This window comes from Giraffa tippelskirchi, chromosome 5, assembly GCF_054371585.1.
Source record: "Giraffa tippelskirchi isolate mGirTip1 chromosome 5, T2T-mGirTip1v1.2.pri, whole genome shotgun sequence".
Classification (NCBI taxonomy): Eukaryota; Metazoa; Chordata; class Mammalia; order Artiodactyla; family Giraffidae; genus Giraffa; species Giraffa tippelskirchi.
The window spans coordinates 49604426-49748604 of NC_137279.1; the positions used below are offsets into that span (position 1 = coordinate 49604426).

Consider the following 144179-nt stretch of genomic DNA (forward strand, 5'->3'; position numbering starts at 1 on the left):
CGCCACTCAAAAGCCAGTAAACAGGCCAGGTTGGTAGAAAAGAAAGTTTGCTTTATTTCAGATGCTGGCGACTGGAGGGGAAGGTGGCAGACATCTGTCCAGAGACCGACTACCCACTTGACAAGCGGGGGGGGGGGGGGGGGGGGGGCAGGGTTCATGCAGAAACAGTACAGTCATCTTCAAATTGGTCATCAATGGTCTGACTAGCATCATCTTGGTTGTTTTAGGTACAGTTAATCTTCAGTTCCGGGGTGCACTTGTTCCCATTTCTTTGGGGTCAATTCTCGGAATGGTGGCAGCTCAAGTCTTAGGTACAGTCTGGTCATCACGTAGTTAACTTCTCCTCCTGGTTTTTTACTATCTATAAGACAGCTCACAGGGTATGGCTCAGAATATTATCTATAGTCCTTGAGTGTGCTTAATGACTACTTATTATTATTTAGTCTCCTTATACTGTTTTTCTTTGTTTCAGCATTTCTCACTTCTCAGATTGAACTTATTCTTTGACTAAAGTTTCCACAGACAAAAGGAAGGCATTTGGCCCTGCTCCACTGCAGTCGTACTATAGAAAGTCTGTCTGTATGTGAAGTCACATGTTTTATTCATCTTGATTAATGAGACCCTGTCTTAACACAGATGAATCTTGCCCTGAAGAGTACTAGAGATCCAAGAAAAACTAAGCAATAAATTGCCACTGAAACAGCCAAACAGTCCTGAAATATTACATCTCATACATGAGAGAAGCTTCATACATGTTTTCCCAAATTTAACAATAATCCTAAAAAAGTAGTAAGTTGTGAAGCTAAAACTTATAAACAATAATAAAAAACAAATTGTGATCACCATGTTAAAAAGACAATACTGATTTTTCTATTTTCCTTACAGAAAACATTAAAAAATAATTGTCATAGGAAAGTGATCAAAAGTATACAAAAACAGTGGGAAAAATGATCGTAAATGGTGCCCCAAAAGTCTAGAGACACATAAATAAATATACGTAGTTGTCAAAAGCATTTTTAATCTTAAAAAAAAATTACGTTTCTGGATTTTTTTGACACCCTGTAGAAGTGCGTCAGGCAGTTACTAAAAATTTTATGGTTTATCTGTGTGACGTTTGTGAGTTTTGCTAACCTTTCAAATGTCACTTGTGAATTCTTTCTCATTCTATATATTCACTTCCCTAACTCTCTGCTTCTAACTTTTTGCTTTTTAACTAAATAGGGACCCCACAAATTGTATGAGCTTCACTTCCCGCAAAACCAGGATATGCTCTTCTACGAGTCTCAGAAACCGCGGGATTTCTCTGCAGCTTCAGTTTCTTTCTCAGGAAAAAAAAAAGGCATTTGCTCGGCATCTCTTTAAGAGTTACCAACAGTTTCTCCAACCACACAACTCTCTATAAATGGGGAGGGTCTGACCCGAAGAGTAGGGCGCCCGCCAGGAGTCACCCTCGCCGCACAGACTGCACGCGGGTCCCGTCCGACCCCGCCCCTGCCGGACACTGCGAGCTGCGGGAAAGAACGGCAGGGCCGTGGCCGCTGGGCCTAGCACCAACCCTCCGGAAGGAACGAGGGCCGGAAGGGAAGCGGGTGAGGGTGAGGGTGGGGGTGGGACGTTCGAAAGCTGCCGGGTTGGTGGGCGGGGCGGGTGGTGGAGGAGTGCAGCCCACCGAAAACCCCCGGGGTGGGGGCGGGGCACCAGGCCGCAGCCCCTCTCCGGGAACTCTAGCGCCTACTCAGCGGCGGAAGTTCCGGTGTTGGTGAGAGGAGGTCAGAGGTCAGCAGGAAGTCGATACGTGGCCGCCGCCTGTCCCCGCCGAGGAGGCGCAGCAGGCGGAGATGGCGGCGGTGCTAAGCGCAGAGCGACTCGAGGTCTCCGTCGACGGCCTCACGCTAAGCCCGGACCCGGAGGAGCGACCCGGCGCGGAGGGCGCCCCGCTGCTGCCGCCGCCTCTGCCGCCGCCCTCGCCTCCAGGGTCCGGCAGGGGCCCGGGCGCCGCAGGGGAGCAGCCGGAGCCTGGGGAGGCGGTGGCTGGGGGCGCGGCGGAGGAGGCGCGGCGGCTGGAGCAGCGCTGGGGCTTTGGCCTGGAGGAGCTATACGGCCTGGCGCTGCGCTTCTTCAAAGGTGAGCTGGCCAAGCCCCACCTCCGCCGCCTCTGCAGGGCCTTGGGGAGACTGGACCCGAGAAGCCCTGATCTACCCGTGCGGGACCGCGGTGACCGGAGCTGGTCTCTGTCCTTGGGGGTACTCGAAGTTTGTCACTATCCGCTTGGTCACTAGGTCACACCCCTAGGGGCCTGGAACCTTGGTTTAGCTTTCCAGGTCCTGCCTGCTGGAGGTTACCAGGCATCTTACCTGGATTTAGCTTCTCGGTTTTCCAGGCTCCTGGATGGAAGAATGAGTTCTCTTTCCCAGAGGTTCCCAATCTGGGATTTTTTTTTTTTTTTTTTTAACCGTCGCATTCTTTTTCTTGTGTGTATTGGCACATCAGAACCACCGATTTTTGCTCTTCTGTAATGGAAGAGATTTTTTTCATGAGTTCCATTCTTACGCTTTCCATTCATTCTGGGGATCCATAAACTCGAATAGGGCTTAATCACCTGGCAGCATTGATGTGACAGAGAGAAAGAAGTTAAGTAAGCTAATCCCTTCTAGCTTGTCAAACTCTAAATTAGAGAAGGGATAGCTGCTGTGTTCTAGCGACTTCTAGATGGTTAAAATTTTTCCAGGGTCCAAGAGTGGATTCTCATATTAAGGCCTAAAAGTAGACTCTGAATTTCTCACAGAATTAGTTGTAGTAAATCTTGTCTTAGAGCAAAATTGTGGTTTTGGATTTGTTTTTTTTTTTTTTTTAATTGGGTGATTCACTTTGTCAAATGGTGAGTCACATGACCTTGTCAGTGGGAAAGACTGATGAGATATTTAGATCTCGTGGGGCAGACGAACAGGGAGAAACATGGCAAATGAAACTTTAAAAGTGTTTGCTAGGTTCTGTATACATTCCAGAACAGCATATTTATGACCTTTTCCCAGAGGGAGTACCTTTTGGAGTACATATTTTACTAGCTGAAGTTGAGTCGTTGAAACTAGTGATGCATTCAAAAGTTACTTGTTTTCTCTGAAAATAATTGTGCAAACTGATGATAGCCTTTCTTGTATAAATTTTACAGAAAATTTAGTCATTCTCTATTCATTGCATTAAAAATTTTTTTTTATTGGAGTAAAATTGTTTTATAATGTTGTATTAGTTTGTGCTGCACAGCAAAGTGAATCAGCTGTTCATATGCATATATCCCCTCTTTTTTGGATTTTCTTCCCATTTAGGTCACCACAGAGCTTTGAGTAGAGTTCCCTGTGTGCTACAGTAGGTTCTCATTAGTTATTTTATATATAGTAGTGTGCATATGTCAGCCCCATTCTCCTAATTCATCCCACCACCTAGTTCCCTTTCTGGTATCTATACTCACTGCATTTTCTATTAAAAAGTTGACCCTTGAGATATTCATGGTCCTTGCGCCAAGAGTTCAGCCCTCTGCTAGTTTGGGGAATTGGTAATGTCTACTGAGTTTTGGAACACTTGACCCTTGGATCACTGGCTTGAATTTAGTTTCCTGAGGTAAGGATATACTACCGCTTACGTAAAAACTTGGTGGTTTCTGTACAATTTATGTAACTATATTTTACTTTAAATTTTTATCTTTGGAACTTATTTTTCCAGTGTACGATAAGATTAAAGTGTATCTTAGCAGAACAATGTGTAAGAATAGAGAAGAATGAACTTCTAATCCTAACTTTTGCCATATGACTAAGAAAGAAAGAAATGGATAGTTATATCTTCTGAGTCAAATAATATTTGAAGATAGTAGTAGTGTCCTCTTTGAAAAATTAAAACACCGTTAATGTGCAATAAATTTAGCATTGCTTGGGAGTCAAGAAGCTCTGGACTCTTTTTTTTTTAAAGGCGTTCAGTCATGTCAGACTCTTTGCGACCCCATGGACTATACAGTCCATGGAATTCTTCAGGCCAGAATACTGGAGTGGGTAGCTTTTCCCTTCTCCAGAGGACTCTTTTTTTTTTTTAATAGGCAACCTGCATGATCCCAATTCCCCAACCAAGGATTGAACCGAGGCCACAGCAGTGAAAGTACTAAGTCCTAACCACTGGACCACCAGGAAAATCCCTCTCGATTCTATTAACCTACTCCTAGCCAGTTAACTCGGAGAAGGCACTGGCAACCCACTCCAGTACTCTTGCCTGGAAAATCCCATGGACAGAGGAGCCTGGTAGGTGCAGTCCATGGAGTCGCTAAGAGTCAGACACGACTGAGCGACTTCACTTTCACTGTTCACTTTCATGCATTGGAGAAGGAAATAGCAACCCACTCCAGTGTTCTTGCCTGGAGAATCCCAGGGACGGGGGAGCCTTGTGGCTGCCGTCTGTGGGGTCGCATAGAATCGGACACGACTGAAGCGACTTAGCAGCAGCAGCAGCAGCAGCAGCCAATTAACTTTTTTCTTTCAGACTCAATTTGTTTATATATATAAATATATATGGCTGGATTAAATGAAATTTGATATCTCACGTTTACAATTTAGTGCTCTAAACCTCCCATTATTTTAACATGTTTGTCAAATGGTAAGACTCCTAGGGGGACCAGTAATTTGGGAACCTAGTTATAGTCACCTTAGAGGGAAAAAGCTACATTGATAGGTATGGTTCAGGAAGTTCCAAAGTTAAGCTCTCAAAGTGGTATCCAAGTACTTAAAAAGAGAAATAACAGTCTGGCAATTAAAAGCTACATTTTTGCATGGATCATTACATAGTTAGCAGTGAAGAAGCTATTAGTATATGAGGTTCCTGATTTAGGTTGAGGGGAGGGAGGAAGGATCTAAAAGCAGTCAGAAGGGTTATGGAAAGTGGGGTGAGTCAAATGTTGCTGCCTTTGAATTAATGTGTGAAAACCCTTTTCCTGCATAATACTTGACATTTTTATCAGTCTTTCGGGGACTTTAATAAATCACTATTTTGTGGTTTTTGTATCTCACATGAATTAGAAATAACATTATATTTTATCTTTTGCTGTGGAATAAATATGAATCTTGAAAGCGTGTGCATCTTTTTCGATTGAAAATAACTTGGATTAAGAATCAGGAACTCTGTTTCTTATTCTGTCTCTATCACAGTGATCATAGGCCAGTGACTGAACCCATTGTGTCAACTGCCTAACCTCTTAGTTTTTGATGGTAAAAGTGAAATAATGGATGAAAATATTGGCAAATGTAAGTTAGCATTTTATCACCTAAGCTGAGTTGTTGAATCCTTATTATGGATAAAGTTTTATATTAGGCTGCCACTGTAAATGAATAGTATATTTCCTTTTGCTGTTATGAAACTTATAGTCCAAGGAGTTAAAGCCTCAGTGGCAACTGCAACACAGTGTGGAGGATCCAGAGAGCAGATGCTCTTCCAGAGAAGGAAAAGTTCTGTGTGTCTGGGAAATGGCAAGTAGGGATTAGGTAGTTTGATGGAGAGAACTGGGAAGCTAAGTTGGTGTCATATCTATGTAAGGACTTGAATGGCATTGTAAATAACCTTTTTGTCAGACCCTGAGGAACCATTGAAGGTTTTTAAAAGGAGGAGCAAAGTTGCCCTACTCTAGTTTAGCAAGATTAAGCTGATTTTCTTATCTCTTTGGGTTAAGGACTAAATTGGTTGCCTTTACTGGAGCCCTTATACTTCTTGGATATAGTTAATCTGGGAAGTTGTGTTTTGATTTTTAGAGTTCTTAGAAGTGAGGTTTTCCTTCTCTAATAACTTTATCTCACTCTGTTAGCTGGTAGGTGGTTACCTTCATTTAAAATTCTAGACTAATAATTGCCACCAGTTATTGAGCAGATGTTTGCTAAGTATCAGATACTATTTTGAGAGCTGTTATTATTGATGCTCAAATTGTACCATCTTTAGCAAGTGGTAGGTCTCTTCAGATTGGCTCCTAAGTTCCTTTGACATGACTAGTAGTCTTCCATAGCTTCTTTGCTCTCTGATATAATGAAATAGTCTAGATTCATCGTATGCATTTCCTGTCTCCATTGGAATCAGCCATTTCTCCAAAGAGACTTGGTTCCTTTAGTGGAAAGTGGCATTTGAAGAGCCATAATCAGGATGTTAGCAGTGGGCACTCATTGCTACTAGATTGGTCATTATTTCAATAGACAGATCTAGGGGTGTGTGTGTGTGGAGTGGTAAGTTTTTGAGAGTATGATATGTAAGAGGAAGCTGTAGTTGAATTTGGAGGGAACTAAAGTTTTAGACTCAGTTTTTCTATGGAATTGTTAATGCATTGCTATCTATTACATGGTGTTATATTGCTGATAACAGAGAAGCAATTATATGGACATACTGAATGGTTCCATTTTCTTTTGTCTTCTTTAAATATATGCACTTCCAAGAACTTTTATAAATGGCTCCATTAATGTTTTAGAATGCTGTAAAGCTGTAATTTATTCTTCAGTGACACATATAATTAGTGTGTGCCTCCTGGACTTAAGTGGACTAGCCTCAGATAATTTCAGGTTTAATTGTTACTGCTGAATATCTGTTAATTTTGAGTTTATTTTCCTCTTCTTTTTTGTCTTTAGGTATAAGTATATAGCATAGGAGGATGTGTAGACCTGAGACAAAGAAAGAAAATTATAACCACCAGGAATATAATGCCTTTTAAACATTTTCTTTTCTTATTTGCTATTTCGTATTAGATTTGAACTGAACTAAAATTTTCCTTTGAATATGAGGTATTCAAGGATATATACATATGTATGTTTATATTTATGGATGTTTTATTGTGATTTTAATATTTACCTGAGGCCTCCCATTTGTTTACTACCCCTGCAGAAAAGTATACAAATCATAAGTGATACTTGATGAATTTTTGCAAGTGAGTACATTTTGGTAACCAACCCCCAGAAGAAGATAATGTTTACTTTTATAGTTAGCTAAAATGAGAGCTTCTCTGCTTCAGTATTTAGGCAGTTGAGCTCTGGAGTGAATACTACCTGGGGTACTAATTCCTAGTTTTGTCACTCAGTTGTTTAAATTCTGCCTTCCTTTACTCAACTTATTTATAAACTCTTAGCAGAGTACCTAGCAGTTGGTATCCTGTGACTGCTTATGTTGTTGAAGAGAAGAGATTACCAAGAATTTATTATGGAGTGTGTTGAATTAGTAGGAGGGGATCAACCTTTATTAAGCACTTCATGCAGGCTAGGCAGTTTACAGAGTTGCATATACATTAACTCAGAAATACTGCATTTATTATGCTTTCTTATAAGTAGTACAAGAATATATCAGATATATAAAAAATAGATCACTTTTTTTTCTTAATTGAACATGGGAGAGATGTGGTTTTAATTTTAATATTTCTAAAAGGTGGATTTTATTCGATGTGTATTTTCGCCAGGCAACAGTGGTAGGGCCACAAAAAAAGAAACAGATTTGAGCTTCAACTGCTTTGGTGGAAATGGCAACCCACTCCAGTGTTCTTGCCTGGAGAATCCCAGGGACAGGGGAGCCTGGTGGGCTGCCGTCTGTGGGGTCGCACAGAGTCGGACACGACTGAAGTGACTTAGCAGCAGCAGCTTTGGTGGAAATACAGTATCTGGAATGAGAGAAGAGAGAGGTGGTCCTGCTCTCATCCACACAGTTCAGACAATCACTGGATACTGCTTTCAGTTTGAGGGATCATTCATTGAGTTAAAGACAAAATGGAGCTAATTCAGAAGAGAGCAACTTGTATATTGTGGGAATTTGAATCCCCGCCATCATTATAATAGCTGCTGCTTAGTGAATGTCTGCTCTATGCAGGCACTGTGTCAAGACTTCGGAACACATTATTTCCACCCTTCACAAAAAAAAGAAGTTATTTTCTCCATTTTATTGATAGCAAAACTGAGGCTCAGAAATAACAGAACTGAGATTTAAACACAAGTCTTTAGGAGGTAAGTATGAATGAATAAGCTGAAAATACTTTGCCTAAAGAATAGAGAACTCCGGGCAAGTATGATGTGTGGTGTTCTGTGGCATTTGTTTGTTTGTTTCTGAGGTCTGATCTGTTAGATATGTTTTATTTAATGCCAAGGACTAGAAATAGACCCTGTGGATAAAAGAAGAATCTAATCAGAATAAAGAGCTAAAAATCACAGCTATCCATCCAAACATGGAATATACTGTTTGAGACAGTGAATTCCTATCACCAGGAAGTGTTCAAACATACGTTAACAATTATTAGGTGGCTACGCTTTTGATTTCTTTATCATAATCTTTTATGTATCTACCTCAGATTTTTTTCTTTGCTGTTACTGTGAGGCATATATAAAATATTTTATAGTTATACTATCTAAACTGATAACTTCCATAGCATACAGAAACTCTATACTTTGATTTCTCCCTTCCTCACATAAATTATATAATGTGTCCAGTAACAAATTATTGTAGACCAAGTGGTTATGTAGAGAGGATTTGAACTTTGATTGTACAATTCAGTCATCTATCTTTAATATCCTTTCCAACCCATAGATTTTATTAGCTTTCATTTCATAAGATAAAGGCTAGAAGGAACATTGAAATAATTTGTTATATTCCTCTATCTTTCCCTCCAGAGAGAAGAGAAAAATATTTCTCAGTAAACTTACTCTAGCAATTGATGTGTGAGACTAATAACCTTTTGTATAATTGATTTCGGGTGGAAGGGTAATCATTCAGTGCTTTGGGCTTGGTCGCTGTGATTATAAGACTATTATCAAAATTATTTATGCTGTCTTATTAGAACTGTAAAGTTAAATACTTAAAATTTAATGGGAATGTAATCTAGAAGCCTTTTCATACTGTCATGGGGTTCTTTTGATGAGGGTGAAAAGGCTGGCTTGAAACTCAACATTGAAAAAGCTGAGATCATGGCATCTGATCCCATCACTTCATGACAAATAGAAGGGGAAAAAGTGAAAGCACATTTTTATTTTATTTTCTTGGGCTCCGAAATCACTGTGGACGGTGACTGCAGCCATGAAATTAGAAGACGTTTGCTCCTTGTAAGAAAAACTATGAGAAACCTAGACAGCGTATTATAAAGCAGAGACATCACTTTGCTGACAAAGGTCCATATAGTTACAGCTATGATTTCTCCAGTAGTCATGTGTGGGTGTGAGAGTAGGACTATAAAAGAAGGCTGAGAGCCGAAGAATTGATACTTTCAAATTGTGCTGTAGAAGACTCTTGAGAGTCCCTTGGATTGCTGGGAGATCAAACCAGTCAATCCTAAAGGAAATCAGCCCTGAGTATTCATTGGAAGAACTGAAGCTCCAATACTTTGGCCACCTGATTGAAGAGCCTACTCATTGGAAAAGACTGAAGCTCCAATACTTTGGCCACCTGATGTGAAGAGCCTACTCATTGGAAAAGACCCTGATGCTGGAAAAGATTTCAGGCAGGAGGAGAAGAGGGTGGCCGAGGATGAGATGGTTAGATAGCATCACTGACGCAATTAAAATGAATGTGAGCAAATTCCAGTAGATAGTGGAGGACAGAGGAGCCTGGCATGCTGCAGTCCATGGGGTCACAAAGAGTCAGAAATGACTTAGCAGCTGAACAACAAATCTAGAAGCCATTTCTATCTTTATTAACTTGGGAAAGTATGTCACCCCAAATTTAGTGGCTTGAAACAACACATACTATTTTATAGTCCTGGAGGTTAGTGGTTCAGAATGGGTCTCACTGGCTTAGGACCAAGGTGTCAGCTGGGCTGAGTTCCTTCTGGAGTCTCTAGGGGAGAATCTTTTGCTTTGCTTTTTCCACGTTCAGGAGACCAGCTGCATGCTTTCACATGTGATCCCCTTCTTCCATCTTCAGAGTTAGCAGCATAACATCTTCATACCTTCTTCTGCGTGTTCTTTCTCTTCTTCCATTTATAAGGACTCTTGTGATTCCTTTGTGCCCATATGGGTAGTCTAGGGTAAGGTCAGCTACAACCTTAATTCCCCCTTTTCATGTAACCTAATATACTCACAGGAATATACTAGAGATTGTGGGGATTAGGATGTGGATGTCTTTTGAGGGGAGTATTATTATGCCTACCACATGTTGTAATCTCTTATGAACTGATTACTGAAATGGAGCAAATGTGTTTATTCATTTTACCTTTTTATCAAAGTGGAAACCAAGGCAGTTAGGCCAAGTTGTAATATAAAATTTATAATGAAAAATAGCTATCTCCTGTTTCTTGTCCCATCTCCAAGACCCTCTCCCCCAAGGCAGCCACTCTCCATTATTTTAGCTGTTTCTCCTGGTGTTTGTGTTTGTGTTTGCTCACAGGTCTTAAAAAACTTTCCTGCTGCTGCTTTTTTTTTTTTTTTAAAGCAACTTATATATATGTGCCTCTCTCTTCCTCCTTCCCACACTCCCAATTTTATGATACCGCATTTGTGATTAAATCACTCAGTTTCTATTTGTATTATTTATAGCTGAGACAGATCACACACTTTGATTATATTTTGGTTCTTATACAAACACTTTGACTTTTGTGTGGTTAGAAGTAATTATCATTTGTTTTCTTTGTTCTCAGGTAAACTCTTTTTTGAAAAAACATCTCTCCTAGATGTTCTTAAATTTTTGATCCAGTCTTAGCTTTCTCTTTTGTTGAGTCTCTGCTTACTGCCATCCTGAAAATTTCTTTCACCTCTCTGTGGTGTTAAAATTTCTTCCGGAATTCCTTTTCTTTTAGACCTTTTTTTTTTTCCCTATTGGAAAATTTCTTTTACGTTCCCCCCACCCCGCCCCCCGCGCCCTCCATGTTGGGAGCTTTCTCAAATGTTGGGTGATCCTTGGGCATTCATTCTTGTTAAAGGGTAAGGCATTGGAGAGCCAACTGTAACCTTGAGTACAGCTTTTATTGTAGGTGATGAGGCAGAAGTTTCATTGAGGACCTCTAAATCTGATATTTAATCAGTACCTTTCAAACCTGTATGTGCCGGTCTTTTATCTTAGGCCAGTTTTTTTCATGAGAATATTCCTTTCTCCTGCCTGGAGTGTATGAATCTAGCTGCCAATATTTTGGCACTAGACAGGAGAACGGAGCGTGGGTGGAAGTTGTTTACCATTTACTAGGGTAACGTTCATTTCATTTCTCTTTTTATTCCTTTAGTTTACTCTTAGGCTGATGTCCTCCCACCTGAGTATATGTGATTTGTGTTCTCGAGTATACCTGTCTGCTAAATACATACTGCCTTTGTTAAAGTAGGGGCAAGGTAGCCATCTGCCTGCTTGGGGTTGCCAAACAAAATGGGAGGTAGGGGTACCTGCTCTTTAGATAGTTTTTAAGCCAAAATCCCTATTTTTATCTCGACTCTAGCTTTTAATGAACCTGGTATCTTCAATTCCTGAGCCTTTTCAGTGTTCTCTAAATTAGTTCCTTATTCCTGTTAGTGGGGTATCATTGAGGATCAGATGTAATTGTGTATATTCAGTTCACCAGGTTTAATGGAAGTTTGTGCTCAGTCACTCAGTTGTGTCCGACTCTTTGCGACCCCATGGACTGTCGCCCACCAGGCTTAGACTTTGTGGGATTTCCTAGGCAAGAATACTGGTGTGGAAGTTTAACTGTATGTTTTCTATCCTTTATTTGAATTTTTTAAATTCAATACTTTAAATAGTGAAGTTAGTTTGGCTTTTGCACGTCTTCCTTTAGTCCAGGGTCAGCAAACATTTTCAGTAAATGATCATATAAATATTTTAGACCTTCAGGACCATATGTGGTCTGTCTTCATGTTCTTTGTTTTTTGTTTGTCTGTTTCTGCTTGTTTTTAAAAGATTTCTTTTAAGAGATTAAAAAAAAAATTCTTAGCTCACAGGTCTTAAAAAACAGTTGTGGAGGGGGGAAAGAATGATAGCTGAGTATGACTATACTAGTTAAAGTGGTTGTTACCCAAACCAATGGGAAAAAATTAAAAATATATGAATTTAAACAACTATGGGCAGAGTTGGTCTAGTTTGCCGATCCCTGCTTTAGTTTGTCTCCTTTAGGTAAAATAGATTTTTAACCTAACTTTTGGTCTTCACTTTTATTGAAAATAAACTTTTTTTTAATATAATTATCGCTGGACAGATGCTAACAAGTGATGCCTTTTAGTCCATTTGATTGAAAGTGGCCAGCTTTGTACTCAACTTCTCCAGGTAGTAGAAGTAGTCATTTTCTGCTTTTCATTGATGTGTTTTCACACACTTGCATCTGAACGATAGCTTTGCAGCTTCTTTCCAGCATAATTTATATTTGTCTTTTTGGTTGCCATAGAAGGCGGTTTTCCTAATTGATTGGATTAATTAACTATATAAATGCAGGGACCAAGGGTGATGGCTCTCTTCCTTAATGGCAGGACTGAAAGAGCTTTCCTTTAGGACTGTGGCCCTGGCTAAAGATTTTTGAGTTTCAGCAAGACTTTTTCTGTCTATGCAGTTATGGTAGTAGCTTCTTTTCTGCTATGTTTAATGCCTTTGAAACCAAAAATAATTTAGGAGAGAGAATTCCCTGGCGGGTCCAGTGGTTAGGATGTGGCATTTTCACTGGTCAGGGAACTAAGATCTCACAAGCCTCAGGGCACAGACAAATTTAAAATAAAAGTAATAATAAATAAAATATAGTTAAAAAATAATTCAAGAGAAAATTATTTTCATCTAATGCAGAAAAACTAAGTAAACCCTCCTAGTGTGTGAGCTAGAGCCATCTGAAGAGTGAAAGAAAAGTAACTTTTTTGTAACACTGTAATAGTCTGCCTAATGATACTGATCTGGGGGGGGGCTTCACTTTCTGTTCTCCTTGATGTTTAGAATGTCAACATGATGTGGGTTGTCCTATACTAAAGGTGGTTGGGATTCTTGGTTTATCCTCCTGGGTTTTGTATAGGTCTCAGGAAAAAAGAAATGATCTGTTAATCTCATCCTAAAGGCTGAAAGATTAAATTGCCTTCACTTTTTAAAAATGTTTTCTATAAAAGTAAAAAAGCACATGTGTATTTGATATAAAAGTACATATGCATATTGGAAATCAGAAAATAAAAGTGAGAGAAGAAAAAAAATCTGTAATCCGATCTTTTAGTAGTGTTAACTTTTGGTATGCTTTCCCCGTGGCTGGGCTTCCCTGGTGGCTTAGCATTAAAAAACAAGAATCTGCCTGCAATGCAGGAGCCACAGGAAACACAGATTCGAGCCCTGGGTCAGGAAGATCCCCTGGATAAGGGCATGGCCACCCACTCCAGTATTCTTGCCTGGAGCATCCCATGGGCAGAGGAGCCTGGCAGGATACAGTCCATAGGGTCTTTAAGAGTTGGACACAACTGAAGTAACTTTGTAGATTTTGGAGACTAATCCCTTATTGGTCATATAGTTGCTTATAGTAGTCTCTTAGGATCCTTGGTATTTCTGTGAAGTCAGTTGTAACTTCTTTTTCATTTCTAATTTTATTGATTTGATGAGTCTAGCTAAAGGTTTCTAGCTAAAGGTTTATCAATTTTGCTTGTCATTTCAGAGAATCAAATAAAAGGGGAAAAAAAGAAAAATTAGCAAGTATATAAAGATTCTGTGGAAATGCCAGTAAAATTCATGAGAATGGATGTACTGTTTTATTCTCATAGAGATTGACCTTTACAGTCAGTTTCTTCTTTAGAGAGATTTCTTGGGCATGGTTTTGGTGTGGTGAGTGCCTATTAACAAAGCTTGTGTTTAGCACTGGCGTTCATGGTGGTGAACAAATTTGATTGCTTAACCAGAACTTACACTTAAAAACGTATTCCTCTTTTGAAAAATCCTTTATGGATTGGCAGTATATTCTTAATCCTGTCTGGCATATAAAGGGCAGATGTTAAAATGACATGTAAATATCCTGAAACCCCCCTCCCTCTGTTGATGAATCACCTTTTAGGATCAAGGTTAGTCTAACACCTTGCTGAATAATGGGTACAGTTGCCTTGTTGACTCACCCTCTCCTGTGGTCCACTAATTCTAGTTTACACTGCCAAATATTTGAAGTAAAGGAGCAGATTTATCACCTGGTAAGAAATGGACCCTCCCTCCATTAAAGTAACTTTATAGTAGTTATCTTTTAAAAAAAATACGAACTTTTAATTTTGGTTTTATTTTTGGCTGTACTGGGTCTTCATTGCTGTGCGGGCTTTTCTCTATTTACAGAGAGCAAGAGCTACTCTCTAGTTGCTGTGCTCGAGCTTCTCACTGCAGTGGCTTCTGTTGTTGCAGAGCAGGGGGCCTAGGGCACGTGGGCTTCAGTAGTTGTGGCTCCTGGGCTCTAGAGCATGGGCTCTTAATAGTTGAGGCACACTCACTTTGTTGCTCTGCAGCGTTTGGGATCTTCCCAGATCAGGGATTGGACCCATGTCTCCTGCATTGGCGGGCAGATTCTTTACCACTGAGCCACCAGGGAAGCCCTAAAATATTTTTTTCATACCCCCTAGTCCTATCAGTTAGCTTCAAATCATCTCCCTGAAGCAAATAAGAATTTGTGTGTGTATGTATTTGAAAATTGCTGTTATTACATGACTGATCAGAAGAGTGGTCTTCCAGTGAATAAAGTTTTCATTTGATATTATCTTTATTGATTTTTATCTTTATCTTTATTGAAGGGGTCAAAGCAACCACCTTAATAGAATTTAGGCTTTTTTTTTTTTTTTAAAGGAAAAACAAAATCCCAGGGATCCTGATGGAACAAAGCAGAGAGTCTACCCTTGAGGGTATGCTGTCTACCCTCACTGTTTCTCAGGCTCACTATATCATCTTTTTATTTTTCTCAAATCACCAGCAGCATATTTTTCTTTTATAAGGCTCAAGATAACATGAACAGTTAAGTTGGCACCTTTTTGGTTTATCTTTCATCTCATAAGCTAAGATCAAGGTTGGAACTTTTTCAAATCATCACTTTTGGGGGATGTGAGAAGAAAGTTGTCTGGGCTATGTTTCTCTGAGACATAATTAGCATAAGAAAACTTTTGGTGGCTAATATGTACAAAATTAAGGTAGATGGTAAAAGAAGCTTATGAGCATCTTGAAAATTGAAAAAGACTTTGGTAAAAAGTTGCCACTATTTCACATTTTTTAACACTATTATCTTAGAATACAGAGTTCTGGCAGGCTAATTTTGTTTTTAAAAAGAAAGATCTATATGTGTAGTCACCCATTTTTACATAGTTGTAAACATAAAATTATTTTTTAGTGTCTGTTTTTATTATTTTCATTAATACATCATAAATATTCTCTGAAATGATATATAGCCCTTATATTGTCATTTAAAATAGCTGTATAATCTATTTAGTGGATTACTATAATTGGAGAAGGAAATGGCAGCCCACTCCAGTATTCTTGCCTGGAGAATCCCGTGGATAGAGAAGCCTGGTGGGCTGCTGTCCATAGGGTCGCACAGAGTTGGACACGACTGAAGCGACTTAGCATGCATGCCTGCATTGGAGAAGGAAATGGCAACCCACTCCAGTATTCTTGCCTGGAGAATCCCAGGGACAGAGGAGCCTGGTGGGCTGCTGTCTCTGGGGTCACACAGAGTCGGACACAACTGACGCGACTTAGCAGCAGCAGCAAGCATTGTGTTATTGTTGAATAATTAGATTTTAAATAATGCAGCAGTGAACAGGTGTAACACCGTTTTTCTTGTTAAGATAATTTTTCAAGGCAGTATTTAGAAAAGATTCATTAGGCTTGTTGGTTTTTACATGAGAGATAATGTAAGGATGTATTTTGGTTTTCTAAACTCATCTATTTTGCTCTATTTTTATTATATACTATGTTGAAATTAAACGTAACTACTAGTCCAATCTAAACAGTTGGAGCAAGTCATTTTATTACCTTTTTGACTTTTTTTCCTGAACTCTAAAATAATTGTTCTTTATCTCAGTATAATTTTAATAATTTGTTTGTGGTGTATTTATACCTGAAATATATACCTAGACACAATTATATACTGGATTGCCAAGTTACACATTCTTAATTGAGCTCAGTGGTTTGTAAACTCCAGTAGGGTGATGAATCCTGGTATCTAGCACTATGATTTGCATACAAGGGCTCAATAAATATTTACTAAATTGAATGAATGAATATACAAAGTCTTATAGTGTCCATCATTGAAACAGACTTCTAAGAGTTAGATTTTAAAATGGGAACTGCCTTTTAGTTGGTGTTTATAGACCTATGCATAATCCTGTTCTAAAAGCTTTAGAGGAAGTTCCTACTTCTGGTACTAATTGTTTAGTGATACTGTTTGCTCAGTAACAAAGACAGATGGCAGGTCCACAGGTTTCTGAGTTGTTTCAATTTTTATTAAATATAAATAAGGTCAGTGCCACAGTTTTGTCTTTTTTCAAGTATTGATGAGTTCTTTGTTCATTGGAAGGTCTGATGTTGAAGCTGAAACTCCAATACTTTGGCCACCTCATGCGAAGGGTTGACTCATTGGAGAAGACCCTAATGCTGGGTAGGATTGGGGGCGGAAGGAGAAGGGGATGACAGAGGATGAGATGGTTGGATGGCATAACCGACTCGATGGACATGGGTTTGGGTGGACTCCGGGAGTTGGTGATGGACAGAGAGGCCTGGTGTGCTGCAATTCATGGGGTCACAAAGAGTCGGACACGACTGAGCGACTGAACTGAACTGAACTGATGAGTTCTTACTGAAAAAAATTCAGATTGAAGTATATGTATATATAATCATATAGAAGTACGTAGATGTAATTCTCTTCAGTCCCCACTGTCTTTAGCAGTTTGTTCTTCCGCATTATTTTCCTTTGAAAGATTAAAATATTTCTAGTTTTAATTTCTCTGATCACTACTCCTCATCTTAGCCCTCTCCCACTTTCTCATTCTCATCTTTTTAGTGTGACTCCATCTAGATCTTTTTCTTTGCATTTACATGCATGTAAATGTACCCATAGAATATATATGTGGGTGTGCTACATGCTGCATTTCATCAATTCTAAGACTTACTATTACGTACTGTAAAGAAAAAAAAACTGCCATTTACAACTATAAAATACAATAGATGTAAAAACTAATCTGATTTTAGAGATGTTAAAGTGTGGGTTGAGGGAGTACTTAGAATTGAAGATAGTATATTTAGTGCTGTATGATTGTATATAGTTTTCTGCAGCTTGCTTTTTTCATTTAACTGTGTTTCCTTTGTGCTCAATCACTCAGTTGTGTCTGACTCTGCGGCCCCACAGACTCGAGCCCACCAGGCTCCTCTATCCTGGGGTTCTCTAGGCAAGAATACTGGAGTGGGTTGCCATTTCTTACACTAGATATTTCCTTTACTTACTTCATTTATTCCATAGACTGACTATGCCACATTATTTAGCTGTTTCCTTATTGATGAACTTTTAAGTTGTTTACAGTAACAAGAAAAGAGTGCTGCAATGAAAATATTCCTGTGTCCGCCTCCTTCTGTGTATTTGGGAATGCTGATTTATCAAGAGTAGATGATGAGAATTGGAATTACTGGACCATAGGGCATCTGTATTTACAATTTTGGAATATATTGCCTGATTTCCCTCCAAGATAACTAACAGTTCATACTTTCAACATTAGTGTATTGAGAGTGGGTACCTGTTTGTCCTGTTCTTTCCAACTCTTGATGACCTAACTTTTTTGACCTATCTGATGGTAGACAGCGTCTTGAGTATCTAATGGTTTCAGTTTCCATTTCCTTAACTAGTGAAATTGAATGTCTTGGGATGCTTATTGACAAGCTTGTATTTTTTTTTTCTCCTCTTGAGATTCCCTGAACAGGATGTGAATTATCCTTTGAACCATATTCTTCTCTTATCATGAGTAATTTTCTTTTGGTGACTGCTCTGTACATGGATAAAATTTGTAGGCAATAGACACTACTTTTTACCTCCTTTTTTGTTTTAAAATTTGGTAGTCTCTTATCATTAGAACCAACCAGTAACTAACACTTCCATTTATCAAAGAAGTAGGATTTCCTATTTTGTCAGCACCCAGTTTCATACTACTTTTAAGTGTTCCTAGTGGTAGTTAAGTCTCTGTGGGTCATACTGGCTTCACTGTAATTGTCCATTGGCAACCTGCCAGAGCAGAGGAAAGATCCAACAGTTATTACCATTAATACGGCCCTATTATCTCTGAAGTAGGAAAGACTCTTTATTGATAAACAGACTAAGAGTTTAACTGGTCCTATAGCTAGGAAGTGTCTGAGATGAGATCTAAACCTAGGATGTCTGATTCCAAAGCCCCTTCCACCACATTGTATTGTTTCAGTGGGATGGATACATTTTGAATATAGCCTTTCAAATTATATGTAATATCCTATGCATATATCTCTTATTAAAAATGCTTGATATAAAAATTTTTGAATTTATTTTAAAAAAACTTGCTGAACATTTTTAATATTTGAAAAAGATGTTAAGTGATACACTAGTGTGTGTGCACCTTACTGTTGCTTGACATTGGTTTCTCTTTAGTAGGGTTTTTTTTTTAATTGATTTACTCTTTGTAGTAGTTTTAACATAAATATTAGTACTTTATTTTAAAAAATTAACTCAACATGAAGTTTTTTTTATCTTGGCTTTGATTATTACAATTTAGTACTTGAAATAAAAACCTTCCTACAGTGGTTTTTATAAGCAGTATAAATTTCACAGGCAATTGTGATGTACTTTATACCAGAATTTCAACATACAGTGCTGAAGATGTTGTATTTTGCCAGTGCTAATTGTTTTTGTGTTTATTTTTGTTATAGAAAAAGATGGCAAAGCATTTCATCCAACTTATGAAGAAAAACTGAAACTTGTGGCCCTGCATAAGCAGGTTCTTATGGGCCCATATAATCCAGACACTTGTCCTGAGGTTGGATTCTTTGATGTGTTGGGGAATGACAGGAGGTAACAGTGTTTTATTGTGTAGTGAATTTAATGAGTGAGTGCATGCTAAGTTGCTTCAGTTGTATCCAACTCTTCATGATACTATAGCCCGCCAGGCTCCTCTGTCCATGGAATTCTCCAGGCAAGAATATTGGAGTGGAGAGAAGGGTACAGAGTAAATTGGTTCAGATGTAAATAGCTGGCTCATTAGCTTTAGAATAAGAGCTAAGCAAACATTTTTGCTTGCAGCTTCTGGAGTTGTCAGATGTTTATCTGTTTTTGGTTTGGAGATGTTTATGGCTAAATATTGTGAAAGAAGTTTACTCATCTGATTATGAACATAAGACAGCTTCATTTGATTCTTCCAAAATAATATTACAACAGCAATTTACAGTATAGTAATTGATTCCCTTGTTGGGACACGTACAGAGTTGTGACAGGAAAGAATATATTAAGCATTTTATTCAGTTAAAGCTAAACTATAAGAAAGGTAGAACTTTGATACCCTTTTACTGGTAGGGAAATCATCAGCAGTGCAGTTAAATTATGGTGTAAGTTTGGTTTGTATGTAGGCTATCTAGTTTAGTAAACCAGTCCATGTGTGTTGAAGTTTTGAATCTGTATAGTCGAGTCATTCTTCATTTTAGTTACGATTAAGACTTGTTCATATTTAGGTTTAAATGAAATCAAATTCTTACTCTTTTAAGAGTGGCAAGTAACTTTCTTGTTGTTCTTTACAGGAGAGAATGGGCAGCCCTGGGAAACATGTCTAAAGAGGATGCCATGGTAGAGTTCCTCAAGCTCCTGAATAGGTGTTGTCATCTTTTTTCAACATATGTTGCATCCCACAAAATAGAAAAGGAAGAGCAAGAAAAAAAAAGGTGAAGTTTGAGAGCACAGAATACTTGATCCTTGTGCAGCCTATCTACTGCATAGTATCCTGATGCTTTTGCTTTATGGAGTGTCTGTTCTCAGTCAGGTGTCTTAACTTCCATTGAATCCCCACTTTTTATGGCAGTTGCTCAAAACTTTCTGATGTGAGCAGGTGCTTTTATTATGAGTTTTGAGGGGAGAGGGTTTACTGCTTCTGTCTGGCTATCCCTTTAAAAAGAACCACCCATTCATCACGGCAGCATTCCTTTTGTGTTACTGCGCTAAGTTTCTGAGCAAACACAGTAAGCTCAGCCACTCGTCCTCCTTACCCTCTGGTCTCACACACCCTTTGCTGCTGCCTCTCTTGTTTTTCTAGAATATTCATACTCTATATCATGGTTATCAGCTGTGCTACATGGTATGCCTTATGTAGGCATTACATGTTGGCTGTGGCTTCCAGGTAGCTCATTAATTACTTCCAGAGGTTGCAGGGGGTGCTGTTAAATGCACTGTTTATGCTTATGGGATTTTCTGTCATGATTGTGAATTCAGCAGAATTATAATTAACACTTTATTTATCTAGAGGTTATATTTTCAAGAACAATCTGAAATTTCTAGGTAATGAACATAATGCTATAAAGGCATCTGAAACAGTTCTTCCCTCAAAAAGAAAAAATTTTGAACAGGTGAAATTATGAAGTTGCCTGAAAAATGGCAGAAAGTCATAGAATAAAATGGTGAGTACGTTGTTCCAAAAGTTCGTGATTAAAAGGAAAAAATGAGGTGCCATGTTATAGCAGTCACTGTGAGAACATCCTGAAATGAACATTTTCACATACTGTTGTTTGTAGTGAGTGTAAATATTTACAAATAATTGCAGATAATTATAAACTTTTTAGGGGACAATTCTGTAGAATTTATTAAAAGTTCAAATGCTACTCAGCAATCCCACTTAAACCCATTCTACAGAAATACCAGAATATGTTTGCAGGGACTTATCTTCAAGGGCTTCCCTGGTGGCTCAAACAGTGAAGACTGCCTGCAGTGCAGGAAACTTGGGTTCGATCCCTGGATTGGGAAGATTCCCCTGGAGAAGGAAATGGCAATCCCCTCCAGTAGTCTTGCCTGGAAAATCCCATGGTCAGAGGAGCCTGGCGAACTACAGTCCACGGGGTTGCAGAGAGGCGGACACAACTGAGCGACTAATAATTTCACTTCATTTTCGAGGATGTTCATTGTAATTCTATGGATAACAACAGCAAAAAAACAAAAAATACTAGCAATCAGCATCTATAGTGACCTTTAAAGAAAAATTCTATAAAGCTAATTTTCCCTCAAATTATGTTTTACTTACTTTAGAAACAGTCGGTTCCCTGATTTCCCCCCTTATCCTGGAAATAACATATTAGAAGGGAAAATAGCCTGACAGTGAAGGAAAAGACAAACCACGAAAAATAATTGTAAGAATTATAAAAATATGGCAGTCAGGGGTCATTTAATGTGAAAGTGAACTATCACTGTATTATAACACGTACTATATTTATGTTTGGAGTTAATAACTCCTGAGTTTTCAATAGACAAAGCATTGGGTATAGTTTGTTTGTCTTTAAAAGGATAGAACATATCCTAATGTATTTCCAGAAAATATTTATCCGAAGGAATATAGTTGTTATCCAAAGAAAGAGTTTTCTTACTAGAATGGAAGGAGATTCCTTTGCTGGAGACTTGATCTGTGTGCTGCAATCCATTGTGTAATGATTTTGGATCATTGAGGTGTAGCTGTGTCTTTGAAAGGAGTATACATTGCTTTTTAAGATCTTTTATAATGATAAATTGAATAGTTAAGTTACTACTGAACATATAAAACTGAGTTTTTTCTTTTAAAAATATACTCTGGTCATGAGACGAGGTCCATGTAGAATTCTTGTAAAAGCATTTAAGACAAGAATTCCTCTATCCTGAAGCTTAAGCTTTGGGTTTTGGAACATCTTGCCCTGTGTACTGTCATATATTGAAACTAGGTCATGTTACTGCTGTATTTTGAGTCTTGGTTGGTTGTGATTCACATGTGTTAATCACTTACAGGAGTTTGGGGAGATAAGTGGGGTAACCCAGACACTTCTCATGGTAGGACCATGAAATGGTGTCTTCTCTGAGAACTTCGGAAGTCTGCTCTTTCATCATATCTTCAGCCTCCCTATCCTCCTCACTCTGTGGCCTGTGTGGCATTCATTCCTAGTACATCTGCTCTCCTTTGAGAAAGGGGTTGCAGGAGTGGGTGAGAGCTGGGTAAAAATCTAGCTGCACCCAGATGTCCAACTGTTCTTTTCTTTTTTTAATTTAAAACTTTAATTTTTTTTTAATTTCAGAAATTATACATGAATATGTAAACCATGAGACTACAGTGGTGTGAGACAGGCAGTCTCTGACGTTATGTAGCAGGTACTTCAATGAGTAAGGCAGATATATTGCTAAATTTATCACATAAATTTATTTGCAACTACAGCATGTAGTATGAAGGAAAAGCTTGTGATACTGTGAGCATATCTTAGACGGAAGCCTTTGAGGTATTGTAATGGTTTAAGTGGTACCTTACTGATAGACTCCTTTTTCTGTTGCCGTTAGCAGTCATTATTCTTGTTGTGATCTGTATAGTTAGAGATTGATTCCATATGATAAATTTCTCCTTTGGAAATGTTCACTTCAAATTGTGATAAAATTATCACATGTTTCTCCAAGAAACCTGGGTCAATCTTCACTGGGAAATAGTCTTAAATTGTTTTTAAGTAGGATTCTTTGCTTAGGGCTCATTCTCTCTGTCCTTTATCTCTCAGGAAGGAGGAGGAGGAGCGGAGGCGGCGTGAAGAGGAAGAACGAGAACGTCTGCAGAAGGAGGAAGAGAAGCGTAGGAAAGAAGAAGAAGAAAGGCTTCGACGGGAGGAAGAGGAGAGGCGGCGGATAGAAGAAGAGCGACTTCGGCTGGAGCAGCAAAAGTACGCTTGTCGTGTATTGTTTAAGAATGAGAAATGGACCACCACACTGTTGTGCTTGACGGTTTACCTTGTGTGCCTTGGAATAATTCTCTGTTTTGTTCGACTGGGAGGTAGATCAGCATTAGCTATTGCCATTTGTACCAATGATGTGTTACCAAGGTGAGGGCCTCATCTTAAGCATCATTTGGTTGCAAAAAGAAGAATGTTTTGGAAAGATGTGAGATTTGCTCCCAGAACCCAGACACTAGAAGAGGAGCTGAGGTGGCTTGCCTGCTCTCTGTCTCTGGGTCCATAATGATCTCTTGTCCTTGCTTCTTTCAGCTGTGTCTCTGATGCATTCTTCCTCTTCTCTACAAATTATCACTGTGCTTTGGCATATACAAGGCTGCCTCAGCCTGGATTTATGTGGTCTTTGTTTTCATGCATCTGACAGAGACTGGCTAGAGTACGAGAGACCCGGTTAAAAGTTCCCAGGCCAGAGAATCTCTTGGTTCAGCCTATGTCAGATGTCTATTCCTAGTCCCCTAGAACAGGACCTGGGAGCTGAAGCCATTTCTTATTCAGTAACGGCTGTAAGAGCCACTGTCTCAGAAGGGATTAGTTCAAGAGGGAGCTGTGAGAATAAGGAGGAAGGGATTAATCCCCATAAAACAAAGAGAAGGCCTACGGTTCTAGAGATGGCATAACATGTAGATTAAACCAGACAACATTCAAGTCCTTTGTTTTCTCTCCATTGTTTCTGAGTACTTCCTCAGAAAAGCTTCAAACTGACTCAGGGTCTGTGTCTACCTTGGAGAGAGGCTATGAATACTACTGTTTTGGGGGAGAGGGGTGCCCTAGTTGGACCCAGTGTCGTGTTCTGTTTAGGACTTTGTGAGATTTAGCTTTGTTATTACCTATTAACAGATGGCTTAGAGGGTGTTACTGTTGGTCACGTGACTGAGTTAAGCACGTGGTTCCTCTATGGGGGGAAGAAAAGAATAGTAATAGTTCACAGAAATCAGTTATCTCTAGACCAAGCATACCCAGATATTGTCTTCAGTGTTCCTGTTTAAGACTGGCGTTACATTAAATGCCAAGGTACTTACCAGAGCCACGTGTAACATCTTTTAGCTATTATTCAGCCTTTTACTATTTTACATATATTTATGTAGAAAACCCATGGCCAGCAGTTAAATATATCATCTCTGTAATAAATGACAATCCATTTTTCTTACAGCAAAAACTATAGGCTGGAGCCAGACTGCCTAGACTTGAATCCTGGCTCTGGCGTCTACTCACAGTGTCATCTTGGGCAAGTCACTGAAATCCTCCATTTTCTGCTTTGTGAAACCCCACTTCACAGGGTGGTTGTGAGAACTAGGTGGGTTAGTACATAGAAGCACCCTGAAAAAAACTGCATGGCACATTGTAAGGGCACAATAAATGGTGATGACGATGATGGCAGTGACAATGATATGCTTATTAGTCTCCTTTTCCATCTCAAGTTGGCCTTGGAAAACCTAAGTGAAAAATTAGAAGCCAAGTTTATTTTCTTAAGTCTTTCTCTGGACCTTGGACACATGCTGCTTGGTATACATTACTACCTTAATCAATTTTTTTTTTTTTCCTTCAAAGTCAACAAGTCCTATTCTTCTAGAATCCTGCACCCCTGCTGGATCACATTTGCTTTTCTCAGTGTCACTGAGCTGATATCAGAAACCATGGGTGCATTTTCCCTTCATAATATACCTATATACCTTAATCATTTTTAAGAGGTATTCGTTATAAAATGAAATAACAAAGACATTTTATTTTGTCATGAACAGTCAATCTCCTGTAGTCAGACTAGTGTATATTTTTTAATGTTTTAGGCAGCAGATAATGGCAGCTTTAAACTCCCAGACTGCCGTGCAGTTCCAGCAGTACGCAGCCCAGCAGTATCCAGGGAACTACGAGCAGCAGCAGATTCTCATCCGCCAGTTGCAGGAGCAGCACTATCAGCAGTATATGCAGCAGTTGTACCAAGTCCAGCTTGCACAGCAACAGGTACGATAGCTAACACCCAAATTCAGCCTTAGAAAGGGTTTTTAGTTGCATTGGAACAAAAATTCTTTTTTTAACAGTTGCTGGTGACTTGTGCATTAGTTAGCCTCTCAGGTATAAAGTAACTTTTAGGTGACCTTTATGAAAAGAGATTTTTAACATTGCAGTGGCAGTTATGAAAAAAAGTATATAATTTCGAGGAACAGATGATGTGGCCTCTATTCTATTGTCATAAGTGTATTTGGAATTTGTATGGACCTAGTGTTATTCCATTGGAGAAGGAAATGGCAACCCACTGTAGTATTCTTGCCTGGAGAATCCCAGGGACGGAGGAGCCGGGTGGGCTGCCATCTATGGGATCGCGCAGAGTTGGACACGACTGAAGTGACTTAGCAGCAGCAGTGTTATTCCAGTGAGTTTGACATAGCTCTAAACGTGGTCCCAGAACCATGGAGACTTGGGTGATTAGTGTTGGTTCAAGGACAGCCTTCAGGCCAACTGCTGTCATAGTCCTGGACAGCTTCTAATTGGAGGACCCACAGTCCCTAGGGCAGAGCTTGGTTGGGTCCATCTTGACCTTTTTGCTGGGTGCAGTAGCAGCACTGCCTGCCTGCAGCACATCGGTTGTCCTCCTTGGCTTCCTGCGCCCACATTCTTGCTTCCACAGAGGAATAGGTGGTTGAGGGGAAGGACACAGCACTGGAGGTCACATACCACTTGGATTCTGTCCTAGCTTTGCCATTATCTTGTTTGATCTCACTCTAGTTACCTATTGCTCTGATATTTCTGCCTTTTCTCCCAACCAGTAAGAATGGGATATGAAATCCTATTATATAGTCTTGTTAACCTCACAGGACTATCAGAGGAATGAAATGAGAAAATAGTTACTCTGTGAAAGTATTTGATACATAGGGAAGATAGCTGATTTTACATTAATTTTTTTACATCTTGCAGAGGCATAAAATGCCTCCTTAAAGTTAACCTTTAAGTTAAGTTTTACTTTAAGGTAAGTTTTCTTATTTAATTTTCAGTTACAAAACAGGTACTACTTGTCAAAATATCTGAGTGAAGAAAAGTGTTGTGAGAAAATTCCCTGGTAATCCAGTGGTTAGAACTTGGCACTTTCACTGCCAGTGGCCTGGGTTCCATCTCTAGTCAGGGAACAAAGATGTCCCTCAAGTCGCCTACCTTGGCAGTGAGGCCAAAGTAAAAACCAAAACACAAACTATGTTTCTCTATAAATTTAATAAAATGTCTTAAAATTTAAAAAAGGAAAAGCGTTGTGTTTTAGTTGCCCCACATTTCTTGTTAGGTGAAGTAATCTTTGTTGTTTTGCCACGCTCTTTAAAATTTCTTGAAAATTCATATCCTTACCTTAAATATGTTTTCCCCTGAGTGTTTAGCATTAATGAAGCAGTTAAGAGGCACTGCAGATTTTGTGTAATCCATGAGAAGAGGAAAAGGATGTCAAACCAGAGTTACAAGATAATAAGTGGTATTTTTTGAGGGATTTCTGTCCTCCAAAGACTGTTTATACTTTAGCATATCACTCCCTTTTCCTGCTTCTTTGATGGGTATTGAGATAATTTTTTAATAGGCTAGCTCATACACACTGTCCTGCTTACAGGTTGCTATCACTTAGTGAGAACAAAGTCAGTCAAATAGGGTAAAACCAAAAATCTTTGAAATAGAATTGGAAAGCCATAGTTTAGATTGCAGTGATCAGACTCAGTTTATCAGATTGATTGGTTCTCTCTCATAAGAGAGAATGAGAGGAACTGGGGAAGGAACAAAGGGAACCTCAGCCCCATAAAGTATTAATTTTTATATAAATACTGAGCAAAATGACAAAAAATGGGAACACTTGTTAATTTGGGGTGTGGTTACACGAGTATTTTATTGTTCCTGTGCCTTTCTGTGCTATTAAAAACTTCGTGGAGTATAGAAGAGAGATTATGTAAATAAATAATTGTAATCTATTATGTATAATAGATGTATACTCATATTCAGTGGGATCCCAGGTTAGGGAGTTGTTCATTCTGCTAGAGAGTTTCAGCAAAAGCCTAAAGTGAAGAGGGACCATTTGAGCTGACCAATTGATCATCAACAGAAATTCCTGTTTTTTTTTTGCTTTCCTGTCATGCAGTGAAATGTTCTGAGTGTGCTGACTTGTTTTGGTTGTATGCCTTTTTTCTGGAAGCTGGTACTCTTAGAAAACTGATGTGGAAATTACTGAAAATCTAGGCTTTGGAAGAAGGTATTTCAAAATCTTAAGTGTTTTGCTAACCAGCACTAGCAGCAGAGAGAGGTTTTGCTGCTTAAGTAACTGATTTGTAAATGATCAGTAATGTAATAATTTCATTAAATGAAATCTATATTCAGATAAGCCAAAATGTATCATTATCCCTAACCCATGAAATTATACAGGCTTTTTTTTCTTATTTTCTTTAAACTGTTGTAAGTATATGCTCACTTATTATAACCTAATGTTTTAAAGTTACTTAAATGCCCTAATGCATAACAGTAGATGGGTAAATTTCCTATTTTCACAATAGCATATTCTATTGTGATGCAAACAAACAAAATACAGTTATATACTTATGACTTTATAGATAAACCTCTCAAACAAATGTTGAGTAAAAGAAGCCAGACACAAAAAAAGAGCATATAATATACAATTTCATTTATATTAAAGTTCAAAGACAGGCAGAGCCAAACCTTAATTTAACAGGTTAGATTCGTCGTTACCCTTGAAGGACTTTCTGGAAAGGGGCACCAGGAAGGGTTCTGGGATGCAGATAATGTCTTGATCTAGGTATTGGTTTTATGTGTATGTTCGTCTAATGAAAACTGATCAAGCTGTACATTTGTGATTTGTATACTTTTCTATATGTTTGTTATAATTAATTTTATTTAAAGTTTCCCCAAAAGTTATGTAAGTAATACTTAGGCATTTCTCATAGTGTTAATACTGATATTTATTCATTTTAATATGAGAGGAATGTCCTACAGTAGTTGTCCTTTGGATTTAAGCTGTTTTTATTTTCCATTTTTCAGAGGACTTCTTAATTTTATGTTTATGAAAATACATACTTTAATCATAATTATGTAAAGCAATGCATTTTTTTTTTAAGAAATTATTTTGACCTCAAACTCCATTTTATAAGCCTATTCAATTTTTAGGTCAATATTTTTTTTACTTGATTGGCAGTTTTTAGTTTTTGATAATTTTTCTGTATATAAAGATGTAATTAATTAATTATTTTTGTCCATATTTGATTTGTTGGTTACTTTGGGGACCATTATCAGGTTTCACCATTTACAGCTTCTGCCTTTGTGAATTTTCTTCTATTACCATTTATTTCTACCAAATTTAATTTTCCTGATGAAAATTGTGTGTATCTGAATTTTATTAAGATTTTTTTCTATCAGTTTTAAGAACAGATGTTTCCGTGTTCAGTTTTTACCTATAATAATTTTATTGGGGATGATTATTTCTACCTACTTTAATTTTTCCTAGTTTTTCTAGTGATCCTCAGGTCACAAGAATGTGGTCCTCAGAATATTACTATACTAATATTCATTATAGATAGGATAAAAACTGATAAAGTTTATTAGTAATTTCTTGGAGCTACTTGATGAGGCAAAAATTCTGATGGGATCAGAATGCATCTCAGGGTAAATGTCCCATTTTTAACCTTCCTGGTCAGTGTGTCTTCACTTTTTCTTGACTTACAGGCAGCATTACAGAAACAACAGGAAGTAGCAGTAGCTGGGGCTTCCTCGCCTACATCATCAAAAGTGAATGCAACTACACCCAGTGATATGATGTCAGTTAATGGACAGGCCAAAACCCACACTGACAACACTGAAAAAGAGATTGAACCAGAAGCCGCCGAAGAAGCCCTGGAGAATGGACCAAAAGGTATGGTTGTTGTATGTGCACTTCCATCCAGATACTATAATTCAGACTCATGAAGAGCAAAAGTCAGGGAGTCAGATTAATTAGCTTTTGAGAGCAGTTACGTATTTGTGAGAGTTGAATGCTTTTTCACTCTTTTTAGTCTGAATCTGATGCTTCTGGTGACTCTTAGAATAGTTTAGAAGAGCAAATCAGATGTCCTTTGGACCCTTTGGGTTGTCTTACTTTATATACTGGTTATTTGTTGCTGTGTAACACATTGTACCCAAATTTAGCAGCTTAAAATAATAATTAAACATTTATTATCTCTCACAGTTTCTGTGGGTCAGGGATTGAAGAACTGCTTAGCTGAGTGGTGGGCTTCCCTGGTAGCTCAAATGGTAAAGAATCTGTCTACAATGCAGGAGACTTGGATTCGATTCCTGGGTCAGGAAGATTCCCTGGAGAAGGAAATGGCAGCCCACCACAGTATTCTTGCCTGGAGAATCCCATGGACAGAGGAGCCTGGCGGGCTACAGTCCATGGGGTCACAAAGAGTCAGACATGACTGAGAGACTAACACACACACTAGCTGAGTGGTGGTGGTTCTGGTCTCTCGTGAGGTTGTAGTCAGGATGTCTAGGACTGCAGTCATGTGAAGGCTTGACTGGGACTAGAGACTGCTTCCAAAATGGTTCCCTCAGATTACTGGCAAGTTCATGCTGGCCATTTGCAGGAGGACCTCAATTCCTTGCCCCATGGAGCCTCTCTAAAGGGCTGCTTGAGTGTTCTCAACACAGTGGCTGGCTTCCTCCAGAGAACATGATGCAAAGGAAAACGAAGCAAAAGTGTCAGTGTCCTTTATGCCCTAGCTTTGGAAGTAATACGTCAGCACTTCTGCCATATTCTGTTGGTCCTGGTGAATTTTGAGTGATGACTTTACAAGTATATGAATACCCAAGGTGAGGATCACTGGGGGCCAACTTGTAGGCTGTTCACCATATGGTCACAATATATTTTTTGAGACAGAAGTACCATGTTACCAGTAAGATAATTTAGATTTTCAAAGGTCTACTTACCTTTTCACGGGCTGCTCATTCATTCATTCAACAATTGGTTCAAGATTTTCTGGCTGTTGGGCTACAGAGGTGAAGCAAAATAACACACCTACAATGTAAATTGTGGCTGTGGTAAGTCCTGTGTGGAGAGAAAGGTCCATTACAGTGTGAAAGCACATAATATGGAGATATGAGCTAGTTAGGTCACCAGAGGTTTTCCTGGGGAAGGGACACTTAAGCTGAGAGTTCTGAATCAGGAGTACCAGTTCCCAAGTAAGAAGGAATAAGAGACCATTTCAGTGACTGATCAGAGATGGTGGTAGTGTTGTTCATAAGAAAGTTGGTTTCCTTGTCTTTAAAACAAGCAATAGAATAGTTTCAGAAAACACCTTGAAATGCCTTGATTCATTCCTCTCTTCCCCTTTTTTTCCTGTTAAGAGTTTGCGAGTATTTTCAAATAAATCTTTTGTCAAAGGCTCTGAATAACTCTGGAAAACCTATTGAGTGCACATAGATATTTCTCAGTAACAAGACATTACCCATTTTTCCTCAGTCGCTAGCAGTTCCATTCCTATGCAAGTTTTTCTCTGAGTTTCCTTAGAGTAACCCTTCCCTTAGAGCTTTGGTTTACTCCAAGGTCAAGACTTTTTTTTTCTGACAGAGAGTCTGAAGTCAAAGCCCAGCCTTCTTTGTTCAGATCCAAAAATGAATTTATTTCAAGTCCAGATCTCTTTGTTTGAATGTGTCTCTGTTTCCAGCTAGGAAGTTTCCAAGGTCATTCATCCATGTCCATATGCAGTTAGAGTACGGGAAAAAATCCCTAAGAGTATGGTTTGCATTTGTTAGTTAAAGTGGGATGTTGACCTCTGAATACCTGTGGTCTTATTAAATATAGGAATTTGGGGGGAGACTTCCATGGGGAGGCTTTTAAAGTCCTCAGTCTAAGGTAGACCAGGGTGCACTTGGCGCTTACACGTGGCTGGGCAGGTGGTCCTATGCAGGTATTGCTGCCTACAGGCGAAGGCTCATCCTGTCTCTCCTTTGTAACTCCTATTGCCTTTAGAATCTCTTCCAGTAATTGCAGCTCCATCCATGTGGACACGACCCCAGATCAAAGACTTTAAAGAGAAGATTCGGCAGGATGCGGATTCTGTGATTACAGTGGGCCGAGGAGAAGTAGTCACTGTTCGAGTACCCACCCATGAAGAAGGATCATATCTCTTTTGGGAATTTGCTACAGACAATTATGACATTGGGTTTGGGGTATATTTTGAATGGACAGATTCTCCGAACACTGCTGTCAGCGTGCATGTCAGTGAATCCAGCGATGACGACGAGGAGGAGGAAGGTAGAGCCGTTGGTCCATATTCAGCAGCTGGGTTGTGTGTTGGCAGAAATGGTAGCAGTTCCGATGTCAGCCAACCTCATGCTTCCTGATGAACTTCCTGGACAGGGATCAAACGTTTCAGTGGTGGGACCTTAGGCTGAAAAGATTGTGAGAGAAGCTAGCCTCCTGAGTGATAGGGGCCTGAATTTTTATGAATGCCAGGGAAGTCTGTTTGACAGTTTATTTTACTGCTTTCTGAATGCTGTTACACTTTTCACCCTTGTGCGTTGAAAAGCCAAATGTGCAAGGTCATTTTGAAAAATTATAAAAGAGTGAGCAAGAAATTCTGCCAACTCTGGAATTTATATTTCTGATATCAGCTTTTTAGGTTGTTATTCTAAGATATATTTTCTCTAACTAGACAAAATCAAATGTTTCCAGTGACAGTCTCAGCTATCTTGATGTTGGGACTTTGCTGGTGATCCAGGCTTCCAAAGCAAGGGGCACAGGTTGAATATTTGGTCAGGGAACTAAGATCCCACATATCTTATGTAGCCAAAAAAAAAAAAAAAAAAAACCAACTATCTTGGTCTAGGAAGTAGGTCATAAAATGTACTGCTTACTGATTGAGAAGGTAGTCTCCTTAATTTTGTTATTACCAGAAAAGTTAGAACACAGGGCTTTTGTATCCACATAATAAGCACTTAAATATCTGTTGACTTGATTGAGAGTAATATGGAATGAGTGCCCTGACTGGGAGAATGGGAAAGCACCTTCAATTCTTGACCATAACTAACCTTTCAGGTGACTTATAAATGAACTGCGTATTGAAGACTGTAGGTAATCACAGAGACTACACTGGGATAAGTTTAAAGAAGTAGTTGTTAAAGGTACGTGGAGGGAGGCTAAAAGTTCAGTCCGCTTTTGATAGACAAGCCGAATCTTGGTGTTTCAGTTATATCACCAAGATACTCTGGGCCCCTTCAGGTCATGTATGGCAACACACACATGGGCCAGTGTCATTTAGGAGCTGCTTTCTCTTTTAGCATTTTGTTTTCAGCAGTCTTTATTCTGAGTACCACCAGCAAGGGAAAGCATTGCACGTAAATGCTGCTGACTGAGCCAGACAAAAAAATGTCAGAATAGGGAGAAAAAAAAAACTAAGACCTGAGTTTGCAGGGCAGGTGCCAATTCTGTTGTCTCAGGTGCCCCTCAGCAGCATTAGGACAGGAACTAAGCCCTTTACTAGTCTTTCTGATGCACACGGGGACTCATTACAATCAGGTGATTTGCACATGGCTTGGGAAGGGAAGTTTTCAATATGTGCAAATTACTGTACTTTTAAAGAGCTTTGTGAATAATAAGAGAATTCTCTGTTAAGTGGGTTGAAGTAATCCATTTCTCCTGGTTTGTAAGCTTGAGAGCTTTTAAGCAGGATACTTCGTAGTCTGAGCCCTCAGATGATTATCATTGTGTTATTGCTGTTGGGAGGAGCACTGATCAAAATGGCTAGGGTTCAGTGCCTCACTTGAGGTGAGAAGCTGGACATCTTTGACCTTTGCACTAATATATGATAGCCTCAAATGGAAAATGACATTACCTGTCATGATTACCTGTAACGGGATTTGTACCTAAAACTGACCCATTGAAGCCTCTGCACTCATAATATAACAACTGTGAGGGGAGTTCCTCGATGACCTAGTAGTTAGGATTCTGGGCCTTCACTGCCATGGCCCAGGTTCAGTCCCTGGTCCGGGAACTGAGAATCCCACAAGCCACATGGCATAGCACCCCCCCCCCCAAAAAAAAAGTAACAACAGTGAAGATTTAACTCAAATGGTTTTATTTGCCACATGTCTCCTTATGGAGGCTACTGTGCCACCAGGTCTTGTCCACATTGTGTATTTTATTTTATGTGGGATCCTTTTAGCTTGGTTTAAGATGGAAGCAAAGTCCAGTTTTTTTGTTCATTGTTTTAGTTTTTCTTCATTAGGTCTTGAAAGATGGAGGAGTTTGTTTTCCCTGAGGAAAACATGATGGTAATCCATCCTTATGCTGTAATTCTCCACTTGATTGTTTCTAGGTCCCAAGTCTTTGCTTAGGTTGAAGAAAGATGCATCTTTCATCTATCCTAATAACCTTTAATTTTGTAGATTTCTGAGCAAAATTTGGATGTTGGATTAATGGGCCCAATGATCTATTTCATGGATATCCTTAATGGGCAATAGTGTGTACTTAGAATGACTTGTATCTCTCATTTGCAAATGAAGGACATTTAATTTTAAGTAGTATTGCTATGATGAAACAAATCTGATTTGGGCCTGTTTGTCATCTACTGTTGTTGAATAAACTTTTTATTTTAGAATAGCTTCAGATTTACAGAAGTATTGCAAAGATAGTACAAAGAGTTCTGAAACCCAGTTTTCCCCTGTTGTTAACATCTTAACCTTGTCCCATGGTATATTCATCTTAGCTAATGAACCAGTATTGATATATTATTAACTAAAGTCCATATTTCTTCAGATTTCCTTAGTTTTTCTGAATGTTCCAGGATCCTATCCAGGATGCCACATTGTAGTAACAAGTCTCCTTAAGCTCCTCTCAACTGAGAGTTTCTTAGACCTTCCTGGTTTAAATTCCTAATAGTGGCCACTGACAATCATATAATTGACTCATGTGCCTGTAATTCATTCTGCCATGTTGCAAACCTGAAAGTCTTTTAAAATCTATGCTGAATATTCCCTTGATCTGTTTCCTTGAGGGGCTTCCCTGGTGGCTCAGTAGTAACGAATCTGCCTGTTAATGCAGGAGATGCAGGTTCAACCCCTGGGTCAGGAAGATCCCCTGGAGAAGAAAATGGCAACCCACTCCAGTATTCCTGCCTGGGAAATCCCATGGATAGAGGAGACTGGCAGGCTGCAGTCCATGGGGTCTCAAAAGAGACTAAACAACAACAGCTTTCCTTGAGGCTGTTTATATTACTATATTAAACTGAGACTTTTCAGCTGGTACATAAGTTCTCATTCCTACAGGTTTCTACAGGTATTTTTTTCCTAACCTCATATCATTACAGTTCAAAAAACTATTAACCTGGGGCAAACCTAGAATCAAAGCCTATTTTTTGCCACTGGGATCATCACAGGCCTAGTGAAAGTGATTGAATTTTCAGAGTGTCTCTGAATGTCTACCTCTTTTCTGTGTCTTTCTCATTTTACTCTTTGTATTTAAGATCAATAGAAAATAATAGTCCTCATAAGCTCCCTTCTCCCCATTCCTAAAACAAGAGAGGACTTCCATATTGTTGGAAAGAAGAGGGTTACAGCAGCCTTTTCCGTGGTCTTACTCAGATGAGTGATATCCTACCTGTTGGAACTGAGTGGATGTGGAAGGGGAACGGTGGGGGAGGAACAGTGGTTCAAGTACAGAGGGAGAGAGGTTGCTGAGTGCTGCCGCCACCAGATGCTTGCCACTGGGCTCCCAGGGCCCAGAAAGTGCTGTGCTTGGTACATAGCAGCTGCTCAGATATAAGAAGAAATCAATACACATTCATATGCACATAAGTTGTAGAATGGATTGAGAGAATTCCTAATGAGCAATTCCTCAAAGAAAGGATGGAGTTTAAAATGCCTGAGGCAGATGTGTGGTTTTCCTGAATCTTCACTCTGACATGTCTCTGTTTTCTCTCACAGAGAACATCAGTTCTGAAGAGAAGGCCAAAAAGAATGCCAACAAGCCCCTGCTGGATGAGATTGTGCCTGTGTACCGGCGGGACTGTCATGAGGAGGTGTACGCCGGCAGCCACCAATATCCAGGGAGAGGAGTCTACCTCCTCAAGTTTGACAACTCCTACTCTTTGTGGAGGTCAAAATCAGTCTACTACAGAGTCTATTATACTAGATAAAGATGTTACAGAGTCTAGAGTCTAGGGTTGAGCGGAAGATGGCGTTTAATTTGGAAATTTCTTTTGACGTTTGTGGAGCATTGCAGTCAGTGTTTACCCTATTGATTTTGGTCTGATGGTTTGTGACTCTTGCTGGGAATCAGGATTTCCTTGAAACTCTTGAGCGTTAGTACTTTGGGGTTAAAGGGACTCTTCAGACTCATCCAGCCCTTCGGTGCTGACCAGCAGAGTCACGAGTGGATGCTGATGTTAAATCTTTTAAAGTCTCCAAAATAAAACAGCTCAACGTTGACCCCACCTGGCTGATGGTTAGTCCATTGCTGCCTGCTCTGTGTGTTTTCTGAGAGCCCATAGTTACTCTTCAGTGCCCTCTGATTTGAAATCCTATGATAGTCTACATGAGGTACATCTCACTTCCATCGAAGGTCACCATTTTTGAAACTTAAGATGTCACAGATTATAATAGAAAAGAAATTGCCTCAATTTGATCTTACTCTGAATGACCAGATTGTTTTGCCTTGGGTATGGCTATTTAGTTCAGAGCTATGTTACAGATAATTATTTTCTGAATAATCTTAATATAGAATGTTCAAACCTGATTGATAATTGAAGTATCAAGACACGTAGAACACTGAAAACATCCACCTTAGCAAGCCTCCACAAACCCTTGGCCCTTTTCTCCTCATCTGGTATTTATACTACCAGTAGCAAAGCAAAAAAAGTAATTCATTTTTGTCTTGATTTGGCTTTATAGAGCATCTCAAATTGAAACTGTTTTCTACACAAGCATATAGTTAGGGATTTTGTAAACAAATTGACACCTACTGAATTAAAATATATAAGGTCATTTAAATATAATTCAGTGTATGGTGAATAACATTGCACTAATATGGAAATCACTGCCAGAGATAGTCCATTTTCTTTTGATTTGATACTACTTAGGCACATATCCTACATGATCCCAGTTGGGAATTACTTAATAGAAAGAATTGGAAATGCATATGGCCATGCTTAAATTTTTTTATAGCTTTAATCTGTATTATGTCTTCATTGATGGAAGGAGGTACATCTTTGTTTTCCTTACTGGAAACAAATATGGATTAATTGCCTCAAATTTGTGCAAGTGATTGACTAGTCTAGAGATTCTTGTTTTCAGAAGGGTAGTATAGATAGAAAATTACAAAGATGGCAATATACACATAATGTTGTTATTATATGTTGTTACTGAAATACTTAGATTTTTAAAATTTTTGATCATAAATCACTTCTTGTAGGAGGGTTTCCATTGATTAGCTGCAGTGTATACAGTTCACTACATAAGGGGTTGTTTGTTTTTCTGTGTGCTGTATTTTTTTCTGTTTTTTAATACCTGATTTTGTACATATCTAACTCTGTTCTCTTTTGGTTATTTGGAAACTGGATTATTTTTTCCTAAGCAGTGCTTAATTTGTGTTTTTTAATTTCGATTCAGTAGTCTCAGCTTATAGGTATTCATTCTGTTACACCCAGAAGGTTTGTCACATTGTCCATCAGCTCTCGTGTATATGGCGTAGAAACCATGGGGTTAGGCACCTCCTGGCCTTTTTTTTTTTAATGAGAAAATACTGTATTTAAAATGTAAAATAAACTTTTAAAAAGCAGGCACTAATATATATTTCTTCCAGCCTTTGATTACAGATTTGTCCTTGCACATGTTAAGATGAATTATTCTCTAAAAATATTGTTCCTGGGAGCAGTGTATGTTACTTCACATAGCAGCAATTCCTGTCACATGTTCATGTCAGAACATTTTTGGTTTTAAACTTTTTTTATTGCCTTTGGCTGTCGAATAGAATATTACAAGTGCGATTTCCGAAAGATCTTGAAAATAATATATTTAATCAATTAAAATGTTTATCTGTAACTTGTTGATGTTTCATTAATATAGTTATTCTCTGAAGCATTAGTTCTATATTTTATCATTTGGGTAGGACGAGAAGAAATGTTTTAAATGATCTGTTTTAAAAAGTTAAACAATAACTATTGTTGGCTGATTATTTTGTTTCTGCTGTGGATTACCCTAGTTTGTTAAAATAGGTTAACAGTTTTTCAGATTTTTTTTTTTTTTTGAAAGTGTCCTGTAGCTTGTGAAAGTGTTAGTTGCTCAGTCGTGTCCGACTCTGTGACTCCATGGACTGTAACCCATGAGGCTTCTCTGTCCATGGTTTTCTCCAGGCAAAAATACTGGAGCAGGTTGTGTTCCCATCCCAGAGATCAAACCCAGGTCTCCTGCACTGCCTGCAGAATCTTCACCGTCTGAGCCATTAGGGAATCCCCAGATTTCTTGATGGAAGGGAAGACAACTGACTTTTATTTAAAATGACTTACTATATTTCCCCTATCAAACTGTTGGTATAGCATATTCCTTGAAGATGGAATATGCTACTTTAAAATATCTCCTGAGGTGCAGCACCTGAGAAGCAGCAGTGCAAAGCATGCCACCGTCAGTGTGATGTGAAATACCACAGACTGTTCTTAAAATAACCCCACTGAAATGTCAGGAGACTTGGACATTAAATTTTTTTTCCCCTTTGGAAATTCGGAGAGGCTCAATGAGTTTACCACCTTTTTTTTCCCCTCTGTGTAGTTTGTTGCTACCATAAAGGCAGATCATGGAACAGTTAAAGAGAGTTGTTGATAATGTGAGCACATCTTGGAAACCATGCTATGGAGCCTTGACCGTAAAAACGTCTATGAATCAATATTGGATTTCCGTCTCCATACATTTGCCTAGGGTTCTTCAGCTTTCTTACTGAAAGTTTTTTAAGACCAAGTTGATTATTGTCCCTTCAACACTGTTGAGTATATCACATTTTTCAGATGCTTACTATGTTACCTGATTTGTTTTATAATTAAAGATGGAAGCACTGACTATTTTTATTAGTTGACATGCCACTTGTAAGATGCGAATTGATTAGGGTACTTAATTTTGTACCAGAAAACTAAGTGGATGACATTTCCAAAACTGATACTGGCATTTGGACTCAGGCAGTCCAAACGTAGGTAAAGTATAAATTGAGCAGTTACTCACCTGTGATGAAAGCTTGTGTGTGGTGGCTCAGTTCAACCCTGCAGTGAACTGGTGACTTGAAAGTCTGTTTCTGAAAAGAGCAAGTACAAAATCGGTTACAGTTGCTGATTTTTTTTTTAAACCTTTATGGCATATCTGTGCAATTACAACAATTTTTACCCTTTTCTAAGATCATTAATATGACAGATAACATGACTTTTTTGAAGGGGGAGCATGGCAAAATACAAAAATGTAAGCATATTTCCAAAAGGTCTACACTTTGCAGCTTATTTTTTCAGGTTGTGTTTGGAGAATGTTTCCTGTTGGTTAGTATGGGTCTCCTGTGTTCTTTCAACCTGCTGTGTGTGCTGTGGAGTGACTCTGGCCGTTTTTTGTTAGTGAACATTTTTCAGTTACTTCTAATTTTTTATTATAAATAATATTCCAGTGAACACTCTTTTATATGTCTCTGCAAATGTGCATGACTTTTTCAAGAGTAGATAACCAAGTAGTGAATTCCTGGATAAATTCTGTGCATTTTTAATTTTAATAGAACCTACCATTGGTGCTTCCAAGTAGCTGACTACTTTCCCCTCTAATATACTATGGTTGGTAATGTATGAGAATACCGCTTTTTTATCAGACGTAATTTTGGTTAATCTGATGGGGGACAAATGAAATTTTGTGTATTTTCCATTTAACGAGTAAGATTAAGTATCTGTTTTTATTGCTTATATGTATTTCCTCTTCTATAAATTGCCTGTTTATGTCCTTTACCCATTTTCAGCTGGGTAATTTTATATTGATTTATTAGCATTTAAAAATACAGTTTATATACTGATCATACATTATATCTAAGTGTTTTCTCTCAGTTTATTACTGGTTTGTTAATTTTGTTTATGGTGTTTTTTGTGTGTGTATGTGTCTGTTTGGTTGTAGATGTTATAAACTATGTTGTCAGTTTTATTGAGTTTTTTCCTTTATGTTTTGCTTATTTCCATATATATATATATGAGTTTCAGAATTCTGTTCCATTTATCTATTTGGCCATTTGTGTGCTAATACTACACTTGACTATAGTTTTAAAATACATTTTGATACATGGTAAGTCTCCTCTGTTCTTTTGATACTTTTTCTTGGCTATTTTTGTACCTTTCTTCCATATGAATTTAATCTTTAGGTGGTTGTATTTCATGAAAAATCTTTTTGGGGATTTACGTTGGAATACTTTGTTAATTTTTAGATTAATTGGTGGAGATTCAGCCACTGATTTGTTAACGTTTTTAGATGGCCTTTCTAAAAGACAGCTCTTTGTTCTTAAATGGTAACTTCAAGAGAAGAAATGGAAGGTACAACCCTTAAGTTGTCTTTCCTGCCATTATTAAGGCTAATCTGGGACAACAGAGACTCAAAAATAAAGTAGTTCAAGTAAGATATTTGCTGTCTCTTAAACAGGCCAGAGGAGGCAAATGTTGCAGGGCCAGGTGGCCCCAGCATTCCCAGAGCCCCAGATTCTTACAGTGTTACTGCTCCCATGTCCTGAGTGATGGTCTTATTTCTGTGGGCATGGTTGACTCAGGCTTGCAGGGATCACATTCCTGATTCAACCAGGGGAGGGGGGTGGGACTCATGCCTAATTTGAAGGGGAAAACCCTTATTTCATGGTTCATTTTCCATTAGCAAGTACTTAGTTACATGGCCTCATCTAGCTGCAGTGTCTCTTGTTGGGCACTCTTGTCTGTGGCTGTTAGGAAAAGGAAATGGATTCTAGTGGACAGTTAGCAGACTTGAATTTATCAGGTGAGTTTTAAAATACATAACTTTCATTGATTTTTTTTTCCATTATAAAAGCCATACCCATTTATTATAGAAGATGTAGACAGTATGCATAGGTGAAAAGAGTAAAACTGTAAACCTACAACTAGGAAATAATAGTTATCATTTGGGAATTTTCCTTCTGATCTTTTTTTCTCGTTTTCAATTATAATACAATTCTAGTGTACATTGAAGTATAGAACATAACATGAGTACTCATGTATCCACAACCCCCTTTGGTCACATGTGCCCTTTTACCTTATATGCTTCAGATCTTGCCAAAGTAATAAAACATGAATGAAAGAGTTGAGCCCTGTGTACCTTCCCTGATTAGTTCCTCTTTCTTGCTCCCAAAGATAATCGTTATTCTAATTTTGGTGTTTATCATTCCATATGACTTTTATAATAATTGTGTGTTGCCAGAAAAGTTTGGTTGCCAAAATAGTATGCTTTTGCAGAATGCTTTTGATTTTATATAAAATGATACCATTCGATAGTTTGTTTTTCCTGATCTGCTTTTTTTTTTTAGTAACTAGCTTCATATAGCTCTATGCTGAGAGTAATTCATCATGTGGATACTATATGACACCATGGAGTCATTCTCCTGCTATTGGATATTTAGGGTGGTTCTCAGGTTTCCACTATTATAAATATTCTTGTATGTGTCTGCTTATACTCATATGCAAGTTTCTCCTGTGTATATATCAAGAAATAGAATTAAGTCATAAGTTGCATGGATCTGCAACTATTCTAGATGATGCAAAATTATTCTTCAAATGATTGTGTCGATTTAAATTCCCAAAAGCAACATACAAAGGTTCCTGTGTTCCACATCTTTAGTGACAATTGTCAGATTTTGGTATTTTACCAATTGGATGGAGGTAAAACTAAACCTTATGTGTGGTTTAACTGCATGTCCTTAATAACCAGTGAGGATAAGCATCTCTTCATATTACTGGCCATTTATGAAGTGCATATTTACATCCTTTATCTTGTGCTTTTTTCTTGATTTGTAAGAGTACTTTAAATATTCTGGATCCTACAATTTATTTTTGGTCATTTGCAGCCAAATAACAGATGCCAGACCTCAGATTGTCTTTTTACTCTATAATGTCTTTTACTATTTAGAAATTTTTACTTTAAATTTATTAAACTTTCATGGTCTGTGTTTTCCATATCCACTTTAAGAAGTTTTCCTCAGCCCAGAGGATATAATGATTCTCTCCTTTAAAATGTGTTTTGTGTCTCAAGTACACATGAAACTTATTTTTGGTGTGAGGTAGGAGTTACTAATTTTTTTTTCTATAGGGATAACTAAGATTATTCCACTATGATTCATAGACTACTTACCCTGTGTGTATTTTTATATTTATTTGTTTATATCAGTCTGATATTTAGAGACAGAAAGCATATGTATGTATTCATACTGTGAGTGTATTTGTCTGTTTTGGGACTTTTCTCTATTCTTTGTTTTTTGGTCTACTCTTATATAAGTCTTAAGTATCTGGGAGAGTGAAAGTCCCATCTCCCCTTAATTTTCCAAATTGTTTTGATTAGCTTTGTACTTTGCTTTTCCATGTTAACTATTTTTCTCTTAGTTTTCTGAATATTAATTTACATCGTTCAAAATACAAAAGGTACAACAGTGTATAGGTACAAGCTTATATAAAAAATAGCTTCTACCCTGTCCCCAGCCACTCACACTTGCTCTCTGAAGGCAAGCAATATTACAAGTTTCATTTGTGTTATGTAAAACCAAGTGAATAAGTACATATTTATAAGTTCTCCCCTACTGTGTATACTGGACAGCTTTTTCAACTTAAAAATTTACTTTCATAATCTTCTATCAATACATAATAGCGTGGCTGCTTCACGGTTCTCAGTCTCCACTGAGCCACAGGCAGAGCTCAGAACGCTGTTTTAAAATGTAATTAAAAGCACTGGTTGTCAACAACAACAACAAATACATAATAGCTTTACTCTTTTTTATAAATAAACATGTCATTGGATAGACCAATGCATTTTTTTAAATTGGATGAAAATCATATACAGTTAATCATTTTAAAGTGTGTGATTCAGTGATGTTCACAGTGTGCAACCAGTGCCTCTAAAATTTTTCCATCTGCCCGGAAGAACACCCATAGTTGTTAAGAAATGAGCCCATTCTCTGTTCCTCCCATCCCTTGGCTTGACAACCACTAATCCATTCCATCTCTATGGATTTGCCTGGTAGATATTTCATATATAAGGAATCATACAATATGTGATGCTTTGTGTCTTTCACAAAGCATGTTTTCAAGGTTCATCCAAGTTATATATAGGATGTATCAGTACTTCAGTGTTTTTTATGGCTGAATGTTAATCTATTGTATGGATATACCACAGTTTATCTCTTCATTTGTTGATGGACCTTTTGGCTGTTGTGAATAGTGTTGTTATGAACATTTGTGAACAAGTATTTATTTGAATACTTATTTTTGGTTCTTTTGGGTATATAGGAGTAGAATGGCTATATCACATGAGAATTTCATGTTTAACTTCTTAAGGAACTGCCAAATTTGTTTCCTGCAGTGGCTGTACCATTTTATTTTATATTCCCACCAACAACACGTGAGAGTTCCTGTTTCTCCACAACCCCTCTTTTCTTTTTTCTTTAAGGCCATTGTAGTGGATGTGAAGTAGTATCTCATTGTGGTTTTGAAATTTGTATTCTGTTGATGACCAGTGATGCTGATTATCTCTTTCAAGTACTTGTTGGTCATTTCTGTATCTTCTTTGGAGAAAGGTCTGTTCAGGTCCATTGCCTATTTTTTTTTTTAAGTCTTTATTGAATTTGTTAACAATATTGCTTCTACTTTCTGTTTTTGGTTTTTGGCCATGAGGCATGTGTGATCTTAGCTCCCTGACTGGGGATGGAACCCACACCTCCTGCATTGGAAGGCGAAATCTTAACCACTGGACCACCAGGGAAGTCCCTCCATTGCCCATTTTTAAATTGAGATGTTTGTCTTTTGTGTCTTGAGTTTTCAGAGTTTGTTCTAAATCCTGGATATTAAACCCTTATCCAATTTTTAAATATTTTCCCCTATTCTCGAAGTTGTCTTTTCACATTCTTGTTAATGTCCCTTGGACACACAGAATTTTGTCACTTTTTATGAAGTCTGGTTTATCTTATCCTTTTGTTGCTTGTGCTTTTGGTATCAAATACAGGGATCTACTTCCAAGGTCATGAAATTTATCTATATGTTTGCTTAAATGTGCTGTGCTTAGTCACTCAGTCATGTCTGACTCCTTGTAACCCCGTAGACTGTAGCCCGCCAGGCTCCTCTGTCCATGGGATTTTCCAGGCAAGAATACTGGAGTGGGTTGCCATGCCCTCCTTTTTACCACCTGAGTCACCCGGGAAGCCCTTGCTTCTAATAGTTTGATGGTTTTATATTTAAGACCTGTTTTTTTTTAGTTATTTGGCTGCATTGAGTCTCGGTTGCGACACACGGTATCTTCGTTGCAGTGTGCTGGCTTCTCTAGTTGCATGCTTAGTAGACTTAGTTCCCTGACCAGGGATTGAACCTCCTTCCCCTGCATTGGAACTACTGGACAGACCACCAGGGAAGCCCCTTGAGTTAATTTTTACACACGAAGTTAGATAAGGGGGGGTCCAAGTTCATTCTTGAGTATGTGGTTGTCCCAGCACCATTTCTTGAAGAGACTGCTCTTTCTCCATTGAATGGCCTTGGAATCCTTCTTGAAAATCCTTGTAGGGCGGGGTGGGGACAAAAAAAAAAAAAAGAAAATCCTTGTCCAAGTCACAGACGTTTCAGTTTATTTTTGGCCTCTCAATGAATGGATTGTATAACTTCACTAGTATAAGATAGTTAGGTTTCTAGTCTTTGCCATTAGAATTTCTTAGTAAATGGTCGTGTATCTATATCATTTTGCATATGTATCTCAAGGTAGTTTCATTTGTTTTATAAGTAAATCTTTAAATCTCTGACACTTTTTTGGTGCTATTATAGATTATCTTTTGTTTTTTTTAAATATCAAGTTTAAATTGTGTCTTCCTGAGGTATAAATTACAAGCAGTGAAAATGCACCCTCTTCAGTTGCTGTCAACATTCATGTATAGGTATCTGTGTGGACACATGTTATTACTCATGGGTTAATATCTAGGAGTGGGTTTGCTAAGTTGTATAGTTGGTATACATTTAGGTTTTGTTTTTTTTTTTAAGGTTTTTTTTTTTGATGTGGACTAATTTTAAAGTCTCTATTGAATTTATCACAATATTGCTTCTGCTTTATGTTCTGGTTTTTTGGCCTCGAGGCATGTGGGATCTTAGCTGCCCAACTAGGGATAGAACCCACACCTTCTGCACTGGAAGGCGAAGTCTTAACCACTGGACTGCCAAGGAAGTCCCAGGTTCTTTTTTTTTTAACAAAACTACCAGACTGCTTTTCAGAGTAGCTTTAAGCTTTACCATTTGCGTTCCCGCCAACACTAAGATTTCTAGTAGCTTCATATCCTCACCAGCACTTTGTTTGTCAGTTTAAAACATTTTGGCCATTTAATAGGTAGTATCTCATTGTGGTTTTCATTTGCAGTTCAGTATATGTTGAGCATCTGTTCATGTGCTTACTTGCCATCCATGTCCATCATTTGATGAAGTATTAGTTCACACTTTTTGCCCCTTTTCTGGCTGTTTTCTTTCTGTTTACTTGTATGAGTTCCTTATATTTCAGAATGCAAACCTTTTACAGGAATGGGTTTTGCAAATATTTTCTCCCAGTGTTTGACTTGTCTTTTCGTTTTCTTAACAGGGCCTTTTGATGAGCAGACATTTTAATGTAATGAAGTTCAGTTACCAGCTTTTTTCTTTCTTTCTTTCTTTCTTTCTTTTTTTTTTTTTTTAATCTTTATTGAATTTGTTACAATATTGCTTCTGTTTTATGTTTTGGTTTTGGGGCCCTGAGGCATGTGGGATCTTCACTCCCTGACCAGGGAATGAACCTGCACCCTCTGCATTGGAAGGCAAAGTCTTAACCACTGGACCGCCAAGGAAGCCCACCAGCTTTTTTCTTTTATGATTTATGGTTTCTGTGTCCTAAGAAATCTTGGCCTAACTCAAGGTTTTCCTGCTATATTTTCTTTGGAAGTTTTATAGTTTAGGTTTTACATTTTAACTTTATGATCAGTTTCAAGTTGGTTTTTGTACATAATGTGAGATAATAGTTTTTGTTTTGTTTTTGCACATAAATGTCCACTTATTGTTTCCTCTCTTGAATTGTTTTGGCATCTTTGTCAAAAATCATTTGACCCCCCCAAAAAAAAATTAGTTGCCCATATCCAGGTTTCTCCACTGAAGGTAGACTATTCCTCTGAGACCTTTTGTAAGCTGAAGTGCATGAAAGTAAGGAAGCAGTTACATTAGGACATACCTTGCTAACAGCTGTACAGAATAAATCAAGATAAAGCTGAGATGCTCAAGACACAGTTCACAGCTGTGATAGCTTGATGCTGAGATGCTGAGTGTGGTTCCCAAGGAAGGAGGTTGGCAGTTCCACCCTCACTGCTCGGGGTGCACACTGTCTAAACAGCTCAACACTCTGAAAAACACTCCTTTTAAAAGGAGTGGTAAGAGGGAGACGTCTTTCTTGCCCCCATCTTAAAGAGAAGACATTTAGTCTTTAACCATTTAAGATTATGATAGCCATAGGTTTTTATTTATCAAGTTGAGAAGGTCCTCTTCTGGTTGGTTTGCTGAGAGCTTATATGTTGAATATTGCCAAATGTGTTTCTCATCTAAGGAGATGAGCTGTACATGACTTTTCTTTATTGGCCTGTTGATACAGTGAGTTATATTGATTGCTTTTTGAATATTGAACCAACTCTGCTGCATTTCCAGGATAAACTCCACTTGGTAATGATCTTTTTAATATATTGCTGGATTCAATTTGCTAAAATTATTTCTACGTTTATGAGGAATATTGAAAAGTAGCTTTGTTTTCTGATGATACTGTTGTCTGGTTTTAGTATCAAGCATAATGGAGACTTCCTAAAATGAGTTGGGAAGTATACTCTCGTCTGTTTCCTGGAAGAGTGTGTGAGGGTTGTTGTTACTTCTTCCTTAAATGTTAGTGGAATTCTCCAGAGAAGCTATCTTGGCCTTGAATTTTTCTTTTTTCTTTTTTAACTGTGAACTTAATTTCTTTGATATATAGAGAGAACTATTTAGGTTCTCTTTCTTTTTGAGTGAGCTTTAGCTTTCAGGCTTCCTTGGTGGCTCCTTCCAAGCAGGAAATGTGGGTTTGATCCCTGGTTCAGGAAGATCCTCTAGAGAAGAAAATGGCAACCCACTCCAGTATTCTTGCCTATTAAATCCCATCAGCAGAGGAGCGTGGCAGGCACAGTCCATGGGATCGCAAAAGAGTCTGACACGACGTAGCAACTAAACAAGTTTTAGTAGTTTGATACTTTCAAGGAATTTGTCCATTTTGCCAAACTGTCATTTATTGGCATAAATTTATTCATAATATTTCCTACTGTTCACTTAATGTCTCAGGATCTCTCTTTTTAAAAGAATCAGCTATTGGTTTCATTGATTTTTTTTTTTTAATTGATTTTACCTCTTATTATTCTTTCCTTTGGCTTGTTTTGGGTTTAATTTGTTTCCACACACAACCCCCCAATTTAAGGTAGCTTAGTTTTGTTTTGTTTTTTAAAGCTTAGGTTTTCAGTTGGAGATATTTATCTAATCATTTGAAGCCATGAGTTTTCCTCTGAATGTTGCTTTATCTACATTCTATAAATTTGATATATTGGAAGAATTTTTTGCATTTGTTTAAAATATTTTCTCATTTCCTTTGTGATGTCTTCTTTGATACTTAAGTTATTAATATTTTAAAGTGGTTTGTTTCATTTCCTGATATTTGGGAATTTCCCAGATGTTTTCTATTGTTGATTTCTAATTTAATTCCATATAGCCAAAGAACATATTTTGTATATTTCAATCCTTTTTATTGAGACTTGTTTTAGATCCCAGAAGAGTCTCTCTTGGTAGATGTTCCATGTTCACTTATAGAATGTGTAGTCTGCTGTTGTTGGGTAGAATGTTTGTGAATGTCAAGCAGGTCAAGTAGCTTGGTTGTGGTGGTGGTAGTGTTTAATCGCTCGCTAGGTCGTGTCTGACTCTTTTGCCACCCCATGGACTGTAGCTCTCCAGGCTCCTCCGTCCGTAGGATTTCCCAGGCAAGAATGCTGGAGTGGGTTGCCATTTCCTTCTCCATGATAGTGGTGTTAAGGTCTTCTTTATCCTCACTGATTTTATGTACACTTGATCTAATCAGTTACCAACAAAGGAGTGTTGAGGCCTTTAACTAAATTCTGAGTTTGTCTACTTTGAATCCTTTTTTTTTAATGAATTTTTAGATTATGTATTTTGAAGCTCTGTTTTTGGGTGTCTACATTTATGATTGTTATGTCTGGATAGATTTAGATTGATTGACCTCTTTTTTAAATTATGCATATCTTCATGCCTAAGTTACATTCCTTGTTCTAAAGTCTGTTTCATCTGGTATTGATACTACCACTTATGCTTTCTTTTAATGTTTACAGGATATATCTTACTCCATGTTTTTACTTTTAACCTGTCTGTCTTTATATTTAAAGTGGGTTTCTTGTTGATAGCATATAGATGGATTTTTTTTAATCCAGTCTGATCATTTGCTCTTAATGGGAGTGTTTAGGCAATTTACATTTAATTGTTGTTGGTAGAGTTGTATTTACATCTATAATCTTGCTATTTTCTCTTTGTTGCATCTGTTCGTTGGATGATTTTCCCTCTCTTTTACTGCCTTTTGGGAATTCTCATGTTGACTCATTCATATTTAGCTTTTTTGGTTTATTTAGTGTTTGTGGTAGGGTTCATAACATTATGTCTTTAATATATCACAGTCTACTTTCAGATATATTATACACTTCATGTACAGTGTAAAAACATTACAGCAGAATACTTCATGTCCTCCCTAGTGACTTTGGAATAGCTTTTTTGCCTGAGCTGTGGAGGAAAGGTTTCCTTCAAAGGAGGCGGGTTTTCATGTCTGTTCCCCCAGAGCTGTCGATCGTTATGGCATGCATGTGCCGCCAGGGGTGGCTCTTTCTTGCTCTGTACCTTTGGAGACCCAGGCTAGAAGAGAGTTTGCAAGTGAGGGTGAGTTCTTTTCTGGTCCTCCCTGCTGTCATAATTGATACACTCACCCACACTTGGCTTTTAAAATCTTGTTAAATTTTAGTTTTTCTTCCTTATCTCCAGTGGCACCCACCTTTTTCTTCCATGCTCAGCATAACATGGCTCAGTACAGCCCTTCTCTGCTTGGATGGGTTTCTTACCCCCTTAGAATTCAGTTTATTCAGGTCCTTTGTAATAGCTCTGAGATGGGCTCAAGGAAAGTTAATATTTTTCTCATTGTTAATGCATTTCTACGTCTTAAGAATGGTGAATTGGGACTTCCCTGGTGGTCCAGTGGGTTAAGGCTCCGCACTGCCAGTGCATGAGGTCAAGGAACTAAGATTCCACATGTGCTCAGGCCAAAAAAAAAAGAATGGTAAACCTGGAAAATATATGGACTCTCCCCAGACCAGGGATTGAACTGTGTCCCCTGCATTGGCAGGTGGATTCATATCAACTGCACCACCAGGGAAGTCCTATATTAACCATTCTTAAGTGTATATCTCAGCGGCATTAAGTATATTCATGGGTTGTGAAACCATCACCAGTGTCCATCTCTAGAAATTTTTCATTATCCCAAACTGAAATTCTGTCCCCATTAAACAGTAACTCCCATTTCTTCTCTTCCTCAACCCCTGGTAATCACTGTTTTACATTCTCTATGAATTTGACTACTCTGTGTGCTTCATATAAGTAGAATCATGCAATATTTGTTCTTTTTGTTTCTGGTTTACTTCAGTTAGCATAACGTCTTCAAGGTTTACCCACATATGTCTTTGGATAAATGTTTGTTCATGTCTCTTGCCCACTTTTTAAATTGGGTTGTTTGATTTTTTGTTGCTGTGATATAGACGTTCTATATAATATATGTTCTGGGTATCAGTCCTTTCACAGATAAAATGATATGCAAATATTTTCTCCAATTCTTTGGGTTGGACATACTGATTTTTTTTTCATTTGAAGGAGTCACTTGGAAAGGCAGTGCCGCCTCGTGTTTTTTTGTTTTGTTCTGTTTAATAATTCATTTGGCTCCATAGGGCCTTCCTTGGTGTCATGTGGCTCTTTCATTGCAGCACCAGGGACTCCAGTTGTGGGACAGACAGGCTGCAGAGTGCAAGAGCTCCTGGTTGTGGCATGTGGGCTTAGTTGCTCTGAGGCATGTGGGATCTTAGTTCCCCAACCAGGGATGGAACCCACATCCCCTGTATTGCAAGGCAGATTGTTAACCACTAGACCACCAGGGAAGTCCCCAGATTGACTTTCTGAAGGCTTTTGCTTTCTTACTTGCAGCAGAAGCAAAATTACTGAACCTTTTGAACAGTGAGTACAGAGGGAATAAAGAGCAATGATGTTCCCACATTCATCCACTGGGCTTCCAGATAATAATGAGAACTAGCTTCAGAGTCCAAGGTCTGGTGAGGACAAAAATTTGTCACAGCCAGTGGTGATTATACTTTGAGCTGTGCATTCTGTAAGCCTCTCGTCCATAGTCTCAAAGACCTTTATTTGATTACCTACCTTCCCAGCATCTTCTGTCTGCCTTTTTTTTTTTTTTTAAGTACTTTTCTCAACAATCTGTGAGGTTTCTGCCTGTGTTGTCCCCCACAGTGATTGTCAGGGACTCCTCAGAGTTCAGCCTTTTTCAATAAGGCAACCACAACAATAGCCTGAAGCCTCAGTTAATAATTGTCTCTGAGGACAGCTACCTGTCCCCAAGAAACCTTTCACCGTGAGCTGGCTGTGAAAGGGGAATGGAATCTTTCTTGGAAGAGATTCATTTAGCTCTTTAATACAATTAAATACCTTAAAGAATTAAAAATCTTGTGGCAAACACTGTCTTTATGTTTCATTTATTAGTATCCTATGAATACTATTTCTGCCTGGGGGATTATATGCCTCTATAGCATCTTTGGAAAATCTTCGTATTATACAACAAAGCACTGAATTACACCTATAGACCAGCTACCCGTGGAGATCACAGAAGATTAAAGTGAAGATTTTGTTTCTTCTGGCCCCCAAATGGGTGTGCCTCTGGCTCTGTGTACTGATTGTTAGTATCTGAACAGGCTGCCTCCCTTTCCTCAGTTTCCCAGTCTTTCCAAGACAGCCCCGTCCACCCACCTACCCTGTCCCGTGTGTAGGGCGCACACGGGCTGCCACCATCTGTGAGGTTCACAAAACACAGCTTTTGGGGGGCTAACTTGTGTATCTTAACCTGTGAAATGGGGAGCTTAGACCAGATGAACTGATCTCAGAGATGTTTTATGACAGAACCTCTTCCCTCCTGGGCAGTTCTTTGATTCTGGGAGGGGACATAGTTCCTTCTGGTGTCTGTAACACGAAGATCTCTATCCTGGCCAGAAAGGGCCCCAAATTCTGGAGACAAATTTAAAGGAAAAATGAGTGGCTAAAGCCAGCTCCAGACTTAACAACAACCTCAGGGAGGAGGTGGCCACACGGCTGGTGATCTGCTGCCTGTTGCAGGCAAAGCCACCAGACTCAGCCCCTGAGGCTGTTCCCAGGTTTGCTGACTCATGGAAATTTCTCAGGCTGGAAGCCTCCAAGCCCAAGGAGTCTGCAGCTATCTAGTTCCACTGCCTTTTAACAATACGTTAAAAACAAAAGGAAACCGTGCACCTACCTAAAAGCATATAATCATTTGTAGTAGAACCAAAATTAGATTTGGAGCTAACCAGTCATTCACACGGAGACCTATTTTGATACCCCGGCTTTCTCCAGTCATTTTGCAAGAGGACTTACTAATTTATTTCACCATGAATCTATTGACACAACACACACACACACACACACACACACACACAGCCCTGCCACCGCCTCGTTTTGGTCTCTGGGACCCTGTGGACTGTAGCCTGCCAGGCTCCTCCGTCTGTGGGATTTTTCTAGCAAGAATACTAGAGTGGTCTTCCTTACCCAGGGATCAAACCCGAGTCTCCTGTGTCTCCTGCATTGACAGGTGGACTCTTGACCAGGGAAGCTGTTTTTTTTTTTTCTGGCCAGTTTTGTTCTTGGCTTTTATGGAGAATTTTCTTCTATCCAGCTGGTTTTATTGTTAACACTTGCTCTCATGGAACCACACTGCTACCAAAGTACAGACAAGACTGCTACCTTCATAAGATGAGGGTTTGGAGGAGGAGAAAAAATCCTTGATTGTATTTCTACACTTGGGCTGGCAGGTGCTTCTGGAGAGAAAGTCTCCTGCTCCCCATCGAGGGTGTTGGTCCAGGTCATGTGACCTCAAGTCCCTCCACTTCCTTGCACAACCCCCCTACAACAACTATTACAGGCCTGCCGCCCCTTGACCCCCAACTCCAGCAAGGGAGCTCACCTCCTGCCAACAAGTGAGAAGGCCCTTCATCTCTGCTCTGCATCACCTCACCTCTCTGCTTTGCTTCCACTGGTCCCATTCCATCCCCACCCCCTAGGTCCTCCCTGCATCGTTTAGGTTCTCTTTCCTCCCTGGCTGTCTTTCCCTTCGCATCCCATCCTATGTGTGTGTGTGTATATATATATATATATATTATTTGGCTGCAATGCAGGATCTTCGATCTTCAGTTCAGCATCATTAGTTGTGGCACATGGGATCTCTAGTTGTGGCATATGGGATCTAGTTCCCTGACCAGGGATCAAACCTGGGCCCCCTGCATTGGGTGCACGGAGTCTTAGCCACTGGACCACCACGGAAGTCCCACTCACTTTCCATCTTAAAAAAGGCTCATGTCTCCTAAGTCCTATTAGCTTTTGCCCCATCTCCTTCCCATCACACACACATGAGCTACTCAGGAAGTCCCAGACTTCTTGCCCCTACAGAGAGCCAGGCTGGCTTCTGCCCTCGCCAAAGGTTACCAACAGTCTCTGTGGTTAACCATTGACACATTTGCATCCTGGACTGCTTTGCCATACTGATCCTGTTTGCAACTTCCTTCTCGAAATCCTCTGCTGCACTGGCTTCCACCATCCTCTCCCGACTTCCTTCTGAGCCTTTATGTACTTTCATCTTCTCCTTAAACTCCGCTTCTTCCCATTTGTCACCTAAAGACCAGTGTTCCCAGGATTCTGGCTGCACCCCTGTTCTGCACCAGGGGAGGCACCTACACGGTTTAGGGGCCTCCTCTTCTGTAGTCCAGGAAACAGGAGCTCCTCTGTAGTAAACAGTATTAGTGGTTTAGAGAATAAGAGGAAGGGAACCTCCTGATTTGGTCTTCAGACCCTATGGAGAGGCTGTGAGGGCACAGGGACCCTGGAAACCTGCATGGGAGATGGGGACTCATGGCTTTGCTCTCAGTTCTCTCTGATCTTACAGGACTGAGCAAAGTTAGTGCTGCTGCTCTGCTCATCTCTGCCTGGCCCATGCCCCTCCCCTAGCTTCTGCCAGCTCCTGGCTTCACTGCCCAAGTAGAGTAGGGGTGGGCGGTTCCGTAAAAGAAGTGTCATCACCGAGCAGGACACGGAGCAGACTTGGTCGGTAGGAGAGGAGAGAGGTGCTGGAGGGCCCGTGGGGAGGGAGTGGCAACATCTTCCTCAACCTGCCTGACCCAAGCTGCTCAAATGCCAGGGCTCGGAGGCAGTTTGGACCAGGTCCCCGACAACACAGACACTCCTTGAGCACCTACCTCCGCCCCCTGAACCCCCTCGCCAGACGCTGGTTATCCTGGAGCATCAAGCCTAGCAAGGACGCTGCTGTCAGACAGCCTACATCCTGCTGGACACTGGATGGACAGACCAAGGAAGCAAGAAAAAAAAATGTCAGATAACGAAAGAGTATTGAAGAAAGTAAAGAAGATAATGGGGGAGGGCAGGGGAGACGATGGGATATTGAGCAGGGGGCCACTAATCTGGCTTGGACAGGGGTGATCAAGAAGGTTTCTCTAGGGGGTTATTTTGTCTGAGGCCTGAATGGGAAGACAGCCTGTGCAGACAGGTTAAACCAAAGTGTGACATGATCTGCTTTATATATGTATGTATTTGGCTGTACCAGGTCTTAACTGCAGCACACAAGATCTTCCTTCTTCCTTGTGACACGCAGGATCTTTAGTTGCTGCATGTGGGATTTAGTTCCCTGTTGTCCAGTTGCTCAGTCATGTCTGACTCTGCCACACCATGGACTATAGCCCACCAGGCTTCTCTGTCCATGGGATTTCCCAGGCAAGAGTACTGGAGTGGGTTGCCATTTCCTCCTCTAGGGGATTTTTCCAACCTAGGGATCAGATCTGCATTGGCAGGCAGATTTTTTTCCACTGAGCCATCTCGGAAGCCACAGAGTATTCACCCTTTAAACTGAGTAGGTTTGCGGGTCTTAGTCACAGGGGAGGAGGAGGGTAAGATAAATCTCTGGCTTACCTTATCGGGGTTGGAGGCGGAGGGTTGAATGACATCCTTACAAACAATGGGGCTGCTCCTTGTGCTCCCAAGGAGAGATGCCCAAGTTACACAATGCTCTCCAGGCACCTTCTGGATTCTCCTGTGGATGTCAGAAACTTTCCCCAGATCTGCCCTCCTCCTCAATCCTCCACGTCAGCAAACTGTCTTTTCTTTTTTTTCTTTTTTCTTTTTGCCCTTGTACCTTGTGGGATCTTAGTTCCCTGACCAGGGATTGAACCTGGCCCCTCAGCAGTGAGAGCTTCAAATCCTCACTTCTAGACCATCAGGGAATTCCCAGACTGTGTCCTCTTTAGGTTCTCTCCTCATCAGCCCCCAAGTCCTGTGGATTCCCACCTCCCAAGCACTCTCCGGCCAGCAGGCTCTCCCCAGGGCCAGCCTCCATTCTCCATTCACCTCCCCACCCACCCATCCATTCTGTGCAGTGCAGCCAGAGAGCTTTCTAAAAAGCTGATCTAATCAGGTCCCAGAGGGTCCTAGGTAAAAGCCAAATTATGAAGGCAGGCTAATTACAAAGCTCACACCACTGCCTCCACCTCCCCGTTTGCCTCCAGGGCACGCCCCTAGAACTCCTCCTGGTTACTCTGTCAGGCCTTTCCTCTGGGGACACTTCTACTCCCTCGTGAGCTTCGGGACTCCAGAATCCTCTCCGTTGCCCCTGTCCTCACATGGCCTCCTACCACAGCCCAGGCACGGGTACCAAATCGGCCCTTCCCCGCCCCTCCTCTGCAGACCGGAACCCAGAGTCCCTCCAGCACCTTTCCTCCCAATGTCTCAGGGTTCCTCACAGAACCAGGCCTTCATCACGGGATGAACGCCATCCCTTCCCAGAAGGGGAGGAGGCAGAACGCCAAGAAGAGAAGGGAGCAATTCTTTTCAGAAGACCTGACGGACTTGGGAAGTCATGATGGGGTTGCTGGGTGGCCTCGCTGGGGGAAGTGGCACCGGCAGGAGCCACCGGGCACGGCTCACTGCACCAGCACTCCAGTGCCCACACAGTCGCTGGTTCTCAGCCGCTTTATGAGCATGAATTCGGGAGGCGTGTGACAGGGAAGGAAGGGCAGAGGTGGTTCCGCCAACTCCCTGCAGCTTTCCCAGCTGCGAGGCCTTTGAAGTCTGCCCTGGTGGCCACAGGGCGGGGAGAAGATGGTTTAGTCTGTGTTCACATGTATCTGCTCAGAAAGGTCTCCCTCTGGGTCAGGGCGGGGCCAGGGCACCCTGGGCAAGCTGACTCGCTTGAGGCCCTGAGGGCTCCCCTAGCCAGGGGTGCTTCCTGCCCCCGGGGACCCATTCTCCCTGCCTGACTCACCTCCTGTCCCTCTCTCCCCACCCACCAGTCTCTCCCCAGCTTCCCACAACTCTTTCTGGATTTTCTGAGCTTCACTGTGTGAGGGGTAGGTGAGGAGTACATACAACCCCACCAGAGGCAAGGGGTGCCTCCTGAGTGAAGGAGGATAGTTACTCAAACCCGTAAAAGAAGTGGAAGAGGACTTCCCTGGTGGTCCAGCGGTGAGGATTCAGCGCTTACATTGCCAAGGGCCCAGGTTCAATCCCTGGTTGGGCAACTGAGATCCCACAAGCAGATCGGTGTGGCCAAAATAAAAAAAAGTGGAGGGAAAGACTAGGGGGAGACTGTCCATGAAAAGAGGCTACCATCTGAAGTTCGTGTCCACCTGGCAGAATAAGAATAATGGCTAACGCTGATGTTCATGGTTTCGTACTAACCGTGGTGCTAAGTGCTGTAAGCCTGCTCTCACCTGCTCTCCCCATTGTACACAGGTGAACACTGAGTGTAAAGAAGTGAAGTAGTTTTCCCAATATAGAGACCATATACTTGGCAGGGCTGAGATTCAGATTCAGCCAAATGTAATGAAAATTGTGGCTTCCAGAATAGACTGACTGAGGTCAAACCCCGATGCCAACCACTCTCTCTGTGTAAATTTGGGCCAACTACTTAAGTCTCTGTATTTCCATTCCCTCATTTGTAAAATGGTAATTAGGACAAAACATACCTCAGGTCTCCACTGAGGAGAGAAGTTAACACTTGAAAAGGTCTTGGCAGGGGGCCTGGTGTATGATCAACAATCCACAAAGGTGGCTAGTACTATTCACTGTCATTACCAGGCTGCAGGCCAGGAATTGGCCAGCTACTGTTCTGCTGGGCCAAGCAGACCTCTGGCTCAGTTGCCCTAGTCCAGACACAGAAGGCCCTGCTAGAACTACCATCTTCCTGGAGCTGGAAGATGATACACATGCCTTCTTCTTATCCAGTCACCTACTGGGGGAGTGAGTGGATGTCACTAGCTCCTCAGCTCGAGGACTAAGACTTCCCAGTCTCCTGGCGGGCTCCAGAATTGCTATTTGGACTAGTATTACTGATTTTCCCTTTTGCTTCGAGTTCCAATATGGTTCAGACAGTACTGAGCCTGTCTTTTTTTTTTTTTTGAGCCTGTCTTTATGTAGAAATTTGATACTTTGTTCATCATGGATTTTTTTGCTTGAGGAATTTCTTTTTTTTGGCCTCCACATCTTTGTTTCCCAACTAGGGATTGAACCCAAGCCCCCTGTGGTGGAAGCATGGAGTCCTAACCCCTGGACCACCAGGGAAGTCCCCCATGAGTTTTCACTTTTTTATATTACATTAAAATATTTATCTTGATTACTGACTTTGTTGGCACCCCATTAAGTTTTTTTTTTGATATGTGTGGGACTCTGCTGGGTCTTCATTGCTGTGAACAGACTTTCTGTAGTTGTGACAAGTGAGAGCTACTTTCCAGTTGTGGTGCACGAGCTTCTCGTTGTGGTGGCTTCTCTTGTCACGGCTCGTGGACTCCAGGGTGTGCGGCCTTCAGGAGTTGCGGCTCACAGGCTCAGTAACTGTGGTGCACGGGCCTCGCTGCCCCATGGCATTTGGAATCTTCCCAGACCAGCACATGGGATCTTAGTTCCCTAACCAGGAATCGAAACTGTGCCCCTGCCATGGAAGCACAGAGTCTTAACCACTAAACTACCAGGGAAGCCCCCGCACCCTTGAATTTTGAGCCTGGGAATTTCTTGGCCGTCTAGTGATTAAGACTCTGCGCTTCCATGGCAGGGGGTACAGGTTCAATTCCGGGCCAGGGAACTAAGATCCCATGTGCTGCACAGTGTGGTCAAGGGAAAAAAAAAGGTTTTTTAGCCTGAGGCAAGTGCCTCACTCACCCTGGTCCCAGCCCTGCTCCACAGGGCCAATTGATGTCCTTACAGTATGGCAGATGGCTTCCCCAGGGCCAGTGATCAAGGAAGAAGCTGCAAAGCCTGTTAAGGCATAACCTTGGGAGACACTCCATCACTTCTGCAACATCCTATTTGTCACACAGGTCAGCCCTGTTCAGTATGGGAAGGATTGCACAGGCCCAGGAATACCAGGATACGAAAATCACAGGGCCATCTTGGAGGCTGGCTGCCATACCAGGTCTCCTGCCGGAGACCCAGGGGTTGAGGGAAGCCTCCACAGGCTGGAACCAAGTTTTCCCTTCTTTACTTATTTCCCTCCCTTACACCCTGAGTGGTGCTGACCAGGCTGGGCTACTGGGGCCCACGTAGGCCCCACTCACCTGATCGCAGTTCCTGGGAGAAGCACCTGACCCAATCAGCCTTCCCCTAGAGTTTAATTTGGGAGTCAGTCCCCATGGTGGAAGGTATGGCCCGTGGGTGATTATTTCCAGCTGGATGGAAACATCAGCCATGAAAATCGAGAGAACTCATCCCAGGCCTCCCTCAGCTCCCACTGTCCATGAGGCCAAATGACATCCTTGCTCTGCTTTCTCCATTGTCTGGGGTTTAGAACCAGTTATAAACTCCCACTTCCTCCCAAGTGTATTTGAGTCGAGTGTCTGTCACTTCATCACCTCTTTGTCCGTGGCCTGCTGTGGAAGATGCTGTGGGGTGGCATCTCAAGAGTCTGGCCAATGCTACCTGCATCCAAATCGTGGAGGGCTCCTGTTGAATATGTCGGTGCCCCGGACCCCATTGCAGACTCTCCCGGGAGGGCCCGGGAATCCACAGTCTTCACGCTGCAGCCTGGGGCCCGGCCGGCACAAGGCAGCAGCCACTTTCTACTTTTCCTCTGTTGCGGCCTGCAGCTCCCCAGGTGCTGACTTGCATGGGGATGCTCACGGCGTGGAGGGCTCACGAGGGGAATGTGGGCTCACAGAGTGGGACCAAGTAGGGTGAGGACCTGTGGGCATCCAGGCTGAGCTGCAGCCAGAGTCTGAGAGGAGGGAGAACTACCCCGGAAGTTGGCTGGGAGAGGCTTCTGACTGCACCTCGTTCTTGATGGGTGGTCTTGACATGTCAACTCACAGCCTGTCTTCCCGGCTCCCCCTAAGCCCATGTCCCCCACCCCGGCCCCATTAAAAAGAGGAGGTTGGCCCAATGATTGCAGAGACCCCCTCTAGCTCTAAAACTCATGACTCTGGGAGATGGGTGGTTTCCTTTGCACAGGCTTGCTTGCCTTCAGGTTGCTCTGAGTTGCTTCCTGAAGGGTGGGGACCTGCCCGCACTCTCCCTGGCCAAGGGCCGATCTCTACATTTGTTTGTTCACTTCGCTCCTCCCCAGGAGCTGAGGTTCCCTCTGGGAAGCAGGTGCCAAGGAGGCTGGGCACTTCTGGGCGTAGCCTGGTTTCCATAGTGCCCGGCCACCCTGCCAGGAGGATGTGGGTTCCTCCTGGCTGACACTCAGAGGACCTTGGCCTCCTCCATTTCCTGCCACACTGCTGGATCACACAGAGAAAGTACGGGGACATGCAGTAAACTGGGATTTGCAGGTACTAAACTCAGTCTTTCATTCAGGCCAGTCCTTCTGGAAGTTTGGGTGCCAACCAGCAATAGCAATGCACCTGGGAACTTGATAGAAATGCAAATTATTGGACCCCAGTCAATACCCACTAAATTCTAGGGGTAGGACCCAGCCATCTGTGAGTTAGTAAATCTCCAGCTGTTTCAGATGCACTGAGAACCACTGCTTTATCCATGTGCCTGGACTCCCTCAGTGTCAGCACTGAATGTCTTGAGTCCCCAGAAACCTTGCAGTCCCCAGCAAACTGGGATGGTTGGTCACCCCAACTTTAGGTTTTATGTTTCATTTCCAAGTGCTGTGAAACAACACCGCCCCCAGAATGTAGTGACCTAAAACAATATGATTTTGTTAATGAATCTGATATTTGGGGGTCAAGAAGCAACAGAACCTTGTATGGAACAACTGACTGATTCAGGATTGAAAAAGGAGTACGAACAACAAGGCTGCTTATTGGCACCCTGTTTATTTAACCAGGGAAGCCCCCCAGGGTGTTTAAGTGAGGCACCTGACGCCTTGGGAGAATCTTCACCAGTGAGATGAAGGGGTCAGATGCCCGAACTAAGGGGTCAGGAGCTGGACCCTTGCTGCAACGAAGCTTCCAACGCCCAGGCCTCATCTTACCGGCTTTGGCGCCATCTAGTGGACGCAACTGGGCCGACCTGGCCTGCAGCTGTTTCTGTAGCCCGAAGCAAACCCAGGGATTGACCTAGTCACTCGGTTGCCTTTGGACTTTTGAGTCCCAAATCCGCAGGCCAGCCAGTCTCCCACTAGACTTGGCAGGCAGTGGGGTGCCTGCTGGATGCCAAGTCAACACTCCTTCCTCTGAGATGGGCAGGGACTCACACCAAGACTCTCCCCTTCAAGTCCCACCCAGCCCTGTACTCAAACTTGTGCACAAAAGTGGGCATAATCAGAGCAGAATGACACGACCTGAATGTCCATCAAGACTGTGAACACAGTAGGAAAATGAAATCCGAGGGGCAGAGGGAAAGGTGGGCAGCTGGCCAGAAAGCAGCATCCTGTCAATCAAGGCTCACAGTCACCTGTTCCAGAAGTTGCCTCGTGGAGAGAAAAGGAAAACGGGAACAAAACTGACTTTCCTTTTAAAATATTTAGAAAGGGAAAATATTTTTTAATGAGATTAGTGCAAGTAAGAGAATATGCCCTGCAGTGTGAAATGCTGAAGTGAGGAACCGATCAGATGCTCCTTTAACCCAGCAGCCATCAGGAATCTACTGTTGCAGCTGCAGTAATGGGAAGTTCACAGCTTTTTAATTTCCTTCTTCCAGAGTGACAGAAAAACTGAATGAGGATGCTCATACCTCCCCCAGTTGGAACTTCCCCTCCTTCATCATCTTCTCCCTTTCTAGCTTCCCATTCAAGTGTTTTTAATAATTAGAAGAAAAGGTAACCAACCACCTTTCAAAGACATCAGCACAGGTACACCCAGGAATTAGAAAAATGTGGTGCAAACTGGCGGGTGGCCCAGCAGGCGCTGGAGGGAGTCCCCGAATGCTTTTGGAAGTCAGTGAACCCCTCTGATCAAGACTTTGGTTTTTGTTTTTGTTTTGGCCCCACTATGAGGCTTATGGGATCTCAGTCCCCTGAACATGGACCACAGCAGTGAAAGTGCCAAATTCTAACCACTAGACCACCAGGGAGGAGAAGGCAATGGCACCCCACTCCAGTACTCTTGCCTGGAAAATCCCACGGACGGAGGAGCCTGGTGAGCTGCAGTCCACGGGGTCGCTAAGAGTCGGACACGGCTGAGCGACTTCACTTTCACTTTTCACTTTCATGCATTGGAGAAGGAAATGGCAACCCACTCCAGTGTTCTTGCTTGGAGAATCCCAGGGACGGGGGAGCCTGGTGGGCTGCCGTCTATGGGGTCGCACAGAGTCGGACACGACTAAAGCAACTTAGCAGCAGCAGCAGCAGACCACCAGGGAACTCCTGATCAAGATCTGGTATAAGGAAAATACTGATATTTCATCCTCCCAACTCATGGGGACTTTACGGGGATTCAACTTGAGAGGAACTGAAGCATTTTCAAAGGTGGGGGAATTCCCTAGCGGTCCAGTGGTTAGGACACTACACTTTCACTACCAAGGGTATGGTAGATTTCAATCCCTGGTCAGAGAACTAAAATCCCATAAGCCATGTGGCACAGCCAAAAAAAAACCTAAACATTTTCAAAGATGGAACAGGACTGCAAGAAATAAATGACCCAGACAGGGACAGGGAGACACCACTCCTTCCAGAGTGTGTGGTCCTAGGATGGCTGTGAGGACTGATGCGTGGGTCTAGATCCAGTGACTATCAGCAGCGTGTTAAGCAAGGCACTATCAATTCACTGGTTAAGTTTTCTGAAAAGTGCAAGTGGCTCAGTCATGTCCAACTCTTTGCAACCCCATGGACTATACAGTCCATGGAATTCTCTAGGCCAGAATATTGGAGTGGGTAGCTTTTCCTTTACTCCAGGGGATCTTCCCAACCCAGGGATCGAACCCAGGTCTCCCACATTGCAGGTGGATTCTTTACCAGCTGAACCATCAGGGAAGCCCAAGAATACTGGAGTGGGTAGCCTATCCCTTCTCCAGCAGATCTTCCTGACCCAGGAATCGAATCAGGATCTCCTGCATTGCAGGCAGATTCTTTACCAACTGAGCTATCTAACTTTCAATAAAATCATCTGGTTAGAATAGGAAAAAAAAAAAGAGCGAACACTGATTCTATGGAATGTTATGTAGTAGCTAAAAGGAGCATGCAGGACTGGAAACATTTCCAACAAGCATATCACAGAATGACATATACACCATGATTCCAGTTACTAAAAAAGACCAACCCAAACCTGGCTTACACATCAGTTTAAAATGTATAAAAGGGCTAGTCAGGACACACAACCTGGTGGGGGGCAGGGGAAAGTGAAGGAGGCCTTTCGTTTTACACAACTTTACTGTATATCTTCTTTTCAGGTTTGTGTGTGTGTGTGTGTGGTTTTCTTTTGTGTACTTGGCTGCATCAGGTCTTAGTTGCGGCATGTGGGATCTAGTTCCCTGACCAGGGATCCAACCCCAGCCCCCTGCCCTGGGAGCTCGGAGTCTTTCCCTAGACCACTGCGGAAGTCCTCTTTTTCAGTTTTTAAGAGATAAGTAAACAAACAAAAACCTAACCTGAGTTCCTGCTTCTCTCCCAGGGGAAACAGCCCTGGTCTTCTGATCCAATTCCCAGCACTCCCTTCCTGGGCCATCAGGCTCCCCAGTGGCTCTGCTCCCCTCCCCTCAGGATGTCCTTCTCAGCCTCACACCTGGCAGTTGAAACTCTGCTCAGGCCTTGGCTAGCTGTGCCTCTCTAAGACACCATCCCCAGAGCGGGGGAGGGGGTCTTTCAGAGCCTTATGTGGTCCAGCCCCTCCTGCTGAAGACCCCTGAAGTTCTCAGCATCAAACACTTGGAGGGCTGTCAGTGTTCATGCCGCCCTCCCATTGGCGGCAACGTGTGAGTCATCCTAGGAGGCAGGGCCTTTCCTCCCACTTCAGAGGCTGTAGGGCTCTCCCTCTCCTGGGCAATGGGGTGCAAGCGCAGACCCCGGCTTGGACAGTAGGAGCTCCCCCAGGAGCAGAGCTTACAGCTGAGTGATGGCAGGTGAGGGGCTGCGTCCAGCAGTGCTGTAGCCCAAACAGGGGCAGCAGCCTAGACTCCGTTGGTCCGTCTTTGTTTTCTGAGCCCTGAGAGTCCCTCTCCAGGGTCATAGGTAACTACTTGCGTGAGGGGCCCTGATAAGTGCAGTGACCCGTGATCCATGCATCCAGCGGCTGCTGGTGGTGCAAGGAGTTCCCTCCCAGATGTGTAGAGTCGAGCATGTGACTGACAGGCAGTTTCTACAACCACGGGAGATGACTTTGCTGCCTTTTCAGGGATATAAAAGGCTTGGTGAGCTCCCACTTGGGCCTTTCCTGGCCTGACAGGGCCTCACCTGGACAGGCCGCCCATGGCCACCAGCCCTGAGCACTCTTCAGGGAGGAGCTGGAGAGAGGCTTGGGCTGGGGAAACATCTGCTGGTGATGAATCATCTGTGTGTACTGCTGTCAAATGTGACTTTTACAAGCAGTCAGCTCCAGCCCTCAGAGGGGCCGCTTCCCGGGTGCCCTCACCACCCTCTACCAGCCCTCAGACCCTCGTCAACTTCAACCCCGCTGGGCCCATCTTCTCCAACCCAGACAGAGCCCCGAGCCTCTCTCTTCCAGGCAGCTCCTCACCGCCCCCCAAAGCCCCTGGGCTGTCTGCCTCCAAACAGTTCCCTCAGATCTTTCCAGCCGCCTCTGCTCAGCTGGAGCCCAGGCAGCTCAAGTCCCACCTTCATCCTAACAGACACTTAGACATGTATTATTTACTGAACCCCTGCCATGTGCCGGGTTCCAGAGCCGGCAGGCAGACAGAGGCCTTGGTGGGGGCTCTCTACTCGTCCCCCATCTGCCTCTGAATCTTCCAACAGCAACCGCCCCCCAACCCCGCCCGCCGACTTCCGCACCACCTCCCCCTGCTCCCCACGTCCGTCCTGCTTCAGTCCTGCACTGGAAGGCAAGGCCCGAGCCTTGTGCTTGCGGAACGCTCCGCTCCCCTGTCTGGGCTGCAGCCGCCCCTCAAGTAAGAGCCTGTCTTCTCCGGGCAGCACCCAGGAGCTGGGACCATATCCTCAGAAGCAGCGGCGGCAACTCCCTCTCGCCCTGTTCCGACTTCACAGTCCAGGAAGCGGCGCCTCTTGACTGGGCTCTGCAAATAAAGGGCGATTTCTGAAAACCGGAGGGTGCCGGGGACTTAGGCAGCAAACTGCCTCCCTCGCAGCGACTGGGGCGGCCTTGTCCCCGCCTCTGCGCCTCGGCCCCCCTCCCCGCCCGGGGACTGGGCGCGGGAGGGGTGCGGTTCCCACGTCCTCCAGAGGCTCACGCTGGCCCCGGAGACCTGGGTTCGGGTCTGGGCGGTGCCGTGTGACTCAGAGCCAGTCACCTGCCCTCCCGGAGAAGGTGTTCTCCGCGGCAAAGACGGGCGATCACACCCGCCCGCTTTTCTCACCCGCGAGGGGCGAGGCCTGGGAGGCCGCGGGGACGGAGGGGCGGGGCTCGCGGCGGACAAAGGGCGGCGGGGGTCTGATGTGGGGCGGCCCTGGGGGGGCTCCTCCTCGCCCAACGCCACCCCCGCCGCCTCCCCGCCCGGGGGGCCCCGCGGGCGCGCCCCTCGGCCGGTGGCCCGAGCGGAGCCGCGCGCCGCCGCGACAATAGGCACCATTTCCGCTCGGCGCGGTTCCCCCTGGCTCCTCCCCGTGGGTCCCGAGCGCGCGGGCGTCTCTCCCGTTTCATAGACCAGGTGTCCCTGTCGACTTCACTGATTTTTTACAGAAGTTCAGTTCCATCCAAAAGTGCTTCCTCCTCCGAGAAAAGGGGGCGCGCGGGCGCGAGGCCCCGACACCCTCGCGCGCGGGGGGAATCCCAGGCTCCCGTCGCCCCCGCCCGGCAGCGTCGCGGGAAGAACCCGCGCTCCCGCTCCTTGCCCGCGGCGGCCACCAGAGGGCGCCCGGCGCCGGCCCCCCGGTCCTCCGGCGACCCGGCCGCCCAGACCCAGCCGAGCGCGCGACCTGGGCTCGGTCAAGGGGTGCCCGCGGGAGAGGTCCGCGACGGCGGGCTACCCCGCTTCGGCGCTGGGCGGCGGGGACCTGCTGCTTGGAGGGCAGCTGGTCTGGCGTGGCGGGGAAGGATCGGGGACGGGTGTGTGCGTGTGCGTGCCTTGGGGGACAATCGCGCGGACCCTGTCCCGGCCCGAACCTCCAGAGGCCACCAGTCAGAAAACCGAGCCGGGTCGCTGTGTGACCTCGGGGCAGGTGTTGACCCTCCTGGGGTCTCGGTTTTCGGCCTGAGGACGGAGAATGAGCCCTGCCCCTCCGCCTGCGGGGCGCGATCTCGAGGCGCCCCAAGCCCACCCGTGGAGGCCCGGCGGTGGAGGTGGGCTTTCCCAGCGCGGCACGAAGTGGTACCAACTGCTTCCTTATTGTATTTATTAAAATCAAACTTGGTTGAGGGTGGGAGCCAGGTCCTCTCATTTCCAGGTACAGCAAGCCCCAACGCTGTGATGTCGCAACTGGCTACTAGCCTGGGCCATCCGGAGCAGCTCTTCCTTTTGAGCACACTCTGTACAGGGAAATCTGGCACCCGCTTAACAAAGGGATTCCTCCCTTTAGGAAATCGTTTGCGATGGGATTTCTCTCAATGAATCAACTGTAGGAAAGTGAACCTTGTAAATGGAATATTCATAACAGGTCAGGGGACTTGAAAATTAGTCCTTTTGTAAAATAAATACTTCCCTGGTGATAACAGATACAAGGGCTTCCCAGGTGGCGCAGTGGTCAAGAATCCACCTGCCAGCGCAGGAGGTGTGGGTTGGATCCCTGGGTTGGGAAGATCTCCTAGAGATGGGAATGGCAACCTATTCCAGTATTCTTGCCTTGGAAATCTCATGGACAGAGTAGCCTGGTGATCTACAGTCCATGGGGTCACAAAAGAGTCGGATACTACTGACCACACACAAGAGCTACAGAGCCAAGGGTAGGCATGTGATGAGGGAGCTGACTAAAGGCTCAGCCCATAGATGCCTTGTTCAGTTCTTTTCCACTCTATGACCTCCCCGGCAGAGAACTGGGATATCAGGATTCTGTCCCATCTGGCTTGGGGACACTAAAGCTGGGCCCCTTCCTGCCTCAGTTTCCCCTCCTGACCTTTTCCCTCCTCCCTGCTCCACATGCCTCTGCTGGAAAAGGCCTGGAGTCCACCCAGGGAGCAACCTCACTGGCCAGCCCACTCTTGCATGCTGGCCAGGGCCTCCCACCCTGCCTGCAGTGGGTGCTCCAGGTGGGGACTCTGGCTTGCAGAGGATGTCACCCACACATTCTTAAAGTCAGTGGGACACCTCTCTGGTTGCTGGCAGATGGAGGAGTTGGCGTCTTGGGCTCCAGTGTGAAGTGTGGACCTCATCTTGGTCCACCAGCCTCAGGCCACCCTGCCGTAAGGAAAGACTCAACCACCCAACTTGGGCAAGGAGGTCACACAAACCTTGCTCTTCCCTTGGCCATTTGGTGCTGGGCAGAGACCCGCCATTAGCAGATACTGCTGCTCACTCACTGCTTTTACATCCTCTGACTTTTTTGAGTTTTTCATTAAGTCCAAAGAGCCAAGGGAACACACAGGTGCTCACAAGAGACGGGCTCCATCCTCTGGGCAGCATGTGAAGAAGGCACCTCAGGAGGCAGATTTCATGCATCGTTTTCTATTCAGTCTTCGCTTACTTGCTCTACACACAGTTCCTGACACCTCTTTTGAATCAGGCTCTCCAGGAGAAGCGGGAGTGGAGACCTGAAACATGTTTTTATAGGATCTATGAAGAGTGCTTCTTACTTCCTGATACTGAGGCAAAGAATTCTGACTTCACCACTTACCAGCTGTGTGACCCGGCACAAGTCACTCAACCTGAGATTCAGTTTCTTCATCTGTAAAGTGAGATCAAGGGCACCTTGTCCTGACACTTCCCCTGTGAATCTTGGCCACAGGGCTGTGAGTAGTCCCTGTGGAATTTTCTCTGGTCAGTGGAAAGACAGCCTGAGGCTCTGGGGGTGGAGATAGCCCAGACCCTCCTCCCCAAAGGCCCTTGGTCTCCCTCTGTCTTCCCTCACATGTCAGGGCTCCTCCAGCACCCCCAGGCTTGATCATCAATTTCCTCCTTAATGTCTGAGGCAGCCAAGCATGTACTGCCTGTGCGGTTGGTAACTGATTGACCGAATGTCAAGGAAGGACCACCAAGGACTCCTGCCCAGGACAGATGCAGATATCCCATGAGCAAAGAAAGGGCTCCCCCAGGTCTCCCAAGTCAGGAGCCCCCTGCCATGTCCCGGCTCTGCCTCTGGTGGCTGTGTGCCCTCCCCCTGGGTCTCACCCTATCCCAGGAGGGCCTGCTCCTCACACTTCCCTGAGCTCAGCCATCAGTCGGGAGAATTCTTCTGGACCCCTCATCTCCTTCCTCATAGAAATACACCCCCCACCCAGGAAAATGCCCTTTCACAGACCTACTCATCCTCCTCACACCTCCTCCCCATCAAGAAGCCCACCCAGCAGCCAGGGTTCCTGGCCCTTAAGAAGAAGCTGATGCCTCCTCTCCCCTGCCTCTGCCTCTCCCCTTCTTTCCTCCAGGCAGTGGGCGGCAGCCCAAGGTCAGAGGGGAGACAGATACTACAGGCATCACCCCTCCCCCATAGCAATCCTGATTACCGTGATGAACCTAGATAGAGGCTGCCAGAGGCGAGGAGCCTTGCGTGGGGCTGGCACCGTTGAGAAGACACACGGTTCAGCTCACCCACGTTCATCATCGTTATTCTTCATCTCCTCTCCGTTATTGTCAGGGGCTTCTTCAATGAACCTTCTAGCAGACAGTTGATGCTACCCCTCCAGGAAGTGACAGTCTCCTGCTGGAATGATCATCTGATGAGGGAGAATTCCCCCCTCTCCCCACTTCTGACCTAGTTCCCCAAACACTAAAAGTCATCCGGAGTACAACTGGCATTTACCTCTCCCTGCCAAAGAGCGAGAAAGGATCCCTTCCCCCAGGGACAGGGTCTGTCCTCAGGAGCTCCATGGTGGAGGGAGTCAGGGGGACCCAGTGTAGAAAGATTTCCCAGTACTCAGGGTCCCTGACCAATGGAGCAGAAGGGGAATGGGGCTTTAGGGACACACCAGGAGGATGGCACCAGGCCTAAGAAAGGAAACAAGATGCATGCGAGGCCATCAGCACCTGCCCCCACTGGGGCGGCCAGAGCCACGGGACCCCAGGGAAATTGAGAGCAGGCACATGCCAAACCAAGAGGTTTGGGCCCACTTAAGCACCACACCAGTGCCTTGAGAAAGCCAGGAGGAGCTTGATGGTGGGGCCCAGACAGCCAAGATTCATACTGTTCCAACAGACTGACATCCCTGGCCCTGGGTCAGCAGTGGCCAATGCCACAGCTGTCCACTCCCTCATACCTGGTCAGGGCTTTCCTGTCATTTCAGGGGTCCTCTCAAGTAGCCCCCAGGCCCCTAGCCCACCCCAGTCTCTCCTGGCCCATTCCCTGTGCACCTTCCAAGTCAGCTTGTCAAGTCCCAGCCCCCTTATCCCAGCCTCTCGCAGGCCCTCAGATCCACTCTGGCCCCGCCGTCTGCTGGCTTTGGCTATGACTGCCATCCACACCATCAATTCAGAGCCCATGTTGCCTTGTGGGGTCTTGTCCTCATGACACATCCAGATGGGGGCATCCTGAGGTCAGAGAATTGACATGCCCATCCAGTGCTTCTTATTTGAGAGCTTAGCTTCATGGACCCATCGGGGATTGAATGAAAAAAATGGGCTTGGGGGACTAAAGTTAAAATTCTGGATCAGCCCTGTGATGGATTTAAAAGGTGTTCACAAATGCTTTGGTATATCTCCCTTCCAAACATGGAGCAAAATCCCCTCCTCTTTGAGTATGAGCTGGACTTGACCTAATGACTGGCCTATAATGAATAGGATGTGGGAAGGCTGTGTAGAATTAGAAGCCTTCATTTTTCTGTGAGAGCAGGAGGACCCCAGCTCTCTCTTCAGCAGAGGAGCTCAGGCCTCTGGGCTGTGCCTGAGGTCCTATCACAGGCATCCCTCTTGGTCATGACAATAAGGGGCCTAACACTGGTGACCAATGTCCTCTGGAGGGGGAGAAGAAGGGGGGCCCTTCTCCTAGGCATCCAGTCCATATCCTGGGTGGTCTGGAAAGCTGCACCACTCAGGAGAGACCAGAGAGGGCCCTGGTTCTCCACACATCCTTGGCTGCCTGCATGCCTTGCACGCATGCGGAAGAGACACAAAAGCGCCTGTCAGAAAGTAAAGGCAGGGTCAGTCTCGCACAACTGCCTGAGCTTTGAATGCATTCCCCTGACCTACACACAGATCTACTGGCGAAGGGTAGAAGCCTTACTGGCTCAAACATGTGGGCACAAACCTCTGACCTATCGCTGGTTCACAGGGATAACCTCTAGAAAGGCCAGATTTAAAATCAAAACGAGAAGAAAAAAACGGAGCAGAGAGATCAGGAGTGGCACATTATGGGGAGACGGACTCTGCACAATTGGTCTGAGCCAGTCGATAAACAAACACACCCAACAGTAGACTTGGGGGGTTGTGGGGGGGGGGTGCGTCCAAGTCCAGAACCTCTATAATGCCTGACCTAAAATACCCACTTGTTGATTTAAAAAAATAGAGAGAGACATGCAAAGAAATAGAAAAATGTGCCCTGTAAGCTGACAAAAAAAAGTCATTAAAAACTCTCTGAGGAGGCCTAGATGTTGGGCTTCATTGTCTCTCTCCTTCCCTCCCTTTCTCCTCTGTTCCAAAATTCCAGGGAAAAGCCTGATGGGGTCAAGGGTCCACCCTGATCCTATCAACTGTGAGAGAGGTGCGGGTCAGGGGAGGGAGAGAAAATCTGTAATGTCTCAGCAGGGAGAAACTGCCTCCTCGGATGAGGATCAGTTCCCAGAGAAAAGAGGGACCCACTGAAAATCAGTGACCCACTGATTACAACACTGTATCAACTGAGACATATTCAAAATTGTAAGAGTTTGAGCAAAAACCCACTTGAAGAGGGCAGGGCTAAACTGGAAGTGGGTAGGAGCACTTCTCCAGGGAGCTGGGGAAGACAGAGAGACTTATCTGTGAAAGCAAAGAAAGGAAATTATTTCTTGGCTAAAGCTTACAGCCTAGCTGGCTGTTTGTGATTTGTCTTTACAGGTCTGATTTCATAACCTTGAAGCATTTACAGGCTTAGATTTTGGTCTGCCTAGGTAGCCCCCAATGCATTAGAGCCACAGTCAGTCTAAAGACCTCCTTGTTTAAGTAATTTAACAGTAGACACCCCCAAAGATGTCTGCCACCCCGGCTTCCCTTCTGAAAAGGTAAGCAGTGATGCCCCTGCGAGTCCAGAGGCACTTGGATTTGTTCCCTCCCATCAGAGGAGGGCAGCTAGCTATTTCTCAGCCAGGTGCTTTGCAAACATCCATTCTCCCCAAGGTGGGGCTGTGTTGGACAGGGAAGAGGCAGTGGGAAGAGGGTTCATCACCCCTAAGCTCCTTTGTAGTTATCTCAGAAGTTGTGCCATCGTTCTATTTAACAACATAAATTGCACTCAGATAAACGGCTGTGGAGTCCTTTTCCTTTTGTACCCTCTATTCCCTCTGCTGTTCCTGCCAGTGATCAAGATTAGGCTGTACGTCCATCCCTCTGTCGGTAGGCCACGGTGTGGAGGGGAGCCCTGACAACACTGGGGTGGGCCCTGCGTGAAACACAACTTCCAAGTTGCAAGGGAAGACAAAAGAACCAGGGACAAGAAAAATAAAAGGTATTAAAATAGGCTTAGCTACTTTGGGGTTTTCCTTTGTATTTATTTTTAGCAAGGATTGTGTGCCTAACTCTGCATTAAAATAGCTGATGCTACCAGTCATTGTTCCAGGCCCTTGCACACTGCAGCCTGGCAGGCTTTCTGCAGCCAAAAGTGAAAGCAGCTGGCAGGGCTGGCCCACCCAAGCTGGGGAGAGGGCATGTGTTTCACCGACAGCACCCCCATCCCCCACGGAAACCTCAGCCGGTGGGAATGCAAACAGAAGCAGGGTACTTTGGGTATGGCCCAGAGCTGGGGGAGAAAGCTCTCTGAAGCCTCCTCCACAAAGCACTCCCTGCTGACTGGCCAGCAGAGGGTTGGAATTCCTCCACCGGATCACCAAGGCTGGCATCACGGGGAGACAGATGCGGCGGCCAGTTCTCCATTAGGGGGTTTCCTATGAGTATTTTTCCTAGGAGACCTGGTCAGGAAAGACTTTCCAGTCAGCAAGCTCTACTTTAAAATGCTTGAATCTCTCACATTTTCCCCTCTGGTCCATAGGCCAGCGGGGCTCTGGCGATCTGGAGGAAACATAAGTGGCTAGGGACGAGGAGGGGGTAAGGGGGAGAATTTCCTGGACACTCGAGTGAGAAGGTGCATGAGCTCAACTGCTCCTTGCTCAAGGGTTTTCAAGTCTTGGCCCTGGAGCGAGTGACCTCCATGCGGGGCTGGCCAGAGTCCCTGAGAAGACTGGGGCTGAGCAAAAAGCCTGCCATGGTGTCTACCACCGACTTTGCAATACTGGAGCCGAGACAGTGCCCTGCTGCTGTGTGAGACGACTTCAGTTTTTACCCGGGTCTGTTAGCATTTGAAGTAACCTTTCCAGGGGCCCCGCTCCAGAGATGGCGAGGTCAACCGTTTCAAATCTCTTCATCTACACGTGCAGGGGAGGAACGTTACAGATAAGTTTCTTTGGCGAAATGATCGGTGTTGCAGTTATGTGATTGGCTAGAAAGCCTAAGCAGGCACTTCTGCGGTGAATGAAGGGGATTCTGAAAAGCTGACAACTCTTGATGCTGTGGGTCTAGAGTTCTACTCGTTGCCGTGGTTCCCCTTAGCGGGTGATTCTGTGTGTGTCGGGGCGGGGGGTGGGGGTCTACTATAGGAAGCACAGCGATCAGCGATGCATTTGCTACCAAGGGATGCTTTCTAGCAAGATATGTCCAAAAAGGGGACCTCGCTGTGTAGCAGGTTATTTAACTTCTCCGAGCTCCATTTTCTGAAGACTGGAGATGGAGTATCCAAGCTTTATAAGGTCAAGTTTCTGTTGCAGCGTCCTCCCATTGTGTGACCGGACCAAGGTCAGAAAGGGCGTCTAGACCTTGTCGGGGCTCTGGCCCTCACCGTCGTCGGTTCCCCGCGAACGCTGGCTGCGGTTTGAGCTGCAGAGACCCGGCTGGCCGACCCTCGCTCGCGGGGATGTGCCCTCCGAGCCTGGGTGCTCCCAGCCCCGCCTTTCCTTCCTCCCCACTCCCTCCGAAGTCCCCTCTCCGGTGGCAGACTCGGGGGCCGCTTCTCCCCGCAGGAGCCCCGAGCGCGACGCTCCCAAGGACACCCGCCGCCGTAGTGCCCGTGGCGCACGGGGGTCTGGGCAGCTCCTGGATGCGGCGCAGGGGACGTGTCAGGGAGACGCGGGCCTTACCCCTCTGCCCCACCGCCTCAGGCCTACCGAGAACACTCGGCCTGGCTCCGCAGCTCCCTCTCCTGCCGCATTGAACTTGGCCCTTCCCCCACGCACCGGCACTTAAAGCCGCTGCCAGGAACTGAAATATTAATAGGTACAAACTTCCTGGAAAGATTTTCTGCTCCAAGATAGATGACCCCCGCCTTCCTCCACCAAAATAAATAAATGAAGGGCAGGTCCGGGGCAGGCGGCCGGGGAGCCTTCAGGCCGGGAGCCGCTCGCGGGCGATCCCCACCCCGCCCCGCGCCGGGCCGGGGCCGAGGCAGCGCGGGCGCCGGGGAAAGGCTCTCCTTTGTACGCACGGCCCGCGTGCGCGCCGGCGGCGCGGACGTACCGGCGGCGGGAGAGGGGGGCTCCGGACGCGCGCCCGCACCGAGCGACCCCGGGTACCGGAGGTCGCGCGCCCGGCTCGGAGCGGTGGCTCGGGCTTGCACTGTCCCGGCGGGACGGAGGACGGGGAGGGTTTGACCGCCGCCATGCGTCCTCAGCTGCCCTCCCGGGCTTCACGGCCCACAGCCCGCCTCCAGCTCCTTTCCCCCGAGCTCGGGTCCCGCGGGGTTGGAACGGGGAGGTGCCCACGGGCAGCCACGTGACCCGCGCGTTCTCCGATCCCTCAGCTCCTCCCCCCGGGACAAAGCCCGGCCCGCCCTCCGCGCTCCTCCCCGGGGGCAGCTGTCACTTAGTATCCTCCGCACAAATCCCCTGCTTGCGTTTAAAGACACGTTTTGCTTTTTCAGAGTTCTTCGACATTCGGATCTCCCGGGCTTCCCTGGGCCGGGAGGCGGTTGTAGCGGAGGAAGCCAACCCTCCTCTGCCTTTCTGCCAGCCTCTCCGAAGCAGATCACAGAACCCGCCGCTCTTCCAAGACTCTGAGCTGCCTGCGGCCGCTCCCATCTTGCAAATAGCAAGATTCCAGTGCAGGGAGGTTTCCGTGACCGCCGCTGACCCAGTCCCAATCCGGGGAGCGGTCTGGGCCCCCTGCCAGTTCCAGCTTCAGGGTTCTCAAGGCAGCAACTGCCCCTGGATTTGCTCCAGTTTTTCTGTCTTCCTGGAAGTCACTCACTTAAAATTTTTCTTGAGGGCCTGATAGGTTCCAGGTACTATTCTAGGCACCTAGTTGAAAGCAGCAAAAACAAACACATACAAAAGTCCCTCCTGGAGCTTACATTATAATGGAAGAGACAGAACAGCATAAGTGAAATACATAATGTGCCAGTAATTAAGGCAAAAGACAAAAAATACAGAGAAAGAGAGTATGAAATGTACATGGAGGGAAATAGCGAGATTTGAGTTTGCCTACAAAATCACTGCTGATGGTGATTGCAGCCATGTAATTAAAAGACGCTTACTCCTTGGAAGGAAGGTTATGACCAACCTAGATAGCATATTTAAAAGCAGAGACATTACTTGGCCCACAAAGGTCCGTCTAGTCAAGGCTATGGTTTTTCCAGTGGTATGGATGTGAGAGTTGGACGGTGAAGAAAGCTGAGCGCCGAAGAATTGATGCTTTTGAACTGTGGTGTTGGAGAAGACTCTTGAGAGTCCCTTGGACTGCAAGGACATCCAACCTGTCCATCCTAAAGGAGATCAATCCTGAGTGTTCATTGGAAGGACTGATGTTGAACCTGAAACTCCAATACTTTGGCCACCTCATGAGAAGAGTTGACTCATTGGAAAAGACCCTAATGCTGGGAAGGATTGGGGGTAGGAGGAGAAGGGGATGACAGAGGATGAGATGGTTGGATGGCATCACCGACTCGATGGACATGGGTTTGGGTAGACTCTGGGAGTTGGTGATGGACAGGGAGGCCTGGCGTGCTGTGATTCATGGGGTCCCAAAGAGTCGGACATGACTGAGGGACTGAACTGAACTGAACAATGTTCCAGGAGCAGCTGGGAGGCCAAGTGTGGCTGAAGCAGGGTGGCGAAGGAGAAGCTGGGGCTGAAGGGGTCTGCTGGGGGGGGCGGGCGGTGGGGATCAGATGAAGGAAAGCCTTGTGGGGCTTGGGCTTCTCTCATGGGTGAGTCGGGAGCCCTGCAGGGTTCTGAGCAGAAGAAGGGTGCGCGTCTGACTTCTTTTAAAAGCAGCATTCTGAGTGAGGACAGACTGCAGCGGGCAGGGTCAGAAGCCCGGAGGCCCTTTAGTAATCTAGGAGCCATGAGGGGCATGTCCAAGGGTGTTGGGTGCTAAAATGACCGGAAATGGAATCTTGGAAATACTTTAATGGGAAAATTGACAAGATTTATTGCCAGGCCAGATAGGAGGTAAGAGAGACAGAAAGGACAAGGAGAGTACCAAGGCTTTGTCTTGAGCAACAGGAAGAAAGAGTGGCCATTAACCAAGATGGAGAAAACTGGCCCTGCTCGTTCGGTGGGTGGGAGTAGGCCTCTCTGGGGTGCAGTTTTGAACAGGTGAGGTTTGGAGGTGTGCATGAGACATCCAAGGGCAGAGCTGAGTAGACACTGGTTTGACAGGTCTGCAGGGCCAGAGGAAATGTACAGGCTAGAGATAAACATGGGAAGTCATCAGCAAGACCTGCTGGTATTTAGAACTACAGTTTTCTGAGAGGATCTAGCTCTGTGCTGTCGGATGTAGTAGCCCCTGGCCACATTTGGCTACTGAGCACTTGAAATTAGTGGAAATCGTGCAGCTGAAGTTCTAAATGTTTAATTTTAATTAATTTAAATTTTTTAAACTGATACTGGATTGAGTTACTGGTAAAAAAGCTTAGTATGTTTGGAGCAACATGGGTATATACATCTACTTTTTCAACTATGGAGTTCATGAAATCTAAATACAGATCAAGAATTTCCAGTGAAAATTTGGTGTCCACATTGAGATATGCTGTGTCATATATACACTATGTTTTGAAGATTTAGTACAAAAAGTTGTGTCTCGATAATTTTTGTTGATTACATGTTTAAATGGTATTATTTTGGATATATTAAGTTAATAAGATGTTATTAAAATTAGTTTTAGCTGTAATATTTTTACTTTTTAAAAAATGGCTACTAGAAAAAATTTAATTACATGTGTGGTTGATAATAAACTTCTGTTGAATAGTGTCAATCTAGGATAAGAGTGTGGTTATAGAATGGAAGGGGTCTGGATTAACTGAACCCAAGGGCACTCCATTACATAAAAGACAGTAAGATGGGGAGGAACTGGCAGAGAACTGGGAAGGAGCAAAGAAACAGGAGGAGAACTAGGCAGGTGTGGTGTCCCAGAAGCCCCAAGAGGAGGGTGGTACCAGGAGGAGGGACTGAGCATCTGGTCAAATGTTGCTCCAGGGTCAAGTGATGAGAACAGAGCGTGGACACTGGGTCCAAACCAGAGGTCACTGGTGATGGAGGCAAGAGCAGTTTTGGAGGAGCAGTGGGGTCAAAGCCTGATCAGAGTGGCTCCAAGAGAGAAGGGGAGGAGAGGGACGGACAACTCTTAGCAGAGTTTGGCTGTAAAGAGAAGGGAGGGACTCCGCCTGCCAATGCAGAAGACATGGTCTGGGAAGATCTCACATGCTGAGAGGCAACTAAGCCCATGGGCCATGACTACTGAGCACTCTAGAGCCGGTGCACCACAGTTAGAGAGTAACCCCCACTCGCTGCAACTGGAGAAAGCTCGTGCATAGCAACGAAGACCCAGCACAGCCAAAAATAAATACATAAATAAATTTTTAAAAGGAGATAGTGAGAAGGGAGGAGGAGCTAGAGAAGGAGGTGAGACAGAAATTTCTCTTTTCAGCTGGGAGAAATGGCAGCTTGTGTTTCTGCTGATGGGGATTACCCAGTGGGGAGAGAGGACCAGCTGGGAGCAATGTCCTTGCGTGGACAAGGAGAGCAGAGGTCTTTGCTGGGGCCAGGAAGGCTCTATACATACCAGAGAGAAGGCAGTGTCCTTGCACACAGAGGCAGAGAGGTGGGTGAGGTATTGGGAGCTTATGGAAATTCTATTCCAGTTGCTGCAATTGAGTCCATTTAATTTGCCTCTAAACAGGCAGGGCTGCTTTGCAGTTATCTACTTGTGCATCCCTTTATCAGAGCTCTTCTTTTTAGTCAAGACTCAAAGAAACAGCACCCAGAGAAGGAATATGCCATCGCTTTTACTTCCTGTACATCCCAGGGCCCCAGCACTGCTGGCTCTTCTTCTACATCCGGGATCACTCTTGCATCCTTCCACAGGGCCCGGCCCTCCTCAGGACACAGGTCACCTCCTGCCACCCTCCTTCCTGTCCATCTGGGGAGTGTGTGGTGGGGAGGAGATGCAGGTTGACTTCTTCTCCCAGTGAAGGCATCTGTATTCTAATCGGCCCTGCCCTGGCCTTGTCTTTCTAGCTGGTGCTCATGAGGATTTGGGGTTCCCTGATACCTCAGTTGGTAAAGAATCTGCCTGCAATGCAGGAGACCCTGGTTCAATTCCTGGGTTGGGAAGATCCCCTGGAGAAGGGAAAGGCTACCCACTCCAGTATTCTGGCCTGGAGAATTCCATGGACTGTATAGTCCATGGGGTTGCAAGGAGTTGGATACAACTGAGCGACTTTCACTTTCATGAGGATTTGGGTTTGTCTGTGCTTTAGTCCTTTGCCATCCTCTTCCTAAAACTAGATTTTAGCCTTCCTGAAACAATAACTTCTTCCTGTCTTTCCTCCAGAGCCCAGTGCCGTGTCTCTTGGTCTGTAATGAAAAATAGCGGGGTCTTTGAAAGAGCAGATGCTTTAACCTAGTGTTCCTGAGTGTGTTTAGCAGGTGCTGGTTCAGCAGTTGAAAATGAGAGTCCCCTGCACGTGTGCTCACTCGAGACCTTAACTATGGAAACTGGTCTTGGGCAGGACCTAGAGCAGTGAGATCTGTGTAGACACTTTTCCTAAATGGATTTGACCCTGAGTCCTTTTAGAATCAGAATGTTTATGAACAATACCTAAGGCCATAGAGTCACTTGGAAAGATCTTGGAAAGACACTTGTCTCTGGGGAGAAACTCCCCCAACCAGGGAATCATTTGGACCAGCACACACTGCCCTGGATGCACCCTAGGTTAGAAATGTAGACTTTTAGCAAAGTCTCTCACCAACTATACAGCTGTCAGTTACCAAGGAAGAAGGGATAAGTGGACACTGGGGAGGCAGCCAGCAACCTCCAGCACAGTGTCGGAGGTGAATTCGCTGTGCGGCTTCTCAGGAGCCTGGAGGGGAATGTTTCTACACTTGACTTCAGCCCTGAGATGCCCCATGCCAACCTGGCAGCCAGACATGGAGCCGAGTGGTCATTGGAGCCTGGGGCCTGAAGATGGGGCCACTTCTGGAGGTGAGATGACCATGAAAAGGAGCTGAAACTAAAATGGAAAGTGATCAGGGTGAGTGAGAGGAGCAGACAAAGATAGTATGTGCCTGCCTGGTTCAGGTGCCGCGGGAATAGAAGGGCTCAGAGGGGTTAAGAGATGCCTGAGCAAGTCTTTACTGTTGGCCTTAGCTCTGCCTCAGTCACAGGAGAGACCATCTACTTGGCCTCCATCATCATGTCTTGAGAACACAGAAGGCAACAGAAAGACATATGAACAGTCTTCCCATGTAAAAACACTGGATCTCCATGACAACCCCATGTCCTGTGGACAGATAGCTATTATTATCCCATTTTACAGGTGTGAAAACTTGCTCAGTGATACTGAATGTCCAAGAGGCAGTGCCAGGAGATAGAGTTCAGGTCCTGGGGCTCTCGGTGCAGTGAGGGAATTGCAGGTGTGAGGCAGTGGTCTGGGCAACCTCTAGGACCACTCTGACTGGGCAGGCTGTCCTTCCCTGCCTTTGTTTCTGGGTGTCTGGGGCCTGAGGAGTGAGGAGGCAGCAGCAGTGCCTCCCAGCGGCAGGGCAGAGTGGCGTGCTGGGGAGCAGGTAGTGTTGGATCACACTCTGCTCACCAGGCCTGCACCCTGAACTTGCTTTAGAGTCAGCTTTTCCAAATGAACCTGGCTTCCCTGGTGGTTCAGATGATAAAGAATTTGCCTGCAATGTGAGAGATCCGGGTTCAATCCCTGGGTCGGGAAGATCCCCTGAAGAAGGGCATGGGTACCCACTCCAGTGGATTCTTGCCTGGAGAATCCCATGGATAGAGAAGCCTGACAGTCCTGGGAGTCACAAAGAGTCAGACACGACTGAGCAATAACACTTCCAAATGAACCGGCTTCTGCCGTCATTTCTTGGGAATGGTCCACAGCCAGCTTCGATGCACCTCCTTTGGGTGACCTGGCGTGACGGGTGCTTTGAAGGCTCTCCTGAGTGCCTGCCTCTCCCTCCACTCCTGGACCTATGCCCTCTCTCCTCCACAAACTGTGGCTTTGTCACTCCAAGCTCTGCCTTTTTCGTTGTCTTCATGACTGCTTCTTCATTCTCGGCTTGCAGGGGGCCCCGCTCACCCATCCCCGGGTTATGGCACCCCGATGCCTTCCTCCAGCTCTTCCTCCTGCCACTGTTGCCCATTTCCAGTTAAAAGTCTCCGGAGAGGATCTGATTGGCCCAGCTCATCCTTGCATACAGGCTCCACCTCATAGGCTGCTGCCAGGCAGCATATTGGCCATTTCGAGCCAATCAGCTGAGGTCGGGGAGGGGGTGTGGTCACATGATTGGCTTGGAGCTGCCCATGGGCTCTGCGCTGGGCAGTTTCACTTGCAGGAGACCGTGGAGATGAACGGTGGGAGAAACAGACATGTCTGATGCATAGATGCTATGCTCTAGAAGAATCTGGAAGCCTTTATGGGAGAGGTGATACTTGAGCTAAGCTTGGAAGAATGGGTGGGATTCCAGTGAGCAGAGATGCGGCAGAACGTTCAGGAGGAGTAAAGGAAATAAAGCAGACGTTCACAGAGCAGCAGGGAGTCTTGTGTGGCCTGAGAGGGACTCATGGTAGGGGTCAGGGAGTGGAGGGAAATGAGGCAAAGAGCTGGGCTGAGGCCAGACTTGACCGGGATTGTGTTCTGCAGGAGTGCGGAGCAGAAAGGCTGACGTTACAGAGCTGTGCTCTAGGAAGCAGGGAGCAGGTGGACGATGGAGGGAACTGGGAGGGAGCCCACACTTCCCCCTGCATCCTTTGTCATCCCTCTTTCTGTGTCCGGGCAGAAGCCAACCTGCTGTTCACCCTGGCACTCACCAAGCTGAAAAGACACTGGGCACTGAGTGCCTGCATGGACTTTCCACCATCCCAAAGTCCTGGCTGCTGGCCAGTGGCCCGTCATAGCAGTGACCTGTGTCAGTTCGGGGTCAGAGTTCTCCCTGCTCTCTCTTCTCATGCCACTGTGACTGGGGATTGTCCAGCTGTGGTTCTTCTAGCAGCCTGGATCCCTCAAACACTAGGTGAAGCAGAGCCCTGCCCTCACCCTCTCCCCCTGCGGTGAGCATATAATGTGACTGAGTAAGAAACTTCCTGCGAAGCCACTGAAGTTTGGAGGTGATTTACTGCAATAGAGCCAAGCCTAACCTGACTAATAGACCACTTGAGGGGACCTCCCTCTCAGGAGCACAGAGATGGGCTGGCGTGGGCAGATTGGGGAAGACATCAGGAGTTAGTGCCCTGGGGAGGGTTTGGCTGGAAAGTCTCCAAGCACAAGGGCTCACTGCCACTGTGGGGCCGCCACTGGGCTGAGCCCGCATTGCCTGGGCACAGACACCAACACTGTGGAGGTGGGGGGCACCTAGAGAAGATACAGGGAGCCTGCTTGTAGAGGGTCAGCCACGGGTGGTGAAAGAAGGGGGAGTGTGTCGGATTCACCAGCTGCTCAGCCCAGCAAGAACACTGTCCTGCGGAGGGATGAGGCTGGAGACTAGACTCTGCCTTCAAGGCCTCCCCCGTCTCCAGCACTGTGGCCCTTGGCCAGGAGCTCTGAGCAAGGCAAACTTGACCATATTTCTTCCCCACTTAAAAACCAAGAGAAGGTCTACAGCCTGGCCTCTTCCTTCTGCTTGGCCCCTTCACATCCAGCCAGTCCCCAGACTCTCGTCTCCTTCAAACTCCGTGCGAGTCTCGAGCCTCCAGACTGTGGCCTGTGTCATTCCCTCCGCCAGAGTGCCCCACGCCTGCCCCTCCGCAGCCTGACCTGCTCTGGCTCTGCCACCCTCTCCCGGCTCTGCCTTTGACCCACGCTGATCCTGGTTCCTGTCTCTGCTGGAGGCAGGGCCCTGCCATATGGCCTGGAGGTCCCTGCCCACAGTCTCTGTCACCTCTCTGAGGTGCAGACGAGGAATGGTTCTCCCCACCTGTGCAGGCCCGGTGCTGGGTGCTGGTTCAGAAGTGACCAAGATAAACGTGGCCTTGCCCTCCTAGAATTGACCGTCCTGGGGGTGGATGGATGTTAAATACATGCTCAGAAAAATATACCTATACATCCTATCAGGAAGGGAAAAAAAAAAGGTGGGGGCAGTCTCCTGTGGTGTAGATTGGGGGTTTCGAGGGAAGGTCTCTCCGAGGAGGTGGTTTTTAAAGCTGAGGCTGAATGGGGAAGAGGCCTCACCAGGCAGGGGCGTGAAGGGTGCAGTGAGGGGATGAGCAGTGCTGGGAAAGCCTGAACTGCGGGCCCTGCAAAACCCAAGTCTTCTCTCTGCAAAACCCAAGGTTTTCTCTGACTTCTTTCTCTCCTTCTTGCTGTTCTTCCTACCAGCCCCATCTCTCCTGCCTGGGCTCTAATAAGTACCTCAGGGCACCAGGCGCTGTACTCAGGCCTTTGCACACACTGATTTCCCAACAACCCTGGGAGACAGCTGCAGTGGTGCCCATTTTATAGACAAAGTAACTGAGGCTCAGGGAGGTTAAGAGACCTTCCCAGGTCACTGATCAGTAAGTGCTGAAGCACATATTCAAACTCAGCCTGGGTGCTTGTGCTGCCTTGTCTGTCCCACAGAGCTCTGGAGCTTGATTTCTTTTCTTTTTTTTTTTTTTTTTAATAAATTTATTTATTTTAGTTGGGGGCTAATTACTTTACAATATTGTAGTAGTTTTTGCCATACATTGACATGAATCAGCCATGGGTTTACATGTGTTCCCCATCCTGAACCCCCCTCTCACCTCCCTCCCCATCCCATCCCTCTGGGTCATCCCATGGAGCTTGATTTCTGCCCCAGGGCCCTGCCCAGCAGAGGCGAGATGCCCTCCTGCCCCACCTCCTCTCTGCATGCTACAGTGGGGAGGGGGTGGGGGTGGAGGGGGTCGTGGGAGTGCAGGAGGCAGTGACCCTAGGGCCAAGCCCCCTGGGGCCCCGCAGCCGGGCACTGGTAAGGCAAGGCCCTGAAGGTGCAGGCTGTGAATGGTTAAATGGTTACAGCCCCAAACCACTCAGCGGGCATTGTTTTTTGCTGCCAGGCCCGATTGTGTCTACCAGAGTCCCAAAGAAAGTAAAAGTGTCACTGTAAATCAAGGGGGCAGACTCATTCAGGCCTGATGACTTGCTGACAACATAATTTCTGGGATTAAGGTGGAGCCCAGGTGAAGACAAAGCAGCCAGGTCCAATTGCAGTCCGGGCAGAAAGGAGGAAGAGACAGGAGTCTGCCCTGCTGGAACCCCCATCCAGGTGCAGCCACCCCCAACATTCCATCCATCTGCTACAGTCCCTGGGGAGGTGGGGTGAGCCAAGTTGACTGTGGCGCCTGAAGTCACGTGACCGGTGCAGTCGAAGCTGGGGTTGGAACACTGGGCTCTCTGACCCAACCCAAAGCCCATATTTCTTTCTAGCAGGCCTGGCAGCCCCAGGGAAAGGAGCCCTGGGCCCCGAGGGGCCACTTGTGGGAGCTGAGTCCAAGCCCCAAGCAGGAGGCCCTCTTAGAAGTATCTTTCTGGGTCGAATATTACCACCAGTGTCTGAGCATCTCAGCATGACAAGGGTCACTGTGCTGATGTCAGGGTCTCTGGGCTGGTGACCTCCCAAGGGTGAGGAGGGAGAAGGACATGAGTAAGGCTGCACAGGAGACTCTTGGGGATGAAACCAGCTTTCCAGGAGGTGAAAGCAGCCTTGATTCTATTTCTGAGATCTTTAACTGACTCCAGGACCAACCTAGAAAACTCTAGGTCACTGACCTCTTAGTTTGTGTGTATAATGGTGGCAGTGGAGGAATGGAGGGGTTGAGGTTTCTAGTCTCCTAAAGTCCTGTCAGTCTGCTCTGTATAGACAGGGACCCTCTCTAACTCTTCCCTGTAGGACCCTGCACAGTTTAACTAACCAGAGTAGTTTTTAGAAGCAATGCTTCCTAGTACTTTCTTAGCTACCTAGTTAAGTCACTTCAGTCTTGTCTGACTCTTTGCAACCCCATGGACTGTAGCTCACCAGCCTCCTCAGTCCATGGGACTCTTCAGGCAAGAATACTGGAGTGAGTTGCCATTTCCTCCTCCAGGGGATCTTCCTGACCCAGGGATCGAACCCAGGTCTCTTGCATTGCAGGCAGATTCTTTACCTTTTGAGCCTCTTCTGTCCATGGGATTTTTCAAGCAAGAATACTGGAGTGGGTTGCTGTTTCCTACTCTAGGTACATTTAAAAAAAATAACTTTATTGAGTTGTTTTACATTTTGTATAATTCATTAATTTTGAGTGTTCAATTCAATGAATTTTTCAGTAAATTTACCAAGCTGTGCAACTGTCACCATAAATTAATTGTAGAACATTTCCATCACCCCAATGAGATCCCTCACATCCATTCACTGTCTTTTTCTTAATTTAAAAAAAATTTTGGCCATATGCCATAGCATGTGGGACCTTACTTCCCTGACCAGGGATTGAACCCACGTCCCCTGCATTGGAAGGTAGAGTCTTAACCACAGGACCAACAGGGAAGTCCCCCCACTCACTGTTAATTCCTGTTTTCTCCCTGCCCTGAGCAACCACTAATCTATTTTCTGTCTCTATATAGATTTTCTTTTTTTGGACAATTTTTAAAAATTGAAATATAGTTGATTTACAATGTTGCGTTAGTGTCAGGTATAGAGCAAAGTGATTCAGGGAACAGATATATATTTTCAGATTCTTTTCCATTAAAGACATTACAAGATATTGATTATAGTTCTATGTGCTATACAGTAAATCCTTGTTGCTTATTTATTTTATATATAGTAGTGTGCATGTGTTAGGGGCTTCTCAGATGGCGCTAGTGGTAAAGAATCTGCCTGCCAATGCAGGAGAACTAAGAGACTAGGGTTTGATCCCTGGGTCTGGAAGATCCCCTGGAGGAGGGCATGGTAACCCACTCCAGACTTCTTGCCTGGAGAGTCCCCATGGACAGAGGAAATTGGCAGGCTACAGTCCATAGTGTCACAAAGAGTCAGACACGACTAAAGCGACTTAGCATGCACATATCTGTTAATCCCATCCTCCTAATTTATCTCTCTTCTCTTTTTCCCATCTGATGACCATAAATTTATTTCTTATGTCTGTGAGTCTGACTCTGTTTTGTATATAGATTCATTTGTATTATTTTTTAGAGTTCATATCATGTAATATTTGTCTTTTCTGAACATTTCTTATAAATGGAATCATACAATAAGCTGTCTCTTGTGTCCAGCTTCTTTCACTTTGCAGAATGTGTTCAGAGCTCACCCATGGCATAACAGGTGTCACTACTTCATTCCTTTTTATTGCTGAATAATATTCCATCATTTGAATATACTGCATTTTGTCTAACCATTCACTGATTGATGGACACTTAAGTTGTTTCCAGTTTTTGGTTATTATTAAGAACACTTGTATGTAGAGACTTTAAATAAATAAATTATTTCTAATCCTCCCAGTTGTCTGAGATGGGCATTATCATCCTCACTTTGTAGATTAGGGTACTAAGGATGATAGAAATTAAGTGACTCATCCAAGGGTGCACAGCTACCATATTCCATTAGTTCTAGAAAGTACTTTTTTCATACTTCTGAAGCCAAGATGTGTCTATAATGAATGGTTCATCATAGCTTACTTGGCAGCGTTTCCCCCTTTCTCAGTGTTATGTAAAATATCGGTATGTTTTACAATCAAGGGCATCTTAAATTTGATGGCTGTGGTATTAAGTGGCTGATCCTAGTAGCCTCCCTTTGTATAGTTCACCCTTGTATTAGTCAGGACTCTTGATTGTGAGTGACAGAAATCCAACTCAAAGGGGAACTTAACCCTCAGCAGTGGGAAGGATCCTGGGAATAGGTCATTGGATTGGAGGGAGAGTTGCAGAGACCCTGAAAGTAGGACTCAACACTGTTAGATCTCTGTTCATCTTTCATCTCTGCTCCTCTTTGCCTGAGGGCTCTCTTCCTCCATGGGGGCAGCCCCAGCTTAATAGTCCTGGGAGTAAAACAAGTCCCCAAACCTCTCTTCCTATCTCTGTGCGTCAATCCTGGGCGACAACTCTGGCCCTGCTTGGTCACGTGTTCATCACTGGTCTAACCACCAAGGCCTGGGAAATGGTGCACTGCAATGGTCCAGGCCTGGCTGAAATGCCTTTCTTCCAGCCAGAAAGTCTGTGACCCAGAAGGGGAGTAGGAGTAAGTGAGCGGGACTCTGCCACCATCATTCCTTTAGGCCACAAACACATGGCATCACTCAATGTGACTGCAGACTTTACAGACTAAGGGATTTTTATTTATTTTTTTAAACTTTTGTTTTGTTTTGGGGTATAGCTGATTAGGGCTTCCCAAGTGGCTCAGCGGTAAAGTATCTGCCTGTGAATGCAGGAGACTCAGGTTCAAATCCTGGGTCAGGAAGATTCCCTGGAGGAAATGGCAATCCACTCCAGTATTCTTGCCTGGAAAATCGCATGGACAGAGGAGCCTGGCAGGCTACAGTCTATAGGGTTGTCAAGAGTAGGACAAAACTGAGCACACATGCATAGCCAGTTAACAAACAATGTTGTCACAGTTTCAGGTGAACAGAGAAGGAATTCAGCCATACATATACATGTATCCATTTTCCTCCAAACTGCCCTCCCATCCAGGCTGCCACATGACATTGAGCAGAGTTCCATGTGCTTTACAATAGGTCCTTGTGGGTTATCCATTTTAAATATCGCAGTGTGAAAGGGCATTTAGAAAGAATATCTGAAGTTTATGATTTGTTCATTGTGTTGTGAGATAATGTTCTAAAGAGGTTAATTATACCTCCAAGAACCATGTTGTTTGAAGGGTTTAATAAAGCAATGAAATATGCATGTAGTATACTAGACATAATTATGTTTAAACTTCTCATCAGGTAAAGATTTGTTTGCAGACAGCTCTCTAATAGAAACAGGAAAGAATCTTTCAGGATACTAAACCTGTGAATTTGCCATGTTGAATTGAAGCCCCAAAAGATTGACTTACATTTAGTTCTACTTTTAAACTGTGTACTATCTCTTCTCCATCTCCCCCAAAAGATCTGGCATCTTCCTGTCTCCATCTTTTAGCTCACTTTCCCTTTATCTGAACTTCCCATACCCATTTCCATCTATCCATATCCTACTTCAATTTAATGCTGCTCTCTCTGTAGATGTCTTCCCTATTAACTCCTCCTGAAGGCAATTTCTCCCTCTTCTAGGTTCCCATAGACCCCTTGCTGAGACCAGTTATATGGCACTCCTCAGAGAAGACCTTAGAGCAGCATAATTTCCTGAGCCTTGGTTGCAGTTTTCCTCCCTGTGTTTTAATTTCCATTTTAGGAAAGTACACAAGACCTTCTGTGCCCTTTTATTGGGGAAGATTACATCACAGAGCTAGAGACACTTACTTCCAATATTATTCGGGTATCATTTGGGTAAAAGCTTCTATGACAAAGAGAGCCCAAAATGTAGTCATTCAAACAAGATAGAAGTTTACTTCTCTCTCATGAGCCAGTGCAGAGGAAGCCGAGGTTCAAGATGGATAAGCTGGACTTTCCTGGTGGTTCAATGGTTAAGAATCCACCTGCCAATGCAGGGGACACAGGTTCGATCCCTGGCCTAGGAAGATCCCACATGCCACAGGGCAACTAAGCCTGTGTACTGCAACTACTAAAGCCCTTGTGCTGCAACAAGAGAAGCCACAGCAAGGAAAAGCACTCACACAGCTACTGGAGAGTATCCCCCACTCGCCACAACTAGAGAAAGATTGCGCACAGCAACAAAGACCCAACATAGCCATAAATAGATAAATTTTAAAAAATGGATAAGCTGTTCTGCTGCTCAACCTCATGGACTGTAGCCCACCAGGCTCCTCTGTCCATGAGATTCTCCAGGCAAGAATACTGGAGTAGGTTGCCATTTCCTCCTCCAGGGGATCTTCCTGACCTAGGGACTGAACCCAGGTCTCCTGCATCACAAGCAGATTCTTTACCATCTGAGCCACCAGGGAAGAGGCCAAGCTGCTCTGCTCCACAACATTTTTCAGGGCCTCAGGCTTCCTCTCGGAGAAGGCACTGGCGACCCACTCCAGTACTCTTGCCTGGAAAAATCCCGTGGATGGAGGAGCCTGGTAGGCTGCAGTCCATGGGATTGCTAAGAGTCAGACACGACTGAGCGACTTCACTTTCACTTCTCACTTTCATGCATTGGAGAAGGAAATGGCAACCCACTCCAGTGTTCTTGCCTGGAGAATCCCAGGGACAGGGGAGCCTGTTGGGCTGACGTCTATGGGGTCGCACAGAGTCAGACACGACTGAAGTGACTTAGCAGTAGCAGGCTTCCTCTAAGCGGTTGTTCCTCTATCTCCTAGACTGTTATCCTCATCTGTATGGTTCCAGCTGGTACATCATTCCATCTATGTTCCAACCCATGGCAAGGGGAGATTATAGAAAAGCACATGCCCAAAGCTTAGAAGTAGCACACGTCACCCACTCACATTCCATTGTCTGAAATTAAACTGAGCAGATACATCCAGCTGCAAGGATGGCTGAGAAATGGCATCTCTAGCTGGAGCAACATGTGCTAACCTAACTCGATTACTCTAGAGAAAGGGGAGAAGATATTGTGAGGCATAACTAGCAAGTTGCCTCCTTCTTCTTTCTAACTTTAGCTTTCCCAAAGCTAGTGACATTGAAGAGATTGTGCTGGGTGCTCTAGGGCTGGGGAGTGGTGACAAACAGTAAGGCCCAAAGGAGAGAGTCTAGGGAAAGAAGTTATCTACTGCTCCAGTTACTTATTGCTGCATAATAAAATCCCCCCAAATTTAGTGTTACACAATGACACCATTTATTTGGCTCACAAATCTGTTACTAGAGAAGTGTTTGATGAGGACGGCTTGTCTCTGCTCTGCTCAGCATCAGCTTAGACCTGGACTCTACAACAGGGGCCTGGAGTCACTGAGGCCTCAATCACATGTCTGATTGATGTTGGCTGTTGACTGGGACCTCAGCCGGACTTGTGGCCAAAACACCTACAAGACCTTTCTGGGTGGCCACTGGGATTTCTCACAGCATGGGGCTTGGGTTCTAAGAGCAAGCATCCTGGGAAAGAGCCATGAGGAAGCATACTGCCTTTTCTAATCTAGACTCAGAAGCTATGCTCCATCAATTCTGTCACACTCTATTCACTAGAAGCAAGTTGCCAAGGATGGCCCCTGTTCCAGTGAAGGGGAATTAGATTCTTTTTGATGGAAAGAGTGTCAAAGAATGTGTGAAGCATGTTTTGGAATCAACCCATGGAGTCCCATGGAGCCTACTTGCTGTCAGTTGCAGTGAAGGAGGAAGTGTTTCTGAGGGCTGGCTGCTTATAACACCAGGGGTGGCAGATCCTAGATGCGGGAGGACCAGCTTCACCCTGGAACCCCAACTTCGTAAGTGACATGGAAGCAGTGCTACCTCCAGACCTGCAGGGACCTTGTATACTGGGGTCATGGGAGTCTCTGATGATACCACCTATGACCAAAGTTTGGAGCCACGTGGCGCCTAGGCCCTGCACACTACCCTGCGACTCTATGGGGTGTACTTGCTAAGATGCTTTCCATCTTCAGCAACAGCCAGTTCAATTTAAACTGACCTGAAAAAGAAAGGGACCCACTCCTAGGTATTTACCCTAGAGAAATGCAAACTTATATTCACCTCAAAACTTCTACACAAATGTTTACAGCAACTAGAATAAGCCATCAAACTAGAAACAAAGGTTCTTCAATGAGCAAATGTGTAGACAAATGGTTCATCCAGTCCATGGAACACTGCTCAGTAAAAGGAACAAACTATGGCACATGCTAGGATATGAACAAGTCTCAGAGGCATTGTGCTGAGTGAAAGAAGCTGGTGTTGGAAGGTTACATAGTGTCTGAGTCCATTGTTATGGCATTGTGAAAAGGGCCTATAGGAATGGAGAACAGATCAGTGATTGCTAGTGGTCAGAGGTTGGGAAGCCAGTTCAATTACAAAGAGAGAGCATGAGGGGATCTTGGAGGGTGATGGAGCTGCTCTGTATCCTGGTAGCGGTGATGGTTACCTGAATCTATATATATATGTTAAAACTCAGAAGTGTACACACATACCTTGTGCAAAGGGTCCATTTTTACTGTATGTAAATTCAAAAAATAAAATTATGCTTTTCAACAAATGGTGCTGAAACAATAGGACATGCAAAAGAGTGAATATGGTACAGTCCTTATACCCTTCACAAAAACTACCTCTAACTGGATCACCTAAATATAAAACATAAAACTATAAAACTCCTAGAAGATAACATCGGGTAACATCTAGGCGACCATGGGTATTGTGATGGCTTCTTGGACACAACACTCGATTCTGGCTTGTCCTATGGAATGACAGCTCAGAGGCTGGGCTCCAGTGGGTTCAGAAGACATATGTAGGTGGTGTGAGCAGGTGGCTAAGATGCCTGTAACAGCGATTCTTTCTTCATTGTCTCTCCTCCCTTATTTATTTATTTATTTATGTACGGCAGTGCTGGGTCTTTGTTGCTGCATGCAGGCTTTCTCTAGTTGCCGTGAGAAGAGGCTACTCTGTTGTGGTGCGTGGTCTTCTCGTTGTGGTGGCTTCTTTTGTTGCAGAGCACAGGCTCAGTAATTGTGGCACACAGCTTAGTTGCCCCGCAGTGTGTCGAATCTCCCTGGATCAGCGATGGAATCCATGTCACTTATACCGGCGGATTCTTAACCACCAGACTACTGGGGAAGTCCCTGCCTCTCTTCCCTTAATCCTAGAACTTCACAGAAAGTTCCTTGTGATCAGATGGCTGAGAAGAGAAAAAAAATTTAGGTCTGGTTTGCAGAAGTTTCTGTACGATCTGCTAGCACCAACAGAAAGAGGACAGCAATAACCTTACAGCCCCATGCAAGGGTGGCCCTGAAGGACAATGAAAGAAACTTCTCCGAGTGGGCAGGACTCTGAGAGACACTTTGCCTACTTTGTCTGGACTGAGAGATGGCCATAAGGATGAGTCTATATGATTCATTGGCAGGGTGTGGAAGGAATATGTTGGCAGGTTGGTGACAAGGAGGTCTGGGAAGAGTTATTGGGTTGGCCAAAAAGTTTGTTTGGGTTTCCATACAATATTTTTAAAAAATCCAAACAAACTTTTTGGCCAGCCCACTCTGTGGCTGGATCTCTCCAAAGGGGCATGGAATGTGAGGATATTTGTGCCCCATGTGACTGCTCACTGAAGGGTATTCACTGCAAAGGAGGCTCCTGCCAATCAAGTGAACAAAACATGTTCTAAAGATGTCAGCCAGCCTCTTTTCCCAGACACCTCAGTGCTTGTTCAATTAGCCCACGTAACCAAACAGCCATAGTGGCGGGGTTTGAGTCCAAGTCTACACATGGACTTCTCACCAACACTGACTTGGCCATCTAATGAGCCCACAGCAGAGACCAACACTGAGTCCCCAGTATAGGCCCATGGGGACCCAGCCAGCCACCTAGTGACAGGTGGGTTACATTGGACTCTTTTCATATTGAAAGAGGCAGAGGCAGAGATTTGTCCTCAGTGGACTATATACATGTTCTGGATACGCATGTGCCTTTCCTGCTAATAATGTTTCTGCAAGCAACACCACTCACAGATTTGCAGAGTGCCTTCCTTACAGTCCTGCTGTTCTACACAATATGGCTTTGGATCAAAGAAGTCACCTCACGTCCAAAGAGCAGCAAAGGGAGGATGCCCATGGGATTAACCAGTTTAACCACATACACTATCACTCAGAAGCAGCTGACCTAAAAGGTGGAATGGCCGACTGATGAGCTAGTTATGGTGCTTGTTGGGAGTCATCACTTTGAAGGGATGGACCGGGTTCTGTCTTACAGGCTACAGTGGATGCTCTGAATCAGAGACCATTGCATGGTGCCGTCTGTCCCCGGGTCTGGCAATCGGGGTGAGAGTGTTAGCACACCTAACACTCTACTCATGGTGCCGATTTCTATACCAGTCAAGAGCCCCAGGAGACAGAAGCCACAGTAGTTCACAGAGAAAATTTAAGATAAAGAACTGTTCTCTAACACAACATTGTAAATCAACTATACTTCAATAAAATAAATTTTTTCAAAAAGAACTGTTGGGACTTCCCTGGTAGTCCAGGGGCTAAGACTCTGCTAAGACCCAATGCAGAGGGCCAGGTTTGATTGCTGGTGGGGGAACTAGATCCCACATGCCACAACTAAGACCCAGCACAGCCAAATAAATAAATAAATATTTTAAAACTTTTTAAAAGATTTTTTTTAAGAACTAAGTAGTTAAACATTTAACTAGTAAGTGAAAGAGTAAAAGAAAGCTTTGTGGGTGCTAAGGTGCTTCATTCATGTCAAACTCTGTGCGACCCTATGGACTGTAGCCCATGGGCTCCTCGGTCCATGGGATTCTCCAGGCAAGAATACTGGAGTGGGTTGGCATGTCCTCCTCCAGGGCATCTTCCCAACCCATGTCTGTTACTTTTCTGGCATTGGCAGGTGGGTTCTTTACCACTAGAGTCACCTGGGAAGCCCAAAGAAAGCTTTAAGGTATTACAAAGGTAGCAACTGCAGGAAGCAGCCCATACTCTAGAGCAGGGAGAATGAATGTGATTGGAATGATGGAAACAAACTCACAGGAGAGGCCTGGAACTGACACACAGACCTCGGAGGAGGGGGCACTGCTTGGCTGGTGCTAGTGTCTCTGAGTGGGGAAGAGGCCCTGTGGGTCTGGAACCCAAACTTCTGAGGAGAGGACATTGTCCAAATAGGGCTAGGATCTCCAGTAGATGGCAGGAGGTACATGATGAAGGTTTAATTGAGGACTAGGTTTAGCTGATGCTGCTGGACTGAAGCAATGAGATGGAGGTATGCTCCCCCAAACCAGAACCAGATGGAAAGCCTCCAGGAAACCTCCAGGAAGAAGCCCTATGCCCTCTCCTGGCTGGAGTCTCCTGCTCTGCTCACCTAGTGGAGACTGCAGGGGAGCCAGTGGGAAAACTGAGGCACCACCCCACGTTGCAAAGTGGAAATGAATCAGGGCAACCCACTGGTAGGGCATAGACCATGATGGGGGATGCTGGTCATTCTCATTTGGAAGATACTGCTTACTAAACCTGTGAGTGGGTCCACGTTTATCCTTATATGCTTCACAAAACCTAACAAAGATTTCACCCATTTCTAATTATCTATTTTTTTCCCCTTGTACCAAGATTGAAGTCAAGGCCTATCTTTTAATTCTGACTCTGTCCCTCAATAGTTGTGTGATTGGTGCCTGTCATTTCATAACTCTGAGCTTCAGTTTCCATATCTCTATAATAGGGAAAACAATACTCATTCCTCACAGGGTTGCTGTGATGATGTGAGAATGAAAGCTTTGTGTGGTGCTTAGCACATGGTGAAGAAGATATTCAAAAACATCCGTTCATTCCAAATATGAAGCCAAATGCATGTGTGCTAAGTCGCTTCAGTCATGTCCAACTCTGTGCGACCCTATGGACTGCAGCCCAAAGGGCTTGTCTGTCCAGGGGATTCTTCAGGCAAGAAGACTAGAGTGAGTTGCCATGCCTTCCTTCAGGGGCTCTTCTCAACCCAGGGATTGAACCCATGTCTCTTACCTCTTATGTCTCCTGCATTGGAAGACAGGTTCTTTATCGCTAGCGCTACCTATAAAGCCCCATGAAGCCAAATATCTCCCTTTATAAATTGTTTGTCAACCATTTTCAACATTAAGTTCCAAGGTCCTAGAACTCGTGGGTTAAGGCTTTGTTCTTTTTTTCCTAAAAGTGGACCATGGGAGACTTCCACATTGTCTCCACACCTCAACCAGCAGAGGGAAGGGAGGGAGGCTCTCAAGAGATCCCTGGTGGCACCTAGTGGAAATCCCTAGGAGTGGAGGTGGCACTCTATCTCTGAGTGTGCCCTTTCCTTAGGAAAATAGCCCCCTGCTCGGCTGAGGACTGTTTTAACCTGTTCTTCCTCTTGGACTCGTTGCCAAGTGCTTGAGTCTGGGAGAAGGGAGGAAATGGTTCTGTTAAAACATCTGGCTGGGGTGGTACCCAGGCTTGGGCAAACGGCACTGAAAGTGGTGTTGGGGCTGGGGTCCTCTCCCCAGCCAGTGCGAGAAGCTGAGCTGGACCTTTAAGGCACCCTTGGGAGAGCTCCTCCAACCCCTTCCACATTTGGTGTCCCCAAGACTTGACTCCTCCAGGACTTGGGATTCCCTCTTCCCCAGCGGCAGCTCCTCAGGTCTTGTCCTGACTTCATAATTGATCCATTTGCGACATCCCCACATGACTGGCTTCTCAGTATTAATAAAATCCCATCCTAAAGCCTCACCAGGTGTCTCTGGTCCTGATCCGTTTAATTCCTGTTCATCCTCCAGAACATCAGGAACACCAACCTAGCCGAGCGCTCGCACCCCCAGCCCCTTGCCTCAGTGCTGGCCCCCCTCCCTTCAGTGTTCCTAAGGACTCTCCTTCTCGGGACTGGAGACCGCCTGGCCACTCTTTCTCCTAGCTCCCAGCGGGGCGGCTGAATCAAAGACGGAAGCCTGGGGTAATCAAGCTTAATGCAGAACACTAGAAATCCGGCAGGTCAGGGACCAGCCAGGGACGCAGTCTCCTCCGTCACAGGGGAGACTGGGACTCAGTGACTGTGCTTCGGAAGCCTACGGCGTCCTGGGGTTTCCTCTGATAGCCCTGCTTCCTGATCAGTTTCAGGTCCAGGTCCAGGTGGGTTCGCAGCTGAAGCCCACCTTCACCCGGCAGAAGGACGCGGCTGCCGAAGACAACTCTGGGCGAGGCGGGACGGATAACTACTGCTCCCCCGGAGCCGCGGCAAGAATAAACGCAGTGTTTACACGCTAATGGTTTCTCCGTTCATAAATGTTACGTTTTCATACACTTACTTCGAGGCAGCTGAGCCCTTAAAAATCAGCTTTGTTTTCCAAAAGGCCAAGTGTAACCCTTTGACGGGACGTGTGGCGTGTTCAGCTCTGGAGAGGGTCACCGGGGCAGGCCGGGGGCGGGGAAGCCCTTAGTTGAAAGCCTTGCGGGCCGGCGATCCCTTGTCGGGGGTGCGGAGGGAAGGGGCCCCAAATATGAGGGCCAGGAGAACCTGCGGGGATAGCGAGTCCCGGCTCTGCCCCCGCGAGCCTGAGGACTGGGAAGCAGGCCTCACCGTGGGCTCCTGTGGCTCGGGCAGGGACGGCAGGGGGCGTCCAAGGTCATCCCTCCCAGGGGAGGGTGCGGGGAGTACGAGGCTAAGCCCGGAATCGCTGCAAGAGCGCCCCACCCCGAGCTCCGGGAGAGATACTGGTGTGGAGGGGCGTGATCTCGCAGGGGGCGTGTCGGGATGGCGAGGGGCGTGGTCTTGTGGGGCCGCCTCCGGTGACACGAAAAGGCTGTGGTGCTGCCAGACCGCCTGGTGTTAGGCGAAATAGGGCTGGACAGATCAGCTTGGCGTTTTAGGCGGGTCCCTCTGGCGCTGGACGGTGGGTGGGAAGGGAGAGATCGCGAAGAGAGAGCCCAGGTCAGGAGGCGATTTCAGAAAGGCGCGGAAAAGGAAAAGCCCTCATTAAAGCGACCCCAGTGGCAAGGAGCGAAAGAGGTGGGCTCGAGAGGAGAAAAGCGTGGAGGACAGGCCTCCCGACCTGAGGTCGACGGAGTGCGGGCGGCGAAGAGCAGGGAGGAGCCTGAGCGCTCGGTTCTCCAGGCGGCTGCTCCGGAGGGCGGGCTGGCAGCCGCAGCCTTTCCCGCACCCGATCCCCGAGACTAGGCAGCGCTCCTCCGGAATTCGTCCTTGGCCCGCGCCACTGCGGGCGCTAAGAGCCGCGAGTCGTGCAGGACATGAAGGGAGGACCCGATGCGCGGCCATCTGCTGACCAGTCTGGAGTTAGATAGAGCCACCGAGCTCTCCAGCACGCCGTCTGGCCCCAGCGGTCCCTCACCCGGCTAAGCCCGCGCCTGGAACGCCTTGAGGATGCCTGGAGTCCGGCGGCAGAAATCCTGGTCACCCCTCTCTCTCCCCACTCCGCCTCCCTCCCATACACTCGGAACCAGAACTGCTTATTTCTAGTCTAAATATGATGGTGATAATCTATCAAATCTACTGTGAACTGAGCACTCATTGTGTGTGTGTTCTGGCTCTGTGGTAAGCATTTTTTCATGCGTTTCCTCATAAATTCCTCTACTTTCCTACCACTTTCGTCATTTTGGCCAGTACCACATGAATTATTATTTACTTATAATTTTTAAGCCACTCAAAATTTAAAGAAGTGCTATCTGAAATCACAGGTTTGATGCAACATGTTTATTTTACTAGTTCATATACTATACATATGAACTAAATGTTCACTCATGGGACTTCCCCGGCGGTCCGGCGGTTAAGACTGTGCGCTTCCACTGCAAGGACCGCGGGTTCGACCCTTGGTCAGGGAAGTAAGGTCCCCGCGGCCAAACCAAGAAAAGAAAGTTCACTCATAAGCCACATGAAATCACCTCATATTCCACCAGTGGTCCTTGATTTTCCAACCGGTAAACTGAGGCTAAGGGAGATTGTGTCCCTCCCACAATTCTGGCATAGGCCAAGCTAGTGCCCTACTTAACTTCTGAAATTGCCAGCAACCCTGACACAGAGTACTACAAAAGGAGGCAGCCTGGAGGGGTCCTAACAGAACGGGAGCAACAACACAGAGATGTGTCCAAGACACTAGGGCTGGGCGGGAATGGGATACTCTGAGCCTCAGTTTTTCCATCTCTGAAACAGAAGTAGTAACAATCTCCTTCCTGAGGTCCTTGTGAGAAATGAGATAAAGCAGTGTTTAGCATAGTGCTTGGCTTGGCACATAGCAAGCCCTCAATAAATCTCTACTGTTGTTACACAAAGTAGAGTAGGGAGTTCTGAGGCCATGCTTCTGAGTGAGTGGCTCCTCTGCCAAATTATGTGAGATTTCACAAACTCTGCTCCCCTTAGGCTACCACTATTAGCGGTTTGGTGAGTATCCTTCCAGACCTTTGTTATGCATGTGCATATAGTCTCTGTGTATGTATGCTACGTCCATCCACACATGATTTACAAATGATTTGGGGTTTTGTTACCGTTTTTGTTGTTAGACTTGTAGACAGAAAAATGCTATACTTATTCCACAGCTTGCTCTTATTTGATTTAACAGTATAGCTTGGAAATCTTTCCACATCAGCATGTATAGGTCTCTCTGCTTCATTCTTTTTTAATGGCTACATAGTATTTCTTAATATCACTCCAAAACATTTTATTTAGCCATTCTTCTACTGATGGACATTTAGGATGTTCAATTTTTTCAGTTTTACAAACAGTACTGTGAAATATATGTTTATCCTTGCTTTTGCATTTCTAGGAGACAGGTTTATAGATATGGAGATTTTGAGGAAGAATATTAAAACATTCTATACTATTTCCTTTCAGTTCTCTATTAATTTTGTTGTTGATATTTAGTCATTTACACAGCCTGAAATTAGTTTTGGAGGTATGAAATAGTAATATAACACTGCCTCATGAATAGAGCACTTATCTTACTATTTGAAAATTAAATAGTTTCACCTTTACCCAATGTTTTTTTTAAATTTTTTTAATTTATTTAAGTAATTTATTTAGCTGTGCCAGGTCTTAGTTGCAGCATGTGGGATCTAGTTCCTGACCAGGGATTGAACTCTGGCAACCTGTATCGGGAGCATAAGGTCATAGCCATTAGACTGCCAGGGAATTCCCACCCAATAGTTTTTAACACTATCTTTATCATATCTTGGATTCCTTGGTTCTGTTCCTTGACGATTTATTTAGTTCTATTTATCTATTTATTTATCTTATGCAGATATTTTTTTAAATATTGTGGTTTGTAATACACTGACATTTGCTTAAACAAGTATTTTCTCTTTTTTGTAAAATTTCTTAGCTCTTCTTACATTTTCTCTCTTCCAAATGAACTTTAGAATTAATAAGTAGTTTCATTAAGAATCCTGTTAGAATTTTTATGGAGATTGTCTCAATGTATAGATTCATATGGTAAGAACTAAAATCTTAACAGTATTGAGTCTTTCCATTTAGGATCTTTCTTAATTTACTCAGATCTTTCTTATGGCCTTCAACAAAGGTTTGGGTTTTCTTTAAATAATTCTCACACATTTCCTAGGTTTATTTTTTGATATGTTATACCTTAGTGAACATTGTAGATAGTATTTTTTCATATTATACATGTGTATGTTAATCTTATAACCAGCAATTAGTTTTATTATGAATTTTAAGTAGTTACTGTTAATGTGTAGAAATTCTGTTGACTTTTTAAAAATTGGAGTATAAATTGGCATACAATATTAGATTAGTTTCAGTTGTATAACATAGTGATTCAATATTTTTATACATTAAAAATTATCATGACTGTTGATTTTGAGTATTTTATTACCTACCATCATATTGAGATCTCATTAAAACCCATAATTTTTTAATTGAGACTCTTGGACTTTCTGTGTTAACAATAATAATTTTACAATAAATCTAGCATTGAATATTTATTGAGCATTTACTATGTGCCAGGAACAGTTCCAGGCAGTTGACATATTTTTTTTTTTTTTTTTTAATTTTATTTTTTTTATTTTTTTTTTTCACCACCCTCCCTAACATATTTTAATTAATATAATCCTCACAATCCCAACAGCACAAACATACAAAACACACAACAGCAAGCATTCTGTTTCTGCCATTTTATAGGAAAAAACCAAAACCCTCCTGAGCTCCACTTTCCTCTTCAGTTACTTTTCATTTCTCTCTATTTTAACTCTCTATTTTAACGTTTCTCTCTATTGATAACTCCAAACTCCTGGAGTTATCAATTCATTTTCTCCAATTCTTTTTAAAAACATTTGCAACTGATTCAAAAATTTTAAATCTATAAAAAGTTGAAACAATAACAATGAATACTCTTCATGTAAATTTACCAATTACTGTTTCACCATATTTATTTTTATCTTTTACTCTATATGCTTTTTCTTTTATAAAAAAAATGAAGTATAGTTGATTTGCAATGTTGTGTTAATTTCTACTGTACAAGTGCAATTATACACGCTCACATATATATATATGCATACATACATTCTTTTTATATACTTCATTACGGTTTATCCCAAGACATTGAACATAGTTCCCTGTGCTACACAGTAGGACCTTGTTGTTCATCTATTCTATATGTATTCAGTTTGCATATATTAACTCCAAACTCCCAGTCCACCCCTCCCCCACCCCGTCTATATATTTTAGATTAAGCCACAGCCATTATGACTCTTCACTCCTTCAGCTTTCATCTCCTAAGAACAAGTGTATTCTCCTCTATAACTATTATTCCATTATCATACATCCAAGAAATTTGAAATTGGTACATTATTTAATATATAGTCCATACTGAAGTTTGCCCAACTGTCCCTAAAATTTCTTTATAACTTCTCTTTTAATCCAGGACCCAATGAAGGATTGATTAACATGCAATTAGTTATCATGTCTCTCAAGTCACCTTTAATCCAAAGCAGTTCCCCTGCCTTGTTTTGTTTTGTGAAATTGATTTTTTTCTTTTTTTTCCTTTTTGGTTGAGTTGAGTCTTTGTTGCTCTGCACAGGCTTTCTCTAGTTGTGGTGAGCAGGGGCTCCTCTCTAGTTGTGGTGCACCGGCTTCTCATTATGGTGGCTTCTCTTGTGGAACACAGGCTCTAGGTGCACGGGCTGCAATAGTTGTGGTACATGGGCTTGGTTGCTCCGTGGCATGTGGGGTCTTCCCAGACCAGGGGTTGAACCCATGTCTCCTGCATTGGCATGTGGATTCTTATCCACTGTGCCACCAGGGAAGTCCTGAAATCGATATTTTTGAAGAGTCTAAGGCCAAGGCTTTTTTTTTTTTAATGTTTATTTGGCTGTACCATGTTTTAGTTGTGGCACACCAGATCTTTAGTTGTGGCATTTGAACTCTTAGTTGCAGCATGTGAGATCTAGTTCCCTAATCAGGGATAAAAACCCAGGCCCCCTGCACTGGGAGGGAGGAGTTTCATAGACCAGTGGTTTTGTAGGGCGTCTCACTTTGGATTTATTTGATTGTTTCCTCATGATCATATTCAGGTTAAACCTTTTGGGTAAACATTTGGGTAATGTGTCCTCATGTTTTACATCAGGGGTTTATAATAGCGCTTCATCTCATTATTGACAATGTGTGGTGTGAGCATTTGGATTAAAGACCCGATTTCTCATGAATCCACTCTAATCAGGTTTTGCTCCCTCAGTGTCACCAACATGGTCCTTAAAAAGATCACCAATTACCTCCATGTTGCCAGATTTAACTGTCAGTTCTCAGACCTCTCTCGCCTTGATGGTAATATTTGTTAAGGAGACCACTTCTCTTCCTTTGAGTGTTTGCTTCTTTGGATTTCCAGACATCCCAAACGTCTGGCTTTTTTCCTGTCTGCCCACTCATCTCAGTCTCCTTCGGAGTGCTCTCTGGCTCCCTAAACTCTCAATGTTGAGTGCCTGAATGCTTAGACCTCTTCTCTAATTTCTATCTACACCCACTCCGTTGGTGACCTCATCCAGCTTTTTGGCTTTTAGACCATGGATTTACTGATGACTTCTAAATTTCCATCTCTAGCCCAAACCTCTCTCCTAAATGCCAGGCTTGTATCCAACAATCTACTTGAAATCTCCACTAAAGTCTAATCTTAACATGCCCATAACTAAGCTCCTCATATCCCCCTCCATCCTGCCCCCTTGGGTTCCCCTTTCTCAAGCAATAGCAACTTCATTCTTGCAGTTGTTCAGGCCAAACACCTTGGCGCCATAAACTCCTCTCTTTTTCGTGCCCACACCTGTCAGCAAGTTCCAGCGAGCCTACCTTTTAAAAATATCCAGAATGCCACTTCTCACCACCTCTACTGCCACCACTGAAATCCAAACCACGATACCATGTCACATTTACCTTACTGCCATAGCTTCCTAAGGGGTTCTCCTTCCTGCTCTACCCTATTCTCCTCATTTCCCACACAGCAATTGGAGTAATTTTGTTAAAACTTAAGTCATACAATTTTATCCTTCTGCTTAGAACTCTCTCCAGAGGCTCCTCCTCTCAGGGTTCTTACTGGCACCTCTAAGTCCTGCAGGATCTGGTCCCCATTGCATCTCTGATTTTCCTCCTACTCTGCCTTCCTGTGGTTCCTGAACATGCCAGGTTCACTGCCCCCTCAACAGGGCCCCTAGTAGGGTCTGGATACTCTTCTCTCACATCTGTGTGGCTTGCTCTCTCATTTTCTTTAGGTCTTTACTCAAAAGACACCTCTTTTGAGGTTATGCCTTCCTGGCCTAACTCCCAGGACCCACTCCCCTTGTATCACAACACTTCTTACCCATGTTACATTTTTTTCTTCAGCACCTACCACTATCTAATAAATGATATACAATCATCCTTTGGTGTCTGTAGGGGATTGGTTCCAGGATCTTCCTCCCATACCAAAATCTGCTGATGCTGAAGTCCCACAGTGGGGATTCTGTATCTGTGGAACCCAGGGATATGGTGGGTTCATTGTATATTTATTGAAAAACAATAACAACAACAAAAATCTAAGGACTTCTCTGGTGGTCCAGTGGCTAAGACTCCACCCTCCCAGTGCAGGGAGCCTGAGTTCATTCCCTGGTTGGGAAACTAGATCCCACATGCTGCAACTTAGAGTTTGCATGCCACAACTAAAGATCCTGGATGCCACGGTGCAGATTGAAGATTCCAGGTGCTGCAACTAAGACCCGACACAGCAAAAACATTTTGTAAAAAATATGCCTGTAAGTGGACCTGCAAAGTTCTAGCCTGTGTTGTTAAAAGGCATGAGTTTAAACTGTGTGGGTTCACTGATACATGGATATTTTTCACTAAACACACTCCACAGTATCATATGATCAGCAGTGGTTGATTTCCTGGATGAGGAACCATGACTGTGGAAGGTCAACTATCGGACTAGAGCATCTGAGATTTTGGTATCCACAGTCAGGCCTGGATCCAATCCCCGGGGATTCGGGGGACTATGGTATTTTACTTTCTCATCCTTTAAGGATTATCCTTGTTGTCTATTTCCCTCACTAGAATGTAGCTCTAGAATATCTATGAGGACAAAGAACTTTAACTTTGTTTTGTCCACTTCAGTACTCCGTCAGTAGTGCCTGGCACATAGTATGTGCTCCATTAATATAAAACTTCCTGAATGAACAAGGCATTGGATGTGAACTTTTTTTTTCCGCTGCTGCACTCCACAGCTTGTGGGATCTTAGTTCTCCCACCAGGGGAGAACCCAGGCCCTAGGCAGTGAAAGCACCGAGTCCTAACCACTGGACCTCCAGGGAACTACCAGAGCCTGAACTCTTAACAATGAAGCTATGCTGCAAATAATGATTTCCTTAAAAAATATATTTTCTGATTGGCTAAAACTTTACGAAGAATGTTTAGAGATAGCGTTGGAAAAAATACTCACAATGAAATGCAGGAGAGAGTGTGGAGAAAAGGAAACCCTCTTGTACTGTTGGTAGGGAGAACAGTATGGGGATCCCTTAACAAGCTAGGAATAAAACTACCAAATGGATCCACCAATCCCACAAAAGGGCATATACACTAGAAAAATCATAATTCAAAATGACTTATGTACCCATGTTCACTGTAGCACTATTTACAATAGCCAGGACATGGAAGCAACCTATTAATAGATGTCCATAGGCAGATGAATGGATAAAGAAGCTGTGGTACATATATACAATGGAATATTACTCAGCCATAAAAAGGAACGAATTCAGTCAGTTCTAGTGAGGTGGATGAACTTAGACTGTCATAGAGAGTGAAGTAAGTCAGAAAGAGAAAAACAAATATCATATATTAACACATATATATGGAATCTAAAAATGGTACTGATGAATCTATTTGCAGGGCAGGAATAGAGACACAGACATAGAGAACAGGCTTGTGGACACAGTGGGGGAAGGAGAGAGTGAGACGAACTGACAGTAGCACTGAAACATATACGTTACCATATGCAAAATAGATAGCTGGTGGGAAGTTGTATTACTATGACACAGGGAGCTTAACCTGGTGTTCTGTGACAACCTAGAGGGGTGGGATGGGTGGGGGGTGTGGAAGAGAGGTTCAAGAGGAAAGGGACATTTGTATATTTATGGCTTATTCATGTTGCTGTATGGCAGAAACCAACACAACCTTGTAAAGAAATTATCCTCCAATTAAACAAATAGCTTGGTCAGACCACCAATGACCAATTTCAAGATGAAAAATAAAAGGATTCATAATGACTTTAAGAGAATGCTTCTTACCTAGTTTCACCATTAGTTATTAATGTTCTTACTGACTCAACTGACTTGATCATGTTACCTAAATCCTATTTCATTTAGAGACCAATGCTTAATGGCAGAAGAATGACAGCTATTCAGCAGGAATTTAATAGAAAATGCATACTACCTAGAAAGATGCGAAGTTGAAGGCATTTTTCTCTACAACTTTGCAAGAAACAGAATGTATGCTTATTAGCTTTATCAGAATTTAAAATTCTACCCCAGCATTTATTGAACATTATGTGCCCAGTCTCGTGTTTTCACGTTTTCACTTAATCTTCAAAATAATAAATAAGGTACTATATTTTAAGATTATGGAAATTTAATGTTAAAATCTGAAGGAAAGGAGAAACATTCATTTAGTATAAATCCAGTCACGTCCAATTCTTTGGGCTGTACTTCGCCAGGTTCCTCTGTCCGTGGGATTTTTCAAGCAAGAACACTGGAGTGGGTTGCCATTTTCTTCTCCGGGGGAACTTCCTGACCCAGGGATCGAACCCACGGCTTCGATGTCTCTCTCCTACATTGCAGGCGGATTCTTTACCTGCTGAGTCATCACGGAAGCCCATATTTTAAGGTTATAGAAGCTTAACGTTATGATCTGAAGGACAGGAGAAACATTCTAGTATGAATCCAACCGATTTTTATTCAGTTTTTCTATGTACCAGTACTGGGGCTGCAATGGAAGGACACTGAACCCGTTTCTATAGCACATTCTAGTAGGGGTAAAAAAGGAATGTAATTTCAGATTTTGATAAATAAGGAAATAAAACCAAGGGATGTGACAAAGGTATGTGGGCAGAGGGCTTGGCTGCAGCTTAGTAAGCAAGTGGTGGAAAGATTAGTAAGGCCAGATCAAAAAGGCCTGCCTCATGAGCCAGTTTAGATGTTATGCTGTAATGGGAAGCCACTAGAAATTTTTAAGTGGGGAAATGATCTGAAATGATCTGTTTTAGAAGCATTCTCTGGGGGCTGTGTAAAGAGGCCAGGGGAATGAGTGGATGAATGCAGACTGACTTAAGTTATGGTAATAGTCCAGGTGAGAGGATAGCTGCTCGAACTAGGATGATAGAAGTCTAAGTGGAAAGTTTTGGGCACACTTTTGGGAGGAAGTCAACAGGCTTTAATGGAGGAACGAAGGTGATGGCTCAAGACTGAGCAGGTTGTGAACAGCATGTCTTCAAATGCAATTTTAATTTTTTGGCTGTGCTGAGTCTTCGATGCTGCACACGTGCTTTGTGTGCATGGGCTTTCTCTAGTTGCGGAGTGAAGGCTAGTTTCTAGTTTCTACGGGTGACTTTCATTTCTGAGCACAGGTTCTAGGGCTCATGGGCTCTGTAGCTTGTGGTGCACATGCTTAGTTTCACGGCATGTGGGATCTTCCCAGAGCAGAGCTCGAACCCACGTGCCCTGCATTGGCAGGCGGATTCCCAACCACTGGACCACCAGGGAAGGCCCTTTCTTGTAATTCCTATTATCTGTCCCTCTCATTCCCAGTTTTGTCTCCCCTGCCTGTTTCTACTGTCAAGACTTAACTTCTTCCTAGAGACCCTGCCAAATTAACTGCTTTTATTTGTGTATCTCACACCCCGGGCAAGGGAATGAGAACAAGGCCTTGGGTTTAGACTACTGGGGAATAAATCCCATCTCTTTACTATGTGACCTTGGGCAAGTTTCTTCACCTGTAAAATACACAGTACCCATTTCAGAGTCAAGAATTTCAAGTCCTTGAGCAGTTTATACCTTTACTCAGTCTCCAGCAGATTGGTATATTCAAACTTGCAGTTTATTTCCTCTCAAATTCTAGGCTGTCAAGATCAGAAAATCAAGAGCTTGGGCACTGCTCACTCCGTTTTAGCCAAGGGATTCCCTCCTCATTTACCTAAGACAATGACATTTCCAAATTCCTTCCTCCAAGCTCTTCCCATTCCTTGATCTTCCTTTAGGAAGATTTTAATCGTATCTTTCTCTTCCCATGATTTTATAGGGTTTTTCATCTATAAAGTTGACTTGGGTTTTGGAATGTTTTCTGGAAACTTTCAGCTATTAATCAGCTATTTTCGTAAGATACTTTATATTCGAAAGTTACTTTTTTAGATGCTAACAACTGCACAAGAATGGCAAGTGTAACTATGGTCCCCACACATCACTTTGTGCTCAACTCTAATTCACTTTTCCTAGGTAAAGTTCTGATGTAGCCAACTCCAAAGCATAGCAGGTAAAATGATTTTCAGCCCAAGTTAATAAGCATTAACTCAGGGATCAAAGGGAGTGGCAAATCATACTTATTGTAAGTCAAAGAATAGCTGTGACCTCAAAAACTATGCGTTTAGACCCTAGTAAACTAAGAATAATTATCCTCCCAAATTCCACTGCCTCTTTTAAGTAAGAATGAACTACCTACCTTATAGGAATAAAGACCATGGTATGAGATAAGCTCCGTAATACACATACCTATGTACATACTTTGGAGTAATAAGTTTTAAAGAAAAAGTAAAAAAAATTCCATCTATTTTGCATCATAATCAGAAACATGTTGTAAAAAAGTTGTTTCCTGAATCTTAGAATTTTATAAGGACCTATTATCTAAAAATGAGATTACTGCTAAAAAGGAGCTTAAGAACAATGTGTTCACAAGCCCAATGTTATTTATACCTTACTGATGTAAATCTGTTTAGTTCATCTCACTCGTTTCAGAGCAGCTTTGTTCATGTTACAACCAGTGTCACTACACTAGGGATGTTAAGTCTTAAAAGGTTCACCATCCTCATTTCACATTCCCAATGCTAAATAAAATGCAGTTTTAAGAACGAACTATAGGTGATTAATACAGGGTTAATATACAGTATCTTAAAATAGCCAGCTCTTCAATGTACTAAGTTTTTGGGTGAAGACTGTTATACTTGCAGTTAAATTACCACTATTCAAAGTTTAATAGTACAACTATTTATAAATGTACTTTTCACTACTTATACAGATTTAACTATTTTCATGGGATTCTGCTGGGGAGTTAGGTTTGGGAATTGTTAAAAATACCCATATCCGTAGAGTTAAAATTAGTAGGAAAGCCAGTAGTTCCAGTTTCCTCCCCATATAAAGTTTGTATTTACCTCCTCCCAACAGCTTCAGATAAAATGTAACAAAACACTTCATATCAAAATAATTCGAATATGGAACTTTCAAGGAATCAACTGCACGGTTAACGTTGATAGTAAAGACCAAAAGCAGGTATAGTTTAATGTATTTTAATAGCAAACTTACAGGAACAGCACAGAAGACAGACAACATTAAAAACATGTACTTGCATGTAGGACAACTCAGTTAGAAAAGTATAGTGAATGGATGGAATCTACTGTATGATAAAAATGCTACAAACACCATTTAGTTGCAGTCAATAAGAAATTTACTTGTTTTAAAAAAATCCAAATGCTGGCATTGTCCAGAAAAATTTAACAGTTTTATTTATAATTGTTATAAAGTTGAACTGCTGAAACTTGTTCACTGAAACATTTTGACTTTCATTAATGCTTTATGTCCCCGCATTTATATTAAAAATTCACACACAAATGAAAATGGAAAAACTGCCAATACCTGATTTCTGTCCCCTATTTTTCCACTTGCAATCATATACTTAGGTACCTTTTGACCCCATGGAAAAAAAAATATCTAACGTTCAGAACTACCAATAACAGGAAGAAGAGAATTTTTTTTTTTTTTTTTTTAAAGAATGAAATGTTTCCCATCATAGTGGATTCTTAAGCACGTTCTCCACGTATGCGGCGTGCTAGCTGGATGTCTTTTGGCATAATTGTTACACGTTTGGCATGGATAGCACACAGGTTGGTGTCTTCAAAAAGGCCAACCAGATAGGCCTCACTTGCCTCCTACAAAAGGAACAGAGAAAAAAAATGTTATTATCAACAGTTAAAGATACATCTATATTAGTTAAAAAGATGTTTTTGAGTCCTTTAAAAACCTACTTCAGAAGATGTTGACCACTTACCAAATGCTTAGTTTAAAATCTGGGATGAGGCTAAAAGGCAGTTTATGAAAGTGAAAAACTCAAGACTGTAAATCTTTATAAAATACAGAAGTCAAATAATTTCACTACCAAACAGTTTACCTTTTCTAATGTTATATGTGACTTTTAAGCAAACTGAAATGTCTTGAGTAAAGCAAAAATCAAACTTCAATTCTAACATTTATTCTTATCCTCACAAAGATAAATGGAATCATGTATATCTATTCCAAGTAATACTCTCCCACCTTGGGATGATCTCCTTTGTCTGAATCTTACTCCCACTTTATTATATCTGTTTGACTACTGGTTTCCATCATATGGGCCTCATCTACCTTTCCCTAAACACCTCTGAGTTTGACCACCAGGTCAGTGTCCTACTTACATACATTGGTCTATTTTGCCAACATATGCAGCCTGCCATGTCCCCCACTAACTGTACTTTCCTCTATGCACCCCTATCTGTAATGGCATGTTACCCCGTCAGCATTAACACTGACTCTTGTTTTTTCCCATTACATCATAAAGCTTTTGAAGGTATCCTATTTCTACTTTCACTCGAAACTGCTAGTTACACGAATCATTCAATACTTGCAGAGAAGGAAGAAAAAAGGAGAGCTCCTACTTATAATTAACTCTTAAATTGTTATTACATCTTACAGTTGTCTGAAAAGTTGAAGAATTCTTTGATCTAGGTTAAAACAACTGCTTACTCATTTTGAAATGAACCAGTCATCAGTCCAATTGTTCTAGTGGATTAGGATCTCTAAAATAAAGACATTATTTGGCTTCTCTATAAGCAAGTTATTTCTCTGTTTAAGATATATTTAGGAAAAAAAAACCAAATAGATTTTTAAAGTTGCTATTTTTGTCCTAATTAAAAAATTATTTTCATTTTGGAACTCTTTAGGCAATAAGACTAAAAGAGAAATACACAGAATACTTGAGCAAGTCAAGCCTCACAATACTTTGTAACACACAAGATATAGAGATGGGAGGAACCAGATTTGCTTTATCAACACTGACTTTGCTAATAACACTTGAGATTCTGCTTTTAAAAGTGCTAACAACTCCTCAAATGGTTTGTACTATTCTGTCTTATGAAAACTTTTTTCCACATTTATTCCCTTCATTCATTTTAGCCTTTTCTATAAAAATGTTTCATTCAAATTTTACTATCCTTACATATCTTTCTGCAGAATGTTATCAACAGATAAGTCTTATTTGCCTATCCTTTATAGCCTACCTCAAGAAAAATTATTCCATGAAGGAGAAAGCAAACACTCCTCTCGCCCCTGCTTCCCAAGTGCAGGTAACTTTGAACTCCTAATTTCCTTGGCACTCACACAGGCCTTGTACACTAGCCATCTTTTAACAACCCTTACTTAATAAAATACTCATTTAATGCTCAAAATGCCTAGCCCTTGAAGGAATAGAATAGAAAACACAGCATACTGTATCCTGTAGACCCTACTCTTATGAGTTTCACAATGCACATTAGATACCAGGACTTAAATTCCTCAAGAAAGAAAACAGTTGTTTCTTTTTTTGGTTTCACTCAGCATGTCTCAGGATTATGCAAATCTAGAAGGCTTCTGCAAAATATAGCACTATGAGCTGCTATATGGACAAGCCAACAAGTCCTGAAATTCAAACACCTATTTAAGAGTGGAATGATTTTGGCTCCCCTAGTACTAGTCAAATGTGTTATGTGGCAGCTGGGGCTCTCACTGCTATCTTAGAACCTGCTCTAGATATCATAGGGTTGTGTCTGTCAGCTCTGGGAGAAGAGTCAATATGGGGAATCTAACCATGATCCATGTACTTCTAATTCTATTACCAATGTCCAAAGTTTCCTAAACATTAAGGCTATGATGGGATTTAAAGAGGGACATATTAATTTATAGCCCAATGAACAAAATTTTGAGATAATAGCAAAAAAAGATCTTATAAATGGAAGGAAATGTTAATCCACAACTTTTTGAGTATATTCAATATCTGTTCCACCATTTCAAACCACCTGTGTCAACTTTTAACATAAAGTGACTTTAATTCAAATTCTCAGCTGTTAGGGGCAAAAGCTAAATTTTTAGTTAAGTCTTGATAATCTATGGCAAACCAAGTCTAATTTCTCCACCATCCTCCCTAGACTTACCCCTCTCCATCTATTTTTAGTTGTGTTAGAGAAGTTGTAAACTGTGTAACTCTAAAGTCAAAAATGGCTTTCTTCTGCCCTACTCCCATTAGCAAATTCTCCATCTCTATATCCTTAAGAGAAATGAAATATTTTCCAATAAAGAGCTACCAATGCCAGAGTACTACAGGCAGCAGAGTTGAACATTTTGCTCAAAACCAATGCAGTCACTTACTGACAAGTATAAAACACAAACAGCAATTTTTAAAACGTCTTTTAGCCAAACTGTTTAGTAATCAATTTACAAAGCTCTATCATTGACACTTAGGCTGGACAATGTTGGACTTTCCAGTATAATGTGTAGTTCAAGTAGAGCCCTACTAACTATAACTACAAAACAAAATTAGCATCTTTAGGTCAACACTTGAGAATATTTCTGTATTTAAAATTAGTGCAGAAAACGTGACTAGCATTTATAATAAATGAAATGGGATCTAGAAATAGTCAAAGATTAAATCAGAAAATAAAGGTCTTAAATAACAGCATTGGAAGATTTTAGTAGTTTGAAATTTCAGTAATTTCAATTCACTGAGAATTTAATGGAGCCTACTCTTGGAATTCACCAATCAAATGAAGTTCAGACTAACCATAGAAACAGCTCAACCAATTACACTTCAGGATAGAATCCACCTATCAAATCTTCCTCACACATAAAGAAAAAGCTTGGCAACAGCAGCCTTGAAAAATCCTCCAATGGAATGTATGTCGATTCTGGACCCTCTCCTAAAAGAGATTCTGATGCAGGTCTGTGGAGGTGCCTAGTAATCTGCATTTTAAATCACCTCTAACCCCATGTGGACAGAGGTGGCAGTCTTGCCATACTCTGAGTTACAATGATCTAATGAATGCCAAACACACTTAACATTATAGGTTACTAAAGTGACTGATATTAATTGTAGCCACATACCTAACCAAGTATCTTACGTGTGGGCATCTCAAATTGTTTAATCTGGTACAAACCACCAGTATTTCAAATACATGTGTGTGCTCAGTCACGTGTGGCTCTGTGACCCTCTGTACTGTAGCCTGCCAGGCTCCTCTGTCCATGGGATTTTTCAGGCAAAAATACTGGAGTAGGTTGCCATCTCCTTCTCTAGATCTTCCCAACCCAGGCATCAAACTGGAGTCTCCTGTGTCTCCTGCATTGCAGGCATATTCTTTACCCCTGAGCCATTGGGGAATCCCATTTCAAATACATAACCACAGTTAAAACTGTACTTCTCAAAGTTCTGACACACTGGAGCTAACATTAAACTGTTTCCCATTTAAGTGGAAATCCATATATAATCCCCTTAAACAAACTACATGTCTTCAAACTTCTCTCTTTACAAGCCCAGTAACATCTTTTTCTCCCTGTTGTCAATCCAATCCTAACTACCACTCAAGTTTCTTTTACCTCAATGCACAATTCTTTAATGTTGCCTAGTCCCATCCCAGACATTATGTTCTCTCTACCTGCAGCTGCCTCTTCAGGTGCAGGAAGCCATTTATTCTAACTTTCCTTTTTATATCAGTCCCTGTTTGAAACTAATTACCAATACAGACCTTTGCCCCCATGACTTCCTAATGCCCTGCAGCAACTGTAAGTCAAACCCGAGGGGTTCTTTTTTCCTTTAAACATTGCAGTCTTTAAAATCTTAAAATCATGTTTGTATAATCTCAAGCAACTTAACCTTTCTGACACCTCAACAGTGAAATATAGATAAAGACCTATCTCACTGGCTGGTGATATACAAGCATATGCAAAGATTTAGAGATGTTCTTGGTACAAAGCAGAGCCAGCCAACTCTCAGAGCCTTTCCCACCCGCCATTTTACCTGCAAAGCACCAATAGCTGCACTCTGGAAGCGCAGATCTGTTTTGAAGTCCTGAGCAATTTCCCGCACCAGACGCTGGAAGGGAAGTTTGCGAATCAGAAGTTCAGTGGACTTCTGATAACGTCTAATTTCACGGAGTGCCACAGTACCAGGCCTTTAAAACAAAACATTAAAGAAATAGTTACCAAATACATAAAAGAACTTAAAAGAGTGGTCATCAGCTTCAAAGAGATGGAGCGAGCCACTTTTCAAAAAATAAATCACCTCTTCTTCAGCTTTTGTATCAAATTTCACTTATTAATTTATGACTTAAATATTCAAAATCTGTTAGAAGTAACACAATGATACTTTTAAAACAAAAAAGCATGATATTAAAGCGGATTCCTGGCAGGGAGTTTGATAATCATAGTCCCTTTTCATTTTCTTCATCTTTAACATAAACATCACTAACTTCTGTTATAATTACAACTTGGGAAGGTACTGGGCCACTAATAAAGAAGTCAAAGTTTTTCAGACTTTTAAATTGACACCACTCTCATTCTTCCCACTGGCACTTCCCATTCTTCTGAAAGATCTACCAGCACAACCCAATGAGCTTCACTTAAAAAAATACACTTACAGTATTCAAGTTCAATTTCCCAGAATACCTTTGACACTGCACATCCCTCATGAATGATTAAATTGATGAACACTCTTTTGTGTTGTATCTTCCATATGGAAGTTTTTTCCTTTAAGTAATTTTAAGCAAGAAATTTACCTCAATCCTGACTTATTTCTTACATTTTTATTTTAGGCTAATCATTTGCAGAGGGGAAATAGAGATAACTTCTGCCCTCTAATGGCAGATGCCCTCAACAACACTGCTCAGGGTAGTTCAAAACTAAATATGCCAATAGAAGGAAAAACCAATTCAAGTAAACGAAGGACTTATGTAAAACACAATGGCCCCATCTTGATTAAATTATTTTACCAGACGGAAGAGTATCCTCAAAAATGTATTTAAAAAACAACACTTTTCTATTTAAAACATATATTACACCTAACAGCTAAGTAAAATGTTAGTCTATCCTATTAAAGTTATTAGAGATACAAAGTCTTCTTTGGGCTATGGGCAAGATTACAGCTTCAAAATTAAACATATTCCCAATAAAACCTAACACTAAATTATATACACATTTTAAAGTGGTAAATACTTAACAAGGGGAAAAACAGATTCTCTAAAGGAGAAAGTATGATGGTACATCTTTTTATTAGATTACAGATACTTCGGGGGACTTTCATTTTTCCTCTTTTAAAGTACCTGTAACGATGAGGTTTCTTCACCCCTCCAGTAGAGGGCGCACTCTTGCGAGCGGCTTTTGTAGCGAGTTGCTTCCTCGGTGCTTTACCACCGGTCGATTTGCGGGCAGTCTGCTTTGTACGAGCCATGGTATAGAAACCTCCTCCTCACTTACCTACCAGCATCGGAAAAACCAAAAATCACCATATGCAACTACCAAACACACAAGTTTTCCTGCCACTACCCCCCCATCTGGAAATTATGATTAGTATAAAAAAATAACGTCCGTAATGTTATATAATTTGAAAGGGTGCAGATTACGTCTACCACCCAAATATGACTTTTTGAAACAAACTGTAGTACTAGAAAATTGTTAGTCTTAACACCAGTCATCTCCCAAAATGCCCAATCTGAGCGATAAACGGCAAAACAAAAAGACCCCCCAACAGCTTTCGCTTCAATTTCTTTAAATAAAGTAAAAATCAGAAATGTCTGTAAACATCCCATCCACTAACAAGTCAAAAGAACGAAGCCACAAACCACAGAAAGGTCGAGTCAAATTACAGCAAAAAAGGTTTTCGTCAACCCTCCCCCCGCCGCCGCCCCCCCTTTACGTCTGGCAGTTGATAGATTGCTGTAAATATCTGAAAACATTTCTGGTTTTGCATCTGTACAGTTCTGTTGACAAAAAGGAGTCTCAAAAAACAAGAGGAACAACAGCTACCAACAGCGAGCATTCTACAAAGCACCGTCCTCGAGTCCAGTCCTCAGAGGATTCGCAATGAAATAATAATAATAAAAAAAAACTGCCCCGCACCCAGGCTTTAATTAACGCACAAGATTGGCCGACTGGTCCACCCCAAGCACCACATAAACTTTTGGTTTCGCCTCCTCCGGCCCCTCGGCACAGGGTCCCCCAGCCTGCCCGCCTCGCTCCTAGCGTCTCGCGTAGGCACAAACTCGGCTCCCAGACCAGAACAAAATGGAAACAATTGCAAAACGTATCCGATTCCTTTCCAAAGAGACAAAACACCAAATCGCTCGAAAATACTCCATCCCCTGCCACGTGCCGCCCTCCAAAATGCAAAAGTTTTTTTTGCATTTCAAATGCATCAAGTTTCCGCTTCTCTAAAAAGGAGAAAAAAAATGTTTCTCTTTAAAATTTTTTCCTCCTTTTTTGAAATGGGGAAGAGAGAAACGGGGGAAAAAATATGGTCGGTGACCAGAGAAGAGAGACAAGATGGTGAAGCTTAGCAACAACTGTGGGGAGGCAGCAAAAAGCGAGTTACCCCAGGGTGGGAAGCAGCGGCGATTTCCACCCTTTTCCCGCCCGAAAACTGGGGTCCGGGGTCCGGGGTCGGTAGTTAAGAGGCCCGCGCGGGTCGTGGTGAAGGTCTGGGGTCCCGGGAAGGGGCGGCGGGCGGGATTTCACCGAAGAAAAAGGAGCCAGGGGCGCGGGGAGGGAGAGCAGGCTCGGCGACGCGGCGGTTGCTGCTGTTGGGCTGAGGCGACGAGAGACTGGGGAGCCGCCGGAGCCGCCGCTGCCTGAAGGGAGAGGGAAACTCGCTCCTCACCTCCATTTCTGGGCCAAAAAGTTTTGGGGCCAAGCCGGAGGGACCCTGGGTCCCCTCCCGGCACCGCCGGTGCTCGGCCCGGGGCTGACGGCAAGCGGGGCTTGGTTCCGGGGAAGCGGGCAGACGGGGAAACTTACCCCCCTTCTCCTTCGGCTGGAGCTCGGCGAGCTAGAGGCGGCGCTGGCGTTGGAGAGCGACGGCGGCGCGGCGGCGGCTGCGAACACAATTGAAAGATGGCTGACACCGAGGCTATCCCCCAACACAAGCCGCCCCGCCCCCGCGCAGCGCGCCAACCAATCACACACAATGGAGGGAAGGCTCGGCCCCGCCCCCGCCCCCTCGCTCGCGCCCCGCCTCCCCCCTCCCCCCGCGAGCCCGTTCGCTGGCGCGCGCTCGCCCCTCCCCCGCGCGCCGCCCGCTCTCTCCTCTCGGGTTCCTCGCGCAGTGTGTGTACAAACACAAAAGACACGCTGAAGGGCCGCCGGCTCCCGCCGAGACGGCCGCCCGCCCGCCCCCGTTTTAACTCCGGCTCCCAGGCCCCGCACTCCCACCCAGCTCCGTGCGCACACGTCATGGAACTCAGGAAGCCCGGGTTTGGGGCGCCGAGGGGGAAGTTGGGGGGAGGGGTGGGCGGGAGGAGGCGCGGCCGGTGAACGCCCGGCCTGCGGGCTTCTCGGGCAGCGGCGGGGAGGATGAGGGAGGGGGCGCCCCGCTCCGGCGCGCGTCCCCGAGGCGCTCCGGCGCGCGTCCCCGAGGCGCCCCGGACGGCGTGGGGGCGGGGAGGAGGACACCGCCGGCCCAGTCTCCGCGCCTCAGTTGAAAACACTACCCGACAGGAAGCTCGCAAATAGAAGCCTCTCACCCCGCGCCCACATTCGTTTGGGGCTGCTCTAGCAGCTGGCAGGGCGGCCGGACGGCCGTTTTTCTGCTCTCGCTACGGGCCAGGTGCGGCCGGGCAGCCCGCAGACAACTTTATTCACTCAAGACACCGGCTCGGGCCGTGGCGGGTCCCGCGGTGCAGGTTGCAGGCTGTAGGCGTTCCGCGAGAACTCTGCCACCTGGGACGTCTGGCTCCGCGCAGGTGGCATCTCCAGGCCGAGGAGACGGAGCTCGCCTTCCTGGGTCGGGATGCCTGATGCAAGATGGCTGTATTTTGTAAGCTTCTAAAACAATGTATGGAATACACAGCTAACTGCACCAGGGCCTGAATACCAGCCTTGGCAGCTGTCCTACCAGCCATTTCGGCCTTTTAACCATTTCAGTTTTAGGTAGAACTGCCAAATACTGTAGTCAAATGTTGTCAGCAGCTTCTGAATAGTTTGGATGCGGCGGTAAACGGCAGAAGTAAGGAAAACGTCGTTGGGGATCATCGCATTTATCCATTTTCCAATTCTCAGTAGCCTCTCAGGAAACAGATTTCAGGTTCAAGTTATCCACCTTGTCATTTCATTGACTTTAGAATATATGCACCGTCCCTAGATGGCTTTGACAACACTTGAAACTACGTGCGAAGGTTTTCAATAGAAGTGTTGTGCAGACATCCCATAGGATAGGGAAGGAGATAAATTTCATAGATGGAGAGCATAACTACTATTGATAGTCTGAAGCTCTTATAAGGCATCTTAGTCATAAACATTATCCTGAAATCAGATATGAGAGAGGGAATAGATTTGTCCAAGGTCACTTAAGTGAGGAACAGACCCAGGAGAAACAAACAAAATCCAGTCCTCCTGTTTCATTATTATTTAATGAATGGTAAGTGTCTGTGGTTGCTGTGCAGAACACATGCAATTTCCAAGCCTGTCCTAAAAGCACATATGCAAAAAAGCTTAGGCTGAGCTGCCAGCAAAAAGAGTTCCTATAATTCGGGCCAAGAAGAGAGGGTTGTTTTTTTTTTTGCTTGTTTTTTGTTTTGTTTTGAGGAAACCAAAATATTTGTTGGCTTTTTTCCAGGAAGGCTGATTCCACATCAATTAAATTCATCATATCTTCAAAAAATATTGAATGACATAGGTAATGTTCTCTTTATCTGCTAGATTTTTCCATAGCTTCCATTTTTTGGCTTACAAATATTTCTAAGGACCGGGAAAACTTTTAGATGACATAATTCTAATCTTGGATTATCTGAACCTACTTAGCTGTCCATCTGTAAAATGGAAGTGATATTTATGTGTGAAGATAGGCCACAAGTGATTTCTAGTTGTAGGATCAAGTATGTTTAGCAGCTGGGTAGGTGTCTGGTTGGGCTTCCCAGGTGGCTCAGTGATGAAGAATCCCCCTGCTAATGCAGGAGATGCAGGTTCAATCCCTGGGTGGAGGAAATCCCTGGAGAAGAGAATGGCTACCCACTCCAGTATTCTTGCCTGAAGAATTCTATGGACAGAGGAGCTTGGCAGGCTACAGTCCATGGGATCAGAGAGTCGGACAGGACTGAGCGACTAACACTACTATGTCCATTAAATCTCATCATCTACGATTCTCTCTAGTTGCACTTTGTTGAAAAATATGTCTTGAGGCTTTGGATCCCAGTCCTCTTTCCTTAATTGTCCCTCCTTCAGTCTTGCCCAGTAAATGGCATTATGATTTACTTCACTGTTCAAACCAAAAAACTCAGGCATCCTACTTAGCCTCCCTTTTTTTCATCCCCATAGTCCTATTGGTCCTATTTCTGGAAAACTTCTCAGAATGACCTGCGCCTCTGCTCCTCTCCTCTTGCCTGTCCCCTCAGTCACTTTCTATATGACCTTTCTCTTTCCACTCTTGCACCTCTGTATTCCATTCTCTACATTGCACGCAGAGATTAGATTTATAGAATGTAAATTGGATTAAGTCACACCCTTCCATAAATCCATTTGGAGGCCTCCCACTGCTCTTGGTTTAAATGCAGGGCCTGGCATCACCCTTGCCCTCCCTAGTGACATTCTGCTGCAGCCCAACTACCTTATCTTGCAAGGTCTTCACTCCTGAGGGTCATTACACTGTTTTGCAGGTTAAATGCGCTCCCCAAGATTTACACAGGAGTCCAGGTGGCACAGTGGTAAAAGAATGCATCTGCCGATGCAGGAGACACTGGTTCGATCCTGGGAGGAGGAAATGGCAACCTTGGCTCCACTATTCTTGCCTGGAAAATTCCATGGATAGAGGAGCCAGGCAGGGTCGCAAAGAGTCGGACACAACTGAGTGACTGAGCACTTACGCATAAGTTTTACACAGAGCTGGCTCCCTCATCTAAGGCAACATTTTGCACTTGCCCACATGTCTTAGAAAAAGATCCTCTTTGTAAGGTCCACGGAAGAAAACTGAAGGGGATTTGGAGCCATTCATATGGAACTTGATTAAAACTTTCATTATATATTTTTATATTACATAATCATATAAGAGAAAATAATTGCATTTTAAAGAAAATCAATATCAAACTTGGGTAAAACTCTCAAATAAAATGTTTTCAAAGTTTTTTACGAGAAATGTTGAGCTTACATCCAGGAGCATCATTTTTTATTTCAGGTTTTAAACTTGAAATGGCCACATACTATTCCTGATCAAGACTTTAGAATGAAGATCTCTTCTGATTCTTGATGATCTTATCATTGAAAAACTTTTTAAAATACAATTTTCAGTCATTCAAAAAAGTGTAACAGTTGGAGTTATATATTTAAAATTCTTCCCTTTCTTTCATTGACAAGTGTAGTCTCGTCTTGTGAAAGGATTTTGAATCCAGCTAGCTTTTTGAAAATCAAGTATTTTTAAATTATACCTCCAATTTTCAAAATACACATGTGTTGCTAAGCAGTCATCCTCTAGGTGCCTTGGTCACCACCAAAAAGTCTGAAATAGCAAGAAATACCTGGTAGGAGGACAGAAATTCAAATCTGCACTAGCAGCTCTGTTCAGCCTTCTTGTCCTCAACTCTGGTTGCATTTTGGGCCACAGCAGTACTCCTTGGGCACTTGGCACAGTAGTCTTCAGGTTCCTGGTCCATGATTCTCTCTACCTTGTGGAACTACAGCTGGGGTCTGGGGTCTAGAACACCTCTTGGACTGTGCTCAACATATCCCATGGAGCAGTGAGTTGTGCTTACTTATCTGCTTATCTTCTTGCCTCTGTGCCAACCAAGGGGCACAGGTCTGACCCAGACTGCTCAAGTTGCCCTTCAAGGAGCTTCGGAAGAGGCTGCTCACAGTCAGGAGCTCTGGGGCATAGGGCTGAGAGGACCTATTTCCTGGCACCTCCATAGCCCAGAGTGAAAGCCCCTGGATGGCTCTGAGGTCTCAGTTTCAATGTCACCCCTCAGAGAGCCACACTGAGTCCCTGTCTTCCTTCCCCTACCCCTCATATTATACTTGGTCACATTTCCATGCTTATTGCCTTCACAGCAATTCTCACAAGCTGATGTTTTGATTCTTTTACTGATTAGTGGTCTCAGCTAGACTGTAAACTTAGTGAGAGCAGGGGCCTTGATATTTTAAACACTGTTCTGTCTGCATCAACATGCATAGTACCCAGCCCACACCAGACACTTAATAAACATTTGATGGATAAGTAAACAAAAAGTGACCATATTTTTGTGGAGTTTTATATTATAAATGTATTTTGTTTGTAGGATATTCACATCTGAAAATACATATCTCTACGAGTTAATGAGGGGCTTCTCTGGTGATTCAGTGGTTAAGAATCTGCCTGCCAATGCAGGACATATGTGTTCAATCCCCGATCGGGGAAGATCCCACATGCTGCAGAGCAATTAAGCCTGTGGGCCATAACTACTGAACCTGTGCTCTAGAGCTTGTGCTCTGCAACAAAAAAAACCACCACAGAAGCTCACACACCACAACATAGAGTAGCCCCTGCTTGTGGCAACTAGAGAAAAGTCCTCGAAGCGCAAAGAAAAGGCCCAGCACAGCCAAAAATAAATTATTTTTAAAAGTTTTGCTTTAAAAAAAGAATTAATGAGCTATGACATCTTTTTCAGTATTCTCATCAGTTTAAGAAAGATAAATATTTTTCTCATGATGAGATTGTAAGGATGAAAACTGCCCATTTGACCAGGGCTAACTGTCACTATTAATGTTTTATAAGTTGTGAACACTCATTAAATGACCAACGACATCTATTATTGTCATTCCCTGCTCAGCAAGCAGCCTTAGGCTTGCAGTTGGGGTCTCTATGTATATCCCCAGTATCCAGGAGATTGTCACATCTCTTTGTAAATGAATGGGTGTCCCAGTTGTACATCTGTCTTGGTGAAGTGAGTTAGTATAGGTCTCCCCTGAAGGAGAGCCAAGAAATTAAGTGATTTTTGAAAGTGCAAGGCCCAGAGCCATGCCTTTGAACCGTAGTGAATTCATACATGTATATATGGCACCTGGGGAAGCTTCTTGGACATTAAACAGCCTTTGAGACACTCCCCAACCCTTCCTTTAAACTCCATCATTCTAATATAATGATCTTGACACTTGCTAAATATTAAAAAACACGTGAAAAAATTCTGTTTCATAAAAAAGCCTTTAAAAAAGGATTCTCTCTTTTAAACAAACAAAAAAATAATCCCTCTTCTCCAAGAACTGGATTAAGTGACCACAAGAAAAGACAGTTTCAAGAAGTACTACCTTCTCTGGAGAAAAGAGAAGTTATGCTTCCTTTGGTAGACTGAGAATATTCTACTGTACAGAGCTAACCTGTCAGAAGGACAAGGACTTGAGTTACCAGGGAGCCCGGAACTGCCTTGTATGGTTTTTTAATGACCCAAGCAATGGTGTTTCCCTTTTCTAGTATAAAAGTAATGAAGTAAATTCTTTCTTCTATAACCCTCTTTATCAAATACTTATAATACCTCAAATACCAGACAGGTTAACTTAGCCCTTATTAAGAATTTTTCTTTTTAATTATTTTTTTCACAATTATACTAAGAATTTAAATTGTAAAACATATGTTATCAAACTAAGTACGAAGCCTTTACCTAGAAATGAAAATTTCTAAAGTCCCCTAAAAATCCGTAGACTCCCCTGTATTCTCAGATGGCTTGTTTGCCCCCTAGGCTGGAATGAGAGGGCTTGGGGCTCACATGGTTCCCTGTTGAGATAGTTAGCTTCCCTAGGACCACCTCTGACACTGATATCCATTCACAGCAAGACACATCCTGGACACACTCCCCAGGCCTCATAGAAGGAGCGCTCTGTACCCCTGTTAATCCTCAAACAGTGTGGCTGAGGTAACCAGATATAATGGTGCCTGGGATGTATATATCCAAGGATGAATTTATACTAATAAATGTTTTGTTGAAATTTTGTTGTTTACCTGACATTCAAATTTAGCCTGGCATCCTATATTTTTATTTTTTAAGCTTAGCAACCCTTCTGCCTACTAAGGGGCTCTTTCTTTCAACTCTCCATGACCCCAGCTCCCCACTGCTCAAGCCTCTCTGAGCCTCTTTAGCAGCCCAGCCTGGGCCTAGAGGGCTGGTGTTCACCTTGCATTTTTACCACTTGTGTCCTTCCCTTTCTAGAAAGCAAACTGCTCCATAGGAGATCTCCACACTCAAAGTAAGGGGTTTTCAGGCCCTCTCAAGTCTCTTTTGGAACCTTTAGACCCGTCCACGGTCCTGGCAAAGTGCCATAACAGCTGAGGTTATTACTCTGTTCTCCCCCCTAAATATTTTGCCAAGAAACTACCCCAGTCTGGGGCCCTTGCCACACAGCATACCAGTGCTGTAAGGGTTGACAGTGCTATCTGAATTCTATTCCCATTTAGTCCTTCCTCCAGCAGAACCCACCCAATGATGACACCCAAGCATAGCCAGACCAAAGGAAACCAAGTGGGAAGGGAGGGAAATTTGTAGTCAAACAAGACTGAGTGTAAATCCTAGCCTGGCCGCTTATCACCAACTGAGTGTTAACCTCTCTGGATCTTAGTTCCTCATCTGTAAAATGGACAGAATTACCTTAAAGTATAATAATAATCCTATCTTGCCAGGTCACCATAATGATTAGAAAGAATAAATATAGAGCACCTGATACAGAGTATGGACTCCATGAATGACCTATTGTGTCAAACCTGTCTTTACTGCTTTCCATAGCTATATTCTATGTATCGTTGCAATTTAAAGTAGCTGTATTGGACTTACCTGGTGGCTCAGTGGTTAAGAACCTGCCTGCCAATGCAGGCACACAGGTTCCATCCCTGATCCGGGAAGCTCTCACAGGCCAAGGAGCAATTAAGCCTGTGTGCCACAACTATTGAGCCTGTACTCTAGAACCCGTGCTCTGCAACAAAAGAAGCCACCACAATGAGAAGCCCACGAACCACAATACAGAGTAACCCCTGCTCGCCGCAACTACTGTGTGCAGCGATGAAGACTCAGTGAAGCCAAAAAATAAATTTTTTTAAAGTATACTTAATTAAAAATAATAAAGTAGCTATATTAATAGTTTCCAAACACATGGGCAAATTGTGACCTTTTCAGAAGCATGAAGATCCTGGTTATCTTTAGAGACTTTGTCATGCTTTGTTTGGCTTCAGGCCCCTGCTAGGTAGCTAGTCAATGTCCCCCAGGATGTAGCACGGGCCCAGTACTTCTAAATAAGGTTTAGGAAGAAGCTTAATTAAGCAATCGCCACATTATTGGAAGCCCCACAATGGCTTCCAGTTTTGAGGTAGACCAGTAATTGCAGAATCTGGAGGAAGATCTTTCCATGCTAGATCTGCAGGAGTGTTAACATCCCAGACAGACAGAGACCAATAAAGAGGGAGCAACTGACTCTACCTAGGCGATCTTTTGGCTTATAAGAGTTCTTCCCTGGATATACGTACTGTCTGATGACCCTTGGGGGTCATCAAGGACACCCGACTGCCACTCAAAACCAACAGGGAAAGCCCTTTGTTCTATGGAGAAGACTCCCCCTGACTTTGGATATGACTAAGTTATCTTGGAATGATATCTGTGCATTTCCTCCAAAAGTGATTAGCTTTTCTTTGCTTCTGGGTACTCTTGAATCTAGAGAAGGAAATGGCATCCCACTCCAGTATTCTTGCCTGGAGAATCCTATGGACAGACCATGGGGTTGTAAAGAGTCGGACATGACTGAGCGACTAACGCTATCTTGAATGCCGTAAGTAGCTTCTTCACACCTAGTTACCAGGAGTCACTGATGAAAAAGAGATCTATTGTCATTTCAAAAACCAAGAGTCCCTTAAACTTATTAGAAGACAAAGAGATGCCAACACATTAAACATGAGTTATACAGAGGCTATTAAAAGTCTTTTTATATGCACTATTGCCCCCTACAAATTTTCATTTGTGGATATAGACTCCCTCCATTTCCTAATCATCCCAGTTCTTAGAAAACTTAGAATTTAATATATGTGCCGAGAAATGGGAAAACAAAATTGAAAAACACTGATCTAAATAATTCTGGTTAAAAAATAGTAGGTATTTGGATTGACTAGATCTTTTTTTCTTACTTTATTGCAGTCTATGCTTTCCAAATTTTTATTTTTACAGTGAGACTATATTACTTCTATAGTTAGAAAAAAGTTGAAGTGCAAAAACTGAGAAAAGGCACCCTCGGCTCCTGACAGAATGACTGGGAATGGCAGATATGGAAAACTGGCTCTGCTTGGGGTTTGTCTCTTACAAATGCGTGGTCAGGATCGGCCCACAGGTCTGAACAGGATCTGCTAGCAGCTCACTGGGTGTGAACACCTGAGAGGGAAATGGCAACCCACTCCAGTATTCTTGCCTGAAAAGCCCATGGCCGGAGAAGCCTGGTAGGCTACAGTCCATGGGGTTGCAAAGAGTCAGACACGACTGAGTGACTTCACAAGGTATGAACAAGGGCAATTCAGGTCAGTTCAACAAGCGTCTACTGAGTGCTCACTGTGTGCCTGGCACTATGCTAGGCATTTGCTACAAAGGCGGAAATATCGATAGCCCTAGTCCTGTTGAAAATGGGGTAATCTCCACACAGTAGGATGCGTTCTCTATCACAGGCATTTCAGGAATTCTATGGGAGCACCAAGCAGACCTCAGGATCAGGGAGCATTTGGGAAGAGATGACACCTAAACTTTATTTAAAATATTTATTTGTTTTTGCCACATATTGCTGCATGCAGAATCTCAGTTCTCTGATCGGGGTCAAACCCCGTGCCCCTTGCAGTGGAAGCACAGAGTTTTAACCACTGGACCACCAGGAAAGTCCCATAAAAATATTTTTAAGTCTTTTAAATATTTTAAATGTTTTCTTATTATAAGAAAATGATTACAGATAACTACTCCTAATGCTTTTGTATTTTCAGATATTTTGACTTCTTTCCAATGTGATATTCAAACATTGAGATGCATGTATGAATATGACATGACACACTTTTCTTTTGGTGTTTTTTACAAAAAATAGGAATTTGCATTAGCCTTGAATAATGAGTAGGAATAGAGGGAGTGAAGAAGAGATGAAAGGGTGTTGCAATCAGAGGGGACAGTATGAGTTAAGGTGGTGAGACAATCATTTTCATAAAATCAGGACACATATATCAAGACAGGAAGTCTCAGAAGAGGAGGTTGGAGAATGACCAAGTACTTGGTCCTAGATGGCCTTGTCTGTCACCCTAAGACACTTGGGCCGTGGGGGAGGGTAAGGAGGGAAAAGACATGATTGGGTTTTCTTGTATGAATATCACATTGGCAATTAGGTGAGTGGTTAGAGACAGTTAATACTGAAGGCAAAGAATTTGCAACAACACGGCTGGACTTTGAGGGTGTAATGCTAAGTGAAGTAAGTCGGACAGAGGAAAACAAATACTGTACAACCTCACATATATGGAATCTAAAATATAATCCCCAAACCCCAAAACCGAGCTCATATGTACAGAGAAGAGGTTGGTGGTTGTCAGAGGTGAGGCATGGGTTGAGGAGTGGTGGTGGGGGGTTGGTAAAATGGGTGAGGAGGGTCACAGTTTCTGGTTGTAAAATAAATGTGTTTTGGGGATATAGTATATAACGTGGTGACTATAGTTAAAATGTTGTATTGCACATTTGAAGGTTGCTAAGAGAGTAAATCCTAAAAGTTCTCATCACAAGAAAAAAAATTTAATTATGTATGGTGACAGATATTACGTAGACATTGTGATGATCAATTTGCAATATGCAGCTGACCCTTGAATTACACAGAGTTGAGCTGTGCAAGTCTACTTACTTGTGGGTTTTTTTCAGTAGTAAATACTACAATAGGGCTTCCTGGTCACTCAGACGGTAAAGAATCTGCCTGCAATGCAGAAGACTTTCAGGAGATGAGAGTTCGATCCCTGAGTTGGGAAGATCCCTTGGAGAAGGTAATGGCAATCCACTCCAGTATTCTTACCTGGAGAATTCCATGGACAGAGGAGCCTGGCGGGCTGTAGTTCATGGGATCTCAAGAGAGTCGGACACAACTGAGCAACTAATACTTTGACTTTCACTTCAAATACTACAGTACTACAACAACTGTGGTTGGTTGAATCTGAGGATGTGGAACTGTGGATATGGAGGGCTGAATGTAAAATTATATACCAATTTTTGACTGCCAGAGTTTGTTACCCTAACCCCCGAGTTTTTCAAGGATCAACTGGATACAAATATTGAATCATTATTTTGTATACTTAAAAGTAATATAAGGTCATATGTCAATTATACCTCAATTTAAAAAAATTATCTCTATTCAACAAGTATAACTGAGCATCTACTAAGTACCTGACACACATACAAAAAGACTGAAGGTAAAGAAACCCATAAGGAGACCTCAGAAATGCGTATTTATTATTATTATTGGCTGTGCCACGCTGCTTGCAAGATCTTAGTTCGCTGACCATGGATTAAACTTGAGTCCTTGGCAGTGAAGGCTTGGAGACCTAACAACTGGACCGCCAGGGAATTGCCAGGAATGAATATTTTTTATACTTAGAGATAGTCAATTTCACCTCCCTAATCAAGAGGAATTTAGCTTTTTAGCAAAAATAGTTTAATGATTTGATTATATCAAAGTCCAAGGGATTAAACATCCATGTTTATTCTTTGCTTTCATCTGATGGACTCCATCTTCATCATCATGTAATATAATAATTACAATGAACATAGCTAATATTTATTGAGCCTTTATGGTATACCAGGCACTGTGCTGAGTATGTTAGATATGTTTTCTCAAGTAATAATAAGTATGTATTATACTGCCCCATTTACAGATGAGGAAACAGGCTAAGGAAGGCCAGAGTAGCAAGTAGCAGACCTGGAGTCCATGCTCTGTCATCCACCTGATTAACAAACTTTTATTTCACTCAGATTAGTCACAGTCGGGCTTCCCAGGTGGCCTTAGTGGTAAAGAACTTGTCTGCCATTGCAGGAGGCATAAGAGACTCAGGTTCAATCCTTGAAGGTCCTCTGGAGGAGGACACGGCAGCCCAATCCATTGTTTTTGCCTGGAGAATCCCATGGACAGAGGAGCCTGGCTGACTACAGTTCATGGGGTCGCAAAGAGTCGGACTAGACTTAGCATGCACACACGCAGTCACAGTTATCAGGAATTTATCTTGAAAATCTTTAAAATTTCATAGTATTTTTACCTACTAAGAACTGGTCATTTTTTCTAGGATGTCATACAAATACACCCTTACTGTTTTTAAACCTCACTACTGCTAAGTCACCTCAGTCATGTCCGACTCTGTGCGACCCTATAGATGGCAGCCCAGCAGGCTCCGCCGTCCCTGGGATTCTCCAGGCAAGAACACTGGAGTGGGTTGCCATTTCCTTCTCCAATGCATGAAAGTGAAAAGTGAAAGTGAAGTCGCTCAGTCGAAGTTGCCAAAATCCAGAATGTGAACTAATGATTACTATTAAAGGCTGCAGTGATTTTCAGAAAGATTAGCATCCAAATGCAAGAGTCATCCAGTAAGGAGAGTGAATGTCAACCATTTGCCATGTATCATCAGTTAGCCTATTAGCCTGTATGTGTGTTAGTCGTTCAGAAGTGTCCAACTCTTTGCGACCCCATGGACTGTATACTGGAGTTGGTAGCCATTCCCTTCTCCAGGGAATCTTCCCGACCCATGGATTGAACCCGAGCCTCCTGCATTGTGGGCAGATTCTTTACCATCTGAGCCACCAGGGAAACCTACTACTTAGTAAATGCCTTTTTTTTTTCGGCCACACCGTGAGGCACATGAGATCTTAGTTCCCTGAACAAGAATCAAACCCGTTCCCCCTGCAGGGGAAGCTGGGAGTCTTAACCACTGGACTGCCAGGGAAGTCCCTCCTTTCTATCATTTTAGAGGTGCAGTGTCTGAGCCTGGGGAGCTCCAACTAAAAAGCCCAAGCTCAGTCACTCTGCACCCCTGGAACATGGTTTTCAGAGCTGCCAAGTGAGGCTAAAGGGCCAGCACATTTGATCCAAGCCCATTAAATGGACAAAACCAATGTGAAGGGCTTGGCTCTTCGTAGGTGCCCTCCCTGTAAATTCTATTTTTCCCCTTCCTTTGTCAGTGAATAGCTATTTAGTTGTATTTAGCCACTATTTATTGTTATATTAGAAAATAATAGAGTCATTCCCATATATTGCATCTGAGTAGAATTGAAAAGACCAGTGTGGGGCAATGATGTTTACCATGGTATTTACACAGAAGTCAAACCCATGGTACGGGAGTTGTTTGGAGTTTTGCTTCAGACTCAAATCTGCCAAAAGGCTTTTCTTCTGAGAAAGCTTCCCTAATTGGGATTGCTGCAGGCCGTTTATTTGCCTGCCATAGTTTTGTTTCCTTGCAGTCTTCAGATATATCATTGGAAACTGGAGTTTAAAGCATCATCTAAGTGCTTTTTCTCCCCCCCTACTTATCTGGCTTAAAAGACATCCTTTGTCAGTTTACCATCATCAGTATATCATCCATGTCGTACCTGTACTTTCCCTTCTAAAATATGGGGGCGTTGCTCAGAAAAACTGTCATGAGAATCATTTCAAAACTTCATCTCAACACATTGGTTTGTTGGTGGTGATGACGTGGAACAGACACCCTCAGACATTGCTGATGGTTGTGTTTGTTAGCACAACTTTTCTGGGAAGCAATTTGCAATATATATCAAGAGTCATTAGCATATTCATACTGCAAGCCTGTAATTCAACTTGTAAAAACTAAATTAAAGAAAAATGAAAAATCTAGAAAATACATTACAATGGTATATATTGTGGATTTATAAATACTAGTGAAAATTATAAACAAATATAAATATGATTAATATATTTTAGTAATCTCCTGAAAGAAGTATTATCTTTTCATTAAAATACATTCTTTAAAAATGTTTATTAGCAATGTTTTTCTAAAAATATAATGTTGGTTGGAGAAAGTAGAATATAAAATAGTGCATTTATTTTGATAATACGCTGGGAAAATTATACATTTGTATATACCTATACAGCAGGATGGTGGTATTATGGGTGCTATGTTTTTCTTCCTAATTTTCCAGAATTTTAATAATATGACTATATTATTTTTGTAGTAGAAAGATTTTAATAAAAAAACTCTTATAAGTACAATTAGAACCATATGACCTTATGATGAGAGTTTTTAGAACTAAAAACACCAGGCCACATGGCCTGACTTATGGTCTGGCAATAGGACCCAGGATTTGAAATTGGAATTATTCCCGAAGATCCAGGGCACGTAGGTACTTGTAAACTGGCGATGTTGGCTGTAAGCCAAAAGCAATAGGGTGACAGGGTTCTATTGGTGGGAAGCCCTCCAGGCACTATGTTGTCAGTGACTCAAGGCCACCCATGGTGCCTTAGTCCCAGGGCGGTGCAAGGGACCAAATAAAATCGATACCCTCCTGTGGCTAAAACAATGAATCTTTTGAGTAAGTGTCCTCTTCCAGAAACTTCTTTGTTGATAGTGTCATCATTCTATACAAAGGCAAGTCCTAACTAACATAAACACTAGAGCAGAGGCATTACAGTGTCTTATCCATAATTTAGAAGCTTTTTCATGGAATTCAGATGCTGATACTCTGTTACTTTCCCCCTCTCTCAGCGCATTCACTGAGATTATCCTGGAAGAAGAGCCTTCCCCTTAGCCCCTGCATTTGGCAGCCCATCCAGGATGGTGCCTGGCGACTCACTGCCATTGCCATTGCTGCTTTTTGGTCTCTGTCTCTTTCTCTCCCTCCTTCTCTTTCTTTCTTTCTCTCTCTCTCTCTACTATTACATAGACTTCAAATTAAGTTTTCATTAAAAGGGATTGCTGAATGTTCTAAGACTGAGTCAATCATTTGTTCAGTTATTAAAGTATTAAATAGGCATAATTTATTACATACCGGATTAAAGAGCACAGGAAAACATCCCCCGCCTTGCCCTTCAGTTTATAGGTTAAGGCAGGGTCACAGAAATTGCTGGAGGAAGCGGGAGTTGGGCAGGTCTGTGTGCTTAGGATCCGATCATCCCCAAGAGCTGGTGTAGATACGGCTCAGATGGGGAACACACTGTAGAGAGTGGGCTGTGCCCCAAGGAGGCCTTCAGAGGGCTGGTGACTTATTCCTCATGCTGAGATTAGCTGGAAATTTAGAAGGGGATTCTGAAAGGCGATGGAGAAGACACGGAGGACAAGTGTCACATATTGCTTGAGGCCTAAATGAGAGGAGTAGGACTTTTGCTTTTTCTTCCTTAATCCATCTCTGGACTTCTCCTTTGGGTGCTTCTGCTAATAGAAAAGTGTTCATAGGCACCTGCCTAGGAGGTTTTCTAGAAATTTATCCACCAGATTTCTTTGATGCTTGAGGTTTGATGTCTACCAAGAGTCAGTCTGAATAAATTCCTAAATATTAGTCCTGCACACACCTTGATTTCACTCTGGCCTCCAGAACTGTGAGACAGTATCTCCTTCTTACAGGAGGTACTTTTATTCATTCGTGATTGGTTCCAGGGAGGAACTTCCAGGAGATGGTAGGCAGATCAGCGAGAGCTCAGCCTCTCTCATGGGGCAGTTGGCTTCTAGGCTGCCAAGGCCCATCCAGCATCCGAGAAAGTTGGTAATATCCATGTGAGGCCTAGGATTTTTGGAACACAGTTTCTCTTCATCTCTGGCACAGACTGATCCCAGCCTAGAATAACCTATATTACCTTCATTCTCTTGACCTAGATGTGACTGCTGTTCCTGAGACAACAAACACAGGTGTCATCCTTTCTTGAGATTTTTGCTTCAGAACTTCCTCTGGCTAGAGACAAGCCAGCTGTGAACCATCGATTACACAAACCTGCAAACTAGAGACTCTACAGAGGGTAACCAAGGATGCCCAATGTGGACAAAGCTCCAAAATAAATAAGTAAATAAATAAATTTAAAAATGGACTGGCTTTTCCTTTCCCAAGGCAGAACATTGGGAGGTACAGCTAGGACATCCTATCCCACAGTCCTTTGGCCTTTCCTTGTGGCTAACCTAGCATTCCTTGGTTTCTGCCAAGGGAATTTTCACTATGATGGAGAGGGCAGCTGGGTTAAGCATCAGAATGTAATGTGGAGGTGGGAAGATTTAGGAGTACAAACAGCTAGGGCAGACAATCAGGGAACTTAAATATGGACAACATATTAGATGATACAGAATTGCTGTTAATTTTACTGGGTGCAATAATGGTATTGGAGTTATGTAGGAGATAGTTCTTATTCTCTACAAGGAGAGGGAGAAAGGGAGAGAGACAGAGAAGAAAGCAAATATGGCAAAGATGAATCGTTGAATCTAGGTGTAACTTTTCTGATTGTTTACATTTTAATTAAAATGTTAGGGATGGGGAAGAAAAAAGAATAAAAAAAATCCAGGGCAAAGACATGAGAGAAACCAAGGGAGAATTCAGAAGAGTGACATAAAAACAGATAATCAACAAGGACCTACTTTATAGCACCGGGAACTATACTCAAAATTTTGTAATAACCTATAAGGCAAAGAATCTGAAAAAGTATATATATATATATATAAACATATGTATATATATGTGTGTGTTTGTATGTGTGTGTGTATCTGAATCCTTTTGCTGTACACGTGAAACTACCACAACATTGTAAATGAATTGCATTTCAATAAAACCATAATGTGATATTAATATTTCCAAATTAAAAAAAAAGGAATGATCTAAGTGGGGAAAAGTCTCTGGAAAGAGGAAGAACTTGGCAGACAGAAAGTGAAGGGAATATCTTGGGCCATCATTTCCATCCTTCATTCAGTTCCTCTGTGACAAGAGGAAGTTCTGATGAAGCACAAGAAACCTCAACAAAATTACTCAAAATTTCTATTTTCATTGGACACTGCAACATGAGAATGGAAAGGCAAACTTACTTTACAGGACCACTCACTTTACAGGAATACTTAATGGCCTAATGAGATTGCTGAGAAGAAAGGATAATCTGCCTACTGCTGACAGACCAGCTTGGGTATCTAATACTGAGGCCAGCTGATCCACCTGCTGTAGTGTGAATTGGCTGTGATCACTTTGTAGATAAGAGTGGCCATCAGAAAATTAAGCAGAAGACACTGGTCAAGAGAGAGGTGAGTAGAGCAACCAGGAGAGGTGAAGCTAAAGAAACCAAAAGCCCTGGGAGAGCAGAGGGGCTTCCCTTCCGGTCTATGTGGTCCCCTAAGGTTCCTTCCAGTCTCCTAAGGCTGCTTCGGTTGCACCCTGTTTCCTGCCCTCGAATCCAAGAACTTGCGGTTACCTGCTGCGTCTTCGCAACACCTCCTGCCCGTCCACCCTCTTTGGACTGAGCAACTCCAGGGGGTACCTGTCTCCCATGGCCTAAGCCACCTGGCCTGGAGCAGCATCTCTTCCTCATTTGTGGGGCTACCCAGCCGCCCCTTCCCTGGGCTGCCAGAAGCCTGGACCCGCCCACGCTTATCATAACCCCGCCTGTACTGATTGAAATTCTGTGGTTCACGGCTGTAGTGCCAGCTCCTACCAATCCCTGGCAGATGGTAAACACTCAATGACTGTCTTGGAAAGAACGAGACTCATCACCTCCAACCTCAGCTGGGCTTTCTTTGTCTCAGCAACTTTTCACCTGCCCCTGCTCAGGGCTGTCTCCTTCTTTGCCCAGGCTATTTTAATTTCTCCAGTCACTCACCTTCCCCACCTCTCCTGGAAGTAAGAACAGCTTATGTGTGCTGAGTGCACAAGATGGGCAGGTGCTGTGCTGACTGCTTTCCATGTGTTGAGTCCTTTAATCTTCCTGAAACCTAGGAGGCAAATCCTATTATTAGCATCCCCATTTTACAGATGAGAAAGCTGAGGCCTGGAGACTAGGTTACTTGTCCAACATCACAGAACAGTGATAATGAGGATTTGGAAACTAGGCAGTCTGGTTCCAGAGTCGACCTCCTTAAGCTCTTATTAATTTTGTGATAATAAAACCCAGCTATGCTCAGCAGCCTAAGTTAAGAGCAGAGAAAATGCTTTCTTCTTCAGAAAAGAACAATTTATTTTTTCTGGAAGCATGACTGTGCAAAGGAGTGATCAGTCTCTAGCTCTAGTGCCCGGCACAGTCACTGCCTCCTCGTTCACATGAAAATAGAGGAAATCGGGTGTGAATTTCACTGACTCCTACCTGCAGACTTCTCCATTGGCCCACCTTCTCCTGCTTTCCTCAGGCTCAGAAAAGTGGATATCCTCTCACTTGAGCTGACCTGGGTCCCTCTGACCAGCTCTGTGGGCTGGCCTCATTGGATGCAGCAGCCAGAGCCCTGGCAGAGGGAGCTGGCTGTTGAGCATCTCTAGGGCTTGATAGAAAGACCATCTCCAGGGGTGTGTGCAGGGTAGGATGGGGCCACCTGGGCACAAGCAATAGCGGGGAGCCGGGGCTTCCTCTATAGGCTGAGGGGTCAGGGAAGGTAACAGCAATTCTAGGGACCAGGGAAAAGCTCTTACTGTGAGAAGTGACTACCTGAGAGAAAGGGGGCCTTAAAGTCATGTGGAGCTGAGTTGTGTGTGTGAATACACAACAGAACAGAGGAGGCAGGGTCTTGGATAAACAGAGGAGATGCTCCTTCACTCCTGTATTATCAATCCCTCCCCTTTCTGTGGGCTTGCCTTGTGGCTCAGCTGGTAAAGAATCTGCCTGCAATATGGGAGACCTGGGTTCGATCCTTGGGTCAGGCAGATCCCCTGGAGAAGGGAAAGGCTACCCACTCCAGTCTTCTGGCCTGGAGAATTCCATGGACTGTATAGTTCATGGCATCACAAAGAGCTGGACACGACTGAGAGACTTGCACTTTCACTTTCAAGGGGCAGTTAAGAGTTCGAATGCTGCAACTAAAGATTCCACATGCCCCAGTTGAAGGTCAAAGATCCATGTGCAGCAACTAAGATCCGGTGCAACCAAATAAATTAATTGCTTAAATTTCTATTTGAGTTTTAGATTCCAAACACATATTACCTTATGCAAAATTTGAACACTACAAAAATATATAACATAGAAAGTAAAAGCCTTCCTTAGTATTAGCCACCCCCATCCTGCTCTGCACACACACTCCAAAAATAACAGTTGTTAAAAAGTTTTGGTGCATATTAGTCTAACTTTAAAAAAATAGACGTATAATCAGAATGGCTAAAATGAAAATCATGACAACACTAAATGTCAGCGAGAATACAGAGAAACTGGATCTTTAGACTTTGCTGGTGGGAATGTAAAATGGAACAGCCACTCTAGAAAAGAGTATGGCTGTTTCTTACATTATTAAATATGCACTTACTGTATCACTCAGCATTTGCACTTCTGGGCCTCTGTTTTAGAGAAATGAAAACTTAGGTTTACACAAAAACCTGTACATGAATGTTCATAATAGCTTTATTTGTAATTGCTAAAAACAGGAAACAACCCAAATATCCAGACAGCTGAAAGGTTAAATCAACCATGGTACATCCATACCATAGAATACTACTTGGCAACAAAAAGGAAGAAACTATTAATATGGGCAACAACCTGGATGGACCTCCAGAGAATTCTGCTGAGTGAAAAATGTCAGTCTCAAAATGTTTCATAGTGTGTGATTCCCTTTATATAACATTCTTGAAATGACAAAATTATAGAGATGAAAAACAGATTAGTGGTTTCGAGGGTCAGGTAGATGGGAGGAGCGGGTATGGCTATGGTCATAAAGGAAGTGGTACAAAGGATGTGTGTGTAATGGAACTGTTCTTGACTGATAGTGGTCACATAAATTGACTATGTGATATGGGTTCGATCCCTGGGTTGGGAAGATCCCCCGGAGAAGGGAATGGTTGCCCACTCCAGTATTCTTACCTGGAGAATTCCACGGACAGAGGAGCCTGGTGGGCTACAGTTCATGGGGTTGCAAAGAGTTGGAAACAACTGAGCAACTAACAATTTTACTTTTTGCAGAGCACTCAAGATACACTATGTCTTCTCTACGTGCATGGGTCTTCTGTACTAGATCCGAGCTCCTGGAGTGCAGGCTGCCTCTTGCTCACATGCTTGGTCATCCATCACAGTGCTCAGCACACGTGTTCAGTCTGTAAATCGTGTCTGACTCTTTTGCAACCCCATGGACCATAGCCCACCAGGCTCCTCTGTCCATGGGATTTCCCAGACAAGAATACTAGAGTGTGTTGCCATTCCCTTTTCCAGGGGATGTTCCCAGCCACACCCACATCTCCTGCATTCACAGGTGGATTCTTTACCACTGGAGCCACCAGAGAAGCCCTGTTCAGCACACAGTAGTCACTTAAGGAGTGTTTGTTAGATAAATGCATGGGCCAACTTCCTTTAAAAGGGATCACTAGCCAAGTAGAAAGATAAGGAGCATCACCTAATGGTAGGTGATCTCATTGAGGTGACATCGAGGTAGAATGGAAACTGCTTTGTGAATGGCAGAAAGGGGGACAGTTGCAAAGGAAGAAGGAACAAGGAAATGCCTTGGAGCTACCACCTGGGGCCTGAGAACCTCGGAGCGTGCAGGGAGTCTTCCTCTACTGCTGCCCAGGGTGAAGAAGGGAAGGAAAAGTAAAGGAGGATACATAGAACTGTCTGCCTCTGCTGTTCCTCCTTTTCAAACTCAGCACCTAAATTCTAAATTCGGAAGCCCTTTATTTACTGAAAAGATGTTCAGGAACAACGGCCTCAGATACTTGGCACTTTCTTTTCTCCTTGGGCGGAATGAGACTCCCTCTGAGCAAAGACTGGACAATGGCTTTGCTGTGTCCATGAAAAGTTTTCCCTCTGGGAATAATGCCTCTTCCCAACTATATGGGTATTTTCAGAGTACTCCTTTTTGGAAAAGTTCAGGAACAATCCATATAAATGCAGTCTTTTCTAATTATAAATTTCAGTTCAGTTCAGTCGCTCAGTCGTGTCCGACTCTTTGTGACCCCATGAACTGCAGCATGCCAGGCCTCTCTGTCCATCACCAACTCCCGGAGTCTACCCAAACCCATGTCCATCGAGTCGGTGATGCCATCCAACCATCTCATCCTCTGTCGTCCCCTTCTCCTCCCGCCCCCAATCCTACCCAGCATTAGGGTCTTTTCCAATGAGTCAACCCTTCGCATGAGGTGCCCAAAGTATTGGAGTTTCAGCTTCAACATCAGACCTTCCAGTGAACACCCAGGATTGATCTCTTTTAGGATGGATTGATTGGATCTCCTTGCAGTCCAAGGGACTCTCAAGAGTCTTCTCCAACACCACAGTTCAAAAGCATCAATTCTGCGGCGCTCAGCTTTCTTCACCGTCCAACTCTCACATCCATACATGACTACTGGAAAAACCATAGCCTTGACTAGACAAAACTCCGTCTAGTGGATGGACTATGGTTTTTCCAGTGGTCATGTATGGATGTGAGAGTTGGACGGTGAAGAAAGCTGAGCGCCGCAGAATTGATGCTTTTGAACTGTGGTGTTGGAGAAGACTCTTGAGAGTCCCTTGGACTGCAAGGAGATCCAATCAATCCATCCTAAAAGAGATCAATCCTGGGTGTTCACTGGAAGGTCTGATGTTGAAGCTGAAACTCCAATACTTTGGGCACCTCATGCGAAGGGTTGACTCATTGGAAAAGACCCTAATGCTGGGTAGGATTGGGGGCGGGAGGAGAAGGGGACGACAGAGGATGAGATGGTTGGATGGCATCACCGACTCGATGGACATGGGTTTGGGTAGACTCCGGGAGTTGGTGATGGACAGAGAGGCCTGGCGTGCTGCAATTCATGGGGTCGCAGAGAGTCGGACACGACTGAGCGACTGAACTGAACTGAACTGACTAGACGGACTTTTGTTGGCAAAGTAATGTCTCTGCTTTTAAATATGCTATCTAGGTTGGCCATAACCTTCCTTCCAAGGAGTAAGCGTCTTTTAATTTCATGGCTGCAGTCACCATCAGCAGTGATTCTGGAGCCCAAAAAAATAAAGTCTGACACTGTTTCCACTGTTTCCCCATCTATTTCCCATGGAGTGATGGGACCAGATGCCATGATCTTAGTTTTCTGAACGTTGAGCTTTAAGCCAACTTTTTCACTCTCCTCCTTCACCTTCATCAAGAGGCTCTTTAGTTCTTCTTCACTTTCTGCCATAAGGGTGGTGTCATCCGCATATCTGAGGTTATTGATATTTCTCCCAGCAATCTTGATTCCAGCTTGTGTTTCTTCCAGCCCAGCGTTTCTCATGATGTACTCTGCATATAAGTTAAATAAGCAGGGTGGCAATATACAGCCTTGACGTACTCCTTTCTCTATCTGGAACCAGTCTGTTGTTCCATGTCCAGTTCTAACTGTTGCTTCCTGACCTGCATACAGGTTTCTCAAGAGACAGGTCAGATGGTCTGGTATTCCCATCTCTTTCAGAATTTTCCACAGTTTATTGTGATCCACATAGTCAAAGGTTTTGGCATAGTCAATAAAGCAGAAATAGATGTTTTTCTGGAACTCTCTTGCTTTTTCGATGATCCAGCGGATATTGGCAATTTGATCTCTGGTTCCTCTGCTTTTTTTAAAACCAGCTTGAACATCTGGAAGTTCACGGTTCACGTATTGCTGAAGCCTGGCTTGGAGAATTTTGAGCATTACTTTACTAGCATGTGAGATGAGTGCAATTGTGCGGTAGTTTGAGCATTCTTTGGCATTGTCTTTCTTTGGGATTGGAACGAAAACTGACCTTTTCCAGACCTGTGGCCACTGCTGAGTTTTCCAAATTTGCTGGCATATCGAGTGTAGCACTTTTACAGCATCACCTTTGAGGATTTGAAATAGCTCAACTGGAATTCCATCACCTCCACTAGCTTTGTTCGTAGTGATGCTTTCTAAGGCCCACTTGACTTCACATTCCAGGATGTCTGGCTCTAGGTGAGTGATCACACCATCGTGATTATCTGGGTTGTGAAGATCTTTTTTGTACAGTTCTTCTGTGTATTCTTGCCACCTCTTCTTAATATCTTCTGCTTCTGTTAGGTCCATACCATTTCTGTCCTTTATCGAGCCTATCTTTGCATGAAATGTTCCTTTGGTATCTCTAATTTTCTTGAAGAGATCTCTAGCCTTTCCCAATCTGTTGTTTTCCTCTATTTCTTTGCACTGATCGCTGAGGAAGGCTTTCTTATCTCTCCTTGCTATTCTTTGGAACTCTGCATTTAGATGGGAATATCTTTCCTTTTCTCCTTTGCTTTTCGCTTCTCTTCTCTTCCCAGCCATCTGTAAGGCCTCCTCTGACAGCCATTTTGCTTTTTTGCATTTCTTTTCCATGGGGATTTTCTTGGGTAAAAGTTCATCCATAGCAGAGCTGAAAAAGAATAAATTACAGGACTCAAAGACAGAAAACTCCCTGGAAGAAAGTTTGAATTTACCTAAAAAAAAAAAAAAAACTGAATGAAATTCATTAGTTTCTTTTTGCTTGTAAGTATTTTATAAATGTTTTAGAATGAATGTGTCTTACTTTTGTAGTAAGAAAAAAATTGGTACTTTTTTTTTAACTAAAAGAATTTCTGGGGAATTCCCTGGTGTCCCGTGGTTAAGAATCTCCCTTTCAATGCAGGGGATATGGGTTCGAACCTTGGTCAGGAAACTAAGATCCCACAAGCCTGCACGCCTCAAATAGAGAGCCCTTGTGCTGGAGCCTGCATGCTCTGGAGACCGTACTCTGCAACAAGACAAGACTGTGCGCCAAATTCAAGAGCCTGAACGCTGCAACCAAAACCCAGCACAAGCAAAAAAGAAAAAAAGAATTGTTAATCAGTGTACATGGAGTAAAGATGACAAGTAAAGCAGGGGAGCTGAGACTACCTTACCCAGATTGGGGGCTTGCAGGAGGAAGGAGTGTGTCCGTTTTCTATACTGTATAACAAATGACCACAACCTTATGGTGGTGGAAAACAGCTCCCATTTATTACCTCACACCCTGTAGGTTAGGAGTCTGGGTGGGCACGGTATAGATCTGACCTTCTGCAAGGCTGTCATCATGGTGTCAGCGTGGCATCTGAGGATTAACTGGCAATGAGTGTACTTTTAAGCTCACTCACTGTTAGCAGAATTTAGCTCATTGCTGCTATGTTTAAATGTTAGTTGCTCAGTCATGTCTGACTCTTTTGTGACCCGATGGGCTGTAGCCTGCCAGGTACCTCTGTCCATGGGATTCTCAAGGAACTACTGGAGTGGGTAGCCATTCCCTCCTCTAGGGGATCTTCTTGACCCAGGGATCGAACCTGGGTCTCCTGCATTACAGGCAGATTCTTTACCATCTGAGCCACCTGGGAGGGCTAACTGTAGACTGGAGGCCTTGTTCATCTCCAAGAGGCTGCTCACAGTTCCTTGCCATGTGGGCTTCTCCACAGGGCCTCTTAGAATACAGCAGCTCACTTCTGCAAAGGCAGCAAAGGAGACAGAGAACTAGCGAGAAAGGAATCTTACATAACAGAATCTTTTCCCAGACGAACACCCCATCAGCATCATATTCTAGTGGTTAGAAGCATCTCACTCAGGAAAGGGGATTATACAGAGTATGAGTACCAGGAAGTGGAAACCATAGGGATGACCTCAGAGTCTGTTTGCTACACGAAGCTCAAAACTTCTTGTGGGAAACACATCCTTTCGTCACCCAGCATTCTGGTACATTCCAAAGGCTGTCCCACTGCAGGCACCCGTGATTCTCCACCTGACAGACCTTTCCTTCTACACTACAGCCAGACCTCCTGAGGAGTTAATGTCACTAGGAGCAGGCCTTAGCCAATGACGGATGGAAAATGGAGGCTCCCCCACTTTCTCACCCCTGGGGTAGGAAAACTCAGAGGCGTGTTAGTACTGTCTCCTGCGGTCCTCAGCAGGACTGAGCCCCAGTTCCAATTGCCACAGCACTAATATGCTTAATAACATTCCTTTCCTTGGCTCCCCTCTCTTCCCTGCCTCACTTCCCTACTCCCAGTCTTGCTGGGATCACTTGTTAAGTAAACTAGTTGCACTGAAATCCTGTCTCAGGGTCCTCTTCCAGGACTACCCAATCCAAGATTGTGGGAGTCAATATTTATGTGGGCAGCAGAAGACAAAATCCAGTTACAAGCTGAATTTAGGATTTTACCTGGAGTCTGTCTTAGGACTAAGACTGCTGTAATAAAATACCACAGACAAAGTAGCTCATAAACAATGGAAATTTATTTCTCACAGTCCTTCAGTTAGTTCAGTTCAGCTGCTCAGTCATGTCCAGCTTTTTGTGACTCCCTGGACTATAGCACACCAGGCTTCCCTGTCCATCATCAACTCCCGGATCTTGCTCAAACTCATGTCTATCGAGTCGGTGATGCCATTCAACCATCTCATCCTCTGTCATCCCTTTATCCTCCTGCCTTCAATCTTTCCCAGCATCAGTGTCTTTTCCAGAGAGTCAATTTTTTGCATCAGGTGGTCAAAGTATTGGAGCTTCAGCTCCAGCATCAGTCCTTCCAAAGAATATTCAGGACTGATTTCCTTTGGGATTGACTGGTTTGATCTCCTTGCTCCAAGGGACTCTCAAGAGTCTTCTCCAACACCACAGTTCAAAAGCATCAATTCTTCAGTATTCAGCTTTCTTTATAGTCCAACTCTCACATCCATACATGACTACCAGAAAAACCACAGCTTTGACTAGGCAGACCTTTGTTGGCAAAGTAATGTCTCTGCTTTTTAATATGCTGTCTAGATTTGTCATAGCTTTTCTTTCAAAGAGCAAGAGTCTTTTAATTTCATGGCTGCAGTCACCATCTGAAGTGATTTTGGAGCCTCCCAAAATAAAGTCTGTCCCTGTTTCCATTGTTTACCCATCTATTTGCCGTGAAGTGATGGGACCAGATGCCATGATCTTCATTTTGTGAATGTTGAGTTTTAAACCAGCTTTTTCACTCTCCTCTTTCACTTTCATCAAGAGGCTCTTTAGTTCCTCTTCACTTTCTGCCATAAGGGTGGTGTCATCTGCAATATCTGAGGTTATTGATATTTTTCCCGGTAATCTTGATTCCGGCTTGTGCTTCATCCAGCCCTACATTTCGCATGATGTACTCTGCATAGAAGTTAAATAAGCAGGGTGACAATATATAGCCTTGATGGTACTGCTTTCCCAATTTGGAAACAGTCTGTTGTTCCATGTCCAGTTCTAACTGTTGCTTCCTGACCTGCATTCAGATTTCTCAGGAGGCAGGTCAGGTGGTCTGGTATTCCCATCTCTTGAAGAATTTTCCACAGTTTGTTGTGATCCACACAAAGACTTTGGTGTAGTCAATAAAGCAAAAGATGTTTTTCAGGAACTCTCTTGCTTTTTCGATGATCCAGCAGATGTTGGCAATTTGATCTCTGGTTCTTCTGCCTTTTCTAAATCCAGCTTGAACATCTGGAAGTTCACAGTTCACATACTGTTGAAGCCTGGCTTGGAGAATTTTGAGCATTACTTTGCTAGCATGTGAGATGAGTACAATCATGTGGTAGTTTGAGCATTCTTTGGCATTGTCTTTCTTTGGGATTGGAATGAAAACTGACCTTTTCCAGTCCTGTGGCCACTGCTGAGTTTTCCAAATTTGCTAGCATATTGAGTGTAGCACTTTCACAGCATCATCTTTTAGGATTTGAAATAGCTCAACTGGAATTCCATCACCTTCACTAGCTTTGTTCATCATGATTCTTCCTAAGCCCCACCTGACTTTGCACTCCAGGATGTCTGGCTCTAGGTGAGTGACCACACCATCATGGTTATCTGGGTCATGAAGGTCTTTTTTGTATAGTTCTTCTGTGTATTCTTGCTACTTCTTCTTAGTATCTTCTGTTAGATCCATACCGTTCCTGTCCTTTATTGTGCTCATCTTTGCATGAAATGTTCCCTTGGTATCTCTAACTTTCTTGAAGAGATCTTTAGTCTTTCCCATTCTATTGCTTTCCTCTATTTCTCTGCAATGATCACTTAGAAAGGCTATCTTATCTCTCCTTGATATTTGTTGGAACTCTGCATTCAGATGGATGTATCTTTTTCTCCTTTGCCTTTCATTTCTTTTCTTTTCTCAGCTATTTGTAAGGCCTCCTCAGACAAACATTTCGCCTTTTTACATTTCTTTTTCTTGGGGATGTTTTTGATCACGGCCTCCTGTACAATGTTGCAAACCTCTGTCCATAGTTCTTCAGGCACACTGTCTATCACATCTAACCCTTTGAATCTATTTGTCCCTTCCACTGTATAATCGTAAGGGATTTGATTTAGGTCATACCTGAATGGTCTAGTGGTTTTCCCTACTTTCTTCAATTTAAGTCTGAATTTTGCAATAAGGAGTTCATGATCTGAGCCACACTCAGCTCCCAGTCTTGTTTTTGCTGACTTCTCCAGCTTATAGAGCGTCTCCATCTTTGGTTCATAAATGTCAGAAGTTTATTTCTCACAGTCCTCGAGGCTGAGAAGTCCAAGATCATGGCATGCAGAGTTTTCGTTCTGCTGGAGAACCGCTTCTGGGTTGCACATTGCTGACTTCGGGCTGAGTTCTCACATGATAGAAGGGGTGAGCTGGTGGTCTGGAGTCTCTTTTTATAAGAAAATTAATCCCATTCCTGAGGGTTCCATCTCCGTGATCTAATCACCTCCCAAAGTTCCCACCTCTCAATACCATCACCTTGGGCATTGGATGTGAACATATGAATTTGGGGGAGGGGGGAGACAAGCATTCAGACCATAGCAGAGTCCAGCAAAAGGGACTTGAAATCAACAAGGACTCAGGATTAGAGAAAGACCCTAGCAGATTTGAGGGCAGAAAGGAGGAAACTGAAAAATCTGACACACTCCTCAGTAAGTTAGTACAAACAGAACCAAGCTGGGCATGGTTACCTTTCCCATCTAGAAACAGATACTATGCTGAGATTCATCACAGTATAATAAAGCAGGTTTTTGCACCCTAAGCTCCTGATTGGGACAATCTGGACACATCACAGAGTAAGGGCACAGAAGAGAGGCAGGTGTCAGTCCTCCAGCAATGAGCAAAGTATTGCCACTTCCTTGTTAACTGTACCCTGATTTTCCTTGAATGTCTTAAAGATACTTCAAGATCAGTAAGTCCCAAACCAAATCTATGATTCACCTGTTATACTCTTGCTTTTTTTTTTTGTCCCTGCATAGCTTGTGGGATTCCATTTCCTGAAGCAGGGGTCCAGCCCTGGTCCTTGGTAGTGAGAGCACAGACTCCTAATCACTGGACCGCCAGGAAACGCTCATCTGCTTCTTCCAGTATTCCACAGCACCATCCACCTTTTGTGTGAGCTTAACACTCAGGCGTCAGTCTGGTTCCCTCTTCTCACGATCCATCACCAAGTCTTGTCCTCTTACCTCCCCAGTGTCTGTCCAGTCCATCCATTTCTCTCTATACCCACCACTCTGGCTGCCCTATTCCAGCCCCACCGTCTCTGGACTCCCACACCATATCAGTGGATAGGACAGTCCCTCTAAGAGGAAGGCCTCCCTCAACTCCCTGCCTTAGACCCCCACCCCATGTACCCTGCTCCAAGATGCACACACTCTTAGCGTTTAATCACAGTCCTAATTGAAAATGTTTATACATATATCTTATTATGAAAAAATGAAACAGAAACACAGAGCCCATATGAAGCACCTGTGTAGTCACAACCCAGAATTAACAATGTGTGTTAGTTGCTCAGTCGTGTCCGACTCTTTATGACCACATGGACTGTATCCCACTAGGCTCCTTTGTCCATGGAATTCTCCAGGCAAGAATACTGGAGTGGGTAGCCATTCCCTTCTTCAGGGGATCTTCCCGAACCAGGGGTGGAACATGAATCTCCTGTACTGCAGGCAGATTCTTTACCATTTGAGCCAGTAGGGAAGCCCAAGAATTAGCAATGGCAGCATGTTAACTTGCTGCTAAACTTATTACAAATCTTTTCCTTCCCCTTTAAAATAAATCAAACATAAAACAGATGTGGTTAAAATTCTTTTGAACATTTCCCCTCCCCCTCACTCCTATTCTCTTTCCCTTGTCAAAGGAACTACTACCAGGAATTTCATTGTGTTTCTTTCCCAGTCATGATTTTATGCTTTTAATATGTAATGTGTGTTTAAAGAAAATCAGTCGTTAGGTTCCTTTTGTTTTTGAAATTATGTAAATGACACTGTATTGACGCTAGAGGTGAACAGGTAAAGATTTGGAGGATCAACATGCCCCCGAGTTGTTACCACAGAATTAACTGGGTGCCCAGATGCCTTCTGTGGACACTTCCACCTCCACCTTCAGTCTGTCACAGATAAGAGGACATGGTGAAATCAACTTCTGATTAGTTGCTTCCAGATACCAAGAGAGGACATAAAAAGGAAACCAACTGAAAAAAAAAAAAAGGAAACAAACACTTTTCCAAGTGGTAATGCCATCTATTATCTATCTACTCCAGGCTAAGAATTATACCTTGCATGACAAAATGTCCAAAGAACATTGTCAACTCAGCGTCTTCAGCCAAGGATGAAGTTATTGAACCTTAAGAGGCAAGGGATCTTAATGGCCTCATGTTATTAACTTCCTTGTTACCTCTACCTAGAACTGGTATGGCCCAGTGAGCTCCAACACAGGGAAATCTGGGCTTCCCTGGTAGCTCAGCTGGTAAAGAATCTGTCTGCAATGCAGAACACCAGTTCAATCCCTGGGTTGAGAAGATCCCCTGGAGAAGGGAACAGCTACCCACTTCAGTATTCTGACCTGGAGAATTCCATGGACAGAGGAGCCTGGCAGGCTCCATGGGGTCCCAAAAAGTTGGCCCAGTGAGCTCCATCACAGTGAAATTTAGAAGCTACTTACCCAACAATGAGATGGACAGCAGCATTTGTTTAATCTAGAGAATCTATACTTTGGGGGGTGGGGGAGGAGTGGAAAATGAGGAAGTGGAAAGAACGTGCCCTTTGGAGTCAGACAGATCTGAGTTCCCCTCCTGGGGTTGCCTCTTCCTGTGTGTTGCTTAAGCTTTAGTTTCCTCTTCCACAGCAGAGGAGAAAAATCCCAATTTACCAAGCAGCAGAGGGAATTCTGGGAAATCACTTGAGTTCTTTGGGACATGACTGGATCCCCTTTATCTGAATTGTGTGCATATGCTCAGTTGTGATCAACTCTTTGAGACTCCGTGGACTGTAGCCTGCAGGCTCCTCTGTCCATGGTATTTTCCAGGCAAGAAATACTGTAATGGGTTGCCATTTCCTACTCCAGAAGATCTTCCTGACCCAGGGATCGAACCTGCATCTCTTGTGTCTTCTGCATTGGCAGGTGGATTCTTTACCACTGACCCACCTGGGAAATCAGGTTATCTGAATTTGGAGAGGGTAAAAGTTCTGGTTCTGGGTTGTGCCCGGGAAAGGCCACGTACGATATGAGGATCAAATTTGGGCCATCATTTGCTCAACATGGTTGGCTGGCCTCCACCGTCATCTTGTTACCTCATGGGATCTAATGAACAGAACTCGTTCATATGTAGGGGACTTACTCTATTCCATACCACCAGGCACCCTGTTGTGTGAGCTGAACATTCAGGCATCAGTCTGATTCTCTTCTCTCACAACCCATCAGCAAGTCCTGTCCTTTTACCTTCTCAAGGATGGCGCTGGCTTTGTTTTGATCCTATGCGGCAACCACAGTGATGGTTAAATGTCTGGGAGCGGCCTCCTTCAGTCCTTACCACCTTGATCGGCTCCAGTTCCATCCCCACAGGGTGTTATTCACATCTGGAAAGGAGAGCAGTTTTCGTTTTCAGAGGACCACAAATGCCATGGCCTCCAGGTGACCATTCAGCTCTGAAGCGCCTAAGGTAGCCTATTAAACCCTGTCTGGAGTGAAAGGCTTCAGACACTACTATCAGACATGTCAGGGATCTCTTTTCTCATATGAACTAGATTGGACAATCAGAATCTCTTCTCCCTCTCTGCCGCTGAAAGAGCAGTTCTGTCTACCGGTCTCCAGAGCCTGTCATCAGGCTGCGATTTGGCCTTTTATCTTAGGAAGGTCAAAATGAGTAGAACAGCTGGGTTCTGTAATTCCACCTCCTGCTCCACTTCTACCCATGTGTAACTTTAGGCTAGATAAACATTGGCAAAGGAAACATACATTATGCAGGGAATGTGAGCTGGTAGGTCTCATGCCCACAGCATTATCAGGCACTCCCTAAAGAGGTGTGTTCCTGATCATGAGTGGGCCATCTTGTTTCAAAGAATAAGAAGCTAACAATAATCAGAGGAAGATGCCCAAAGACTTTTCCATGGATTATTCTCCTCCTAGGAAAACACAAAGGCACATCAGTGGACCGAGTTCAAGGTGATAACTTCTCTAACTAACCTATTCTTCAAGTCCTTTCAAGCTGGTTTCACAAGGTTTTCAGTAAGTCACCCAGTCGTAGGTGGAGCATTATCTTCTGGGAACTACTCTCAGGTAGCTGAAATACCATTTGAGAGTGAGCAAGACACGTTCCCAAACCCCAAGGGCTTCTTTGGGGCTACGATTACACTTTGTTATGTGCTGATGACACAAGGGTTTTTGGGTTGACTTGTAAACCTTAACAGGTTGTTGGTTAGTAAGTTAAAAATATGTGAAATCATGAACTGTATGATATTTATCTGGCCTTTTTCTGGTTACCATTGTTACCCTGGAACTAAGGTGGAGGATATCAGAAGTGTTTGATATACAGTTGATGTATATCTACTGATGAGAATGCGTGCTCATTCTCAGATTCGGCTTTTGGCATGGATTTGCTAAACACACAGATGCCAATTAGGAAACTAAAATCCAGTCATTACTCAGAGATTAAATATTTCAACACAGTGTCTCAAACTATAATTAAAGGCAGTGAGCCTCATTATTGGGAGAACAAAAACACAGGGAGGCAGACAACTATTTTTGGATTGTTCTTATCTTCAATGCCATCTACATTTTTTCAACTTGTTTACAGTATTTCCAATCTTACAAATCAGTCTAAACAAAGTGCCATAAAATGACACATTTGTGAAATGGCCTAGGGAGAGGCGGAGGAGCAGCAGGCAGAAGAAGAGGTGATGAGAGCAAGAGAGCAAAACAGGGATAGACTTCTCCCCAAAAAAGGCTAAGAAAGAAAATGAAATAATTAAATCTATCATCTCAATTGAATTTCAAGGGGTAGTACAATTCAGTTTTGACCCAAATTTAGTCTTTGTATTTTTTTGCCTCATCCAATTTAAACTATAGTTGCAAGAGTATAAAGCACACATATAAAGTACCATATACCTATGTCTTGGGCATATGCTAATTAAATTAATTACTTTATAAATATCAAGATTTGATAAATGGTGGGCCATATATAACAGAATATACATATATGTGTGTAAATATATAATCAGAAAAAAATGACGAGAGAATTAAATTTAAAAATTCCATTTCTCTGGACTTGCCTGGTAGTCCAGTACCTAAGACTCTCTGATTCCAATGCAGTGGGCTCAGTTTCAATCCCTGGTCAGGGAACTAGATCTCACATGCTGAGACTAAGAGCCAGCACAGCCAAATTAAATTAATTACTTAATTAAAAAAATTCCACTTCTCATTACTTAAACATCTAGTCAACTAACTTCTTATGATTTTATTTGTCTCTTTTTT

General features: G+C 43.6%; 2 protein-coding genes, 2 long non-coding RNA genes and 1 pseudogene across 5 annotated transcripts; 3 read left to right on the forward strand and 2 right to left on the reverse strand.

Moving 5' to 3' along the window:
• Positions 1 to 1825: 1825 nt before the first annotated feature.
• ACBD3 (acyl-CoA binding domain containing 3) lies at positions 1826 to 36665 on the forward strand. Its single transcript, XM_081491482.1, has 8 exons — positions 1826 to 2124; positions 18817 to 18958; positions 19678 to 19818; positions 22645 to 22803; positions 24657 to 24831; positions 28567 to 28753; positions 30851 to 31135; positions 34804 to 36665. The coding sequence occupies exons 1-8, from the start codon at positions 1839 to 1841 to the stop codon at positions 35013 to 35015; spliced, it is 1587 nt and encodes a 528-aa protein (XP_081347608.1). The 5' UTR covers positions 1826 to 1838; the 3' UTR covers positions 35016 to 36665.
• On the forward strand, positions 35054 to 36150 carry LOC145505180 (uncharacterized; annotated as a pseudogene).
• A 24403-nt stretch (positions 36666 to 61068) lies between the features above and the next one.
• Positions 61069 to 63840, reverse strand: LOC145506555 (uncharacterized). Its single transcript, XR_014054030.1, has 2 exons — positions 63621 to 63840; positions 61069 to 63110 (listed from the first exon to the last, which is right to left on the reverse strand). It is a non-coding gene; the product is annotated as an uncharacterized LOC145506555 (long non-coding RNA).
• A 40598-nt stretch (positions 63841 to 104438) lies between these two features.
• Positions 104439 to 112326, reverse strand: H3-3A (H3.3 histone A). Its single transcript, XM_081491483.1, has 4 exons — positions 112229 to 112326; positions 110539 to 110692; positions 109239 to 109392; positions 104439 to 105093 (listed from the first exon to the last, which is right to left on the reverse strand). Exons 2-4 carry the CDS (start codon positions 110664 to 110666, stop codon positions 104965 to 104967), a joined length of 411 nt encoding a protein of 136 aa, XP_081347609.1. The 5' UTR covers positions 110667 to 110692; positions 112229 to 112326; the 3' UTR covers positions 104439 to 104964.
• A 60-nt stretch (positions 112327 to 112386) lies between these two features.
• On the forward strand, positions 112387 to 116641 carry LOC145506557 (uncharacterized). Of its 2 annotated transcripts, none has more exons than XR_014054032.1 (3): positions 112387 to 113246; positions 114045 to 114104; positions 114382 to 114565. It is a non-coding gene; the product is annotated as an uncharacterized LOC145506557 (long non-coding RNA). The 2 variants fall into 2 exon arrangements; XR_014054031.1 differs by lacking the exon at positions 114382 to 114565 and adding an exon at positions 115081 to 116641 and having other exon boundaries at positions 112487 to 113246.
• The last annotated feature ends 27538 nt before the right edge of the window (positions 116642 to 144179 follow it).

Bases quoted from the DNA above. Each gene is read 5' to 3' on its own strand.
- ACBD3 (XM_081491482.1), top strand. From the start codon at position 1,839: ATGGCGGCGGTGCTAAGCGCAGAGCGACTCGAGGTCTCCGTCGACGGC. The intron at 18,959-19,677 runs GTAACAGTGTTT...TGTTCTTTACAG, and splicing joins GTGTTGGGGAATGACAGGAG to GAGAGAATGGGCAGCCCTGG. The intron at 22,804-24,656 runs GTACGCTTGTCG...TTAATGTTTTAG, and splicing joins CTTCGGCTGGAGCAGCAAAA to GCAGCAGATAATGGCAGCTT.
- H3-3A (XM_081491483.1), bottom strand. From the start codon at position 110,666: ATGGCTCGTACAAAGCAGACTGCCCGCAAATCGACCGGTGGTAAAGCA. The intron at 109,393-110,538 runs GTACTTTAAAAG...TTTGTTTTAAAG, and splicing joins AAGAAACCTCATCGTTACAG to GCCTGGTACTGTGGCACTCC. The intron at 105,094-109,238 runs GTAAAATGGCGG...TTCCTTTTGTAG, and splicing joins CAGCTATTGGTGCTTTGCAG to GAGGCAAGTGAGGCCTATCT.